This window comes from Cervus elaphus, chromosome 6 (assembly GCF_910594005.1).
Source record: "Cervus elaphus chromosome 6, mCerEla1.1, whole genome shotgun sequence".
Lineage (NCBI taxonomy): Eukaryota > Metazoa > Chordata > Mammalia > Artiodactyla > Cervidae > Cervus > Cervus elaphus.
The window spans coordinates 18,293,101-18,408,334 of NC_057820.1; the positions used below are offsets into that span (position 1 = coordinate 18,293,101).

General features: G+C 42.1%; 2 protein-coding genes and 1 long non-coding RNA gene across 5 annotated transcripts; 1 reads left to right on the forward strand and 2 right to left on the reverse strand.

Annotated features, from left to right (window-relative positions):
• Positions 1-6,117: 6,117 nt before the first annotated feature.
• Positions 6,118-13,341, reverse strand: LOC122696155. The gene is made up of 3 exons (XR_006341701.1): positions 13,281-13,341; positions 7,792-7,880; positions 6,118-6,537 (listed from the first exon to the last, which is right to left on the reverse strand). It is a non-coding gene; the product is annotated as an uncharacterized LOC122696155 (long non-coding RNA).
• Positions 13,342-17,028: 3,687 nt separating this feature from the next.
• Positions 17,029-80,929, reverse strand: GPAT3 (glycerol-3-phosphate acyltransferase 3). Of its 3 annotated transcripts, none has more exons than XM_043906289.1 (13): positions 80,724-80,929; positions 79,638-79,925; positions 70,259-70,325; positions 43,852-44,122; positions 39,032-39,106; positions 37,976-38,065; positions 35,294-35,387; positions 31,317-31,432; positions 28,023-28,078; positions 27,163-27,248; positions 25,976-26,104; positions 25,405-25,484; positions 17,029-18,305 (listed from the first exon to the last, which is right to left on the reverse strand). In XM_043906289.1, exons 2-13 carry the CDS (start codon positions 79,776-79,778, stop codon positions 18,194-18,196), a joined length of 1,317 nt encoding a protein of 438 aa, XP_043762224.1. In that variant the 5' UTR covers positions 79,779-79,925; positions 80,724-80,929; the 3' UTR covers positions 17,029-18,193. The 3 variants fall into 3 exon arrangements, with proteins under 3 accessions (XP_043762224.1, XP_043762227.1, XP_043762223.1); XM_043906292.1 differs by lacking the exon at positions 80,724-80,929 and adding an exon at positions 80,188-80,299; XM_043906288.1 differs by lacking the exon at positions 80,724-80,929 and adding an exon at positions 80,085-80,276.
• Positions 79,825-81,451, forward strand: LOC122696626 (splicing factor 1-like). The gene is made up of 2 exons (XM_043906884.1): positions 79,825-79,836; positions 80,002-81,451. The coding sequence occupies exons 1-2, from the start codon at positions 79,825-79,827 to the stop codon at positions 80,683-80,685; spliced, it is 696 nt and encodes a 231-aa protein (XP_043762819.1). The 3' UTR covers positions 80,686-81,451.
• The last annotated feature ends 33,783 nt before the right edge of the window (positions 81,452-115,234 follow it).

Here is a 115,234-nt window from a genome sequence, read left to right on the forward strand (position 1 = left end):
CATCTTTTAATTTAACTAAAACATACCTAAGGTGTAGCTATGTTTCTTTTCAATGTACTGACAACCAAATATACAGCCTCTGTAGGGAGATGTCTTAGGTTCAACTCCACAGGGACAGCTCTGAAATCACAGCATTCACCTGCTCATGTTTTAAAAAACACATCTTCCTACTACCTCTCCTGGTTTGTATACCTTCCACTCCTCTGAACCCTGGATGTGACATCATGGAAGAGTGTTAGACAAGAAATCAGAAATTTGAGTCCTGCCTTCATCACTAATTCACAGTGACCACAAACCCTGTTACCAATCTGTTTTCATTTACTCCCGTCTAAAATGAAGAATAAGTCCTTCCCTATTTACATCTTAGAGTTTTCTGTGAAGATACTATTAACACCTCACATTAGCAGAATATTTCATAATTTAATAAGTGTTTAAATATATTATTTCAGTAACAACTTTATGCCCATTTTATAGATTTTTAAAAAATTGATGCTGGACCTTCCCTGGTAGTCCAGTGATTAAAAATCCGCCTGCTGATGCAGGGGACACAGGTTCCATCACTGGGCAGGGAAGATGCCACAGCTAAGCCTATGCCCCACAACTCCTGAGCTCATGTGTCCTAGAACCCATGCTCTAAAAATTAAAAATTAAATAACAACAAGAGAAATCACAGTAAAGAGAAGCCTGTGTCCTGCAACCAGAGAGTAGCCCCTACTTGCCACAACTACAAAAAAAGTCCCCATACAGCAACAAAGATCCAGCACAGCCAAAAACAATTGGGTAGCCAGTTCCTCCTCCAAGAGATCTTCCCCTCCCAGGGATCATACCCACGTCTCTTGTGTCTCCTGCACTGGCAGGCAGATTCTTTACCTCTGAACCACCTAGGCATCCTCAAAAAAAGTAAGTAAATAAATAAATAACAATTTTATTAGTTTGGAACCATGCTGTGGGGAGCCTAGAATTCCAGGCTAAGGAACTGACCTTTGTTTGGCATCTAGTGAGGAACCAGGACAGGATGAAAGGGTACTTTAGGAAGCTGAATCTAATGGTGGCTTCAGATTTGGAGAGTTTTGGTTCCAAGGCTGTTATAATCTAGCAATGGAGTGAATTGGTCCGAACGCTGCCTGAATGGTAATGACAGAAAAGAAGAAAGGAGTGAGCCTAAAGGAAGGTTCCAATTGCATGTATAGGGTAGGGGAGGGTAAAAGGTTCAGACATTGCCAGACAGTTTGATGGGGAGACAAAGGTGAGAGAGAAGACCCAGAGGACATACAGTATCAATAAATCAGAAAAGCAATCGGAATGCTAGGGCAAAGAATTAGAATTAAGGAAAACAAGTGATAAGGAGTGGCAGCCATTTTGACAAATATAGCAGTAAAATATTTATAAAGAAATATCTTAAATGTATACTAGCTGTGACTCCATCTCAAAAACTGTGGGGCCTTAGGTAGTCTCCTTGCCTCTGTGGGCTTCACTCCTGATCACCTGAAAATGAGGATAATAATTCTTACATTGCAGGGTCAGAGTCCCTGGGATACAGAACACACAGTAGCAATGACACCTACTTTTGCAACTCAAAAGAGTAAGGGAGGAGACTTCCCTGGCTGACCAGTGATTAAGATGTGACACTTCCACTGCAGGGGTGCAGGTTTGATCCCTAGTCAGGGAATGAAGACTCCACATGCCATGCAAGCCTCGCACGAAGTGTGGCAAAAAAAAAGAAAAATTAAATAACAATAAAAATGTCAATGAAACATTATTTTAAAAAGTAAGCGCAGCACACTCGGCAGGTGACCACATGCTCGGCTGTGTGGCTCAGACGGATCCACCTATCGAAGCAGCTGCGGGTCAAGTTCCTTTCTCTTCCAGGAAATTGCATGAATCTAGCAGCTTTAGTGGGAAATCCAACACCAGGGGATAAACAAAGAGAAACACAGTCTCCCTCATCCCTATTTGAACTCAGGAGTCTTCAAATGCCAACCACTCCCACTGCTGCTGCTGCTGTCTAGCCATAAGTCACGCCTGACTCTTTGTGACCCTATGGACTATAGCCCGCCACGCTCCTCTGCCCATGGGGATTCTCCAGGCAAGAATACTGGAGTGGGCGGCCATTTCCTTCTCCAGATAACCTTCCCGACCCAGGGATCAAACCCTCCTCTCCTGCGTTGCAGGTGGATTCTTTACCACTGAGCCACCTGGGAAGCCCCTTCGCTCCCACTGGCCACTAACGAATCTGCCAACGTGGCAGGGACCACCTCCAGCCCCTCCACGGGGAGCACTAGGAGGCAGTCTCACAGGCCATGCTCAAAAGCTTGACGCGCCAATGCTGGCCACACCCTACCCCCACAACCACCACAATTAGGGGCCAGGACACGGACCCCAAGCCCGGAGAAAGATCTGTAGGCAGACTCAACTCCTGCCCCATGGCCACACCCACAAACGGATGAGACGTCAATCGATGTGAAAAATTAACGCTTGTTTCTGCCCAGAGGGTTGTCAGGAAAGGTTCTATTTCAGTGATCACTGAGTGAATGAATCACTGTCTTTAAGCTTTTGTTCAGAACGTCGGGCTATTGACATAGGACAGGTGGTTAATCCACAAAGTATTTTGAACTGCCACCAGAAGAACTCCCTCAATTTCATCTATAAATATAAACATGACAACAGCAGAATAAAATCTCCTGAATTGGAATTTATTAGGAGTCGCAAGAAGGAAGAAATGTAAAACCTTTTGACCATATAGCAATTTCCCATTATTAAAAAAAGAAAAAAGGTGCTAATATGACATTATTTACTTTCTTAGTAGAACATGAAGTTGAACTTTTGGTCACAGACTTTGGCTTGTGTCTATGAAACTGGATTTTCTTCTAAGGATGCAAGCAATTATTTGATGAGACCACTTTAGAAGGAAATGAGATCAGTCCTGGGAAATAAATACTTCTTGTTCCAAAGCAAATCTCACTAGAAAGAATTCACATAACCACTTGGAAAATACTACTCTTAAAAAAATTCTGACTTGGCTTCGCTTCAGTGATTACTACGCCTTTGTTAGCTGAATGACTTGTGCTGCCAAGGCACATGATTTTGATCCAAAACTACCTCAATGATGTGTTAAAAATAGCAAAGCTAAATGAACTGAACACAGGCGACCAAAGCCAGACTGAGTGTTGAAGGAGTCACACTATAAATAGAAGAAAAAAAAAGAGCAAAAGAAAACAAGGTCAAAGGAAAAACCAAAATGTTTTTCTTTAATACAGACTGGGAGTCCCAGATTCCAATGAGAAAATGGGTTACTTCTGTTTTTAAATATTCTTATTGGAGTATATTGTTTTACAGTGTTGCGTTAGTGTCTGCTATCCAGCAAAGTGAATCAGCCATGCATATATATTTGGCCCCTCTTTTGTGGATTTCCTTCCTATTTAGGTCACCATAGAGCAGGAAGTAGAGTTTCCTGTGCCATACAGTAGGTTCTCATATCCATTTATACATAATAGTGCTCAACCCACTCCTCTTCCCCTCCTTGGTGTCCATACATTTGTTCTCTATGTCTGTGTCTTTATTTCTGCTTTGCAAATAGTTTCATCTCTACCATTTTTTTAGATTCCACATATATGCATTAATATACAATATAGCTCATGCAGCTCAATATCAAAAAAAAAAAAAAGCAAACCATGCCATCCAAAAAAATGAGTGGAAGACCTAAATAGACATTTTTCCAAAGAAGACATACAGATGGCCAAGAGGCACCTGAAAAGGTACTCAACATCAATAATTATTAAAGAAATGCAAATCAAAACTACAATGAGATATTATCTCACAGCCACTATGGAGAACAGTACGGAGGTTCCTAAAAAACTAAAAATGGAGCTACCATATGACCCAACAATCCCACTCTTAAGCACATGTATCTGGAGAAAACCATAATTTGAAAAGATACGTGTATCCCAATGTTCATTGCAGCACTATTTCGATAGCCAGGACATAAAAGCAACTTAAATGTCCATCCGAGGAATGGATAAAGATGTAGTACGAATATACAATGGAATATTACTCAGCCATAAAGAGGAATGAAATTGTGCCATTTGCAGAGACATGGATGGACCTAGAGACTGTCATACAGAGTCATAACGAGAGAAAATGGGTTACTTCTTATGTTGCTTTATAGGAGGTTGCCATGGTTTACCCATTCTGAGATTCTGCGAGTTGTTCTTCTGCAATGCAGCATTCTCTCCTGGACTTCCCAGGCGGCGCTAGTGGTAAAGAACCTGCCTGTCAATGCAGGAGATGCAAGAGACCTAGGTTCCATCCCTGGGTAGGGAAGATCCCCCGGAGAAGGAAATGGCAACCCACTCTAGTGTTCTTGCCTGAGAAATTCCATGGACAGAGGAGCCTGGCAGGCTACAGTTCATGGAGTCGCAAAGAGTCAGACACAACTAAACAATAACAAAAGCATTCTCTCCTAATAATAGGGGTTTGTTTACAAAAGAAAAGCACTGACACCAGCCTTCTCGTGGTCCCCCTCAAAGTGTAACTACGGCATTGTGGAATCTCTAATTCCCAGTATTTTATTATTAAACCCCTTTGAGAGTCTGTTCAATTATCCCTTTTATGTTCAGATGTCAGAGTGGTGTGAAAGTGAGTGTGATAGTCACTCAGTCATGTCTGACTCTTTGCAACCCCATGCACTACAGCCTTCCACGCTCCTCTGTCCATGGGGTTCTCCAAGCAAGAATACTGGAGTGGGATGCCATTCCCTTCTCCGGAGGATCTTCCCAATCCAGGGATCGAACCCCAGTCTCCCACACTGCAGGCAGAGTGGTGTGCCTATACCAAAATCTATCATTCTGCAGCATTAGAAAATGTGTGTGTGTTCTGCTGAATATGGGGACTTCCCTTAGGAGATGGCTGGAGTCAGGTATAGATTCATCACAAGAGGTACTGGGGTCTCAAATGCTCTTTTTCTCCAGCTCACTCCTAAAGGGAGGGGGAGACTTCTGAAAAATCTTCCTCTACCTCCTGTGAGCATGTGATAACTCTGTACTGCTCAGGACAGGCTCAGACTGGCTGGCTGTCCGCCCTGACCTTGAACTCAGATTCTGTGCTCCGCAGCAGCTGAAAGAATCCGTGACTCTGAGGTCTCCCTCGTCTAGGGCCAACACCCACACTGGCTTCTCGGCCTCAGACAGGAGTTCCGCAGCAGGCAGGAAGCTGCCAGGGGCTCATGGCACAGTTACCGATCTCAGCTGGACTCGGGTTTAATTACATTAATATTTAATTAGCATGACAATGATGCCGTCCAAAAAGTCCTCTGAGGGAGATATTTAAATTCTATAAATAGTCAATAACAGGTTTACTGTACTTGTTTTATGTTTAAACCACTAAAATTAGGCCCTACTTAACTAAAGGGGAATTTCCTTAAAAATGCACATTGCACATTCATTGCCCAAAAATGGGCTTTCATTTTTGTCTCGCAGAGCCCCAGGATTTCACAGCGTTGCCCCAGAGAGAATGGATGGAGGCAAAGGGAGACCGAGTGAATGAGGCTCTGGGCATTTGGGCTTTGGGGAAAAGAAAAGAATTCCTGGGACTTCCCTGGTAGCTAAGTGGCTAAGACTTCAGGCTTCTAATGGAAGGGGCTCAGGTTCGATCCCTGGTCAGGGAACTAGATCCCGCATACCTCAACTAAGCGTTCACATGCCACAACCTAAGACCCTGCCTGCCTCAACAAGACCCGGCATGGCCAAATAAATAAATAAATATTTTTAAAAGTTAAAAAAAATTCCTGGCTGGAAAGTTCTTGTGTATGTGCACATATATGTATATAAACTATACATATATATTTATAAAGCTATTTGTTTTAGGACTGTTTCGTTTTCAACATACTATAGCCAAAAATTTAAACTCACTCTAAATACAAACCCATCTAGCTTAAGTAGGGGGAAAGTAGTTTATCAATTATTGTATCTCAAAATTCATGGGGTTTTCTGGCTTCAGGCATGCGTGAATGAAGGGTATCAAACTGTACCATCAGAAAAAAAAAAAAAAAAGAAAAAAAAAAAAAACTGTACCATCAGGATGAATCCTTTTTCTGTCTACTTTCCTCTATGTTGGCTTCATTCTCAATAAGCTGCTCTCCATGTGCAGCAAAGATGACCTCAGAATCTTGAGATCTGCATGTGCAACCTCAGAAAAAAATAACTTATCTCTCCTATATGCCTTTTGCTCTTTCAAAAGACTCTGCTTGACACTCTTGGGTCATCTGTTCACACTGGGAACAAAGGAAGTTCTCTAACTGGCTAGCCTGGAGGGGATGTACCAACCTCAGTGACAGGAGAAGTCTCTTGCTCAGTACCGTAGCATGGCAACAACAGGAAAGAATATGGCAAAAGTAAAGATAACATTTACCCTCCGCAGCACAGTAATATCAGACATCAGTTTGTTTCATAGTACTACCAGACCTCCAGGAGATGGTGAGGGACAGGAAGCCTGGCGTGCTGCAGTCCATGGGGTCTCAAAGAGCAGGACACGACCCAGCAACTGAACAATAAAAACAACCATCAGATCTCAGTTTTCAAAAGAAAACATAGTCCTGAAACATTCTGACACTCCTTGTTTGTTAAAGCAAAATTAGAATTCATCCAGGAGAGGACTTCCCTGGCTGTCCAGCGATTAAGACTTCACCTTCCAATGCAGGGGTGAGGGATCAATCCGTGGTAGGATAGCTAAGCTCCCACATGCCTTGGGGCCAAAAAACCAAAACATAAAACAGAAGCAATATCACAACAAATTCAATAAAAAGCGATCCACATTAAAAAAAAAAAAAAGAATTCATGCAGGAAAATGACCTAGTTATTTAGAGTGAAAGTTAAAGTGCTCCTTGCTTAGTCATGTCCATCTCTTTGCAACCCCATGGACTGTAGTCTACCAGGCTCCTCGATCCATGGGATTCTCTGGGCAGGAATACTGGAGTGGGTTGCATTCCCTTCTCCAGGGGATCTTCCTGAACCAAGGCTTGAAGCTGGGTCTCCTGCATTGCAGGCAGATTCTTTACCATCTGAGCCACCACCAGGGATCTTTAAATATGTAATTTAAATGTGTAATTTAAAGACACATGTAAGATGGAAAGTAAAGGTTGAAAAAAAGACACAATTTGCAACTACTAATCAATGCCCCTGCTGTCCCCTCCTCAAAATACAAAAAACAGGAATGGCTCTCCCACCTCCCGTTTCTCTGCTTCTCCCTTTCCTGAACCACCCTGTCTTAAGACCACAGCTGGTGCAGAGTAAGGCAGCCCCCACACTGGGGGTGGGAAGGCTCGGGGAGCGGAGACCAAAGCAGGTGTTAGAACCTGCACAGGGGGCAGAGCTGTCCATGGGGGAAGGAACCACAGGGCTCATTTCACGGGCAAGTGACATGATTCAGTTATGATTCTAAAGGATCATCATCATTCATTAGGATGCTATTTGGTGATTTGCAGTCACCAAATCAGAGAAGAGTGGAAGCAGGTTAATCCATTGAAAGATTCTTACTGTAGCCCAGGTGAGAGGTGATGATGGTTTGGGCTCAGGTAGTGTTAACAACAGGAGAGAAAGGGTAAAATGGCTCTAAAAATAAAAACAGGAAACACTTCACAAACAGCTCTGTGATTTTAAACAACCCTCTCCTACTGAGGCTTTTGTTCTGTTATTGTTTGGGGTGAGGGGAGGGAGGGCGTGGTATACCTAGGTGCACATAGGGAAAGGAGGAATCCATTCATCTGCATTTTCCCTAATTTCATCAGAGAGCACTTACCCTCCAGAGATGGCTCACATGTCCTCCCTTCCACACGCCCTCTCATCCCCTGCATTAACCACTTCTTCAGACTCCACAGCACTTCTCGCCTGGGCCAAAAAAAAAACAAAACCAACGGTCTTTCCACTTCCTCTTGTGGTTAGTGATGCTTGTTTTCACTTCCAGGCTTGAAACTCCTGTGGTGCCGATTCCTATCTTCGGCAGCACAGGGCCTCCGTACTAGCAGAGTCAGAATCATCGTCTGCATTACCTAAAGAATGAGCTAAAAACCTATACAAAACCACTGTTTAATAAGAGCATTTTCCAGGGCTTCCCTGGTGGTCCAGTGGTTACAGATCCACCTGCCAATGCAGGAGACACCGGTTCCATCCTTGTTCTGGGAAGATCCCACAGGCCGCAGGGCAACTAAGCCTGCGCCGCAACTGCTGAGTCCATGCTCCGGAGCCTGTGCTCCACAACAAGAGAAACCACCGAAATGAGAAGCCCTCACACCGCAGCCAGAGCAGCAACAAAGACCCAGCGCAGCCAAAAATAAATAAGTAAATAAGTAAATAAATGAGTTGTTTTTTTTAAAAAAAAAAAAAAGCATTTCCCAAAGAGAGGTATTAAACTAAGGGATTTATTGGTTAAAGCCACAGCATCTCATTCATCACTCCACTGATTAACCAAATTACTGTAGAACCTCCTGGGTAAGACAGGGTTTCAAAGTCCTTCCTTTGTCTCATCCTAAACAAAATTCTGGCTCTTCAAGGACAACCTCAGAACCTGCCTTGAAAACAACCAGCACTGAAAATTATTTCCAGTTAGGAAGTCTGGAACTCTTTCACTTGTGCCCAATTTAGCAACAATCGGGCTCAGCGGTAAAGCTGCCGCCTGTAACACAGGAGACATAAAATGCAGGAAACATGGGTTCGATCCCTGGGTCAGGAAGATCCCCTTGAGAAGGAAATGGCAACCCACTTCAGTATTCTTGCCTGGGAAATCCCATGAACAGAGGAGCTTGGGGGGGCTACAGTCTATGGGGTTGCAAAAGAGTCAGACACGACTGAGCGATTGAACAAGACATCAGGGTTGCCAGTATGAGAAGACGGTTGCTATAATAAGCAGGTCTTAACCAAGGTCAAGTGTTCAGTCCATTTGGCAATGTTGACTGTCAGTTGTGCATTCCATAGAGTTTAGGCTCACTCTCTTCTCCCAGTTACAGAGCTCCATTGATTTGACGCGATACTCTAAGAAGAGCATAATTTTCTGTAAACTCTTCCTAAAGTTACACTAAAGAATGCATAGGCATTTACTATCCTAGGCTTATACAATGAAAAAAGTTAAAGATCACATTGAATCCCTGGGATGGTTTTGTCCAAACATGTGCCTTGATTTTTTGCTTTTCACCTGCTACTGTGGATTTCTGTAAGCCCAGTGACTTTGCCATTCCTTGTCATTGCTGTGTCCTTGGACCAGGCACACAGAGCAGGCACCAAGTATGTGTTTTACTTTATAAAGCTAGAGAAACAGTCATTTGAAGGCTTTCCCAAGGAAGCTATCTTTCCCAAGAAAGCTATCATTCCTAATTGGTTTGTATAACTGGCAATAATGTATCTTAAGCAAAGGGATATAATTTTGAAAGCATCTCCAAAAAAATTAAGTTCACTTATTTTTAAAAGTAGTATCATATTTCACTTTGCAAGGAGGATGACTTTTTGGTCCCCGTCTTCCAGACATCCCACACCCTAATCACAGCTTAGAGCTCAAAGGAATTCACGGTATTTCAGTTCACCAAGACAGGGCATAAATATTCTATTTTAAAAGCGGTTTTGGGGCATCTTTTCCAAGAGACCATTGAGTAGCCAGAACCGCTGTATGCTACCTACAACAGCAGGGGTCACCCATCAAGGAGATTTTTGACCCTCGTGAAGAGCAATCAAAGGCGTTGATGGGACTTCAGCCCAGGTTGACTCAGACCATAGGCAGTCAGAGAACTTGTCATTCAACCAAAAATTCAGGAAATACCACTGCACCTGCTTTCAACTGCCATCATGCCATTAGGTTATCATATGCAATGTGACTGTTAAGAATCTCAGAGCTTTCCCTGTGTTGGCCCGTATCTTCCTGTTTATCACTTCATCTTACAAAAAACCTTCAGCACAGTACTTAATTTTGCAAATTAAGTTCTAATCCTAAAGGAAGCACTCTGCTCTTTATATTAAAATAATGACTCAGAGAAACTTTTTAGAAAGTTATTGCTTTCTAGAACTCTTATTTCTACCAACATGTACCTCTCCTTTATTTTGACTGCTTCCATTAGCTAGCAATGGCAACCCACTCCAGTATTCTTGCCTGGAGAATCCCCATGGGCAGAGGAGCCTAGTGGGTTACAGTCTGTGGGGTTGTAAAGAGTCATATACGACTGAGAAATTAAGCATAGCACAGCACATTAACTAGCAAAAAGGTACTCACACCAAAGACTGAAGGAAGATACATTACCCCAGCAGGTAAGCAGACTGGAGAGGCCAGCTATTGCCCTTCACCTTGAGGGTGTTGGCTGAGCCAAGCAAGCTTGAGGAGTGGTTTCCAGAGCCTCAGGGACCATAAAGAAGGCTGAGCACAGAAGAATCAATGCTATCAAACTGTGGTGTTGGAGAAGACTCTTGAGAGTCCCTTGGACAGCAAGGAGATCAAACCAGTCCATCCTAAAGGAGATCAGTCCTAAATATTCATTGCAAAGACTGATGCTAAACTGTAGCCCTAATACTTTGGCCACCTGATGTGAAGAGTTGTCTCATTGGAAAAGACCTGATGCTGGGAAAGACTGAGGGAAAGAGAAGAAGGGGGAGGAAGAGGATGAAATGGTTGAATGACATCACTGACTCAATGGACATTAGTTTGAGCAAACTCTGGGAGATAGTAGAGGACAGGGAAGTCTGGCAAGCTGCAGTCCATGGGATCACAGAGTCGGACACAACTGAGCAACTGAACAACAACAAGAAGGACCTAAGGGACCAGATAAAATGTTGAAGGCCAGCCCAAGGTGAGAAGTCTAACTAGAAACTTTCCTTGAAGGGTGGGATCTCAAAGGACTACATCCTTTAAGTAAGGAGAAAGAAGAAATCACCCATTCTTCACTCCCAGATGCCAGCCCAATAAATTGCCTGTGTCAAACCTTAGTGCTAAGTGAAAGGGAAAAATAATTTTCCCCTAAGCATTTAAAACCAGTTGGCAATTAAAAGGAAAGAACTACTTATAAATATAACAATATGGATGAATCTCAAAAACATTAAGCAGAGAATTCAAAACCACCAGATGACCTCACTTGGGTTGACAAGCTACATTCTCACTATATACATGGTTGAATAACTCTCAAGCTAGTCAGTTAGTATAAAGTGGTGCCAGGTTGACTGTACCCTAGAACAGAAATAGGCAAACCATTCCAGGTGAAGGGCCAGAGAGTAAATATTTTACGCATTCTGGGCAATCTGCTCACTGTTGCAACTGCTCAGCTCTGCAGTTGTGGCACAGAAGCAAACAGACAGGGAGTGAACAAACAGGTGTGGCTGTCTTCCAATAAAATCTTACCGAAAAAACTTTTTTTAATCTTACAAAATTTTTAAAAAGTATTCCACAGGGTCCAGCCTATGGGCTATAGTTTGCTTATCCTTGATCTGAAGGCCTGAAGCTTAAAGATAAAAATTCCAAGATGACATCATCATGAAAACTCTCTAAACACACAAGAAATGACTCCCTTAATGAGAAGCCACAGGGGTGGAAAAAAAAAAAAGACTCAGACTCAAGAAAGATGTCAGACTTTGGAATAGGTGGAAAAACATATAAAATCTATATGTGTAAGATGCTCCAAAACTTACTGAAGAGTAAGCACTCTTGGAAAAGAATCAAATACACAAGGAACTATATTCAATATCTTATAATAACTTAGAAAACAATCTGAAGCAGATAGACATATATAGATGCAGATACGTGAATAACTGAATCACTTAGCTATACACCTGAAACTAACACATTGTAAATCAACTACACTGCAATTTAGACAAAAAAAAAAAGGAACAAATAAATGTATATGCAAAACAGAAATAGACTAACAGGTATAGAAAACAAATTCGCGATTACCAATGGAGAGAGGAAAGGGGGAAGGGCAAATTGAAGGTATGGAATGAAGAGAAACAAACTACTATGTATAAAACCGATAAGCAATAAGGATAAGCACATCTTGTAATAATTTTTAATGGCGTAGAATCTGTAAAAATACTGAATCACTATGCTGTGAAACTGAAATGAATATAATAAACTATATTTTAATAAAAATATTAAACACTGTGATTTTAAGCAATATGCCCTTTAGAGAATTATATTTTAAAATCTTCAATAAAATACCTTGCAGCCCCATAAAAAATTAAAATAAAAAATAAAAAGAATCAAATATAACTCATAAAAATGAAAAATATAAAAACTGAAGTTAAAGACTCAATGAAGGGACAGAACAGCAAATTAGGCAGAACTGAAGAATTAGTGAAATGGTACAATCATAAGATTGTCCAGAAGGAAGTCTAGCTAGAGGCAAAGAAATGGAAAGTATAAAAAAGAGATTAAGAGACATACAGGATAGAGTGAGAAAGTCTAGCACTTGCTTAATCAGACTTCTAAAAAGACAGGAGAGGGCAAGTGGGACAGAAACATTATGGAAAGGAATATCTGAGAATTGATAAAAAATACTAAACCACAGATGAGAAGTCAAGTCACAAGCAAGAGAGATAACAAGAGACTCACACTGAGTCCATCACAGCAAAGTGGTATAAGAACAAAAACAAGTCACCTTAAACATGCTCAAAGAAACGCCACCTTCAAAGAAGTAATAATCATGCCTCATGGCTGACTTCTCAGTAGCAACTGTGGGATGATCCTTAACATGTTTAGAGAAAAATAACTTGATATGAACATAAACTTCTACATCTAGCAAAAGCTTTCAAGAATGTATAGAAAATAAATAAACATTCAGAAAAACAAAAACCGAATTTGCCACCAAGAGACTCTCAATCAGAAAAGTGATCCCACATGGAAGGACTGAGGTAAAAGAGGTAAGGAATAACAGAGTAGTCAACATATGGGTAAACACTGACTATATAAAATTACAAAAAAGATTATGATGGCAACAATGTCCATATTTTGTGGGATTATGTAAGTAATTAAAATGCATAATATCATATAAGTTGAAAGAAGGAATGAATGACTGGAATTCAAAGTCCCTCTTTTATTCAGGAGTATAAGGATAGTGATCAATTTTAGACTTTGCAAGTTGAAATTTATAGAGTAACCACAGACGAAAACAAATAAGACCATTAAACTCCAATTTAAGTAGAGAAAATGGAAAAAGAAATAAACCCAAAAAAGGGCAAGGAGAGAGAGAGCCATTTTTAAAAATGTAAGAAAGAGAACAGGGCTTCCCTGGTGGCTCAGTGGTAAAAAAAAAAAAAAAAACTCACCTGCCAATGCAAACGATTCAGAGTCAATCCCTAGTCTGGGAAGATCCCCTGGAGAAGGAAATGGTAACCCACTGTGGTATTCTTGCCTGGAAAATCCCATGGACAGAAGAGCCTGGCGGGCTACAATCCCCAGGGTTGCAGAAGAGTTGGACACGACTTAGCGAAAAAACAAACAACAAGAAAGCACAAAATAAGATTAAAAATAAAATTCAAATATGTTACTACACTAAATGTCAATGTTGCTTTCATGTACTGCTGATAGCATAATTTGTGTAAAATGGTACAACCTTTTTGAAAATGTATGGCTGTTTCAACACTAAAGTTGAAATGCTTATACCCTATCCTAGAGTGTGGAAAATTCTGAAAGAGGTGGGAATACCAGACCATGTGACCTGCCTCTTGAGAAACCCGTATGCAGGTCAGGAAGCAACAGTTAGAACTGGACATGGAACAACAGACTGGTTCCAAATAGGAAAAGGAGTACATCAAGGCTGTATATTGTCACCCTGCTTATTTAACTTAAATGCAGAGATCATGAGAAACCCTGGGCTGGAGGAAGCACAAGCTGGAATCAAGATTGCCGGGAGAAATATAAATAACCTCAGACATGCAAATGACACCACCCTTATGGCAGAAAGCGAGGAAGAACTAAAGAGCATCTCGATGAAGGTGAAAGAGGAGAGTGAAAAAGTTGGCTTAAAGCTCAACATTCAGAAAACTAAAATCATGGCATCTGGTCCCATCACTTCATGGCAAATAGATGGGGAAACAGTGGAAACAGTGGCTGACTTTATTTTTCTGGGCTTCAAAATCACTGCAGATGGTGATTGCAGTCATGAAATTAAGATGCTTACTCCTTGGAAGGAAAGTTATGACCAACCTAGATGGCATATTAAAAAGCAGAGACATTACTTTGCCAACAAAGGTCCGTCTAGTTAAGGCTATGGTTTTTCCAGTAGTCGTAATGGATGTGAGAGTTGGACTATAAAGAAAGCTGAGCGCCAAAGATCTGATGCTTTTGAACTGTGGTGTTGGAGAAGACTCCTGAGAGTCCTTTGGACTGCAAGGAGATCCAACCAGTCCATCCTAAAGGAGATCAGTCCTGGGTGTTCATTGGAAGGACTGATGTTGAAGCTGAAACTCCAATACTTTGGCCACCACATGTGAAGAGCTGATTCATTGGAAAAGACCCTGATGCTGGGAAAGATTCAGGGCAGGAGGAGAAGGGGACGACAGAGGATGAGAATGGTTGGATGGCATCATCGACTTGATGGACATGGGTTTGGGTGGACTTTGGGAGTTGGTGATGGACAGGGAGGCCTGGGGTGCTGCAGTTCATGGGGTCGCAGAGTCGGACATGACTGAGCGACTGAACAGAACTGAACTGAGAGCAATCCTAATTCCTAGAACACATACAACTAGAGAAACTCTTGAGCATGTCTACCAAGAGATACACAAGCATGTCTCAATACACTGAAAAGAACCCTACTGTCCATTGACTATAAATGGAATAGCTGGTGAATTTTTCATACCTTCCAGGATACAGTCATTTTCTACTCATTGACTTGGTAACAAACATGCCAATAACAAAGTATCTGTTTTTATCATTGCCCTTAAAGTATACCTGCACACAAATGTACACAGGTACATTTGTGTGTGCTCTACAATTTCACAATAAATAAAAAGACAAATGAGAATCAGAGCAGTAATTAGTCAAAGGCTGAAAAGTTGATGAGTGCTACAGTCACAATTAGAAAATGTCTTTATGACTCTTTATCTCATCCTAACCATTACTCCAAAAAATAACATCAAATACCAGTAGCATCTATCCATTGGAACCCAGTATTCAAAAAAAAACAAAAAGCAAGCATACAGCTTTTGTCAAGTTCATAATAGGTCACTCAGACCCAGCAAGAAACAGATTAGATCTGCAGTACCACACTTTTAAAAGTATCATATTTCAGAAACAGCTACTGAAAGCAACTCTGATCCAGAGGCGGCCCTCATAACCCCAGTACATTATCTGTAGGCACGAGAAACCAACAGCCCTTATTGTGTATTTCCAGATATCAGCAGATGTCTGAAATGCAGCATGTGCAAATCACCAAGAAGTTGACTAGACCTTAGCAAGTCTGTCTCTACTAGAAAACTTTCCTCACCACTGTTCTTTGCACCAGGCTGTGATCCAGGACTGTTTCCCCTGTGCTCTGAGGATTATTTGCTGATTCAGAGATGGCTGCTCATCAAATCCCAGTATGTGCCAAGATGTTTCAGAAACCCTTGGTGTTCCTGAAACCCAGTGTCTATAGAGGTCACCAAGGCAAAGGGTAGGAATAAAAATGGGCCATCATTTTTTTAGGTGATGGCCCTTCACAAGACTCAACGAATGAATCTGTGTTACATGGAAGAGTCAGATGAAAGGGCTTATCTAATGGGATTTTTTTCTACCAATTCCTGCTTACCCTTCATACACCAACAGTTACAGAAGTCCCAGGAATACTAAACTCTGGGCACAATATTCCTAAAAGTGGGTGTAAAATAATATAAAGAAAGGCAAGTCAAAAAAAAAAAAGGTGTTCTAGGGAACATAAGCTAAATCTGAGCAGTATTTGCTTTCTAAAAACATGCTTTCAGTAACACTGTAATTCCTAAAACAACTTGAAAACTAGTTGTATAAGTCAAAAACTTACAAGACAAAGGTTCTGGTGCTCTGTGATGACCTATAGGGGTGGAATGGTGGGGGGCGGGGGTGGGTTTTGCAGGGGAGGGAGGCTCCAGAGGGAAGCTGCTGCTGCTAAGTCGCTTCAGTCGTGTCCGACTCTGTGCGACCCCATAGACGGCAGCCTATGGGATTCTCCAGGCAAGAACACTGGAGTGGGTTGCCATTTCCTTCTCCAGGATATATGTATACATATAGTTGATTCACCTTGTACAGCAGAAGCTAAGACAGCATTGTAAAGCAATTATATTCTGATTAAAAAAAAAAAAACAGCATTAGATTTTCTAGTGAATGTGTGATAGCATGATTGCTTTCATGGTGCCCTTGGAAAAGATACATATTACCAGTATCCAAACAAAAGGGCTATTAGTTCTTCTACCAACTTTTCTGAGAATTGACCGAATTAATAGAATGAGTTTATTAATTCAAGCTGTATTGAATATATGACAAGCAAAAAGAAAAAGGAAATCTTCTGAGAAAAAAACAGAGTCACCTCAACATACAAATTCACTGATTTGGGGTCAAAGCTTACCCTCAAGAGAGTTTTTTGGGGGTGTCGGGGCAAAGGTTAAAGCAAGAACAAAGGAAAAAGATAGGGGGAAGTAAGAAAAGAAAGCTAGCTGACGGTGACGGTCACCTGTTCACAAATTTTCCTTTGGGATCAAATCCATAAAGCTTGAGGAGAAGAATACACATTGATTGTGCTGGGGCAGGCCTATCTCAGTTAAGAGAGGAGTGCCTGCGTTCATTTGCAAAACAACTGAAGTCTCTGTCTTTGCTCAAGACGAGGTCCAAGAGTCAGAGTCCAGACAACTTAGCTTAAAAAAAAAAAGGAGAGAGAAAAAAAAACACAGCAAAACCAATGGTTCATGTTTCTCATTTTCCAGCCGTTCCAGTCGAATAAAATCCAACTATGTCACTGAAATGAAAAAACAAACAATCCTTGATTGTAATGTGAAAAAATTTAACTTACTCAAAATCAAAAGAAGGCAAGAGAGCTGAGGTACAGAGAAAATAATGCAACACACGTTTAGAAATATAGAATTTATTTATATTCACCGTAAGACAGTGTCACATTTTGTACATGGTTCCCAGAAGAGAAATAACACTCTGATGGCACTATATTGCTATCAACATTGCTTAGGCTGCACAGTCGGGAAACACTGATTTTCCCCTTCAAAAGATTTAAGGCTCAGATTCCAAAAGGTAATTTTACCACTTATTTTCATGTTTAAGAAAATGGGAAAGTTCTGAAATAAAGGACAAAGGGGTGATGGGGGAGGAACAGCGCCAAACACTTCACTCACAACACCCCCACCTCTGCGGAAGACGCTCAATGTGACTGGTGGTGGTTGTCAGAGGCTCTTCCTCTTTGAAATGTGTTTGGTGACATGGATCAAACAAATCAGTAGATGCGAGAGGCATCAGGTAGAGACCTTTACTATAGAAACATGGAAAACTAAAAGCTTTATCACCGGTTGCTGGCTAACATAGGTCTATTTGAAAGTCTCCTACATATAAATATGCGCTCACTGTAACGTAGATTCACTTTTCTTTGGTAAAGTTCACCAAATGGGATGTCTCCTCTAACACGCCAGTAAAAGATATTTAATTTCCTTTCAACTTTCAGATCAAGGGGCCACAAAGCTGTCCTTTCTCCTAAAGACTGTCTTCCATTTTTCTTTTCAATCTTGTAGTAGAACAAAACCATGACAGCCATTAGAACCTAATGTGGAATCCTTGTTTAAGTAAGGAAAGTGGGAAGGGAAGGGCGTGTGAAAACGAATCATGAACAAAGTGTGGGGTATTTTCTTGAGAACTGCCCTCTCAATGAGTTCCAAACACAATGAATTCCCAAAGTGTTTTAGAAGAGCTTTTTCCAGTACAAATATTTCATTCAATCCACAAGGCCACAGTCATTTCACAAAAGGCAGAATCAGTTCAAACTCAGCACACGACTTTACAGTTCATGTGGCTAATGCTTTAACAACAAAAGCCAAAAATGGCACCGTAGGTTTCGCCTCTGGCAAGAGGAGGTAGAGACAACCATCCTGTAGAAAAGGTTAACAATTAAAAAAAAAAAAAGTAAAAGGCAAAACAACGCACTTCCTTCTTCTCCTTGTCAAAAGAAAAAACAAAAAATCTCCACCCCGTTCCATTTCTAAGGACTAGCTCTGGAAAGCCTGCATGGCATTCAGTTCAATTCCGACTTGAGAGATCCATTGCCCACAATCATTTTGCTGTAATTCTTCTGCTGCTCTTCCTTAAAGGTGTCCTTCACCTTGGCTCTCTTCAGCCCTCCATCCCTGAGAACAGAAAGACACATAAATACTCCCAGCAATGATTTCAAAAGGTTACCTACTCATACATGTTGCACAGTGCCATGGCGCTGAGCAGATGCTCAGAAGAGGCAAAGTACAGTGGATCTGGAAGCAGAAAAACCCAGACTTCAGTCTCTGCTCTACCGCTCAACCAGACCTGTGTTACTTGAAGGAACAATCTCTTTGATGTTTGGTAAGAATTCAGCACAATTTCACTGCTCACTTTCTTTTTAGAAGTTAGGGCTGCTATCTTCCATATTTGGATGTGATATTAAAACTTGGACTGTTTACCTATCTTTTTCCCCAAGGAAAGACAAGTACTAGATTTTTTCATCTAAATCAGCCTATGTGTATGTTAGTCACTCAGTCATGTCCAACTCCTTGCAACCCCATGGACTGTAGCCCACCAGGCTCCTCTGTCCATAGGATTCTCCAGGCAAGAACACTGGAGTGGGTTGCCATTTCCTTCTCCAGAGGATCTTCCTGACCCAGGTTTCAAACCCAGGTCTCCTGCATTCCAGGCAGATGCTTTACCGTCTGAGTTACTGGGCTTCCCTGGTCTCACTATAAATATACATATAAGAAATGATGAAGGTGCTATGTGTGGGGGTGGGGGGGGATAAATTCCTCAAAAAGAAATGGGCTCATGATTCATATCTAATCCTGTGTCTAACCAGTCATGTTTTGATTCAAAGTGCTCTATTGTAAGTATTGATAATCTTCCATATTCCAAAAGAGACTCAAAATAAATAAAACAAACAACAAAAACATGAATGGCATTCAACAAATCACAGGGCCTATGTAAGCTGCATTCCTTATTTCACAGCCTGTGAATCTTTGAACTCTCTCCAGGGTGGTAAAAATCAGACCTGCCAAAGTTAAAAGGATTGTGTATGTCTTTCCTTCTTTTGACAATACAAAGAAACAAGTTGGAAGACCTGGAAGAAGACTGGATTATCGGATCCACTCTCTCCTAATCTCACACTTTAGATTTTAATTCCCAGGAGACCACGGACCAAGAAAGTGCTTACTTTATACTCTGCCTGTTTAATTTTAACCCAGCTAAGCATGAATGTTTATCAAGTCTCTCTAATGATGATGGGAGTTTCATAGGTTAGCCAGTGAACTCAATGCCGTGAAGACAGAGCTTGACCTACAAACAGAAGGCAGCCTGAGTCCGCTGTAATGTCCAGGCCTCTAGAGTCAAAACTAAGACATGATCCACCACGAAGTCCTCAACTTTAAAAACGGACTTCGGCCCACAAATCTTCCAGGGGGTCAGCTGTAGGAAATTTCCATGAAATAAGGTTAGAAGTTGTCATGCGACCTCCAGAATTGTCCACAAGAGCCTCTTTTATCCACAGGAGATGCTTCTCACTATACACAGCATTTAGGGGTTTCCCTGGCACCACTCAACATCTGCTCAAGGACAGATGTTGGTTAACTGACTTGTTGCCTGTTTTGGCTGCTCAAGAAGAGATGTTGCTAATTGACCTGTTGCCTGTTTTGGCCTGGACCTCAGAAAAGGAGGAATGGCCTTTCCTCTGGCTCTCCCTGCCTTTCTTAGTTCTTCAGTTCAGTTTAGTTCAGTCACTCAGTTGTGGCCGACTTTTTGCAACCCCATGAACTGCAGCACGCCAGGCCTCCCTGTCCATCACCAACTCCCAGAGTCCACCTAAACCCATGCCCATTGAGTTGGTGATGCCATCCAACCATCTCATCCTCTCTCGTCCCCTTCTCCTCCCGCCTTCAATCTTTCCCAGCATCAGGGTCGTTTCCAATGAGTCAGCTCTTCGCATCAGGTGGCCAAAGTATTGGAGTTTCAGCTTCAACATCAGTCCTTACTATTCAGAATTCACATAAAAGCAATGTGTGTGGTGCTTAGTCACTCAGTCAAGTCCAGTTCTTTGTGACACCATGGACTGTAGCCCGCCAGGCTTCTCTGTCTGTGGGGATTCTCCAGGCAAGAATACTGGAGTGGGTTGCCATGCTCTCCTCCAGGGGATCTTCCCAACCCAGGGATCAAATCCAGGTCTCCCGCATTGCAGGCGGATTCTTTACTGTCTGAGCCGCCAGAAAAGCCCAAGAATACTGGAGTGGGTAGCCTATCCCTTCTCCAGGGATCTTCCAGACCCAGGAATCGAACTGGCGTCTCCTGCATTGTAGGCAGATTCTTTACCAGCTGAGTTACCAGTTCAGTCGCTCAGTTGTGTCCGACTCTTTGGGACCCCGTGGACTCCAGCACACCCAGCTTCCCTGTCCATCACCAATTCCCACAGCTTACTCAAACTCATGTCCATCGAGTCGGTGATGCCATCCAGGATGGTTGGTAAGAAATAAGAAAGGGAGGGAGAGCCAGAGGAAAGGCCATTCCTCCTTTTCTGAGGTCCAGGCCAAAACAGGCAACAAATCAATTAGCGACATCTGTCCTTGAAAATCCTGAGCATCTCCCTTCTAAAGAAAGTGAAAGTGAAGTCACTCAGTTGGGTCCAATTCTTTGCAATCCTATGGACTGTAGCCTACCAGGTTCCTCCATCCATGGAATTTTCCAGGCAAGAGTACTGGAGTGGGTTGCCATTTCCCTCTCCAGGGGATCTTCCCAGGGATCGAACCCGGGTCTCCCGCATTGCAGGCAGACGCTTTACCCTCTGAGCCACTGCTCTAAGCACGCCAACGGAGACTTCAAGACTTTATTCAATTCCCCTTTGCAATGGCAGGTCTTAGTTCTTAAGGAGGGCAGCAGCTGAATATAAAAGCCAGTTTAAGATGATACAATTGAGGGCTTCCCTGGTGGTCGGTGGTTAAGAATCCACCTGTCAATGCAGGGGACACAGGTTAGATCCCTGGTCTGGGAGGATCCCACATGCCGAGGCGCAACTAAGCCGTGCCCCAAACGACTGCCCATGTGCTGCAACTACCGAAGCCTGTGCACCTAGAGCCCACGCTCTGTGTCAACTACAAACTGGCACTTGCCAAGAGGATTTGCCAGGGACTGAACAACAACGAGGGCATTTGCCATCTGCCTCTGCGGAGACTGAACCCTCTGCTGCTGCAGCTGCTGACCCTCAACAACCCCTGAGAGAGTTTAGGGTGGACAGCGAGGCACTCTGTGCTCCACGGAATCTGACAGAACAGGCCTTTAGAGAGGCAGATGTTTTCAGGAACTGATTTCATGATCCCAATCTTTGCATCTCTTCATATCTAGAAAATCACTAAGTCCCTTCGTGATGACATCAGCTCTTCATGACGAGCAGAAAACCTCTTGTAAAGTGCTTCATTCACCCAAATCTTATATATTGACCTTCCTCCACTACCTCTTTGGAGTAGTCTCTCAGAGCAATCTGAGGTGCTATCTCCTAGGCTACAGTCCTCATTTCGCCCTAAATAAAACTTGTAACTCTCACGTGGTGCATCTTTTTTAATCGACATCTACAACAAGAAAAGCCACAGCAATGAGAAACTCCTGCACCGCTACTAGAGAGTAGCTCCTACTCACTACAACTAAAGAAAACCCACCTGCCGCAACGAGCCAGCAGAAAATAAACCAATCAATAAATTTTTAAAAATAGTCATAATAATTTTTAAAAAGATGATTCAATTAAGTTCTCATTTAATCTGGGGGGCGGGGGGAATCTAGACATGTTAATTCATACCCAACAGATGAATGACAAACACAACTGGAAAAGCAGTGAGCTTATTTTCTTTTAAAAGAAGAGTCTTAAGTAATTAAAAGTAACTTTTTTTGTATATAAAACTGCATATAGCCTGATAAAAGGCAATTTTAAAACTATGAGGATCATTTCTGTCATTTTGTTCAAGCCAGTCTGGCTGAGGACAGTCTGTCCTGGAGCTAACCCCCTTAGGCTCTCTTTGTTTTGCAAGGCTTTCTTCCTTTCCTTGGTACCTGAGGCTACAGATCTAAAGCTCTAAGCTTTTCATAATGGCTTCAGGGCAGGACTAGGGTTAGGATATCAAGTAAAAGGAAGGAGGGATAAAGAATAGAAAACAATGGACGAGGAAGAGGAAGCCAGTTATACATATGAACATGGGTCATTAAGACATCTGTAAACTAGAGCATTGGTAAGCCTGTTATTTCGTGATGGCAGTGATAAGGACAGAATAGGATACTTATACAAGTAGTTATAAAGGTCCCGGTAGGGGACTATAGATAGATACAGAATCCTAGGAAACTTTGGGAGACTGATTGCTCAAGAAAGGTCCGTCTAGTCAAAGCTATGATTTTTCCAGTAGCCATGTACGGATATGAAAGTTGAACCATAAAGAAGGTTGAGCGCCAAAAAACTCAAGCTTTTGAATTGCGGTGCTAGAAAAGACTCTTGAGAGTCCCTTGGACTGCAAAGAAATCAAACCAGTCAATCCTAAAGGAAATCAACCCCGAATGTGCCCCAATACTTTGGTCACCTGATGCAAAGAGCTGACTCATTGGAAAAAACCCTGATGCTGGGAAAGATTGAGGGCAGGAGAAGAAGGGGGCGACAGAGAATGAGATTGTTGGTTGGCATCACCGACTCAATGGACATGAATTTGAGCAAATTCTGGGAGACAGTGAGGGACAGGGAAGTCTGGAGTGCTGCAGTTGATGGGATCACAAAGAGTCAGACATGACTGAGGGACTAAACAGCAACCGGTAGTTGTAAAGGTCCCAGTATGGGACTATAGACAGAGAAACTTAGGAAATTTTGGCAGACCACTGTAAGTTAATGATTGCTCAAGAAAACTATGGGATTATCATGGAATGAAGCAGGTTTGCTTTGCTATAAAGTCATAAATAAAAAGCATGAGACATTCCCCAGGTCATTAGGTCAAAGAAAAACATTACCACCCTCCTACTGATTTGAATAAGCTATGATAGTGTCTGACCCTACAAGGGTCTCTCCTACCCAATACAAAGGAGGAGCTAGTGATATAAGCTTGACCTCTGCTCAAAGAAGACAGTCTTTTCCTCTCCCTCATTTTCCTTTGATTATAAAATTATAGACCACTTAATTTGTGAGGTAGGCAACCTGCCCATTTGCATTTCCTCAACTGTTCTATAGTAACAAATCTACTTCTTGCCTATCACTTTGCCTCTTACTGAATTTCTTCTGCACTGGGACACAAAGTACCTGAACCTCAGTAACCCCAGACATCAGGTGAGTGATTCTAGTTAAAACACCGTGGGCTCAAGTCCCCATCTAGGTTTAGGCAGGGTTCAAGTCCTGGCCACGTGGACTGAAGTCCCACTCTGAGTCACCTGGTTTCAGTAGGATGTCTGAAATTTAGTTTCACATATTCCAGTTTAGAGAGTGTAATAAGAATGTTAGTCCTAAGCTATCTTAACCACAGTTCAGGGAGTTGCCCTAAATCAAGAACTCACAGCCCCAGAGCGGTCAGCCAGGCATTTAATTAGAAGGCCACCCTCCAGAGATGCCACTATAAGGCTTCCACTATCTTGATCACCCATCAACTTTCCAAGCTTTGTTAATTAGCATAGTGAATTTAGAAATGGGTTATCACTGCAGAAGTTAGTGGCTTGTTAATTAGCAAGACAGATGCCAGAAACAGACTTTCCTGGGTGAAATTAGTTGTGTTCAAGATACGTGAGTTGATGAAATTATTTTAGAGACATCCCCGACCCTTGCATTAAAGGGTATATAAGAATCCAGGCAGCCCTTCTTCATAGGCTTAATCCCTAAGCAGTCCTGGGTACCTCTGCCGGTTCAAAAGGTTTTGGCTGCCAAGCTCACAGCCAGACTTGCCTAGCCACATCCTGCTCCACGACACTCCCAAAATTGCTTCTAGCGAACTTCTCAAGTCAAGTGTTTTCAAAACACCAAATAGATAGATAGCAGGGACTTTATTAAATGCACAGGACTTAACGAATGAACTGTTTTTGTGCTAAATATGCTAATACAATGTCTGTGTATATGTACAAATTTAATCTCCCGTTATAACCTAGGGATATTCAACCCTCACTGACACAGGCAAAATGTTTGCATGTGCCCCCCAAAATTCACGTCCTGAAGCCCTAACCCTCAGTAATAGAGTATTTGGAGATGGAGATTTGGGGAGTCAATTAGGTATAGATGAGGTCATCAGGGATGGGCCCTCAAGACAGGAACAGTGTCCGTGTAAGAAGACACACCAGAGAGCTTCCAGCCTTCGGAACTGTGACAAAATAAATTTCTGTTGTTTAAGCCACCCAGTCTATGGGAGCTTGTTCTGGCAGCCTGATCAGATTAATACTCTCACCTATATTCTATCTTTCTTAAAAAAACACAAAAATAAAGCCATAGATATCCATACTTATAATATTTCACTTACTTCCTGTCAAGTTTTGAAGTTTTCTTTAATATAATTACAGCTGGAGATAAACAAGAACAAGTTTGTAAGTTGCCCCCTGCCTTTAAAGATCCATTTCCCTCAAATCCAACCCCACTTTCTTCTTCAGTGAAAGATCCCTAAATTTTAGCTAGACATATGGCCAAGCAGGAGCTTCCCTGGCGGCTCTGACATAAGGAGTCTGCCTGCAATGTGGAGACCTGGGTTTGATCCCTGGGTCGGGAAGATCCCCTAGAGAAAGAAATGGCAACCCCATTACATGGACAGAGAAGCCTGGCAAAACCCAGTTCCATGGGGTTGCAAAGAGTCAGACATGACCGAGCCACTAACAGGGCCAAGCAGAACAAAGACTGCATTTCCGAGCATCCTCTGCAACAAGGTGTCATCACGTGACTTGAGTTCGAGTCAACAGACAGAAGTGGAAGTGGCATGTCCAACTTCCAGCTTGTGCTCTTAAAGACATGAATGCATTCTTCTTGTTTTAGTTCTTCCCTGCTAGTCACGTTACGGTACTCACTGGGCAGAGCCGTCCTGGACGACACTGAGGATGGTAGATCAATACAAAATGAGCTGTTGTACCAGTCTAGGCTGCCTATGATGAAGTATGAGAGGTACAATTCAATCTTATTTAAGCCATCATTATGCTGTATCAACCACTGTCAATGTCAGCTAAACCTCCAACTAAAAAGCATAATAAATGATCTATTTTTTAAAGTAATAAAACTTCTGAAAAATTTCTTACCAAGGAAGCTCGGTCAACCCTCCTTGCACAGCGATAGCAGACTTAACCCTGTTAGCGAACTGGACTGCATCTTCCCCTTCCTGGAATAAAAAATGACCAGCACATCCTGAAGACAGTTCTCAAACAACGCTTTCAAATATCTCACAATCATTTAGATTTGTTTTAAAGTACAATATTCACATTTTTAACTCAAATATGCTCTATTCTGAATTATAGCAAATACCATTTGTTCCATCAAGAAAATGCAGTGCTCTTTTTGTTTAATATCTTTATCACATATATATATTTATTATGCTCTTTACTAGACTTACGCAAGATAAAACATTCTACAGTATCTGTAGGTTCAATAAACCAACAACAATGGTAAAAACTATTATGGAAAAGAGTCTCTTGATCTAAAACCAGTGAGATTTTCAAGAGCGCTAGATACATTTTTGTTAAATGACTCATTTGCCAAGAAGGCAGAAAGTCCAAATTCAACTGATATGAGGAAAGGAGACACCCACACGTGCAGGTAAAGGTTTTCTTGCCTTCATCTGATTAGATAAAGCACCTGTTATCTATGCAATACCTCTCTGGTCATGGGGGGCATGTACCACACGTCACAGACGATGGCCCAGCTGGTCATCACTCGAAGCAGGTAGCTCACCATGTTGTATTTACTACTGTTCCAAAACGCATCACCAAACTGAGGATTATACTGAGAAAAGAAAATGCATTCTAGTTAGGAATTAAATGGCAGCATCTCTTCTACATGTCAGTAGATGACAGGCCAAACATCCATCAGACCTGCCCCCCTCCAAAAAAACAAAAAGAAGCTACTTTACTGGACAGAAAGGATCCAAAGAGCCAACAAGATGTAGAAAACAACCTGTGGTTACCAGGGGGTAAAGGAGGGGAGGGATAGATTAGGAGACTGAGATCAACATAAACACACGACTATATGTATAAAATAGATGACTAATAAGGACCTGCCACACAGCACAGGGAAGCCTACTCAATACTCTGTAACAGCCTATGTGGGAAAAGGAGCTAAAAGACTGGATACATGTGTGTGTATACCCGAGTGGATTCACTTTGTGAACACCTGAAAACAAACACAGCACTGTAAATCAACTATATTCCAATGAAACTTTTAACAAAAGAAAAGAAACAAAATCAAGAATAAATCAGGCCAGGTAACTCCCCTGAGTAGAGCCTCAGAGTGCTCAGACTGGAGGGTTATTGACATGATTCTTAAAAGTCTGTCTACCCACTTCACTGGGAGGCGGGTCTAAAGCAGGAATAGTATCTGACACTGATATCACAGTGTCCTCAGTACCCAGACACTGGCTTGGCACATAGTATCTCCCTACCGCTACGTATCTATATCTGTATCAACAGAAAGAGAGCTAGCAAATGGGACAAATGTAAACACTTGGTGGATATGAATAAAGAGCACACGCTCAGTCGTGCCCGACTCTTTGTGACCCCATGGACTGTGTAGCCCGTGAGCCTCCACTGTCCATGGAATTCTCCAGGCAAGAATCCTGGAGGGGGTTGCCACTTCCTTCCCCAGGGGATCTTCCAAACTCAGGGATCAAACTCGGGTCTCCTGCATTGCAGTCAGATTCTTTACCATCCGAACAACCAGGGAAGCAAACAGCACACAAGTATTCCTTATTCTTACAAATCTTAAGTTTGAAATTATATCAAAATAAAGTGACCAAGTCACTGTCTTTGGCGGGGAGGGGTGTGAGAGTGGATAATCTGTCTTACCTTAATGGCAACTGGATGGATGGTTCCTCCAATTTCAAAGCTTCCTTTTTTAAACATCATAACTGAAGTATTGTTGATACAAGTTCCTATAAGCACATTGGTAGGGAGTGAAATTTTTTAAAGCAGTCAATTTGAAAAGGAAATATTTTGTTATAAAATAATTTAAAATATTCAGGTCACATCAAAATTACAGACTTTTTTTTAAAATTACAGATATTTTAAATACTATCACTTTACAAATTAACTCCTGTTTAAGTAGTAGTAATTCAACAGTTCTAAGCCGGTTTAACAACAAATTTTACTTTATTGTTGACTACTCTAGAGATACAGTTTCTTCACAACAGATGGCGACTTCAATATATTTTAAAATAAGGACCTTTATAAAGTTATGGACAATACCTATCTAAGTTCATTAAAAGTGAAATTGTTAGTCACTCAGTCATGTCCAACTCTTTGGGGCCCCATGGACTGTAGCCCACCAGGCTCCTCTGTCCATGGAATTCTCCAGCCAAGAATACTGGAGTGGATTGCCATTTCCTTCTCCAGAGGATCTTCCCAGCCCAAGGATCGAACCCGAGTCTCCTGCATTGCAGGCAGATTCTTCACCATCTGAGCCACCAGGGAAGCCAGCCCATCAAACTTTATTACCCAGAAACAACTTCTGAGATCCAAAAGGTACCATGACTTCCATCAAACCTCATAAGAAAGCAGGGAATTACTGGCTCAGAGAGGCCATGCCATTCCTAAAGGACAGCAGAAATCTGGACTAAGAATGCCAGCTCCAGAACAATCCAGCTCCCCATATACTTCGGGTACCTGTTGTTATCAACCATAACTTGGTAAGCAATCCCACTTCTCACCTTCAGGAAAGATTAATATGGGTAATTCTTTCTTATCAGCAATATGTTCTTTTAGTCTGTGAAGAAAAACAAAGGATCTAAATTATACCTTCAAAAGTAGAGAGGTGGGAATCCTCTTTGGTATCTTTCTTTTAGGTTCAATTAAATCATGCAAATTTTTTAAAATTGGTATACAGTTGCTTTACAATATTGTGTTAATTTCTGCTATACCACAACGTGAATCAGCTATAAGGATACATATAGCTCCTCCCTCTTGAGCCTCGATTCCACCCTACCCCCATCCCACCCCTCTATGTCATCACAGCTCTGAGCTGAGCTCCCTGTGCTATACATCAGCTTCCCACTAGCTATCTATTTTACACATGCAAGTGTGCATACATCAATCCCAATCTCTCTTTGGTATTCTTTACTCTCCACTAACACAAATATAACTATAAAGCAATAAGGAGAAGAGAAAGGAAATAAACTCAAGTTGGCCCCTTTCTAAACAAGTGTAAGAGTTGGCATAGCTGAGACAGATTACAACTGCCAGGGTGCACACCACTGCTCAATAATCACAAGAAGGGAAACAGTTCTCTAACCTTAAAGACATTTCAATAGGCACGTACCGTTTCACTCTTACAAGCATAGCCCACCATCATATTCACAGAGGCAATGACTCGAGTGCCTCCAGTTAAAGGTCTCAGGCAAAAAGCTGCTTCAAACAAAGGTTTCTGGTAGCTTAACTCCACTCCAAGACCCAGAAGTTTCCCGTCCTGTTCCATAAAGAGCGCTAGCTCTGTCTGCCTCTCAGTTCAATACAGTCGCTCAATCGTGTCCAACTCTTTGCAACCCCATGGACTACAGCACACCAGGCTTGCCCGTCTATCACCAACTCCAAGAGCTTGCTCAAACTCATGTCCATTGAGTTGGTGATGCCATCCAACCATCTCATCCGCTGTCATCCCCTTCTTCTCCTGTCTTCAATCTTTCCCAGCATCAGGGTCTTTCCCAGTGAGATAACTCTTTGCATCAAATATCCAAAGTATTGGGAGTTTCAGCTTCAGCATCAGTCCTTCCAATGAATAGTCAGGTCTGATTTCCTGTAGGATTGACTGGACTGGTTTGATCTACTTGCAATCCAAGAGACTCTCAAGAATCTTCTCCAACACCACAGTTCAAAAGCATCAATTCTTCGGGGCTCAGCTTTATGGTCCAACGCACATCCATACATGACTACTGGAAAAAACATAGCTTTAACTAGATGGACCTTTGTCGGCAAATAATGACTCTGCTTTTTAATATGATGTCTAGGTTGGTTGTGGCTCAGTTGCTAAAGAATCCATCTGCAATGCGGGAGACCTGGCTTCGATCCCTGGATTCAGAAGATACCCTGAAGAAGAGAAAGGCTACCCACTCCACTATTCTGGCATGGAGAATTCCATGGACTATATATAGTCCATGGGGTCGCAAAGAGACACTTTTCACGATGAAAGTGAGCGACTTTCACTTTCTTTATTCACTTTCTAGGTTGGTCATAGCTTTTCTTCTAACAAGCAAGCGTCTTTTAATTTCATGGCTGCAGTCACAATATGCAGTGATTTTGGAGCTCTAGAAAATAAATTTTCTCACTGTTTCCATTGTTTCCTCATCTACTTGCCATGAAGTGATGGGACCAGGTGTCATGATCTTACTTTTTGAAAGTTGAGTTTGAAGCCAACTTTTTCCCTCTCCTCTTTCACTTTCATCAAGAGGCTCTTTATTTCTTCTTCGCTTTCTGCCATAAGTGTGGTGTCATCTGCATATCTGAGGTTATTGCTATTTCTCCAGGCAATCTTGATTCCAGCTTGTGCTTCATCCAGCCGGGTATTTCACATGATGTACTCTGCATATAAGTTGAATAAGCAGAGTGACAATATACAGCCTTGACATACTCCTTTCCCAATTTGGAACCAGTCCATTGTTCCATATCCCATTCTAACCATTGCTTCTTGACCCGCATACAGATTTCCCAGGAGGCAGGTCAGGTGGGGTCTGGTATTCCCATCTCTTGAAAAATTTTCCACACTTTGTTGTGATCCACACAGTCAAAGGCTCTGGCATAATCAATAAAGCAGGAGTAGGCGATTTTCTGGAACTCTCTTGCTTTTTCAATGATCCAGTGGCTGTTGGCAATCTAATCTCTGGTTTCTCTGCCTTTTCTAAATCCAGCTAGAACATCTGGAAGTTCACGGTTCACATACTGCTGAAGCCTGGCTTGGAGAATTTTGAGCATTACTTTGCTAGCGTGTGAGATGAGTACAACTGTGCAGCAGTTTGAACATTCTTTAGTGTTGCCCTTCTTTGGGATTGGAATGAAAACTGACCTTTTCCAGTCCTGTGGCCACTGCTGAATTTTCCAAATTTGCTGGCATATTGAGTGCAGCACTTTCACAATATCATCTTTTAGGATTTGAAATAGCTCAGCTGGAATTCCATCACCACCACTAGCTTTGCTCTTAGTGATGCTTCCTAAGGCCCACTTGACTTTGCACTCCAGGATGTCTGGCTCTAGATGAGTAATCACACCATTCATGGTTATCTGGGTCATTAACAGCTTTTTTGTATAGTTCTTCTGTGTATTCTTGCCACCTTTTCTTAATATCTTCTGTTTCTGTTAGGTCCATACCGTTTCTGTCCTTGATTGTGCCCATCTTTGCATGAAATGTTCCCTTGGTATCTCTAATTTTCTTAAAGAAATCTCTAGTCTTTCCCATTCTATTATTTTCCTCTGTTTCTTTGCACTGATCACTGAGGAAGGCTTTCTTACCTCTCCTTGCTATTCTTTGGAACTTTGCATTCAGATGGGTATATCTTTCCTTTTCTCCTTTGCCCTCTCAGCTACTTGTAAGGCCTCTTCAGACAACCAGTTTGCGTTTTTGCCTGTCAATCTCTAGATGCGTGTAAGTGATGACATCCAGCAAATACTTAAGCAACCATCTATTTATTCAGCCGTTACCAATTATTTACATTCAAGGTAGTAATTTTCAGTTTTAGAAATTCAGTGACTGGAATACCTAAGTCAGGGCAATGTAAATGTATGGGTCTTCTAACCACATCATCTATACCACCATGAGTAGAGAATTCAAAATTTTTTAAATCCAGTTAAGACAGGTGACTCACCAGAAATGGCCAACCACAAACAGAGGTCCATATATTTTAGTTTTAACCCTTATTTTTAGTGTTAACTTCTAGTACTGCTGGCTCTGCCCTCTTTGACGGGAAGGCCAAGATTTTATGCCAACCCAATGGATACCAAGTAATGTCACTGCTTACCTCTTAATAACCAGGTGACGATCCTTCATTTCTGAGCGTTCAAACCAGACATGTGGACAAGCCTTGACCATGGCTCTCTGAATAATTCCCATCAATCCACCATGAACCTGGCCAACCTGCAAGGACCATGAGAAAATGGAAAAAAATGTAAAGGCACAGCTGTCCAAAGAAAGCCTTCTTTTCTTTAACGTAAGTTCCTACTCCCCCTCAGAGAAAAGACTGACCTCCTGCTGACTGAAGTTCTTAGTCTCTTCAAAGGTCATGTATGCGTGCTCAGTCACTCAGCAGTGTCCCACTCCGTTGTGACCCCACGGACCGTAGCCCGCCAGGCTCCTCTGTCCATGGGATTCTCCAGGCAAGAATACAGGACTGGATTGCCATTTCTTCCACCAGGGAATCCTCCCGACCCAGGGATTGAACCCGCATCTCCTGCTGCCTCCTGTTTTGGCAGGTAGGTGCTTTACCACCTGGGAAGCCCCTGCTCAAAGGACATGACTGGCCAAATATAAGCACAAAATGTTCTTGAGTAGCACCTTTCAATTTTAAGTTATGTTGCGGTACTGGCTTTATGCTAGCTCTTCAAAGTAGAGATTTTCCAACTAAGTCAAAGTAAGTGAAATACAAATTAAAACTACACTGAAATACGATTTCAGACCCAACAGACTGGCAAAGATTCAAAAGCATGACAACGTACCAAGGCTGTGGGAAACAGGCACTCTCCTACAGGGCTTGGGATGGGGAGCTTATAACACTCATAGAAGGAAATCTGGCAATATCTATTAAAATTACATATACATTAGCTTCCCTGGAGCTCAGATGGTAAAGAATCTGCCTCCAATGCAGGACACCGGGGTTCAATCCCTGGGTCTGGAAGATCCCCTGGAGAAGGGAATGGTAACCCACTCCAGTATTCTTGCCTGGAGAATTCCATGGACAGAGAAGCCTGGGGGCTACAACCAATGGGATTGCAAAGAATCAGACACAACTGAGTGAGTAACACCTTCACTTCAGTTTACATAAACGTTTATCCTTAAACTCAATAATTCACTTCTAGGAATTTACCCTGAAGATATACCCCAAACAAAATGGAAATACATATGCACAATGTTTAAATTGCAGCATTATTCATAATTGTGAGATACTGGAAAATTAAATTTGAAAAATCAATTTGGCTTAGAGAGGATAGGAATGGGGAGGAGGATAAAATAGGTGAAGGAGATTAAAGAGTACCAACTTCCAGCCACAAAATAAGTAAGTCATGGGATGGAATGTACCACACAGGGAATATAGTCAGTAACGTTCCACTAACTTTATATGGTGAACAGACAAATAGTAAACGTATAGTGGTGATCAATTCACAATGTATATAAGTGATGAATCACCATATTGTACACCTGAAAGTAACATAACATTGTATTCAACTACAATTAAAAAATTAAAAGTAAAAAATAAATCCAACAGGCTTTTGCCTTCTATTACTCAACCCATCAAAGTCTGCAGTTCTAAGCCTTGGCTAATACTGTAAATTATACAATTGTATATTGAAGCTGTAATGACAATTACGTATGATCAAGAAGCATGAATAACGCTAAGAAGATTCTGAGGCCTTCAGTCACAAATGAGTTATCCTCAAATCTTTGTTGACTAAGACACAGAATGAATACTGTCTCACAAAACACAAAATCATGATTAGGCAAGTTGGTTCAGAAATTTACAAAGATAGTATTGTACGAAAACAGCTGCTTTCTCAGCTAAACATCTCAGCCCTAACCTCTTTGGATTACAGGGAAGGTCACAATGCATGTGAAAGGTCACAAAAGATTACAATGGATGTGAAAGTGCTTGTCCATTTAAATGCAAGGAATTACTATATACACCCAGAGTTGGGTGGGCTCTATCAAGGACTGTTAACATGAGGGTCTTTGGATGGGCTTTTCTGGAATCCATAAACATCTTGGAACTATATAAAAATATTTGTTGGTATAAAGCAAATGCATGTTATTGTTTTTCTGAAAGAAAGGATACATAAATATTAACTGATTGCTAACCTAAAAAATGTCAAGACCTACCAATTCCCATAAGTCTTTTCGGAGAGGTTGTTAAAGCTTCCTGAGATTCAAAAAGAGCTTCACAACTTAGAGAAATTTATAACTTGATAAAAGGTAGTTGTCCAAGAGGTATATATCTGAGCTTGTATTTTAGACAATATCTGCCAATAACATAGCCGTTTTTACAAAGGTGTTCAAACCCCCCTCAATGAATGTATAACCCACAGGCAATCAAACTACCAGGACTCCACGGGGGCCTGCAGACATTTCAATCAACAATGGCTTCCTTCAAATGTCTTCCCAGGAAAGCACACCAGACCATGACCATCAATCACAGGAGTAGGAGACTAAGAGGTACAAAACTACCATGTAGAAAATAAATAAGCTACAAGGACATAATATACAACACAGGTAATATGGCCAATACTTTACAACTATAGATGGAGTATAACCTTTAAAAAACTATGAATACTATAGTGTAAACCTGAAACTTATATAATATTGTACATCAATGATATCTCTAAATAAATAAATAAAATAAAGGTTCCCTTCAAATGCTTTCACAGAAAAAAATACCAGACCCCAACTATCAGTTACTGGAGCTGACGAGTGAAACTAAAAAAATCCATCTGTTCTCTGTGAAGCCCAAGCCAGCAACATGAGATATGAAAAGAAATTCCCCTCCCCAGGATCCCGGGCTTCCCTGGAGGCTCAGGTAGTAAAGAATCCTCCTGCAATTCAGGAGACCTGGGTTCGATCCCTGAGTTGGGAAGATCCCGTGGAGGAGGGCATGGCAACCCACTCCAGTACTCTTGCCTGGAGTGGACAGAGGAGCCTGGCGGGCTACAGTTCATGAGGTTGCAGAGTCGGACACGACAGAGCGACCAACCACACCTCAGGATCCCCATGCCATCTTTCTATTTCACACACCAGCGTGGGGCATATTTACCACCAAGCAGGACAGAACACCTTTAGAGATCTCCAAATTTAACCTGACACACACAGGAAAGAGATGAAGGAAATCTTGACAAGTTCTTCAGGGTAACAGAAAAGACCCACTGACTTGAAACATCTTCGATTTGAAAAAAATGCAAGAAATGCCACAAAAAGGTCTTTAGAGATGTTTGATTTTAGTAGGCTTCATTTTTCCTTTGGGAGGTGTCAGCAAGAACCGAGAAAGGCAATATGGTATAAATATTAGCCTTTCTTGCTTGATCTTCACTAAAGAGCCAGGTTTTGTTTTGTTTTTTTCCTTTTTTAATTGCATATGACTCCCTGAAGGGAGAAAGAGCTAATTGGCTGGTGAGGGATTTGCACAGCTCTAAAGAGGATGGCTTTAACATCTCAAAGTGTCATTAAACACTGCAGGGATTCTAGAAGCAAGATGGAATCAACTTTATAAAGTATAGTCATGCTCAAGTGTGTCTACATTTCAGTACACTAATTTCTTACTACCTTATATATAATGACTGTTTTCTTTCTTTTTCTTGCACTATATATTCCTCATGTAATTATATATTAATAATATAAATAATGTAAATATATTATTAATGTATGCAAATATATTAGTAATTTATGGGTTTCCCTGGTGGCTCAGACGGTAAAGAATCAGCCTACAATTCAGGAGACCTGGCTTCGATCCCTGGGTTGGGAAGATCCCCTGGAAGAAGGCATGGCAACCCACTCCAATATTCTTGCCTGGAGAATCCCCATGGACAGAGGGGCCTGACAGGCTACAGTCCGTGGGGTCGCAAAGAGTCGGACATGACTGAAACGACTAGGCATTAATAATTTATAGACTTACTTATATAGTATATCCAGTCACTTTCTAATATAAAACTAACTTTCTAATTTGTGCCAAAATAAAATAAAAGCCTGAATAATCCACAGAACATGCAAGTACTTGAAATACCAGTGAGCTGTTCTTACCATAGTATAGCACCCATCCGTGGTCAAGATCAAAACATCGATTGGGGATGTATGGTTGGCAACACAGATGCCTCCCTTCTGGGGCCTGTACTGCCTGCAATTACATACAATGGTTAATACTAAACATTGAAGAATGGCCACTATTTTACAAAACAGCAACTTCCACAGTAGCTCAGACGATAAAGAATCCACCTGCAATGCAAGAGACCCGGGTGTGATCCCTGGGTCAGGAAGATCCCCTGGAGAAGGGAATGGCTACCCACTCCAGTATTCTTGCCTGGAGAATTCCATGGACAGAGGAGCCTGGCGGGCTACAGTCCGTGGAGTTGCAGAGTCGGACACAACTGAGCAACTAACTCACAATACATCTGGAGAAATTCATGCTATTTTGTTTCTTAGAGAACACTAAAAAAAAAAAATAAACTTTCAAATATATGGGCTCATCTTAAAAGGGTTGTCTCTAGGCAGTATGATGGGAGGGGGTAAGAGTATACAAGGAGGAGGGCCCATGATTTTCCCTTTACACGTATTTATATCGCTTTTCTGTAATGATCATATTGTCCTTTTAGAATGAAAAAACTTTTAAATATTAGACTGAATTATCAATACAAAAGATTCCATCACTTTAATAAACTTTGTGATATGTAAGCTTTCCTTATTTTATCCTAAGTATTTTTGTATTATTTCCATCTTCATAAATATCACTTTCAGTTGCTTCAGAGTGATCCAGAGTAAATGTACTGTAGTTTCCTTCGCCTTATCCCCCTAAAGCAGAAGTTGGCAAACTTTCCCTTGGAAGCCCAGACAGTAAATACGCTAGGGTTTGCAAGCCAGCCAATCCCAGTCAAAACTGGACTCTGCTGTTTTGGCACAATGGCAGATACAGATAATACATAAATGAATGAGCATGGCTGTGTTCCAATAAAACTTAATTTACAAAAACCAGAGGATGGACCACATTCGGCCTACAGGCTCATAGTTTGGTGTGCCAACCTCTGTCCCAAAGTTTAAGCAGTATTTGACACTACTGAAGCAAAGTAGTTTTCTTTGAGCCTAAACAGAAAAGAAAGGGAACAAAATGCATAACAACTTCAGCAAGTTTTCCTTAAAATTAGAAGCAATTCTACAATAAGTTGTGACCTCCTCTCTATGTAATTAAAGCACCTTTTCCGAAGAAGGGGCTTCCCTGACTGCTCAGACAGTAAAGAATCTGCCTGCAATGCAGGAGACCAGGGTTTGATCCCTGGGTCAGGAAGATTCCCTGGAGAAGGGCATGGCAACTCACTCCAGTATTCTTGCCTGGAGATTTCATGGACAGATGAGCCTGCTGGGTCACAGTCCATGGGAACGCAGAGTCAGACACGACTGAGTGACTAACGTTTCACTTTCATTTTATTTCTGAAGAAGGTGTTTCCTTTGATCACACTTCTACCAAAACATTTTCTTCTCATTCTCGCCCCAAAACTTACAGCCCAATCACAAAAAGTCGTGCAATTTTAGAAATTTAAGAGGGCTTTTAAGTTGGTAACACATGGCAAAGCCAAATGATGAAATGTTTTCCTTCTACAAATTAGACAGAAAGATCCAGTCACACAGATACAGAAAACAAACCAATGGTTATAAGTGTAAGGAGGGGGAGGGCAATACGGGGGTGAGGGAGTGGCGCGTACAAATTCTTAGGTGTAAGATAAGCTCAAGGATGTAATGTATAACAAGGGGAATATAGCCAACATTTTGTAATAACTGTAAGTAGAAAGTAACCTTTAAAAGATAAAATCTTTTTTAATTTAAAAAAAAGATCTAGTCAGTAGGAAAAAGATGTTTGTCCTAGAATTTTTAAACTAATGATATTAAGTATAAAAAAACTGAATTTACAGAAAAGCAATTCAAAAACAATCAAAACAAACTTCAGGTGGTTAATGACTTCATTTACCACCTTTCTCCCCCCTGATGAAGGCGTGAGGGAAGCAAAAAGCTAGGTTCTATTTTCAGCTCAGTGCTGGGATTTTAGAAGCTGGCAAGGCTGAGACTAGAAACCAGCCTCAGAATTCCAAGTCTAGCCCTCTTTCCACCATTCTACAGCCCTATCACCTTCACCATTTTTAAAAAATTTTTAATTAACCCCATTCCAAACCTGACTCTGACATTTACTAGGCACGTGACCCTAGACAACCAATCCTGGAGCTTGCACTTCTTCACCTGTAAAACGGTATAATAGCACCTTCTCTCAGAGACGACCTAGGAGAAAGAATCACAGGCCAGGCCTGCACACCATAAATGCCCAATTATTAGGTGTCATGACATGTTTATGGTCATGCTCCTTCCGCAAATGGATTGCTTCTTTGGGTGGGGGGTGCTCGCTCTGCTGGGTCTTTGTTGCAGCACTAGGGCTTCTCTAGTTGTGGTGTGCGGGCTTGGTCGCCCTGCAGGATGTGAGATCTTAGTTCAGAGACTGAAGCCACGCCCATGCATTAGAAGGTGGATTCTTAACCACTGGACCACCAGGGAAGTCCCTGGATTGCTTCTCAAAGTGTTCAGGTGCATTGTTATGTCTGTGATGCTCTACACGGTAGAGATGAACACTCCGGAAGGACTCTTACTTCCCTTGTTTTCCCCCACCCACTCCTGTTAATCACACTGACCTGACCTGAGAAAGCAGGTATGAAAGTGGTACACACTCACCTGTTATGATAGCGAATGGATCCGGAGAGGGCACGGACACAGATGCGGCAGCAAGTCAGGTGGACCACTTCACTCAGCAGGTTTTTGAGGCTAAAGGAGACAAAACGTTTTATTGTGCAGCTCTGGGCTCTCCTATGGAACAACACAATCAAAGCTCCAGGGTGTTCCTTCCCAGCAACATACTATGTTCTGAAATATGAGCACAGTTCAATTCTCAAGGTCCCACTGAGGCTGCTGCTGCTGCTGCTAAGTCGCTTCAGTCGTGTCCGACTCTGTGCGACCCCATAGACGGCAGCCCACCAGGCTCCCCCGTCCCTGGGATTCTCCAGGCAAGAACACTGGAGTGGGTTGCCATTTCCTTCTCCAATGCATGGAAGTGAAAAGTGAAAGTGAAGTCGCTCAGTCGTGGCTGACTCTTAGTGACCCCATGGACTGTAGCCGACCAGGCTCCTCCATCCATGGGATTTTCCAGGCAAGAGTACTGAAGTGGGTTGCCATTGCCTTCTCTGCCCACTGAGGCATTTAGGACAAAACTCTACTGGAAAATGGTTCCCATCATGACAAATCCTTGACCAAGATAAGCTGAGGCATCTGTGGTCTTGGCCTCACAAGCTTGACGATCCTACAAGAGTCTCTTGTGTTCCTTGAATCGCTCAGTCCATTTCCTCCCTCCTCCTCTTCATTTTCTCTTTTGTAAGAGCAACTTCAGTCAATTTAAATGAAAGCATGATGGAAAATCACTTAGAGACTCTGAAGATGAAATGAGCAGCATTTTAATACATGTGCTAAGGCCATAAATTTGAGGCAGTACACAGGAATCACACAAATATTCTCTTTGTGGACACAGCTAAGAAAAGGAACAATCCAGGACTTCCCTGGTGGTCCAGTGGTTAAGACACCACACTTTCAAGGCAGGGGCACAGGTTCAATCCCTGGTCAGGGAACTAAGATCCCCCATGCCACACAGCATGGCCAGAAAACTTTTCTTAAAAAAATTTAAAAAGAAAGTAAAGGGACAATCCTATTAAATGGCTGGGAGGAAAAAAAATAGTTCACCTGCTTCTTGGCAGCTGTCCAACCAGGGTGGTTCCTGTAACAAACAAACTGATCCCAATGAAAGCCAAGGTAAGCCTGAAAGAGAAAAGAAAAGGTAATGCAAAAGCTAGTTGAACAGCAGGGGGAAAAGAGAAGGAACATAAAATTCATGAATAACAAAACCACAAGTAACCTGTGGAGCATCCACGCTACAGAATATGATGCATTCAAAGAATCACGCAAACCTATAGATTCTGACACAGAAGAACGGTTCTTGGTATATTTTGAGAGAAAAAAAGCAGCATAACTTTCAAAATACTGTGCAGGGTTTGACACCATTTTCAAAATAACAGCAAGTGCATAACCAGCTTACAGATGTATAGAGCAGACCTGGAAAACTGCCACATTCAGTCTATGCAATTATCAAAGGGTTAATCTGGCTAGTGAAGAGAATAAAATCTTGCTCTTCTGCTTTTCCGAAGTATTTTTTAATTAAAAAATATATATTCATATTTAAATTTTAAATGTTTTTATTAGCATATAATTGTTTTACAATGTTCTGTTCGTTTCTGCTCTATAACAGTGAATCAGCTCTAAGTATACATGTATCCCCCCTTCCTCTTGAGCCTTCCTCCCACCCCTCTAGGTCATCACAAAGCACTGAGCTGAGTTCCCTGTTCTTCCCACTAGTATCTAGTTTACACATGGTGTACATATGTCACTCATTAACTTCTTGTACAATATATAAAGCTTCCCTGGTGGCTCAGATGGTAAAGAATCTGCCTGCAATGCAGGAGGCCCAGGTTCAATCCCTGAGTCAGGAAGATCCCCTCGAGAAGGGAATGGCAACCCACTCCAGTATTATTGCCTGGACAATCCCGGTGGACAGAGGAGCCTGGTGGGCTACAGTCCAGGGGTGGTAGAGAGTCGGACAGGACTGAGTGACTAACACTTTCACTTTTTTTTCCTTTCACATAATGTAGAAAGGAGTCGTTTGGGGTTGAAAGTAGTTATTCTGGTGTGGCCTGATGTGGCCTGGTGAGGCTATAAAAGAAAATACCTTGCAAAGTTCTAAAAATAACTTGTTTTCCTGTATTTTCTAAGTTCAGTTCAGTTCAGTCGCTCAGTGTTATCCAACTCTTTGCGACCCCATGGACCACAGCACGCCAGGCGTCCCTGTCCATCACCAACTCGCCGAGTTTACTCAAACTCATGTCCATTGAGTCGGTGATGCCATCCAACCATCTCATCCTCTGTTGTCCCCTTCTCCTCCTGCCTTCAATCTTTCCCAGCATCAGGGTAAATTTTAATCATGGGGACAAAAGGGAAAAATTCCAATTTTCCTCAAAGAAATTTAAAATGTATAGCAAATGGCAAGGAAGTTTTACCTAAAGGTTCCTTCATAATAAAAACAGCACATTATATTTTTCCATGTAAATTTAACTGCTGTACCCTCATGAAGTTCTAAATAGCTCAGAAGTTAGTAAACAGAGTGGCAGACAGGACCTCTCATCTCAACAGACACTTTCTAATTTTTAAAAAGTGCTTTTAATATCTGGGCCAATCGCTTCAATAAGAAAATAGTTGTTTTTAGAAATGTAAATAGAATTACTCAAAAAGAAAAAGCTGAGATTTTAAATCTTTCAAGATAAATAGGGCTTCCTTATAAATTCTTTGTTAAGGTTTTAAACCTTGCTAAAGTCTTGGTTTAATACCTTTTAAGACTGCAGTTTGAAGGTCTGTTTCATTTTCTTTGGACACCATATTTTCAAGTCAGCCACTAATGCAATAACTAAAGGACTGCTTAATCTCATCCATCAGTTATACAAGTTTTAAAATACTGCCATCTTGCATAATGAATCATTTGCTCCTACACATTAAATCAGAAGAGGTCATATATTTTAACATGCTTCACAGCTGGGTTCAAAACTACTGAACATTTTAATTTGCTAAATTAACGGAAAATTCTGTTTTCCAGTGTCAGTGAGCCAACGTGAGAGTTCTCACAGATGACACAAGGTTTCTGGCACAATCTGTTTTGCTAAAGAACTTTAGTGAGATACAATTCACATGTCATACAATTCACCTACTTTAAAGTGGCAATTCAGTGGTTTTTGGCACATTCACAGAGTTATACCACCATCAACGCAATCAATTTTAGCACCATCTGTGTTTTAAATGCTCACTTTGTAGAAACTACTTTTTTTTTTAAAATTGGAGTATAATTGCTTTACAATGATGCGTTGGTCTCTGCTATACAACAATGTGAATCAGCTCTAAGTATCCATATATCCCCTCTTGAGCCTCTCCCAGCCCCCCGCCCCCATCCCACCCCTCTAGGTCATCACAGAGCAGCAAGCTGAGCTCCCTGGGCTACGAGCAGCTTCCCACTAGCTATCTATTTTATAAACTATGTCAATGTTGCTCTCTCAATTTGTCCCACTCTCTCCTTCCCCCAATGTCCACAAGTTGTTCAAACTGCTTCTTCTAAAAAGTACTTACAAAGTAATCCTTTCACATGAAGAGTAGGTACTAAGAGGAGGAGCTTCAATTCTGCCATTTTCTTCTTTTCTTGGGTGCTTACGTTACTGGATTATCCTAAATCTGTGGTTTATTTGCAAGAATCTTTTATGTCATGTACTTATTTTATGAGTGTAAATTTAAACCAGGTAACAGAATCATATCACTATTTGGTGGGCACCTCCAGCAAGTGGAAGCTAACCAACAGAGGAGAGCATCTCAAGCACCCTGGACTGTAAAATCCTCACTTTCTTCAGGTTGCCTTGGATACAGTGTCTGACCGATGGAGCAAGTGACGATGTAAGAGCTCATCTATATATTATTCAACTTTACTGAAATTTCATTTCTTTATAAAAATAAAATAATATCAATGGAAGGTGCTAATTATAAACAGACTAGAAACTTCCAATAAATAAAAGTTGAACTATTTTTTTTTTTGGTTGTGCTGGGTCTTCTTTGATGCGCGGGTTTACCATAGTTGTGGTACGCAGGCTCCTCACTGCAGTAGCTTCTCTTCTTGCGGAACATGGGCTCCAGGGTGCATGTAGGCTTTTGCTGTTGCCGCATATGGGCTAAGCAGATGCAGGTCCCCGGCTCTAGAGCACAGGCTCAATAGCTGTGGCTCAAGGGCTTAGTTTCCCCGAAGCATGTGGGATCCTCCTGGCTCAGGGATCGAACCTGTGTCTCCTGCACAAGCAGGTGGATTCTTCACCACTGAGCCACCAGGGAAACTCAAAGCAGAACCATTTCCTTTTTACCCACCAAAGGACAATCTTCTGTGTCCCCAGAGAACATGAACCCCACTCTGGGAACACTGACTTAATGTTCAAGCAAGTATGTCCGAATTTCACTCTGTTATCACAGCTGAAATGATTCCCCAAAGATACCTCCACCATCTAATTTTTTTCTCTCCCCTCCTATCCCTCCTACCCCTACCATCTAGACACTGGCAACAAGAGGGCAAGAAAAGAGAAACAGCTTGGTAGAAATGTGCCTTTGCCTACACTTAAGCAACCTCTTTCCTTGTAATAAATCTGAGTGAGGCAAGGATAGGCCACCCTAGGGGTGGTCAAGACATTTCAACTCACGTGCCAATTTTAGTTGGCTGGTAGCAACTCCCTGGAAAGCCCCATTGAGAGTACACCAAGGCCACATCCAGGGGAATGAAGCAAGACCATCAACGACCATGTCATGCCTGGCAGCCACGTTTCCACCTGCCACCATCATTCTAAAGAGACCTCAGCCACTTCCTCCCGCCGCCCGGCTTGTCCTGCTTCATCACTTTTTCTACTTACACTCCACACTGTGGCTGCAGTAAACTGGGCTTTGAGTCTAACTCCTCAAGAGGAGGCACCCTCACTTAGAACAAAGGTGACCCAACTGGGGGACTTTAATACAAAAGAAAGAGATCAAAATGGAACGAGGTGGAACAAATTCACCCTCCCATATATCTCTCTCCTGAGTGGTAACCACTCTCAGGAATTTTTTCTCTCCTGTGCAGTTATGAACTGCTACAGACCAGTGAAGAGAGGCAGTCACAGTTTGGATGACACTCTGGTGGACATGAAACTGTACATACTTTCCCTTCTTTTTTCTAACTTCCCTTTTCTATCCGTCCCCAGGCCTTCCCGGGTGGCTCAGTGGTAAAGAACCCACCTGCTAATGCAGGAGACATGGGTCTGATCCCTGGGTCGGGAAGATCCCCTGGAAGAGGAAATGACAACCTACTCCGGTAACCTTGCCTGGGAAATCCCAGGGACAGAGAAGCCTGGCAGGCTACAGTCCACGGGATCACAAAGAGTCAGACACTACTTTGCGGCTCAACAACAATGAAAATCGATCCTCAAATTATCTATGACTAAGAAAGCAACATAGATCCAAATGGATATATACTGGATTCTGAATACACACTTTCATTTGGGGAAGATACAAGAGAAGAGATAATATGTCTTTGTGGAGGTCACATTCAATGGTGTTTTCTACTAATAAACGGGAAGGGGTGGGATTACTGCCATTAATACCCTCATGTGATCACTACATACATAATTTAAAAAGAAAGCTGGGGGAACTTCTCTGGTGGTCCAGCAGTTAAGACTTCGCCTTCCCATGCAGGGTGTGCAGGTTCAATCCCTGGTCAGGAAGCTAATATCCCACATGCCCCATGGCAAGAAAAAAAAAAAAAAAGCCCATAAAGTAGAAGCAATAACATGACAAACTCCATAAAGACTTTAAAATGGTACACCTCAAAAAAAAATCTGAAGTACATAAAATGAAAGCTGCTCCAGTTGTGCCATCATCAAGTTACTGGCGGGGAGACGTACCTCAGAGGCAGCAGAACACAGTAGCGCACAATGACGCCCAGCACCCACACCATGGTGAGCCGCGGACTGATGTACCGGAAATTTACATTGGTCCTTGTGAGGAGATTCCATGACACTAGCTCCTCTGAGGAGAACCTCTGGGTCACTTCGTCTTCCACAATGGCTTCCAACCCCTTCTTGGAGAAATAAAACACGTCAGACAGCTCAAAGTCCCTTCCTCGCAGACCAGACAGCCCTTTTTCCATGGGTGACTCATCTCTTTGGATAATACCTTAAAAGAAAGCATCAGGACATGAGAAAACGCCATAGGACAGAAGAACAACTGATCAAAGAGACTACTTTATGCAGAAGACAAATACATCTAATGGGTAACATGAAGCAGACTTCAGAAATAAAGGACGAGCAACTGCAGTGAGAAAAGGGGTAAAATCACTGAGTCTGCATGAAATGGCTTCTATCCGATGATTTCAATTCATTACAGAGGAATCTCGTCCTCAGTAATAACTCTCTTGCTTGCATTCATCCCTATGTATCATCAGCAAAAGAACTCACAGAAACAAACTCTCCCCCAAGTATAGACCTAGATCGTGTAGAAACAAAGGTTTATATTTTCCCCTATAAAGTCAGAAAAGTAAAAAGCTATAAAGCCAGAAAGTAAGCAAAATGGCAAAAGTTATTTTTCACAAATAGCAAAAGGTTGATGTTTTTAATTTGTAAAAATTAATAAGAAAAACATAGGCTCCTGAAAAAAAAAAATTAGCAAACTTCATGAACTGAATTCACAGAAACAACATAAATAGTTAATAAATATTCAATGCCTCTTTTAGTCATCAAAGAAATGTGAATCAGACACAGTGGCCTTTTCACATGATCAAATCAGCAGCATGTTTGTTTAATGATAAAATTCAAAGAAGGAAATGACACAGGTCTTCTCATACTCAATTTGTACGAGTTTGGAACTGTATTATTTTCAGTAAATCATGCGAGAGAGGCACTGATGTCAATCTGTCCTACGCTTGTGCTGTTTAACTCTGAATGCTTGGTTTCAGGCAGTCAGTTAAGGAGCAATCTTGTCAAAATCTGTTTGGCATAAAGAGACTAAAAGTAGTTTTGCTGATGATTATAATTCCAATTCTAGGAAACTGTCATAAGAAAATAATCAGAAATGCAGGCAAGAGTGTTTACTGTAGCATTTTCCATTATAATCGATCCAGACAACACAATATAGTGCATCCATTAAAAGAAAAAAACTATAATGTTAAGTGAAAAAGTCAGGATCTAAAACTCTGGTTTACTCAATTCTATGAAATATATATACAGTAAAAATGTCAAGAAGAAAAAAATTAAGAGGTTACTCTCAGCCGTTAGGTTTTCCTCTTTATACTGTTTATTGTACTTTATACTGTTTATTGTACTTTATAGTATTTAAAGAAAATAATTCAAAGACTTTTCAAAGTAGCATAAGTTTGTTAAATTGAAAAACGATTAATACCACCCAGTTCTAACCACATAATAAAAATAATAAATGAGAAGATCTTCAAAGAATAAAAGTAGCTGCATACACAGTGACATGGCTATCCATCTGTCCCTATGGGGCATATCACAAACAAATTTACGTCCAACTTTAATTAGAAAAGTCAAGAATTAAGATGTTAAATTCCCTGAAAGAAGATTGCCTTTGATTTCCTCACTTTTCCATTTCCTAGGAAATCAGTGAGGACAGTGGAGGGAGCTATGTTATCTACCTGCTGGAGAACTTGGATGTACATCTAAAGAACAAGCTATAATATACCCATTTTCTTTTTTTTTTTTTTTAAAGAACTGCAGCATAATGGAGTAGAAAATAAAGAGGATGTGAAGTTCAAAGTCAGGTTCTATTAGGACAACCACCAGGCAGCTCTATGTCCAGGTGTAACTGGTAAGTCACGTAACTTGGTGTCCTTCTTTATAAAATGGTGATGGAGAGCGGTTGGGAAAGTGTTTGGAATCTTTACACTTACTAAAACTTACTCAAGTTTTCTGATTTTACTTTTGGGATTTGGGGTGGTTTTTCTTTCATTTTTGCCCAAAGCAAAGCTAACACCTAACCACCTTAAGAATGAGAGCACTAAAGTAAGTTCTTGAATGATCATTAGATTATCTTCTTCAGTTGCGCAGTCCAAGTACTTTAATCTTACTTCATCTCTGCAAAGGGTTTAATCAGTATCAGAGAATGAACCAGCGTTCTACTGAATTACCCTCGCGTTCCATAGGTACTGCAGTACCACTCAGGGCAGGTGACTCTATCCAATGTGGCCAATATTTAGCAGTACAAGAGTTTCATTATTTACCAATGTACAGTTTGTTTGTTTTTTAAGTCTAGAGGGGAGAGATGAACAGTTACTTGGGAAATCGCTGGATGAAACACACTGGAGTCAGGAATGTGTGTGTGCCTAGTCGCTCAGTCATTTCTGACTCTTTGCGACCCCACGGACTGTAGCCCACCAGGCTCCTCTGTCCACGGGGATTCTCCAGGCAAGAATGCTGGAGCAGGTTGCTTTTTCCTTCTCCAGGGGATCTTCCAGATCCAGGGATCGAACCCAGGTCTCCACACTGCAGGTGGATTCTTGACTATCTGAGCCACCAGCCCTTCTAAAAATAAGCTTTTTCAGAGGACTTCCCAGGTGGTAGTGGTAAAGAATTCGCCTTCCAACGCAGGAGACACAGGTTTGATACCTGGGCCAGGAAGATCTCACTGACAAGGAGCAACTAAGTCCTTGTTACACAACTATTCAGCCTGTGCTCTAGAGCCCTGGAGCTGCAACTACCGAACCCACGTGCAAACCACTAAAGCCTGCGTGCCCTAGAGGCTGTATTCCACAGGAGAAGCCCACACACTGCATCTGGAGTGTAGCCCCCACTCCTGCAACCAGGGAAAAGACTGCGCAGCAACGAAGAGCCAGCACAGCCAAAATGAAATAAGCAAATAAGTAATTTTTAAAATTAACTAAACATTTACAGACTTAGATAATTTGCAAACATCAGAAGAAACAGATAATTCAGTGGAATAAGTGAAAGGTGATATTTTTAGAGTTTGCTTAATGCAAAACAATGAAGAAGAACTAAAGTTCCTCTTTAGAACTAAAGAGCCTCTTGATGAAAGTGAAAGAGAGTGAAAGAGTTGGCTTAAAGCTCAACATTCAGAAAACTATGATCATGGCATCCGGTCTCATCACTCCACGGCAAATAGATGGGGAAACAGTGGAAATAGTGGCTGACTGTCTTTTTTTGGGCTCCAAAATCACTGCAGATGGTGACTGCAGCCATGAAATTAAAAGACACTCCTTGGATTGAAAGTTATGACCAACCTAGACAGCATATTAAAAAGCAGAGACATTACTTTGTCAACAAAGTTTCATCTAGTCAAGGTTATGGTTTTTCCAGTAGTCATGTATGGATGTGAGAGTTGGACTATAAAGAAAGCTGAGCGCCGAAGAATTGATGCTTTTGAACTGTGGTGTTGGAGAAGACTCTTGAGAATCCCTTGGACTGCAAGGAGATCCAACCAGTCCATCCTAAAGGAAATCAGTCCTGGGTGTTCATTGGAAGGACTGATGTTAAAGCTGAAACTCCAATATTTTGGCCACCTGATGCGAAGAGCTGACTCATTTGAAAAGACCCTGATGTTGGGAAAGATTGAAGACAGGAGGAAAAGGGGATGACAGAGGATGAGATGGTTGGATGGCATCACCAACTCAGTGGACATGAGTTTGGGTAAACTCTGGGAGTTGGTGACGGACAGGGAGGCCTGGCATGCTGCAGTTCATGGGGTCGCAAAGAGTCAGACACGACTGAGTGACTGAATTGAACTGAACTGACTAATGAAAAACAATAGATACTATATTATTTAAGAATACATACATGTATGGGGGGGCTTCCCTGGTGTCTAAGTTGGTAAAGAATCCGCCTGCAATGTGGGAGACCTGGGTATGATCCCTGGGTTGGGAAGATCCCCTGGAGAAGGGAATGGCTACTCACTCCAGTATTCTGGCCTGGAGAATTCCTTGGGGTCACAAAGAGTCAGACACGACTGAGCGACTTTCACTTCACTTCACTTCACTTCACATGTACAGGGGAAGTATGAAAATATGCATAAAAATAATAAACATCAAATCAGAGTAGTAGTTTCAGGGGTTGGCAGGGCAATATAAATACGTATCAAACTAGCACAGATGTTTCAATACTGGGTTTTTATTGTCATTAAGGAAACCTCGCTATTGTTAATAAATTAATTCTGATCCTTCAGAGTGACCCACAATTCTTAAATCGGTAAAACCCTGATTCTAGGAGCTATTTCCTTTTGTTTCACAAGTTAACTTTAAAAAAGGAAAGCCACAAACATTTGAACTTTGTCCTTACACTAAATGCTTCAGCCAACCCGACAAGGTTCATGCTTGGGATGAAGATAAAATTAGAACAACTATCTCCATCTAATGCAAGAGATGAATTGCACAAGCTTCCTTTGCCCCCTGCCTTTAGCAAGTCATTGGTACATAGATAATACCAGCTATGAAAGGCCTGTTAAAAAAAATGGAGGCTTAAGTTAAAACCATCTCAAATATAATTAACTCTAAATTAGCTGAGTGAACGCTTGGAATAACTGCCCATTTATATAAGTCATGCTCGTTTTTCCATCTTGCAGCTGTGAAGTATGTTTTCTGGGTCAGCAATTACTACAGAAAATCAGGGTCCACTACACACCAGAAGTGCATATAAACTGCTTATGTACAGAAACTGATCCTTAACCTACCAATGAGCTGTATTCCAAACGTCAGAAGCTCGGAGTTTAAAACACTCTCTCATGGAAACTTTGTGTGAATTAGTCTGTTCGAGCTGGAATCCTACACAAGCAAAGTATACTTAACTCAAAATATACGTGATCACAGATCATGCAGTACCAGTACCATGAAACTGGCACTTGGAGTACTTTGGCCTCCAATACTTTGGCCACCTGATACGAAGAGCTGACTCATTGAAAAAGGCTCTGATGCTGGGAAAGACTGAAGGCAGGAGGAGAAGGGGACGACAGAGGATGAGATGGTTGGATGGCATCACAGACTCAATGGACATGAGTTTGAGCAAGCTCCGGGAGTTGGTGATGGACAGGGAAGCCTGACGTGCTGCAGTCCATGGGGTCACAAAGAGATGGACACAACTGAGTGATTGAACTGAACTGAACCATGAAATAGAAATTTCCTTTAGCACTATTTCCACAGGAAATTTAAAAATTAAATCTAGTTTGGAATTAATAAAAACAAAAAATTCCTCATCCTGTAGGGACTTAGAGAGGGCAACAGGAGGACTTTCTGGGGCAGAGGTAATGTTCCGTTTCTTGATCTAGATGAAAGGTTCATGGATACATTTACTCTGAGAAATACATCAAGCTGTACAGTTAGAATTCTGCACCCTTGTCTGTGTATAGTATGCTTCAATTTTTTTAAAAAAAATCATACTTGAGACCTGCTGTACAGTATGGCCTATCGTTAACAATACTGTATCGTACACTTTAAATTTTGTAAATAAGGTAGATCTTATGTTAAGTGTTTTCACAACTATGGGTAAAAAGGAATCGGAGGAGACAGTATCTGTTAATCCTCTGTTTTCATGATTTATCTATTACAGGATTAAGTAAATACTACTTCCCTTTAAAAAAAGTTTACTGTGTATGTGTGTGTGTGTGTGCGTGTGTATTCAGTCGTTCAGCCATGTCTGACTCTTTGCAAGTCTACAGCCCACCAGGCTCCTCTATCTATGGGATTTTCCTGGCAACAATACTGGAGTGAGTTGCCACTCCCTTCTCCAGGGGATCTTCCTGACCCAGGTAGCAAACCCACATCTCCTGAATTGCAGGCAGGTTTTTACCACTGAGCTACTGGGGAAGCCCTTTATTCTATATCCCCTCTACCCAATTATTAAGCAATTGGGCAGGAAGGAGTCTGTCTGTCTCAGTACCAAATCCTGGTAACAAGGTTGTTTTTCTGCTATGAGGAGCTCCTCTGAAGGGCTCTGGTCTCGGCAAGGAAGCCAGCCCTATATTCTTCCCTCCCCTGCCCCAATATCCTTTCTGATCCATAAATGCAATCTGCTTGATTAAAGAGACCAAGGTAAAGTAGCTGTAAAAATTAACTGCATGCTGTTGGGTTTGGGGAGTGGGGTGGGTCGGAGCTGCTGGGATTAAAGAGCAGAACTATTCAGTGCCAGGCTCCAGAGAGATAAGACCCAGGTTTAGTCACTTAGGCGCAGTTCAAGCTCCTGATGCAATGCTAGCAGGCCAAGGCCAAGGGTTCCCGAAGACCACTGAGCTCTGTCCTCATGCTTCTCCAGTTCATTCATCATCACAGATATTAATTAACACGCTAACCAGTTCACCAACTATGAAGTCACACAACTGCACAGGTTTCTAGTCCACTTTTTGTCACCGTTTTTCAAAGTAACTTACCTGTAATATGACAAGGCTAAGCTTGAGGCATACCATGTGCAAAAAATTTCCTGGGCCATTAGTCAAAATACAATTTCCAGTACATAATTTAGGCGATTTGACTGTGCTTTTTCACAGCAAATTCTTTGTGTTTCTGATGACAACTGCTTTCCTTCTTAAGTACCTTTTAAAATCCAGTTTACTGTTATCAACTTAGTTAAGTATAATAATGGTACCTGGATTATGTTTTTTAAAAGTCAAGTTTTTGAGGTGCATGCATACTAAGGTACTTAGAGGTAAAATGACATAGTATCTAGATTAGTTTTAAAATACTTCTACAAAAAAAGATAAAATACTTAAGGTGAGAATATGGTGTTTTTGATTGTTTATCTGTATTCTCTGATTTTCTACATTGCTCACATACTGCACTTCTCATTAAACTTTTAATGAAAAGAAAAAACTTCCACAAAGGAAAAACTGAACAAAAAAGGATAGATGAAACAAATCCTTGTTGAATTTGGGTGATGGGTATAATGGGATTAATTATACTATTCTCTTTACTTTTTAAAAATGAATACTAGATATATATTTTTTTAATGTATCTAAAAACTCATTTGAAAAGTCAATTTAGCTGGGAATCTATTTCCTCATCTAAATCAAAAGCACTCATTCATTTGTTCATTCAGTCATTACAGAGAGAGTGCCAGGCCAGGAACTAAAATACACAGAAAGGCCACGGAAAAAAAAATTGGACTAACTCAGTAGTTCTCAAGCTTGGCTGCACATTAGACTATCTCTGGTATCTATAAAAATACAGACGTGAGTGTGTGCTCAGTCACTTCAGTCATGTCCAGCTCCCTGTGACCTATGGACTGTAGCCCACCAGGCTCCTCTGTCCATGGGATTCTCCAGGCAAGAGTACTGGAGTGGGCTGCCATACCCTCCTCCAGAAAAATACAGACACCAGGGTCCAATCCCAAATCTAATAAACTAATCATGGGGACTTCGTTGGCGGTCCAGTGGTTAAGACTCCACGCTTCCAACAAAGCGGGCACACGTTTGATCCCTGGTCAGGGAACTAGGACCCTGCCATATGGTGAGGCCAAAAAACCAAACAAAATAACTACACTTTTAAAAATAAACAGGAATAGAGGAAAAATTACAAGGAAAGACATCAAAATACTAGGTCTTTTCTGAGTAACAGGATTTCATGTGGGTGATTTTTTAGATTTTCTTATTTATACATCTGCCATGTCTACTTTTTCAATTAAGCATATGTATCATTTTACATGGGCTTCCCAGGTGGCTCAGTGGTAAAGAATCTGCCTGACAACACAGGTTTGATCTCTGGGTAGAGAAGATCCCCTAGAAGCGGAAATGGCAATCCACTCCAATATTCTTGCTTAGAGAACCCCGTGGATCCTGGCAGGCTACAGCCCATGGCGTCACAGAGTCAGACACAACTGAGCAATTGAGCACACACATCATTTTACATAGTGAGAGAAAAGTACTTAAAATGCTGTTTTTAATAAAATGCTGTTTTTAAAAAAACCAAAATGAGGTATGTACTACTACTTACCCTCCACAATGGCTATAATTAAAAAAGCTCAAAATATCAAGCACTGAAGAGGTTATGGAACTCAGACCCAGCTCAGAGAGCGCACAACCATCTTGAAATACCACTTAGCAGTTTTCAACAGTTAAAACACACTTGCTTACCCTGTGACCCGGCAATCCTGCTACAAGGCGTGTACAAGAAAAACAAGTAAATAGGTTCACAGCAATGGTCATAGCAGCTTTATTCCTAATGGCTAAAAACTGTAAAATACTCAAACGTCAATCAACACAATCATAGGTAAGCAAATTAATATGTATTTGTATGTAAAGAAATGTGAGCGTGCAAAGTCACTTCAGTCATGTCCGACTCTTTGTGAACCTATGGACTGCAGCCTGCCAGGCTCCTGTGTCCATGGGATTCTCCAGGCAAGAATACTGGAGTGGGTTGCTGTGCCCTCCTCCAGGGGATCTTCCTGACTCAGGGATGGAGCCAGCATCCCTTAAGTCGCCTGCATTGGCAAGTGGGTTCTTTACCACGAGTGCCACGTGGGAAGCCCCATATAAAGAAACAGTCCACAGCAATTAATAAAAACCCACTGATTCATGCCACAACAAGGAGAAATTGCATAAACATTATGCTGGGTGAAAAAACTGATACAAAAGAGCCCAAACTGTATGATTCCATTTTTGTGAATTTCAATAAATGGGAAAAACTAAATGATGACGACAGAAATCATGAGAGGTTACAGCAGGGACTGAGGGATGAGTGATGTCTCCTAGAGGGAGGCCTGCGAGAACCCTGAGATGATGAATACGATCTTTAGTTGAATCTGGGGGGTAGGCACATTGGTCTACAAACATGTAAAAATTCACCTTGTTGAACAGCTGATATTTGTACAGTTTAATGTATGCTAATTATGCCTCAGCATTTTTTTTTTTAAAGTCTTCACAGGGACTTCTCTGGTGGTCCAGCAGTTAAGACTCCATGCTCCCAACTCAGGGGACACGGGTTCGATCCCTGGTCAAGGAATTAAGATCCCACATGCTGTATGGTACATGGTGTGGCCAAAAAAAGAAAAGTCTCCACAGCTTTCAGCTTTTAGCCTCTCAATTAGAGGCTCTAGCCAATCACACCTATACTTCCCATGGATATTTCTGTCTTCTTTGCTGAACTAAAAGACAGCTGACGTTTATTGAGTGCTTCCTGATGCCAGACTGTGTGCTAAACCCTTGACACACACACTGACAGAATCCCCATAATCCTGGGAGGTACTGTCTATTATCCCCATTTTGCAGATGAGGAAATTAAGACTCAGAGTGATTAACTTGCCCAGGGCCATGGGGAGAAAGAGGAATAGAACCAGGATTTAAAAACCAAGCCTGTGACTATGAAACCAAATGTTCCCTCATATCCTAAGTTTCCAAATTCCATGTTACTCTGTCCAACACTTGATCTTTCACAAACCTCAAAGATATTAATTAAGATCTTCCCCCATTAACTCCACATCAGCCTAGTTTTTCCTTGCTAAACAGAAGACCTACTCCAGTAGCAGTTCTTCCTAATATCTCTCCTACCTCTGAAGGAAGAAATGGAACATCGATACGGGAAAATCTGTAAGTGGCCTCCATCTGCCATTAATCTGGACACGCACTTGTCACTAACTGACCTAGGCTCAATCATCTTTCCCAGGAAGCCAGAACTCAAGTCACTGTTTTGTTGTTGCTTTTTTGTAACAGGGGCAGGAACCTTTACAGACTGGAGCACATCTGTTTGGGTCTTCCCACTACAAGCCCAACAGAGAACAGCCCCCGGGCAGTGGTCTGTTTAATACTCCCTTGGTTTGTAGTTCAGCCAGACTCAAGTTCTCTCTGAGGAGGCTGTTCTGTCCAGTTTATGACTCAGCACACAGATGTCCTGCCTGTATCTTTCCTCTTCAAGCCCTGTCTGAGGCAGAGGCAGCTGCCCCATGTATCTTGCAGATCAGTCAAGGTTTAGAAAGGATAGTCATCCCTGATGTTTACTGCTGTCGCTAAGGTGTATCCTAAAATTGTCTACGTCTGTTATATTAACAATTATAGTAACCTGTAGAGTCACCCTGCCAAGTTTTGTAGAAAACAGCCTCTATCTCTTTTGGTCCCAATAAATAACCTGCTACATCCTCAGCCATGATTGCACATTGAATTCAAGGTCTCTGAGCCAAAGACAGACGGACCGTGCCGTTAACGAGGTTAAGCCTCAGTTTCCTCACCTGCACAGACCTTTCCAAGCTCCCACATCTAATTTTGAGTATTATTTTCTTAAAGACAGTCTCCAAACTGTCTAAGCATCAGGCCCCCACAAAATCTGGAATGGCCCCCACCTCTGAATCACATTATTATTTTGTTGCTACAAGCGACAGATCTATGTTAACACACTCACTCTACAACCTAAAAGGGTTGTGCATGCCCAGTCGCTTCAGCCATGTCCGATTCTGCGATCCCATAGACTGTAGCCTGCCAGGCTCCTCTGTCTATGGGATTTTCCTGGCAAGAAAACTGGAGTAGGTTGCCGTGTCCTCCCCCAGGGGGTCTTCCCGACCCAGAGATCGAACCCACATCTCCTGCATTACAGGCAGAATTTTTGCCGCTGAGCCACCAGGAAGCCCCCTAAAATGGTTTAGAAGAACTACTTAGGATTGAGAGAACCATATTATTACCAATAAGTATTAGAACACTGAGATGTCATACACATTAACATCTTTCTCTTATTTTCACCTATTATTGACATTTTAGCTGATGGTCAAACTAGCAATGTACTTGTAAGAGGAGTTGCCATTTGCTCAGTCATTTGGGTGTTGTTTTAAGGTCTGAAGTTTCTGTCTTCTTGGAAATGGAGAAATTGGTAAAGATAAAAAGCAAATATGTGAAAACAATGCAAACTAAAAACAAAATCACTACCTAGAAGTTTCACAAGTGTCCCTGCTTTAGAACTAGATTCATGTGTACCATAAAATAGAACCATAAAAAGAAAAGGAATTTCCTGGTGGTCCAGTGGTTAGGACTTGGCACTTTCACAGCCAAGCACCTGGGTTCAATCCTTGGTGGGGGATCTAAGATTCCACACAGATCCTTCAAGCTGCGCGGCCAAAAAAATGGGGTTGGACAAAGTCAGAATAATCATGAAGTGATCATTATCGTATACATGACATGTGCTAAAAATAAATGCTGACTTCGCACTTCTTCTGGTTTCCTAAGTGCTACTCTATCATGATGGCCTAGTTTTTTAAAAAGCATTAGAGTTATGAAATTAGGTTCCTCTGGTAACCTTTCCCCAGTTGGCACATTTAAGAGTTACATTCAACTTTTTTTTCTTTTTTACATGAAAAGGGTAAAGTTTACTTTAAACACCTATATATCCATCAGTTAATCCAAGCAAGAGAAATCAGGACAGGGGAGAAAGTCACATAAGTATGAAATAAGAATTTACAAAGATGAAATTAGAAACTGGAGAAGCCTACACATCGAAACAAGAAGGCTGGTACCACAACTACGGCAGCCCCTGTGTGATGCTACAGAGAAAGCCTACACGCTCAAACTACCGCACAACTGCCCTCATCTCACAGCCAGCAAAGCGATGCGCAAAACTCCCCAAGCCAGGCTGCAGCAATACGTGAACCGCGAACTTCCAGGTGTCCAAGCTGGTTTTAGAAAAGGCAGAGGAACCAGAGATCAAATTGCCAACATCCACAGAATCATCGAGAAAGCAGGAGAGTTCCAGAAAAACATCTATTTCTGCTTTATTGACTATGCCAAAGCCTTCGACTGTGTGGATCACAATAAACTGTGGAAAATTCTGAAAGAGATGGACATACCAGACCACCTGACCTGCCTCTTGAGAAACCTGTATGCACGTCAGGAAGTAACTGTTAGAACCGGACATGGAACAACAGACTGGTTCCAAATAGGAAAAGGAGTACATCAAGGCTGTATATTGTCACCCTGCTTATTTAACTCATATGCAGAGTACATCATGAGAAACGCTGGGCTGGAGGAAGCACAAGCTGGAATCAAGATTGCTGGGAGAAATATCGATAACCTCAGATATGCAGATGACACCACCCTTACGGCAGAAAGTCAAGAAGAACTAAAGAGCCTCTTGATGAAAGTGAAAGAGGAGAGTGAAAAAGTTGGCTTAAAGCTCAACATTCAGAAAACTAAGATCATGGCATCTGGTCCCATCACTTCATGGCAAATAGATGGGAAAACAGTGGAAACAGTGGTTGACTTTAATTTTCTGGGCTTCAAAATCACTGCAGATGGTGATTGCAGCCATGAAATGAAAAGACACTTACTCCTTGGATTGAAAGTTATGGCCAACCTAGACAGCATATTAAAAAGCAGAGACACTACTTTGCCAACAAAGGTCCATCTAGTCAAGACTATGGTTTTTCCAGTAGTCATGTATGGATGTGAGAGTTGGACTATAAAGAAAGCTGAGCGCTGAAGAATTGATGCTTTTGAACTGTGGTGCTGGAGAAGACTCTTGAGAGTCCCTTGGACTGCAAGGAGATCCAACCAGTCCATCCTAAAGGAGATCAGTCCTGGGTGTTCATTGGAAGGACTGATGCTGAAGCTGAAACGCCAATACTTTGGCCACCTGATGCGAAGAGCTGACTCATTTGAAAAGACCCTGATGGTGGGAAAGATTGAGGGCAGGAGGAGAAGGGGATGACAGAGGATGAGATGGTTGAATGGCATCACGGACTCGATGGACATGGGTTTGGGTGGACTTCGGGAGTTGGTGATGGACAGGGAGGCCTGGTGTGCTGCGATTCATGGGGTCGCAAAGAGTCGGACACGACTGAGCGACTGAACTGAACTGAACTGACACGCAGCAATGAAAACCCAACACAACCAAAAAAGAGAGAAAAAAGAAATAATATAAACAGAAAGTATAAAAGGAATAAGAAACAGCTTTGCACAAAGTCCTGCCAAATTAATAAAAAGCTGAGCAAAAGTTTGGCTTTCTAACTTAAAAAAAAAAAAGTACTAATTCTGACACCAAGAGATGAATGCTCTAAAGAGAGCCATTTGCACAAATGAAACAATGTGGGAGTAAAGAAACCTTATCAGTCCCTGACCCAAACTGTTTTTACAAGGAATTCTACCAAACCTTTAAATCTGAGAAGAAAGGGAGACAAGGGGAAAGAAGGGAAGGAGGGGAAACAAGTAAGCTGGTAGGTAATACATTAACCTCAGGTATAACGATCAATTGCAAAAAAGTCCTAACTCCAGTTTTGGCAGACAGTTTCTAGCACCATAGCATGGTCAAGCAATGTTTAGCCCATAAACTCAAAGATGACTCAAATATTATGCTATTAATGTAATTTACCAAAATATGCCTAAGTGGGGGAAATGTATATTCATCACCAAACATGCTGAAAAAACATTAAAACTTCAACATTTGTTCTTGACTTACAAAACAAGCATCAAGAAGTATTTACCATAAGGTGGAAAACTAGGTCAAGCCCAACCTGATGCTCACTGGGAAGACACTGGAGGCGTGTCCCCAGGAGGAATGACAACTAACACTGCTAGTCAACATTGTACTGGAGCAGCTGCCAGAACAATTAGACCAGGGAAAGAAATGACGTGTAAACTGGCAAAGAGGGAGTTTGCTGGCAGTCCAGTGGTTAAGACGCCACACTCCCACTGCCGGGGGCATGGGTATGATCCCCAGTCAGGGAACTAAGATCCAACATGCCGTGTGATGCAGTCAAAAAAAAAGAAAGAAAGAAAGAAAATAAACTGGAAAAGAAATAAAATACAAACTAAAGTTGAATAATAGGTGGCAAAACTATCACTACTTGACAATAAAATAACTGCATACCTGAAAAAATAAACAAGGAAATATGAAAATCTACATACAGTAGGAGAATTCTGACTTGATTATATCCTTCTGCCTTACTAAAATCAAAAGCTTTCCAATATACAAACAACAACCAGTTAGAAGATATGATGGAAGAAGATGCTCCATTTATAATATCAGCTAGAATTATAAACTTAAGAGGAAATGTACACTATGTAAGGAAAACTTTCAAACACCTCTGGATGACACACACACAAAAAAAACACCTAAACAAATGGAAAGATGCAATGTCCTTGGAGAGGAAGACTCAACACTGATAACTTCAAACCACCCTCAGGAAATTTATAAATTTAACATGATGCCAATAAAAACAGATGTTGTATTTCCTCTTGATTACAGACAAGCTAAATCTCAAGATCATATGGGTCAAAAGCAAGAATTATCAAGACAGTTTTCTGTAAGGAAAAGTGACCAAACAGCAATCCCTACCAGATATTAAAATAATCTGTTAAAATGTCAATAATTAAAGCAACATACCCGTGCAAGAGAAAAGAAGTAAATGTTAGAGAACAGAAAGTTCAGAAATAGATCCAAACATATACTAGAACACAGGAAACTATGAAGGATGCATCGAAAATCAGTTGGGTAGAGATGGGCTTTTTAATAGGGAGTTGGCAACATCTGGATAGTCATCTGGACAAACAGACCAGAATAAATGAATCAAAGATTTAAATTTTTTTAAAGCCATAAAAGTAATCAAAGAAAACATTAGGAAATTCCCTTAGGACTTGGCAGAGGGAAAAATCTTTCTAATAAAAAACTCAAAATTCAGATGCTACAAAAAGCAAATACTGATAAGTTTGACTACATAAAGATGAAAAATACTCGTAAAGTAAGACGCATGATAAGCAAAGGACAAAACACAGATCACAAACTGAAGGCAGTACTTTTATCTCTGCTGAGACAAAAGCTAACCACTTTAATGCAGGAGAAGATCCTAGATGCCAAAGTGAGACAGAAATCAGGAGAAATAGAAAAGTGGCCCAAAAAAAAGAAAAATGACCAAAGATGGGAGTAGACAGCTCCCAGAAAAACAAATACAAATGGCCCTTAAAAACATAAAACAAGTACCAAATCACACTCTCTATAAAAGAAATGCAAATTAAGACTCAAGGGTTTCGGGACTTCCCTAGAAGTTTAGAGGCTAAGACTTCACCCTCCCAATGCACGGGGCCCTGGTTGGATCCCTGGTCAGGGAACTAGATCCCACATACCTCAACTAAAACATCCCCCAAGCCGCAACAAAGATCAAAGATCCGCGTACTGCAACTAAGACTCCTCGCAGCCAGTCAAATAAGTTAATTAAAACTAAGGAAAAAAAGAAGTATCAGTGGGCAGAGAAATACAGAGAGAAAATATACAGTTAGAACTCCCTCTCCTCTGAATCTCCACTCTCTCTGCTCTTATTCTTTTCCCTGGTGAATCCTCATTTGGTTCATTTATCTCTTCCTGCTTCTCTTCCATTTTTTCTTTTCTCTCTAGCTTCAATAACATGTCTTTCACTAAGTGAGTTCACTCAGTCCACCATTTCAATTTCCACCCTCTGCAAATAACTCCCAAACGTGCAACTCTAGTCCTGACTTCTACCCCAAGGCTTACATTTTATAATATATGGCTGCCCAGACCCTCCACCTCTGCACCAGCCCCACAGCTCTGGTTCAAAGCCACTTTACCTTTCAGAATGGCTTTCCATCTACCACCATCCTTTCTCCACTTCCCCCACTCTCTTCCTGTCTAGCTCCACTTCCACAAAGTTACCAGATTTGTCCTGAATTTAATTAAATAATCTCCTGGCCTGGCATTCAAGATCCTTCAGGATGGAAACATCTGTTCTCGATTCTTTCCACCTCCAACTCATCTTCCCTCATCCTAGCTCCAGCCCGCCTAGGCCCCTAGTTCTTAGGCCCCTAATGCCTCTTAGACTCTCCTACACTTCTGCCTTTGCTTACAATTTCTTCCACCTGATACTCTTTTTTCCCAAAATCACTCAAAATTCTTCACATCAGCGGAACTCCATTTCCCCTTTTCATTCTCCTTGAGCCCATGAACCACCAACCCCACTCATTATATGATGCAGGAGTTGTTTTAACTGATTGTCTGCAAAGACAAGGGGGGAAAGACTATGTCTCCTCAAACTTACAAAATATCACTTATAAGCTTCTAAATCTAAATCAGTTCAGTAGTTCAGTTCAGTCACTCATTCATGTCTGACTCTTTTTGACCCCATGGACTGCAGCATGCCAGGCCTCCCCGTCCTTCACCAACTTCCGGAACTTGCTCAAACTCAGGTCCATCGAGTCGGTGATGCCATCCAACCATCTCATCCTCTGTCGTCCCCTTCTCCTCCTGCCTTCAATCTTTCCCAGCATCAGGGTCTTTTCCAATGAGTCAGTTCTTCGCATCAGGTGTCCAAAGTATTAGAATTTCAACTTCAGCATTTAAATCTTTTACTACAACTAAATCAGGCTTATACTAAAAGACACAATGGATGGCTTGCCCTGTGAAAATGAGGATGGGGACTTCCCTGGTGGTTCAGTGGTTAAGAATCCTCCTGCCAATGCAGGGGACACAAGTTCGATCCCTGATCTGGGAAGATCCCACATGTTGCAATTAAGCCCATGCGCCACAACTAATGAGCCTGCGTTCTACAGCCCATGAGTCGCAACTACTGAAGCTGATGTGCCTAGAGCCCGTGCTCCACAAGAGAACCCACCGCAATCAGAAGCCCACGTACCGCAACTAGAGAATAGTCCTGGGTCATTCATCACAACTAGAGAAAGCAGGCACACAGCAACAAAGACCCAGCGCAACCATAAATAAATAATAATTTTTTTAAAATGATGAGGGTGAAATGGCTAAGCAATGTCCTGCCTTTAAAAAAAAAAAGAAAAGGATGTCAGCTCTTTTTGTTGATTACAAAATGCCTGTTTTTCTCTTGCACAGGTTCTCTTAGACACAAGCTTCCCTACTGATTAGCGATCGTGGGCACAGGCTCGTTGAGAGGGGCATCAGAGGCTAGGCTGAGCACTGCCGCGCTGGGATTTCACAATGCCTGCTGGCGTCACACACTCGGTAACTGTTGCAGAGGGTCATGTGGATTGCCACTGACTGGCAAGAAAACTCACTGTGTGAACATGTGAGTCACTGAAAATGGGGACATTCATTTATTCAAGTAAATCTGTGCAAATGCTGTGGGAGAAGCAGGAAGAGGAAGGAAGGGGATTCAAGTCTGCATGAAACACACAGATACCAACTTAATAAACAGAAAGTTTACCACACTTGGGGAAAAAAATCAACATCACCAACCCTCTGCAAAGACTTGGAGGACTTTACATAGTCTATCAAGCAGGTGCACGCTATAAATCACACATAGCCAACATCTGCACTGTCTATCCAATTTTAATTCCCTTTCTTCCTTTTAAGGGATGGTCTCTGGAATTCATTATCAATTTCCACTTTGCTTAAACCAAGAGAGTGCCATTGGTTACAAAGGGATATCTGAAATCACCATCTGTAACAATCTTTTCTCTTAGAACCTGAAGATGTCATTTGCTTTGTATTTGCACTGTCTCCAAAGTACAGTAAATCCCCTACATAACCTTCAACTTGCGAACTTTCAAACATGTGAACACGTGTTTGCAGGTCCATTCACGTAAGTTAGTTCTATTTGAGGAGGTGCAGGATCTAAACATAGAACAGTACAGGAAGGGTACAGCAGCGTTCAGAATGCAATCCAGTGCCACCCTGTCATCCAGCAGAAGAAAAAAAATAGCTACTACCCAGATGGGAAAAAGGTGGAAACAGTGACAGATTTTATTTTCTAGGGCTCCAAAATCACTGCAGATGGTAACCTTAGCCACGAAACTAGAAAATGCTTGCTCCTTGGAAGAAAAGCTATGACAAACCTAGACAGCGTATTAAAAAGCAGACATCATTTTGCCAACAAAGGTCCATATAGTCAAAGCTATAGTTTTTCAAGTAGTCATACACGGATGTGAGAGTTGGACCATAAAGAAGGCTGAGTGGTGACAAAGACATCATCACTTAGTGATGTCTCCAGGGTCACAGGAAGATTAACATGGTCCTGGATTGGCCAAAAAGGTCATTTGGGTTTTTCTGTAACAGTGTATGGAAAAACCCAAATGAATTTTCTGCCAACCCAACAGGATGCATTTGTTGACCCTGTTATTTGGGATTAAGATAGAAACAAAAGTTCTGCTGAAATAAATGTTCTATTTTCCTAATTTCTACATGGTTCCTATATCTATAATAAAATAATTTGCTGTTTTCATTGTGAATAATTTTCTATTAGTGTCTCAGTTATTAAGACTGAAAGTACTAAGCCAGAAGTACTGGAAATATACTTGTAGCCTCTTGAGAAACGTGGACGAGAAAACCTACCATCATTTCCACCATTATATCCCTCAGTAGTTCAGAAACTTACAAAATAGCCAATACTGATTATAAAATGGGAGGATTTTAGCCCCAGATATATAATCATGGGATGAATTATGTATTTATACCTATTTCAAGGCATCAGTGGGGTAGAAGTATGGACACTGTAATCAGTTGTCAACTGACACTGCAGAGAAACCAATAGGCATTTGGAATAACAGGCATAGTTTCATCTTAACAACTAACATTTTAACATCTCATTCAATACACTGTTGACTCATATTTTGACTGACACACATTATTCATTGCTTTGGACATAACTAATCAGATTAAACAAGAAATTCCATAACACGAAAGTGTCCATAAAACTTCATCATCAAATGAACCATTAATTCAACTAAAATGTCAGTCTTAGGGTTTGGCATTTATGTACAGTAGCTTTGATCATAATTTTGAATAGTCTGAACAGATTCATTTCTTTAAAATTTCTGTTGATGTCTTGAGATTAAAATGTTATGAGTTTCCTAGGATATGACAAAACCAACACCCAGCAGAGGAGTTTCCATTTGTGCAAGAGTCACCTCAACCTTCAAAGGAAGAATCAGAAGATATTGACCAGACAGGCTGGTAAGGAAGGCATGGATTAGGGTAAGGAGTGGTGGCAAGGGGTTTTGAGTAGGAAAGACAAGTTGAGATTCCTTTCCAGGCTGCCTTTGACTAGTGACGTGATCTGAAGCAAGTTACTTGAGCTTCTTCATCTATAGTTTTCTCATCCATAAGATGAGGGTTAAGAAAATGTTGTTGTTTAGTTGCTAAGTTGTGTCTGACTCTTTTGAGACCTCATGGACTGTAGCCCACCAGGCTCTTCTGTCCATGGGATTATCCAGGCAAGAATACTAGAGTGGGTTGCCATTTCCTTCTCCAGGGGATCTTCCCGACCCAGGGATCAATCCCACATCTTCTGCCTTGCAAGGTGGGTTCTTTTTACCACTGAATCACATGGGAAGCCCTAACAAGACATTATCTTGACATAAACAATGCAAATAAAGTTTGCACAACGGAGTCAGTTTTTAACAAAGAGTGGTGATTATCATTATTATTGACAGGTTCTCATCTATAAGGCAGAAACAGAATGGAAAAGCTTTGGAGTTTTGATCAGGGTTTTCTCTGTGGTGTAGGGTGGCCAGAAGGGGTGTGGTGGGTGGGGAGGCTGGTTTTAGGAACGCTTCTAAAATGACAAGCTGCATTTTAAATTTGATGAGTCCCCGGTGAGATGTCCACCCCTCCCAGCAGTAAAGAGAACTCTAAATAAACAGGAGATGTGCTCTTGAGTTGACTGTCTTATCATCTGAGCCTACATTGTTTTCCCTCTCAAAGAATCCTTGAGTCTACTTTACACCCAGTTTTTTCAAATCTCATAATTCTGAAATGCAGATACCCTCTTCAAAACAACTGAGGGAATTGGGATGAAGAGAGAGAAATCACCAACAAGACTTCCAACAGCTGAGGATTTGTTGTTGTTTAGTCACTAAGTTCTTTCTGACTATTTTGCAACCCCATGGACTATAGCCTTCCAGGTACTTCTGTCCATGGGATTTCCCAGGCAAGAATACTGGAATGGGTTGCCACTTCCTTCACCAGGGGATCATTCCAACCCAGGGAAGATCCCCTGTGTCAAACCTGTGTCTCCTGCATTGGCAGATTCTTTACCACTGAGCCACCCAGAAAACAGTCCAACTCTGTGATTCCACGGACTGCAGCCTGATAGGCTCCTTTATCCATGGGATTTCCCAGGCAAGGAAACTGGAGTGGGTTGTCATTAGATTAAAAATCTGCTTAGATTCAGTACTTTTTTTTTAATGGCTGATTCTTATTGATGTTTGACAGAAAACAAGAAAATTCTGTAAAGCAATTATCCTTCATTTAAAAAATAAATGAATTTTTAAAAAATAAATTTAAAAGAAACCTAATTTCATGGAAAACAGGGAGAGGACACAGGGCAAGTCATCCACTTTGTTACAGCTATATGAAAAGGAACACAATCTTGAAAAATAATAGAGTATGTTTTATGGGCTAAAACATACTGGAAAAACTGGTTTCTTAGGCTAGGAGCCTTCCTCTCTGTGACTTACGGCTCAAATTGCTCTTTTTCCACCCATCCCTCACCATGCAGTTAAGACCATTAGTCTTCTCTGACGTCCTGTCTTCTCTTTCCTGCCAGAACCACTCCATCCCGCTTACTCACTGTTGGCCAGAATTACATGCATAGTCATCTGCGTTCAGAGGTGAAACAGTAAAGATTCCTCTAAAAGAGGAAGTCTATTTTCATCAGATGATGAGGTGAACTTTAAAGGAAGATTCCCTCCACTCACCTCTCTCTTTCCTTAAAGAACCTGCCACCTCCTTCTCCCACCATCCAGTGACCCCGCTAACCCTGTGGATTTCATGTCTTACCTTGCATTCCAGCTCCCCCCAAACTAGTCGCCACAAACTGGAGAAATGAAGTTCTGCTCCTTCGAGGGGCTACTGGTTAGAAAACTAAATAAATTATTCCAATGAGAGTGGGTACCAATAGATTAACATGGTATTCACTAAAAGAAGTGGAAGGTGGGGTGGGGGAGAAGAGAGGAGGATTTTGCCCCCAGGGGACAGTGGGTGATATCTGGGGACACTGCTGGTTGTCACATTAACAGTGTGTTACGGTCACCTTGTGAGTAGAGACCCGGAACCCTATGCAGGACCGCTCCCTGTAACAAAGAATGATGCAGCGTCAGAGAGGGCAGAGTACATTTGGGGCTTCCCTGATGGCGCAGTTGGTAAAGAATCCACCCACAATGCAGGAGACCCTCGTTCGATTCCTGGGTCGGGAAGATCCCCTGGAGGAAGAAATAGCAACCCACTCCAGTATTCTTGCCTGGAGAATCCCATGGACAGAGGAGCCTGGTAGGCAGTAGTCCACTGGGTCACAAAGAGCTGGACACGACTGAGCAACTGAATAACGACAAAATGTCAGTAGTACTAAGGTTGTGAAACTCAGCTCTAACTCAGTTACTAGTGCCTCTGTTCCACAGGTTTAAGTTTAAATTCCAGGCACAGGACATACTGACTAGAGATGAATTTTGGAGCTTGAATCCATCAGTCACACCTTTGAGATAGGTGTCTGTTTTCTATTCACATGAAACTAGTTCTATTCATCAGACTACAAACTCTAGCTGAATGATTATTGATATTAATAATTTATTTGATTGGTTTTCTTAACATTTATGCTTAAAATACAAATTTAACCAAAACATACAAGTTCAACAAAGAAAAGAAACCCACTGGCCTATCCGCTTCAGTTATTTTTTAAAGAAAAAATTATAGGTACAGTTAAAGCCCACCTCTCCATCTGACCTTCCTTCTAGCTGATGTATCATTTCTGTAAGTATTTTATTACTAATCAACATACATCTACATAAATAAATAGTATCTGTTTAAGGTATTCAATTTTAAATGAATATTATTATATTATTATACTGTACATTTATTTTCTCTCAACGTTGTTTGAGATTTGTCTATTTTGTTTTCTTCACGTAAATCCAGCTAATTCATTTTGATTGCTGTATAGTATAAATAAAGCAGCTTACATAATCTTCCTTCCTCAGGAGTAACTGGGTCATCTCCACATTTCCACGTTTCCATGTACTCGTAACATGTCTCCTGACACATACATGCTGAGTTCGGATAGGTTTGATATCACAGGAATTGAGGAGTTAATGGGTAATAAGTAGGTCTTCAACTTTGCTACAAATTGCCAAACTGTCCTCCAAAGTGTCATTAAACTAACTTGTCGTTATAGCTCAGTGGTAAAGAATCCCACATGCCTCATGGCAAGAAGAAAAAAAAAATTGAGGTGAAATTCATCTAACACCAAATTCACTATTTTCAAGTGTCTAATTCAGTGGTATTTAGCTCATTCACAGCGTGCAGCTGCCCCTCTATCTGGTTCCAGAACATTTTCATTCCCACCAAGGGAGACTTGAACCCATGAAGCAGTCACTCCTGACCCCACTGCCCCAGCCTCTGTCTGTATTCTGTGTCTGTGGATTCATCTCTCCTGGTCAATTCATATAAATGGAATCACAGGCTTCCCAGGTGGCTCAGTGGTAAAGAATCCACCTGCCAGGCAGGAGACCAGGGTTCAATCCCTGGGTCGGGAAGATCCCCTGGAGAATGAAATGGCAACCCACTCCAGTATTCTTGCCTGGGAAATCCTATGGACAGAGGAGCCTGGTGGGTTACAGTCCACGGGTCACATGGAGTTGGACAGCAATGAGACAGCAACAACTACTACTACTACTAATAATAATAATGTACTGGTATCAACACGGTTAGTCAGTTCTCACAAAAGAATTCCTAATGTGAATGAAATCAGTGGGAGACATTAGTCTGGCTGAATTCTCCTCGAACAGGTACATCAGACGCTTAACCACAGCATTTTGTCCTTTGTGTGTGTTTGGGAGGAGGGAGAAGTGGGGTGGGGGTGCTGAGAGGCAAGAGATGTAGGGCAGAAGAAAAATTTAGCCCAGGGGCTTAATTAACGGTAGGCCACGTGACCCCAAATCCTTGCTGGAACAGAGCAAGGTGGAGGACCGGAGGAGGCAAGTGTGTTCCCCCACTGACGATGATGCTGAGTCGGGCCAGCAACAGGCACCAGGGAACAAGGTCAGCAACACCTACCAGGGAACACCAGCAGGTCTGGGCCACGGCCTCTGTGTGTATTGTTTGTGACTCACTCCCCAGGCAAGGGCAACTGCAGGCCCTTAATTCCTACCTGTCAACATTCAGTTGGTAATCATCACGGTGTCCTAGCACCATAAGGCAATTACAGTAGAATTTATCTTGAGTCATGAAAATGACATAATCAATGACATTCATTTCAGTGACAATCACAGTTACTGACTCATTCAAGTCTGACAGTCTAAGTCCTGGAAATCAGATACCCAGAGAAAGAGGCGAGAGGCTTCTTATAGTCCAAAGGTCCCTACCACTATTTACAACAGAGTAAAATAAAAGTTGTTAAAAATCACATTCCAGGGTTCCAAGGAGATGCATTTGTCCTATGGCTAGAGCACAGTTGATGCAAAGAAACCAAGACTCTTTTCTTATTTTACCTTCTAGCACATCAGCTCCCAGGGAAGAAAAACTAGGTTAGAGGGCAACTCTGTACTCTCCACTGAAGATGAACGCTTCCTTTATAACATAGTGACTTGAAGGGAGGAAAAAATTTATATTCACCACTGTTTTAACACTAACCCTAACTTAGAAGAGGAATGTACAATGATAGAGCTTCTTAAAGAGCCTCTTTATGATTATATTTAAAGCTCAATGAGTTAAGACAGTGTTTTAATAAAAGTCACGGTAGAGTCCAGTCAAGGACGGCAAGGAAGTATTTAAGCACAAAGATAACACTTCCCAAAGTTCAGCTTTCAATCAGCTTATTCAGTAAAGGCTCAGAAAAAATACTGGGGTGGCCAAAAAGTTCATTTGTGTTTTTCCATAAGTCAGTACAGAAAACCCAAAAGAACTTTTTTTGGCCAACCCAATACAGTACAAGAGGGGTTTAACTGGAGAGGGAGATGTGAAAAGTGTTTCCAAAAATGCGTTTCGCCAAGTAAGAGCAGCAGGGAGAATTTTTGGATGCAGAAAATAAACCTAACTCTCGTCCCTGTTTAGCTCATCTCTTCCTCTCGGTTCCCCAAACCTTGCATCAGCGCTATGTCTCAAAATCATACCTGCACCCCCAGCCGTGGCCTGCCAGTGACCCTGGCCTAAACTCTGCCCGGCTCAACCCTGATTTGTGCCCTAGTTGGCTGCGGGACAGAGGCGGGACGCTCCGAAGGCAGGGGATTGCAGCAGCCAGACACACAAGCGCTGAAGGTTTCATCACCCTCTGCCTCTGTGGAGGACTGAGACATTACCTCCCAGCTGACTCCAAGCACCAGAACGTATCCAACAGGGGACACACCCTGGCACCGGGCGACCCAAGCAGGACATAAGTCAGGAGGAGAGGGGCATACCAAGGACAGCCGTGGGATTAAAGACGAAAGCAGCACGCGGCAGAGCCTGCGTGAGATCTCACATCATCCTCCGCTTATGCAGCGATTTTAGCATTTATCACCGTGGATGCCCCTCTCCCCACAGGAACTGTGTCTTCATCACCCATGGATCCCGTGTCAACCTCACTGGCAACAAATGCTTGGTCCCTGCAATAGTCAATTGCCAACTGCACAGGCTGAAAAGGAAGAGCAGCCACTCTGAAGGAAACAGGATAAATTCTGTAGACATCAAAAGTGTTTGATGACATCAAGAGTCAACACATGACTCTCAACCATTGTGATGTGTATTTTCCCCTTCTGCTCATTTCCACTGTCTCCTGGAGGTACCAAGGAACAGGCAAAGACCAAAGACAGAAAAGACAAGAGGGTGACAAAAATAAATAAATCAATCCAAGTGGAAACAGTCATTTCCATTAGGCTGAAAACTAAAACAGAGACTTCCCTGGTGGCCCAGGGGTTGAGAATCTGCCTTCCAATGCAGGAGACTCGGGTTCGACACCCTGGCCCAGGAACGAAGACCTCACATGCCTTGGGGCAACTAAGCCTGCGTGCCTCAACTAGAGAGGCCCAAGTGCTGCAACCAAGGCCTGACACAGTCAAAAATAAATAATTTTTACAAAACTAAAACAATGCTGCAAACACCCTTACCTAGTGACTTTAATCCTCTTAACTACCAAGTTGAAATACTTTGTGCTCTTTTAAATTCATGGCCCAAGATATGGGCCGCCACCACCCCAATCTACAGGGTCCCAGAGAACTTCATCCAAAGTCAACAACAGCCCAAAGTCTCACCGAGTGCAACAAAAAATCAGCAATAAAGTTTCTTCTCTCCTTAAATCACAGGACACACATTTAAAGAGAACCCAGAAAAAAAAGTTAGTAGATCTGCTATAGCTCAGAGAAAGTTGTGCTATTTAGTCATTATCAGAGAGGGTATCTGGCAATAAAAAGAGGATGAAGTATAGTCAGAAATACCCAATCATGGTAAAAATGTTATCGGTGCTAATCCTCTGGTGTTTACATGGACAACACAACACTCACTAGTTGCTTCAATCAGTAGAACATAACAATCTAATTATACAAGAATGCACAGATATGTTCATTCAAAATCTTTATTTCCAAAATGTACTATATTTCTACAATTCCTCTTAGACAAGCTTTCAGAAGACAAAATCCATCTAGTAAAGTGTTTGACATTTTGACCATGTTGAACCCTAAATTAGATGGGCACACTATTGTTTCTATATATTTATACATTTATTTTTGGAAAACACACACAGCCTAATTCTTTTAATTAAATCCAGGGTTTATTTCTTCCTAATTTCATTGCCATCACTTCCACAGAATTCTACTCCCCTATGAACCCCGTGTCTTAAAAAATTCTTAAAATTCTTAACTCACATGAAAAGGGTTTTGGGGACAAAGGAAAAACACACAAACAGAAGCAGAAACTCACTTCTAACAAAAACTAAGGGAGTGTCTTTGCCACTGAATTTTCTGAGCCTTTATTACTAGACATTATTAGTCTCCAAAAGGAATCTGTAGCACGTGGTGACTCCCAAGCTTACATCACAAGAGAGTTTTTTTTCTTTCATGAATTACTAATTAGTTTTTAGCAGGAAATAATATTTTAAGGAACATACTTTGAGAACCAAAGTTAGAATAAGGTGCTAATGAAATCTCAAAAATAGGTTTAACTTAACCCCAGGTGGTCCAATTAGCCCCCCCTCTTTTTTCTTAAGTCCATTTAAATACCATGGGCAATCACTGTTAAATGTAAGAACACATAGATAACCAGCATGGTATGACTACCTTTACAGTGAAAAGTCATCCAGAACTCAGAAGGCTGCTATTTTGCATAAAGGACAGAATTATGAACAATCCAAGGCCCATAAAATGCACTATTTGGGGTATATTTCAAGTTCAAGTTGGGTAGACACATATCTACCCAATTTGGATATTTTAACCATCATAATGAAAAGGGAGACTTACCGACAGAAGCTGAGTTTTTAAGGATTGCTTGCTTTGCAACTCCTGTTTCAATTCGTAATGTGGCCCACTGTTCAAAAAACAAGAAGTTATTAACGTAAAATGTGCCACAGACAGGATGCAACATATTTAAACCATGCTTAAATAACATGAAATTAACCATTAAGCCCTCATGCTATCTGAATTGAAGAGATACCCCACTGAATCTCTGATATAATAGCATTCCAAGTCCCATGTATACTCTTATATTAGTTACCGATAATTCCCAAATAAAAATGAGGAAAAGATCATGTTTACCTTATTAAAACTCTCACACACACCTGGTATCCAATAAATTACTCCTTGAGAAGGTCAGAAAGTATGGAGGACAAGAGCACAGACTATAGCATCAACTCTGTCTGGGTATAAAATTACTTAATCCCTCTCAGCCTCAATTTCCTCATTGGTAAAATGAGGATAATAGTTCCTATCCCATAAGGTTGCCATGAGGATTAAATGAGATTAATACATGTAAAGACATAAACACAGGACACAAAGAATATTATTTTCATAACAAATTAGGCATTCAAGGATGAGACATTCTCTAAGATGCCTAACTGCCTATATCAGACAGAAGCTTGCAGAAGGACTGTTGTGAGACTTGGAAAGCTGGAAAGGAATCCATGAAATCACTAAGGAGACTGGTGTTGAAATAAATATACACACTATTTTACATAAAATAAATAACTAACAAGGACCTACTGTATAGCACAGGGAACTCTACTCAATACTCTGTAAATGGCCTATTTGGGAAAAGAATCTAAAAAAAGTGGGGAAAAAAAGATATATATATATATGTATAACTGACTCACTATGCTATACATTTGAAACTAACACAGCATTGTAAAGCAACTACACACCAACAAAAATTTTTAAAACCAACAAAGAAACAAAAGTTAAAAAAAAAAAAAAAAAAAAAAACAACCTGCCCATGAGGTCACTTATCTACTAAGATAAAGAAAATGTTATGATTAAGAGAAACCGCAGTTTTGAGAGAATTTAAGAACAGAAAAAATTAACTCCCAGAAATAATTGCAAGGTGTGATCTGCTCTTTTCTTCTTTATACTTTTTTTGTACATTTCCCAAATCATCTACCATTAACATCACAGTTCAAGAGCAAGAAGTGAACTCTTTTGACACCACTCCAGAAAACCCAATGGCTACCATATTCAGTTGAGAAAGGATCAATTAAAATATCATCTAGATGATTACAATTCTAGAAGCTAACAGTGCCTAAACTGACTCAGGGAGGTAGGAGAAGAGCAAAACAAGAAGTAAAGGTCACTAATAATTAAGAGTTCAGTACCTTTGAAGGGGCAAAAAGACAGGATTTATTAAGCATGTCAAGGCAAAAACCTCAGTTATTGGGACTTTCCTGGTCGTCTGGTGGTTAAGAGTTCGCCTTCCAGTGCAGGAGACTCAACCCCTGGCTGGGGAACTAAGATCCCACATGCTGCAGGGTAACTCTGCCTGCATGCCTAACTAGAGAGCTCAAGCGCTGCAACGACTGAGCCCACAGGCAACAAGAGAAGCCTGTGCACCTCAACAAAGACCCAGCACAAGCCCCTTCCAAGATACAAACAAAAGAACACACTTCAGTTATTGCAGGGCTTGAAGGTGTTAAGCAGAAAGATAAAAGGTTTTTTTTGTAGTTGATTTTTTTTAATAAATAAGAAAATAAGTGCTAGAGAATCAACGACCTAAAACATGCACATGAAGGTCAAGAAGCAGGACATAACCTGACTGTATCAGGACCCCTGCACCACTGCCCAAACAGCAAAGCAGGAACATGCCATTTGTGCTTAGAAAACAACTTATAAATAGATGCCTAATCTTCCCGGCTTCAAGTGGCAAGTCACAAATGATAACAGGCTCAGAGTCTTAATTTGGTTGTGTCCTTTTCTCCTCCTTGCTGATCCCAGGCAGGAATTCTCAAATTCTGGACTTTTATGCCTCCCATCTCGTCTCAGGAGAGGTGAAGGTTTATTTTCATGTGTGTGTGCACGCACGGGCTCAGTCATATCCAATGCATGGTGACCTCATAGACTGTAGCCCATCAAGCTCCTCTGTCCATGGGACTTCCCAGGTAAGAATCCTAGAGTAGGTTGCCACACCCGCCTCCAGGGTTCTTCCCAACCCGGAGATCGAACCCACGTCTCCACCGTCTCCTGCACAACAGGCGGATTCCTAACCGCTGAGCCACTGGGGGAGAGTTTTTCACTTTACAGTGTTGGTACCTATTATTGGTTATAAGTAGACTATTATAACATTACATTATAACATTACAAAATAATGTTATTTTGTAAATAAACATTCATCCTCATCTTGGAGCTTTCTTTTTTTAATGTGAGCATGCGCTTTTGAGTATGATATAAGTGGGAATTACCTTAGACTAGGACAATCAGTTCATGCTGACGGGATGGAAAATATCGGTATCGCATGGCTGTTATGAGCGGAACTGTACCCCTATCCTCCCCCCAAAAATTCATGTGTGAAAGCCCTAACCCCCAGTACCTCAGAATGTGGCTCTATTTGAAAACTGAGTTTTTAAAGAGGTGACTAAGTTAAAAAGAAGCCCTTAGGGTGAAGCCCTAATCCAGTGTGACTGGTATCCTTATAAGAACAGGGAGAGCTAGGGACACGTATACACAAGACAGACCATCCAGGTCACTACCTACAAGATGGCACCATCTACAAGCCAAGAGAGGCCTCAGAAGAAATCAAATCTCCTGACACCTTGATCTTGGACTTTCAGCTTCCAGAACTGTGAAGGAATAAATTTCCATGGTTTAAGCTACCGAGTTTATGGGACTCTGTTATGGCAACAAACTAATATGGGTACACTGGTCCAACAGCATGATGTGCTCCAAAGAACTCCATGTTCTGTCATCACACAAGGTTTAGAACAAAGACCCTCCCCTGAAATGCTAGCTCCAAATTCTGTCCTCCAAAACACAGTTACTGTGTTCAAGACGAGCACGTTTTTTGTTTTTGCTTTTAATGATTATTTATTTATTTAGCTGTGTCTGGTCTTCGTTGCGGCACATGGAATCTAGTTCTCTGACCAGGGGTGAAACCTAGGTCCCCTGCATTGGGAGCAGGCAGTCTTAGCCACTGGACCACCAGGAAAGTCCTGACAACTTTCCATCAGGTTGTCATTTCACTTAATTTCAAAATCCTCTTGAAAGAAAATAAGTAGCTGTCCACAACTCACAGTAAAGAAATGGGTAAGCCTAATTTTTCAAGCTTGGGTCAAAAGTTTGCAAAAACATGGCACTGTCAGCTAGACAATTCAACTTCCAGTTTCCATGCTAAAAAGACACATAAGAATTGACTAAGGAGAGGGAAAGGAAAAAGGAAAAATGTACAAAATTGTACAAAGCCTCAAAATGTTAGGCCTACTCAATGGCTGGCCATCAACTGTAACAAAATAAACTGGTCTCTTGGCAGAGTAAGAACCTAGGGTCTAGATTCAAGTTAAATGCTGATTCTACCACTGACAGTGATATGCCACTGTCTAGTCAACTCACCTCTCTGAACCTTCTTTCCTCAGTCTATCAGGGGGAATAACACACCCTATCCCAGAGAGGTGCTGTGGAAGTTAACTAAGAAGCACATTGCTTTAGTAGTTTTCTTTTACTATGACTTAATGGCTCAGGAGGTAAAGAATCCGCCTGCAATGCAGGAGACACAGGAGCCTCGATTGGATCCCTGGGTAGGAAAGATCCCCTTGAGGAGGGCATGGCAACCCACTCCACTATTCTTGCTTGGAAAATCCTATGAACAGAGGAGCCTGGTGAGCTACAGTCCGTGGGGTCACAAAGAGTCAGACACAACTGAGTGACTAAGCGCACTCTGTCATAAACAGTCATGGCCTTCTAGAAGATTTACTGTATTTCCAACACCAAAGGATAATATCTGAGTGTTATAACAACAGAAGTGTTAACCATCTGAAAATTATTGACCTGCCTTTTTTAAAAGACAGAAAAATAACCGGTGGATGGAGGAGACAGTAAGGGAAAGAATAGTAACTAAAATAACAAGGCAGGAGTAGTCTGCTCTGAATATGTGTGTGCTGACCCATCAGATCTGAAGGTAGATTAATTCTTGGCTACATAGGAGCAAACACACACACATACAACCAATGAGTGTTCCAATCCAAACTCCACTAAAATTTGAGCACCTAATGTATATTAAGTGCTTTCATTCACTTCTCCTCATTCAATCTGCACAATAACTCTGTGAGCTATATTCCTAAATACACAGGAAGAAAGTAAGGTGGAGATGTTGAATGACCTGCCCAAGGTTACAACGCCAGAAATTTGGAGGCAGCTGTTCATGTGTCCAACTTATGCTTCAAAAGTTGAGGGGAAAATTAAGTCCATCAACATTTATTTTTATCTATCTATTGCTTGCAATATCTGGTTAGATTTGGTAATTTATGTATCATTCCCCTGTATCTTTTTCTCCATTAATCCTACATTCTCTTTCCGTTCTTTATTTCCCTCTAATTGTGAACTTCAGGCCAACAAATGACAGTCCTTAGGCCAATGAATAACAAGCATCATTAACCCTTCCTGGTTGAGAACAGCATAATTCAATCTTTAATCCATGCTCCTGTTTGATAAACATAAAAAACTCATACTCTCTTCCAGAGATCTAAATATATATTAATACACCCTACCAGGCAGACAGACTATGCATTCCCTCAGCCAGAAGTTTTACTTTTCATTTGCACTCCTAAAACAATTTTCTCCAATATAAAGTCATAATATTGACACATCTACTTCCTAAAAATTACTATATACCCCTAGAAAATCACTGGTTTAGAGGGAGTTCTCTGGTGGTCCAATGGCTGACTCTGTACTCCCAATAGAGGGGACCTGGGAGTTTGCATACTACAGCTAAGACCTGGCACAGCCAAATATATAAATAAATAAAAATAAACACTACAAAAAAACGAAACAGAAGTGAAGAAAATCACTGGTTTAGAGAATCACTCACTTACTCTAAGAATTCAAGCCCTAGAAAAAAAAAGAAAAGAATTCAAGCCCTGTTTTTCAGGTAGCTTGCCGTATCAAGGACTTATGAATACATATAAAGATATTCAGCAATGCAGAAGGCAGCATTCAGCAGGTACTTAATAAATAATTATTACCTGAACTGGAGAGCTAAGAAGAGTCCTCAGCTGGCTGAGTTATTTGACAATTAGTCGTTTTCATAGTCAGCTATTCTGAAGATCACCCCCTCACACTGCAACTTCCAGAATTTGAGTTTATGGTCACAGAAAAAGCTTATCAAAGTAAACACATAATGTATAAAACTAAACAAACTTTTAAAATGGTATGTAAACTGTAACCAAGGAAACCTGAGAAATATCCAATTATAATTAAACAGTCCAAAGAGGGACTTCCCTGTGGTCTGGTGGCTAAGACTGCTTGCTCCCAATGCAGGGGGCCTAGGTTCAATCCCTGGTCGGGGAACTACATCCCACATGCAGCAACTAAGAGTTCGCATGCCGCAACTATTAATAAAAGATCCCACATGCTGCAGCAAAAACCAAAGATCTCACATGCCACAGCTAAGACCCCTCACAGCCAAATAAATATTTTTAAAAATTAATTAGATTAAATAAATATATTTTTTTAAGAGTGCAAACAATATTCTTGGGGCTGTGTGTGTGCTCAGTCGCATGTTCAACTCTTTAGGACCCCAAGAACTACATATACAGCCAGCCAGGCTCCTCTCTCCATGGAATTTTCCAGGCAAGAATACTGGAATGGGTTGCCATTTTCTACTCCAGGGGACCTTCCAAACCAAGGAATTGAACCCAAGCTTCTCAAGTCTTCTGCATTGGCAGACAGATTCTTTACCACAGGGCCACCTGGGAAGCAATATATTCTTGGGACTGGAAAGTAAAAGAAAGAAACCACCAAGTCAGTTGAGAATATACTAAGGAATAATGAGTAACAGAAGGTCTGGACCTTGAACGGACTTTAACAAAGGGTATTTGTCCAAATATAAAAATGTTTTAATATTAAACAACCAGCACAATCTTTAAGGGAATTATTCCCATAGTTGGCAGAAAGACAATCCACTATACCAACCTCTGCCTAACAAATGTCTTTCAAACACCAAATACAGTCCTGGGCTGCCCTGATGGCTCAGACAGTAAAGGATCTACCTGTAATGCAGGAGACCAGGGTTCAAAACCTGGGTCAGGAAGATCCCCTAGAGAAGGGAATGGCTACCCACTCCAGTGTTCTTGCCCAGGGGATTCCATGGACAGAGGAACTTGGAGGGCTACAGTCCCTGGGATCACAAAGAGCTAGACACGACTGAGTGACTGTCAACTTCCAACAGTGCTGTTCTGGTTGGACAATACAAAGCTCCGGGTTACCATCTCCCTCTCCTGTGCCCAAAGCAAACCTGCTACTGGATCATAGCTCTTCCCTGAGGCGCCCAGCTGTACCCAAACACAGGAACTCCAGGCAGCTACCACCAAATCAGAGATGGCTCACAAAATGAATCCCCATTCTAACTACATATATGCCAAGCATCTGTCTGACCTAATAAACTTTGGTCTTAGCAAAGAGGATGGTTCTTTATGCTGCCATCTACCTGGTTTCCAAGCTAACTGGTATATCTTCCACTAAAATTAGAAATCTGGTGGGACTCCCCTGGTGGTCCAGTGGTTCAAATTCACCATCCAATGCAGGGGCCTCAGGTTTGATCCCTGGTTGGGAAACTAAGAATTTAATTAACTCTAAATTAATGGAGAATTTAATTAATTCTAAGCCTGTGCATCGCAACTACCTAACAGGCGCCCACGAGGGCCCATACTCCACAATAAGAGAAACCTATGCTGCAACTGAAGAAGAGCCTGCCTACTGCAATGAAGATCCAGCAGCTGCAAGAAAGACCTGGCGCAAATACAGAAAAAGAAAACTGGCATTCTTGAGAGTTTTACTAACAAGGAGTACATCTCTAAAAATCTCTTCAAAGCTAGAAGGACAAAAATTAAAACTTGAGGCCCTGCGACAATGAAAGTCAGATCCTGGGCTGGCGATATCTCTTCAAAGTGTAGAAGTTAGTTGCCAGGCCAACAGCAACTAGAGAGGGCTTCCCCGGTGACTAGTGGTATAAAGAATCCAAGAATCGTGTTCAATCCCTGAGTTGGGAAGATCCCCTGGAGGAGGAAATAGCAACCCACTCCAGTATTCTTGCTTGAAAAATCCCATGGACAGAGGACTCTGGCAGGCTACAGTCTATGAGGTCACAAAGAGTCAGATATTACTGAGCAGGCAAGCATTCACACACGCTACAGGTACTAGAAGGCCAATCTCCTTGACATCTCTTTAGCTGTACCTGACTTACGCAAGCAATCAAGAGTCAGCACCCAGAAGATAGAGTGTGAGATTTACTCTGTTCTCACTTGCAGTATCAATTCCAAAAGATATTACTATATGGGAGAACAGTTTGGTCATTTCAGAGTTCTAAGAGTGAACACCAGCTGAAGATAATCTGCTACAGGCAGAGCATTCTGAAGAAGATCTAAGGCAAGAGGCAGCTAGGAAATTCACAGTAGACTCTGACCATGTCCAAAGTGTGACGTCAGCAAGGAAGGTTCGAGACTGAAATATCTCCCAAGTAGAAACAACATAACTTTTAAAACGTGAGGGCTGATGAACAGTCAAATACAACTTTTAAAGACTAGACAGAAAATCAACCACAGAGTGCAACAAAAATGTGAGATAAAACAGATGAGTAGGTAGAAGAGATCTGCAGGAGATTAGCTGGTGGGTGACAGGTAATCTCCAGGTAGGAGATAAAAGATTAGAGATGTGTATCTGAAAGCCACTCTCCTGGCTGAGGGAGAAGAGCAAATAAAGCCAAGCCCTGCGCAGACAGAGAATAAGGGCAGAAAAATGAGAACCCGTGTAAGAAGGTATTGTAAAGAATCCACCTGCCAATGCAGGAGATACAGAAGACTCGGGTTTGATCCCTAGGTGGGGAAGATCCCCTGGAGGAGGAAATGGCAACCCACTCAGTATTCTTGCCTGGGAAACCACACGGACAGAGGAGCCTGGCAGGTTACAGTCCATGGGGTCACAAAGAGTTGGACCCCACTGAGCAGGCATGTAGGCACATTAGAAGCTTTTGTAGCAGCTAAAGAAACAAGCCATGTAAGATCCTCAGGGATAGAACCTGCATCTCCTGCAGCGGAAGCGTGTAGTCTTAACCACTGGACCACCAGGCAAGTCCCAATAATATTATTCTTTTACTAGCAGCAAACATGTACACAGCATCTAACATGTCCAGATACCAATCCAAAGTGCTTGACATATTTTAACTCACTTAACAACCCTATGGAAGCAGTTCTTATTGTTACTACTATTTTATAGATAAGGAACATGAAGCGTAAGTAGGTGAGTTCCCTGTTGAGAAGCAGAACTGGGATTTTGGTACCAAGTCAAAGCAAATCTGTACCCAGAGTCTGCACCATTAACCTTTACGCTATAGGCCCTCTCTTCAGTTAGATTCCTGTCTCCACTGCTTGATTCAAGCAAATCACTGAACTTCTCAGAGTTTCAGTGTCCTTACCTGTAAAGGGGGGATAACATTTGCTCTCCCTACATCTGATGAGAGTCCACAGGGAACCCTCTGTGACTTAATAAAACCCTGTATGAAGGGCAAGTAACAGTTGTTCCATCAGGGCCACTCCCATCTAACACCTTTCTTTGCAAAATTTAAGAAACAGGAGGGTAGGAAGAGCTGAAGTCAAAGAAAACATGGATTTTCAATGACGTGTCAAGTGCCATTAGGTAGATTAAATTTCCATGACTCCTAAAATACAATCAGATTTCTTTCTACCATGCAGCGATCGGTTTCTTACCTTAGGCATAAGCTTGATGCCTTTCGGGACGGGAAACCTTAGTCCACAGAAGGACCTCTGAAACCTGAGGTTGTAAAAACTAAGGAGAATGAGGTGGCTGCTGCTCGCTCAAAGAACATAAAGAAATACCGGTGATAGAAAAGGCGGTCGTGTTGTCATTGAGATGAGTAAAAATCATCATCATAATAACAGGGGGTGGGGTCGTGCTACCTCCAACCACAGCAACAAGGTGGTCCAGTGGTCTCAGGAGCCCTCCAGCTCTGCGGGAGACGCCCGGATACGGCCGAGGATAAACTAAAACGCACCTCCCTCCAGACCACTGACCTTCCTCCAGGTCTCCTGACGTCTCCTCGGCTCTCAGTTCTAACCTCTTTCTCCATCGCCTCGGGCTCCCCCCACCCCAAAGCCCTCCAAGGAGGGGGCGCAGCATCCCTCCACGGACTCACCTCTAAAGTTTTCACCAGGATCTTCATATAGATCTCAGAGATACCCAAAGACACCCCAAAGGCCGAAGGCAGGAGTATGAGGCCGAGCACCAGAGTCAGCCAGGTGTAAAGGATCTGCCCGGCCAGCTCCGCGCCATCCATGGCTCGGCGCACCCCGACTGGGCTCCACGGAGCAGGTCCGAGCGCGATGGCCGTCCCTGTCGGCAGGTAGTCCGAAGGCAACTCCAGGAGCAGCAGCGCGGAGCCCGGCTCCCAGGAGTCAACGCCGCCGTCTCCGGGCACTCACCTCTGCGGGGGGAAAAGAAGAGAGGAAGGGGAAAAAAAAAACTTTCAGAAGGACAGCAATTTCCTTCCTTCCTCGTAGGGCTCCTCCTCGCCGCGGCCGATTAACTCTCTCTGCGCCAGAGGCCCAGGCCCCCCGCCGAAGCCGTCGCCTGGAGCGCAGACCTGGGAGCGAGCGCGGAGACACGCGAGCGCGGCGGGGAACCGGCTCCACCCCCGGTCCAATTTCCGCTGGGTGGCGATTGCGACAACTCAAGCGGTGACTCACGGAGGCCCTCCCGGGCGAGGATCCCGAGGCGCACCGCACCGCACCGCCGCGGACCTGGCGCCCGGCCGAGGACTGCACCGCCCGCAGGCTGCGCGCGGACGCCGGGAGTCCCTATTTCTGCGCCCAGCCCTGGCCCCACCTCCTCCGCCACCCAACGGGGAGCCTCCAGGCGGGATCCACGCGGAAAGCGCCGCAGCCTCCCGGGGCGGCCTCCCGCCTTCGCCGAGCCCCGCCTCCCAGCACTCTCAGCGGAGGTCCCTTTGGGAGCAGAATTTTCATCTGCAAAACGTTAGCCTTTTCTCCTGCCCAGAATGGACTACCGATGGGTCCGGGACGCTTGAGAAGGTCCTGTTTGGGTATAAAACGACCTCTCGGCTGGGCTTTCGGCCGGGGGAAGAGAAACGCCTCGGTTCCTCCGCTTCCAGGTCCCCCACACCTCCTCCTCCCCCCGCCCCCCATCCCCTCCCTCCTATGCTGAGCGGCTGGGGAGAGACCTAGCTCATCCCGGGAGGGGAAAGCTTTTTCCGACCGCTCACCTCGCTCAGCCGCCGCGTCCCTGGCGCAGAAATCCTTCCGCCCAGGGTCGCTCTCTTCCTGGGTTAAAATTCCGACCACAGCTCCCCTCTCCTTTCACCCCTTACTCAAGGCACAGAAACCACAGAAGAACGGCCGGGCCCGCGCTGGCTTCACCCCGAGGACGCGCGCTGCCAGGGAATTCAGTCCCCGCACCGCTGGCCCTCCTTCGAGGAGTCTGGCTGGCCCTCCTTCGAACAACCTTGGAGGGGTATTGACTTCCCTGCGGTTCACGCCGCTTAGAAACCTGACCTGTTTTTAAGAATAAGCGGGAGAAGGGATGTTGAGACTGTGTAGTCGATGAGAAAATCAGGCTCCCCAGGATTTCCAGATCGTCACGGAATGAGACCAAAAATCTCACAGCAGTCTCTTTCGGGTGTTATTTCAAGCTGGAAAAACGGGGAGGGCAGGAAAAACTGAATTCAGAGGGTTGATCGAAAATACTGCCATGGAGGCTGCCGGGGCCTAAGGTGTAGCGGAAACTAGGAGCGGAAGGAACGAGAATCACCCGGCAAAGAATGTAAATATTCGGCCTTTGCACCTCTCTCCGGGAGGGTATCACAACCCCCCTACCTACCCGCACCACCACCCCCCTTACCCCCCACTAAGAAGGGGCAAAGAAATGTGACTCGGTCCTAAAATTCAAGTTATGAATAAAGAAGTTTCAGGCGCTTGGCTTCTCAACATTAAACCTCTGTTTGGTCTGCCATTTTATGAAAACAAGAAAAACACAGTTGCCAAAATCCTTACAAAGTCCTTGCTGGAAACAAACACCTATTTAATCTAAATCCTCAAAGATTATTTTGACTCAACACTATACATTCAGGCAAAACTCTTAAACGCTCCTTTTATTTCCTCAGGTCCTAAAGGACCCTGAGCGATTAGACCGAAGTTTACCCAACAAGTCCCAGTGCAGGCAACTTTAAGGATGGACTTTGTCTACCCACTGAGACCCAAATGCTGAGCGTCCACAATCTCCAATGATTTCTGTTGCTCATGACCAAATTTCATGAACTGGGTTTGCTTCTTTTGTTTTGGGGGCTTTTGTTTGTTTTTTCACGGAAGAAGTATTGTCCCACAACAGAATGGTAAAACGGCTATGATCTCGAGTGACCTCTGCCTGCAGCAGCTTGAAAAGGGGCTTTGGTTCCCTGCCAGAGACGGAGGCCGTCCTCAGTGACAAGACCCTGGCTTCTCAGCTTTGCAGAAAATAATTCCCACAGAGAAGGCAAGTGGTGAAACAAGTAAAGTGTTTGTTGGGAGGAAAAGAGTAATGTGGATGAACACACAGGCAGGCTCAGAGAGTCACTAGGTTGCACCTCCTGGCAGTTTTAATTACTTTTATTGGGCGTTTCTTCCTGGTTTCCTCTGGCCAATCATTTAGATGTGCCTGGTCTGTATTTGGTATATCTCAGGACTCTCCCATGCATGCAGGCTCATTTCTTAGCAAATTATGGAGTCTAGTTAAGAGGCTCCTGGGTAGTTGATTATCACTTACTATGAGGTGAAGCCCCCTCCCTTTTTGACCACCAAAGAGCCTTTCTGCACATGTGTGATCTGGGAGGTCTCTTCAACTTGGAAAATAAGGAATACGTGGTCTTCCATGTTTTATCTGGACAGGGCCCAGCTTCCTCCATCGTTCTCTTTTTATGGAATTTCTGCTATTACAGAGTTTCTATCCATAAGGGAGAAACTGCTCAGCCTGGGGCTCATCTATCTCCTGCCTCTGCAATAACGTAGAATTTGAAGGCTTTTGACTCCAGCACATAAATTTGAACAATTCATTTAGTCTTCTGTGCTTCAGCTTTCTCATCAGTAAAATGCATTCTTTTTAGGGTCAAATGTGATGATGAGTTTGAAGTCATTTAGTAACAACAAAGCTCTGTGCAGGCATTGAAGGGGGCTTCAATGAAAGAAATAAAAGATCATCATTTTCTTGCCTAAAACAGGAGAACCAAGATAGGCTCACTTCTGCAGTGATGGGGGAGGGAGAGGGGAGACAAGACATAGCAAGCGGTCTCCATGCTTTCTTGCAGATTTCTCACTTCTCTCCTTTCCTCGCACACCCTAAGGCTCTATCATTTAAACCTAGGAAGGCTACTCCCTCCCATTGCTACACTTAGGATTCCCTTCACAGTATGCTACAGTCCATGGGGTCGCAAAGAGTCTCACACGACTGAGTGACTTCATTTTCCTTTCCTTTTTCCTTTCACTGTCTTAGGGCTGCCATAACAAATTACCACAAACTTAGTGACTTTGGCGGTGGTTTAGTCACTAAGTCACGTCCAACTCTTGCCACCGCATGGACTGTAGCCCACCAAGTTCCTCTGTCCATGGGATTCTCCAGGCAAGAATACTGGAGTGGGTTGCCATTTCCGTTGTCAGGGGATCTTACCAACCTAGGGATTGAACCTGGGTCTCCTGCATTGCAGGCAGATTCTTTACTGACAGAGCCTCCAAGGAAGCCCCCTAGTGACTAAACATAAATTTACTCTCTCAGGTCTAAAGACCAGAAGTCTGAAATCAATGCGTCTGCAAAGCCAAGCTCGCTCCAGAGGCTCCAGGGGCAAATCGTTCTTGCATCTTCCAGCTTCGTGGGTACTTCTCAGTGTTCCTTGGCTTGTGGCAGCATACCTGCAGCCTCAGTCTTCAAATGGCCTTTTCTTCTCTTATAAAGACACCCATCACCCCAGATTTAAGGCTCACTCTAATGCAGGATGATTTCTTTTTTAAAAAAAATATGTTATTATTTATTTATTTATTTGACTGATCTGGGTCATAGTTGCAGGACCCAGGATTTTCGATCTTCACTTGTCGCACGTGGGATCTTTAAGTTGCAGCATGTGAGATCTAGTTCACCGATCAGTTATTGAACCTAGGCCTCCTGCATTGAGAGCTCAGAGTCAGCCACTGGACCAACAGGAAAATCCCCAGAACATTTTCATCTTGAGATTCTTTACTTAATTATATTTAAACGGGAAAGAACTTTTTTTCCAAATGAGTTCATTTTCACAGGTTATATTTGAGCATATCTTCTGGGAGGGTACAGTTCAACCCACTACTCCTAACATATCTCTTCAGTTCAGTTCAGCCACTCAGTCGTGTCTGACTCTTTGCGACCCCGTGAATTGCAGCATGCCAGGCCTCCCTGTCCATCACCAACTCCCGGAGTTTACTCAAACTCATGTCCATCAAGTCGGTGATGCCATCCAGCCATCTCATCCTCTGTCATCCCCTTCTCCTCCTGCCCCCAATCCTTCCCAGCATCAGGATCTTTTCCAATGAGTCAACTCTTTGCATGAGGTGGCCAAAGTATTGGAGTTTCAGCTTCAACATCAGTCCTTCCAATAAACACCCAGGACTGATCGCCTTTAGGATGGACTGGTTGGATCTCCTTGCAGTCCAAGGGACTCTCAAGAGTCTTCTCCAACACCACAGTTTAAAAACATCAGTTCTTCAGCACTCAATTTTCTTCACCGTCCAACTCTCACATCCATACATGACTACTGGAAAAACCATAGCCTTGACTGGACGGACCTTTGTTGGCAAAGTAATGTCTCTGCTTTTTAATATGCTGTCTAGGTTGGTCATAACTTTCCTTCCAAGAAGTAAGCGTCTTTTAATTTCATGGCTGCAATCACCATCTGCAGTGATTTTGGAGCCCCTCAAAATAAAGTCTGACACTGTTTCCACTGTCTCCCCATCTATTCCCCGTGAATGATGGGACCAGATGACATGATCTTAGCTTTCTGAATGTTGAGCTTTAAGCCAATTTTTTCACTCTCCTCCTTCATTTTCATCAAGAGGCTTTTTAGTCCCGCTTCACTTTCTGCCATAAGGGTGGGTGTCATCTCCATATCTGAGGTTATTGATTTCTCCCAGCAATCTTGATTCCAGCTTGTGCTTCTTCCAGCCCAAGGTTTCTCATGATGTACTCTGCATATAAGTTAAATAAGCAGGGTGACAATATACAGCCTTGACGTACTCTTTTTCCTAGTTGGAACCAGTCTGTTGTTCCATATCCAGTTCTAACTGTTGCTTCCTGACCTGCATACAGGTTTCTCAAGAGGCAGGTCAGGGGGTCTGGTATTCCCATCTCCTTCAGAATTCTCCACAGTTTATTGTGATCCACACAGTCGAAGGCTTTGGCATAGTCAATAAAGCAGAAATAGATGTTTTTCTGGAACACTCTTGCTTTTTTGATGATGCAGAGGATGTTGGCAATTTGATCTCTGGTTCCTCTGCCTTTTCTAAAACCAGCTTGAACATCTGGAAGTTCACGGTTCACATACTGTTGAAACTGGGCTTGGAGAATTTTGAACATCACTTTACTATCATGTGAGATGAGTAAAATTGTGCGGTAGTTTGAGCATTCTTTGGCATTGCCTCTCTTTGGGATTGGAATGAAAACTGACCTTTTCCAGTCCTGTGGCCACTGCTGAGTTTTCCAAATTTGCTGGCATATTGAGTGGAGCCCTTTCATAGCATCATCTTTCAGGATTTGAAATATCTCAACTGAAATTCCATCACCTCCACTAGCTTTATTCGTAGTGATGCTTTCTAAGGCCCACTTGACTTCACATTCCAGGATGTCTGGCTCTAGGTGAGTGATCACACCATCGTGATTATCTGGGTCATGATGATCTTTTTTGTACAGTTCTTCTGTATATTCTTGCCACTTCTTCTTAATATCTTCTGCTTCTGTTAGGTCCATACCATTTCTGTCCTTTATCGAGCCCATCTTTACATGAAATGTTCCCTTGGTGTCTCTAATTTTCTTGAAGAGATCTCTAGTCTTTCCCATTCTGTTTTTTTCCTCTTTCTTTTCATTGATCATTGAAGAAGGCTTTTTTATCTCTCCTTGCTATTCTTTGGAACTCTGCATTCAGATGAGAATATCTTTCCTTTTCTCCTTTGCTTTTTGCTTCTCTTCTTTTCACAGCTATTTGTAAGGCCTCCTTAGACAGCCATTTTGCTTTTTTGCATTTCTTTTCCAGGGGGATGGTCTTAATCCTTGTCTCCTGTAAATGTCACAAACCTCCATCCATAGTTCATCAGGCACTCTATCAGATCAAGTCCCTTAAATCTATTTCTCACTTCCACTGGATAATCATAAGGGATTTGATTTAGGTCATACCTGAAGGTCTAGTGGTTTTCCCTACTTTCTTCAATTTAAGTCTGAATTTGGGTAAGGAGTTCGTGATCTGAGCCACAATCAGCTCCCAGTCTTGTTTTTGCTGACTGTATAGAGCTTCTCCATCTTTGACTGCAAAGAATATAATCAATCTGATTTCAGTGTTGCCCATCTAGCAATGTCCATGCATAGAGTGTTCTCTTGTGTTGTTAGAAGAGGGTGTTTGCTATGACCAGTGCATTCTCTTGGCAAATCTCTATTCACCTTTGCCCTGCTTCATTCTGTACTCCAAGGCCAAATTTGCCTGTTACTCCAGGTGTTTCCTGACTTCCTACTTTTGCATTCCAGTCCCCTAAAATGAAAAGGACATCTTTTTTGGATGTTAGTTCTAAAAGGTCTTATAGGTCTTCATAGAACCATTCAACTTCAGCTTCTTCAGCATTACTGGTTGGGACATAGGCTTGGATTACCGTGATATTGAATGGTTTGCCTTGGAAACGAACAGAGATCATTCGTCATTTTTGAGATTACATCCAAGTACTACATTTCGGACTCTTTTGTTGACCATGATGGCTACTCCATTTCTTCTAAGTGATTCCTGCCCACAGTAATAGATATAATGGTCCCCTGAGTTAAATTCACCCATTCCAGTCCATCTTAGTTCGCTGATTCCTAGAATGTCGACATTCACTCTTGCGATCTCCTGTTTGACCACTTCCAATTTGCCTTGATTCATGGACCTAACATTCCATGTTCCTATGCAATATTGATCTTTACAGCATTGGACCTTGCTTCTATCACCAGTCACATTCACAACTGGGTATTGTTTTTGCTTTGGCTCCATCCCTTCATTCTTTCTGGAGTTATTTCTCCACTGATCTCCAGTAGCATATTGGGCACCTACCAACCTGGGGAGTTCATCTTTCAGTGTCCTATCTTGTTCCCTTTTCATACTGTTCATGGGGTTCTCAAGGCAAGAATACTGAAGTGGTTTGCCATTCCCTTCTCCAGTGGACCACATTCTGTCAGACCTCTCCACCATGACCCGACTGTCTTGGGTGGCCCCACACGGCATGGCTTAGTTTCACTGAGTTAGACAAGGCTGTGGTCCTGTGATCAGATGGGCTAGTTTTCTGTGATTATGGTTTTAGTGTGTCTGCCCTCTGATGCCCTCTCGCAACACCTACCGTCTTACTTGGGTTTCTCTTCCCTTGGACGTGGGGTATCTCTTCACGGCTGCTCCAGCAAAGTGCAGCCGCTGCTCCTTACCTTGGAGGAGGGGTATCCCCTCACGGCGCCCCTCCTGACCTTGAACGTGGAGTAGCTCCTCTCGGCCCTCCTGCGCCTGCACAGCCACTGCTCCTTGGACCATATCTGTAAACCAGGGTTAATAACACCTACCTGGGAAGGTTGTTATTGGGATTTGAGATAATCCATTTAAACTTTCAGTTTAGTTCAGTTCAGTCGCTCAGTCGTGTCAGACTCTTTGCGACCACATGAATCGCAGCACGCCAGGCCTCCCTGTCCATCACCAACTCCCGGAGTCCACCCAAACCCATGTCCATCAAGTCGGTAATGCCATCCAGCCATCTCATCCTCTGTCATCCCCTTCTCCTCCTGCCCCCAATCCTTCCCAGCATCAGGATCTTTTCCAATGAGTCAACTCTTCGCATGAGGTGGCCAAAGTATTGGAGTTTCAGCTTCAGCATCAGTCCTTCCAATAAACACCCAGGACTGATCGCCTTTAGGATGGACTGGTTGGATCTCCTTGCAGTCCAAGGGACTCTCAAGAGTCTTCTCCAACACCACAGTTTAAAAACATCAGTTCTTCAGCACTCAATTTTCTTCACCGTCCAACTCTCACATCCATACATGACTACTGGAAAAACCATAGCCTTGACTGGACGGACCTTTGTTGGCAAAGTAATGTCTCTGCTTTTTAATATGCTGTCTAGGTTGGTCATAACTTTCCTTCCAAGAAGTAAGCGTCTTTTAATTTCATGGCTGCAATCACCATCTGCAGTGATTTTGGAGCCCCTCAAAATAAAGTCTGACACTGTTTCCACTGTCTCCCCATCTATTCCCCGTGAATGATGGGACCAGATGACATGATCTTAGCTTTCTGAATGTTGAGCTTTAAGCCAATTTTTTCACTCTCCTCCTTCATTTTCATCAAGAGGCTTTTTAGTCCCGCTTCACTTTCTGCCATAAGGGTGGGTGTCATCTCCATATCTGAGGTTATTGATTTCTCCCAGCAATCTTGATTCCAGCTTGTGCTTCTTCCAGCCCAAGGTTTCTCATGATGTACTCTGCATATAAGTTAAATAAGCAGGGTGACAATATACAGCCTTGACGTACTCTTTTTCCTAGTTGGAACCAGTCTGTTGTTCCATATCCAGTTCTAACTGTTGCTTCCTGACCTGCATACAGGTTTCTCAAGAGGCAGGTCAGGGGGTCTGGTATTCCCATCTCCTTCAGAATTCTCCACAGTTTATTGTGATCCACACAGTCGAAGGCTTTGGCATAGTCAATAAAGCAGAAATAGATGTTTTTCTGGAACACTCTTGCTTTTTTGATGATGCAGAGGATGTTGGCAATTTGATCTCTGGTTCCTCTGCCTTTTCTAAAACCAGCTTGAACATCTGGAAGTTCACGGTTCACATACTGTTGAAACTGGGCTTGGAGAATTTTGAACATCACTTTACTATCATGTGAGATGAGTAAAATTGTGCGGTAGTTTGAGCATTCTTTGGCATTGCCTCTCTTTGGGATTGGAATGAAAACTGACCTTTTCCAGTCCTGTGGCCACTGCTGAGTTTTCCAAATTTGCTGGCATATTGAGTGGAGCCCTTTCATAGCATCATCTTTCAGGATTTGAAATATCTCAACTGAAATTCCATCACCTCCACTAGCTTTATTCGTAGTGATGCTTTCTAAGGCCCACTTGACTTCACATTCCAGGATGTCTGGCTCTAGGTGAGTGATCACACCATCGTGATTATCTGGGTCATGATGATCTTTTTTGTACAGTTCTTCTGTATATTCTTGCCACTTCTTCTTAATATCTTCTGCTTCTGTTAGGTCCATACCATTTCTGTCCTTTATCGAGCCCATCTTTACATGAAATGTTCCCTTGGTGTCTCTAATTTTCTTGAAGAGATCTCTAGTCTTTCCCATTCTGTTTTTTTCCTCTTTCTTTTCATTGATCATTGAAGAAGGCTTTTTTATCTCTCCTTGCTATTCTTTGGAACTCTGCATTCAGATGAGAATATCTTTCCTTTTCTCCTTTGCTTTTTGCTTCTCTTCTTTTCACAGCTATTTGTAAGGCCTCCTTAGACAGCCATTTTGCTTTTTTGCATTTCTTTTCCAGGGGGATGGTCTTAATCCTTGTCTCCTGTAAATGTCACAAACCTCCATCCATAGTTCATCAGGCACTCTATCAGATCAAGTCCCTTAAATCTATTTCTCACTTCCACTGGATAATCATAAGGGATTTGATTTAGGTCATACCTGAAGGTCTAGTGGTTTTCCCTACTTTCTTCAATTTAAGTCTGAATTTGGGTAAGGAGTTCATGATCTGAGCCACAATCAGCTCCCAGTCTTGTTTTTGCTGACTGTATAGAGCTTCTCCATCTTTGACTGCAAAGAATATAATCAATCTGATTTCAGTGTTGCCCATCTAGCAATGTCCATGCATAGAGTGTTCTCTTGTGTTGTTAGAAGAGGGTGTTTGCTATGACCAGTGCATTCTCTTGGCAAATCTCTATTCACCTTTGCCCTGCTTCATTCTGTACTCCAAGGCCAAATTTGCCTGTTACTCCAGGTGTTTCCTGACTTCCTACTTTTGCATTCCAGTCCCCTAAAATGAAAAGGACATCTTTTTCGGATGTTAGTTCTAAAAGGTCTTATAGGTCTTCATAGAACCATTCAACTTCAGCTTCTTCAGCATTACTGGTTGGGACATAGGCTTGGATTACCGTGATATTGAATGGTTTGCCTTGGAAACGAACAGAGATCATTCGTCATTTTTGAGATTACATCCAAGTACTACATTTCGGACTCTTTTGTTGACCATGATGGCTACTCCATTTCTTCTAAGTGATTCCTGCCCACAGTAATAGATATAATGGTCCCCTGAGTTAAATTCACCCATTCCAGTCCATCTTAGTTCGCTGATTCCTAGAATGTCGACATTCACTCTTGCGATCTCCTGTTTGACCACTTCCAATTTGCCTTGATTCATGGACCTAACATTCCATGTTCCTATGCAATATTGATCTTTACAGCATTGGACCTTGCTTCTATCACCAGTCACATTCACAACTGGGTATTGTTTTTGCTTTGGCTCCATCCCTTCATTCTTTCTGGAGTTATTTCTCCACTGATCTCCAGTAGCATATTGGGCACCTACCAACCTGGGGAGTTCATCTTTCAGTGTCCTATCTTGTTCCCTTTTCATACTGTTCATGGGGTTCTCAAGGCAAGAATACTGAAGTGGTTTGCCATTCCCTTCTCCAGTGGACCACATTCTGTCAGACCTCTCCACCATGACCCGACTGTCTTGGGTGGCCCCACACGGCATGGCTTAGTTTCACTGAGTTAGACAAGGCTGTGGTCCTGTGATCAGATGGGCTAGTTTTCTGTGATTATGGTTTTAGTGTGTCTGCCCTCTGATGCCCTCTCGCAACACCTACCGTCTTACTTGGGTTTCTCTTCCCTTGGACGTGGGGTATCTCTTCACGGCTGCTCCAGCAAAGTGCAGCCGCTGCTCCTTACCTTGGAGGAGGGGTATCCCCTCACGGCGCCCCTCCTGACCTTGAACGTGGAGTAGCTCCTCTCGGCCCTCCTGCGCCTGCACAGCCACTGCTCCTTGGACCATATCTGTAAACCAGGGTTAATAACACCTACCTGGGAAGGTTGTTATTGGGATTTGAGATAATCCATTTAAACTTTCAGTTTAGTTCAGTTCAGTCGCTCAGTCGTGTCAGACTCTTTGCGACCACATGAATCGCAGCACGCCAGGCCTCCCTGTCCATCACCAACTCCCGGAGTCCACCCAAACCCATGTCCATCAAGTTGGTAATGCCATCCAGCCATCTCATCCTCTGTCATCCCCTTCTCCTCCTGCCCCCAATCCCTCCCAGCATCAGGGTCTTTTCCAATGAGTCAGCTCTTCGCATCAGGTGGCCAAAGTATTAGAGTTTCAGCTTCAGCATCAGTCCTTCCAATGAACACCCAGGACTGATCTCCTTTAGATGGACTGGTTGGATCTCCTTGCAGTCCAAGGGACTCTCAAGAGTCTTCTCCAACACCACAGTTCAAAAGCATCCATTTTTCAGCACTCAGCTTTCTTCACTGTCCAACTCTCACATCCATACATGACTACTGAGAAAACCATAGCCTTGACTAGATGGACCTTTGTTGGCAAAGTAATGTCTCTGCTTTTTAATATGCTATCTAAGTTGGTCATAACTTTCCTTCCAAGGAGTGAGTGTCTTTTAATTTCATGGCTGCAATTACCATCTGCAGTGATTTGGGAGCCCCTCAAAATAAAGTCTGACACTGTTTCCACTGTCTCCCCATCTATTCCCAATGAATGATGGGACCAGATGCCATGATCTTAGCTTTCTGAATGTTGAGCTTTAAGCCAACTTTTTCACTCTCCTCTTTCACTTTCATCAAGAGGCTTTTTAGTCCCTCTTCACTTTCTGCCATAAGGGTGGGTGTCATCTGCATATCTGAGGTTATTGATATTTCTCCCAGCAATCTTGATTCCAGCTTGTGCTTCTTCCAGCCCAGCATTTCTCATGATGTACTCTGCATATAAGTTAAATAAGCAGGGTGACAATATACAGGCTTGACGTACTCTTTTTCCTAGTTGGAACCAGTCTGTTGTTCCATGTCCAATTCTAACTGTTGCTTCCTGACCTGCATATAGATATCTCAAGAGGCAGGTCAGGTGGTATGGTATTCCCACCTCTTTCAGAATTTAAACTTCAGCTGATAGTAAATACTCAATAGTGAGGTTGTTTAGGACAACCCTGTTTTCACCTGTTGTTCTGCCATACATTTTTAATGACACTTCCTTTCACTCTCAAAAAAATGTCCTGGTTTGAGTGATAAATCCCATGGTTCCCTTATTCTTATGTAATTTCTGAGATCCCTTCTTGTCCTAAAATATTACACTTTTTGATGAAAATGTCAAGTCCATGCATGATCCCTTGTCAACACCTGAGGCCAAATGAAGTTGCATAGGAGAATGAAGAAAAGGGTTAGCATCTAGTCCAGAGCTTCTCAAACTTTAAAGTGGGTAGGAATCCCTGGGGCCCCTGAGAGTGAAGATTCTTCCTAGGGCTGGGATGGGGCCTGAGATTCTGCATTTCTAGGAGCTCCCAGGTGATCCTGATATTGTTGGTGTACAGACACACTTCGATCAGCAAGCCCTTAGAGTGTGGACAAAAAGGAGAGATTTTTGTATTTAACTGATGGCAAAAGGTCATGGGGGAAAAAAAACATACAGTTACCAAAGGGGAAAGGTGGGAGGAGGGATGAATTAGGAGTTTGGGATTCACACACACACACACACACACTACTATGCATAAAATTGATAAACAACAAGGACCTACTGTATACCACAGCAAACTATATTCAATATCTTGTAATAACCTATAATGGAAAAGAATCTGAAAAAGAATATATATACACAAATATATGTATAACTGAACCATTTTGCTCTGTACCTGAAACTAACACGACATAGTTAATTACTTCTTGCTGCTGCTGCTGCTAAGTCACTTCAGTCGTGTCCGACTCTGTGTGACCCCAGAGACAGCAGCCCACCAGGCTCCCCCGTCCCTGGGATTCTCCAGGCAAGAACACTGGAGTGGGTTGCCATTTCCTTCCCCAGTGCATGAAAGTGAAAAGTGAAAGTGAAGTCGTTCAGTCATGTCCAACTCTTCGCGACCCCATGGACTGCAGCCTACCAGGCTCCTCCATCCATGGGATTTCCCAGGCAAGAGTACTGGAGTGGGGTGCCATTGCCTTCTCCGAATTACTTCTTAGATAATACTAAATAAATAAACAGAATAGGAATAAGCTGAGTGAGTCCAGGTAAGTATCCAGGAGCCAATGCAGGAAGAACTGATTCTGAAAAACACCTTCTTATTTGAGGCTTTGTTGTATTATCTACACCTTCCTCATACCCCTGCTTTGACAGCAATTGTGGGCAATTGTGAACAGAGTAATTTAGGCTAAAAAGCTTTGAACAAATGTCAATACACTCATGAATAGATGCCTATTGCAAATAAGATATCATTGTTGGAGCCAAATGGCAAATATTGATTTAAGAGGAAGGAATCCACACTGGCAAAGGAGAAATCTGGGGGTGAAGGAGATTGCTGAAGCATTTTATTTAACAGGTAAGTCTTGCATTTCTTGCCTCAGTCTGTGTGAGATCTCTCTTTTGTCTAATTTCACACTTTTCTTGGGCCTTCATCATAACCCACCTTGATGTGTATGTTTGCTTCATCATCACACTGTCAACTGCTTAATTCCAGGAACCATATCGTTTCTCTGTGACTGCCTCCCATTATTCCACCCCTTCTGCTGGCACATAATTTTACCGCATGCCATACTATTGCTCAAAGCCAGCAGCTATCCCCTAATGGCCACATGTTAAAGTGCAAACATCTCAAATATCTTAGGCTAGATCTTAAAGGACGCCACCTTTTTCTCCCTTATGTTCCAAACAAACCTTTCTCGCCTTCCCCTGGTTGCTGCAGAGCCTTTTCTTCTCTGGATACTTGATCATGTCACCATGCCCCTCCACTTCACTCCCCTTTGCACGCTCCTCTCCTGACCTCTGGTCCAAATCTCTCATTTCACAAGTTAGGGTTTTAATATGGCGACTGAGTATGTCAGTTACAACGATGCATCCCAGACCTGGGGACTCACCAGGCCCAGTGTTAGATGGCCCTGAGCTAAAACCACGTTGTTCACCTGACATCCAGAAGCTCCTATTTTCACTGATACTCCGGAGTGACTCCTAGTCTCTAGGAGTTAGTGTCTTTTTAGAAATAGTGTCTAGGAGTTAGTGTCTTTTTAGAAATAGTGTCCAGTAGTCCCTGAAAAGTCTGATTATTTCCCTTTCTTCAATGCACAGTCACCCTGATAAATGGCTATCGGTCCCTTTGCAGAAGATTGGAAGACAGATCAACAGTATAAAACTTTGGCAGTCTTCAAGGGGACCCAGCCTTCCCTTCTTTCAAGTGGTTCAAATTCTGTAAATTAGCTAAAGTTTGGGAATCAACTGAGAGATTGTGACTGTTCTGTGATTCGAGTTAGACTTCGGTCTACTAACCTAGAACTTTCCCACTTACACAACTGAGAGTTTAGTTGACTGTCCATTTCATTTGATCAATTATTCAACACCACAGGTTTCTTTGAGTCAGACCATACTGATTACTACTCTGACTCTTCTGTCTATTACAATCATTATACTCCGTTTGTCTTTGGTGATTAAATGCAGCCACTTGGCACCCGCCTTCCTGGAGTCCCATTATCCCCAGTGCCTATAGGGATTGAAGTTGAATGGTAGCTGTTCCCTCTATAAATTCTGACCTATAGAGAAGAGCAACCACAGAACTCATCAAAGATGCTGGGGCTCCTCCCACAAATTTATTTCTCAGAGTTAAGGTAAAAGGCACACCTTTGGACCCTCCCAGGGTGAATGAGCAGGACTTACATGATAAACACATGCAAGCATTCCATCTCCCTAAGCCTCTAGATACTTTCTTCTATAGCATACCAACGAAGTTCTAGAACTGAACTTATTCAGTGGAGACCACTGATGGATGCATGTTGGATGCATGTTTCCGATAATGAATCAAACTGTCAGCATCTTTTCTAACCTCTTGAGCCAAAACCAATCCTAGAATTTCTGCTTAATGGGTCATCTCAATAAGTTCCATCTGACCCAACTTTCTATTCCTTCCACCATGCTCTCACACCCTTAATATCCATTCCCACACATATCCCCTAGATTTCTGCCTGTAAAAATTAGAAAAATCACACAGTTCTTTTGGAGTATAGCGCACCTTCTCATGGAGATACCTCACAGTTTGGACCTCACCTCTGGCCTGCCAGGACTTGAGTTTAGTTACAGGTCTAGAAGCAGAGAGTGATAAGAGGCAGGTCCTGAGAAGGATCAGCAGTGTCTTGCAGGACAGGTACTTCAGGGGAGGGCATTCATTACAGGTTTTCCAGGCAGAGGTAGAAAGCCGCTTCCACTGGCAAAAATGACTCAGCAGAATTTTGGGCTTCAATGTCCCTAGCTTTGAGATCTGCCCATAGACATCGCCACGTGAGTTTTCAGGGTCATCTCTCTTCCCAAGCAACACCCTCACTTTTGTGTCATTAGTTCAGCCTCTGAAGCATGAGACTCTAGGTTTGGTTTTCAGAAATGTGACTCATAGCTTTAGGAGATGGAGAAGGCAATGGCACCCCACTCCAGTGCTCTCGCCTGGAAAATCCCATGGATGGAGAAGCCTGGTGGGCTGCAGTCCATGGGGTCGCTAAGAGTCAGACATGACTGAGCGACTTCACTTTTACTTTCCACTTTCATGCATTGGAGAAGAAAATGGCAGCCCACTCCAGTGTTCTTGCCCGGAGAATCCCAGGGATGCGGGGGAGCCTGGTGGGCTGCTGTCTATGGGGTTGCACAGAGTAGGACACGACTGAAGCGACTTAGCAGCAGCAGCAGCAGCTTTAGGAGAGAAGATTGTCCTTCTGGGCAGATATAGAAGCTTTCAGACCATTATGTAGAGCTCAAACTTCATAATGAATCTGAAGCCCTCAACTAACCTTTTTCTTTTCCCTACCGAAAAAGGGCAATTAGGAGCAACTAGCCAATCTCATTATACAGTAAGTCCCCTACATACAAAGTTTAGAGATTTCAAAGATGAGAAGCTGCCTCTGTATGTCAGTTATTGTACCATTGTACTTTTCAAGATACTTTACTATAGGATTTAAAATGTTCTCTTTATTTTTTGTTTGTCTGTTTTTTATGTATTATCTGTGTGAAAAGTATTATAAACCTATGAGCATACAGTACTATATAGCTAATTGTGTTAGCTGGGTACCTAAGCTAACTTTGTTGGACTTACAAATGTGCTTTCAGAATGGAACTTGTTCATATGTAGGGGACTTATTGTATTCCTCAGTTTGACTAAACGTGGTCACCTAGAACCCTGGCCTTCTACTGACTAGAAGTATCCAGTGGCCATATTTTGGATATCTCTTTACATATCACCAAGTGGACTAACAGCACCCTCTCTAGCATGGAAAAGAGAAGCATTAGTGCCTGTAAGTCTAGTTAGATTAGAAAAGGGCTTCCCTGGTGGCTCAGTGGTAAAGAATCCGCCTGCATTGCAGGAGCTACAGAAAATGCAGGTTTGATCCCTGGATCGGGAAGATCCCCTGGAGGAGGGCATGGCAACCCACTCCAGTATTCCTGCCTGGAGAATCCCATGGACAGAGAAGCCTGGCAAGCTACGGTCCATAGGATTGCAAAGAGTCATATATGACTCAAGTGATTTAGCACACACAGACAGATTAGAAAACCAACTCCAGAAAACTCATCCTTAATATTCTGTTTTTCTTAACCAACCACTTTTGCTACCAAAATTGAATCAGAGAAACAGAATCGAAGGAGATTATATATGAAGAGATTTCCTGCAAAGAATTTCTTGCACAGTTCTGGGGGTTGGCTAGGCAAGTGTGAACACGAACGCTCAGGAAGGGCAGGCTGAAAATCTCAGGCGCAAGAAGCTGCAGTCACAGGTGGAATTTCTCCTTTCGCGAAGCATCAGTTCTGCTTTTAAGACTTTGGACTGATTGACTCAGGCCCACCCAGGTTACCTGGGATAATCTCCCCATGTCAACTGTGGACTTTAATCCCTTACACAAAGTAGTGTCACAGCAGCACCTAGATTTGTGTTTGACTGAGTCACTGAGGAGCCTGGCCAGGTGTAGACATCAAAAGACTGTCAATCACATGGGTGAGAAAATGAGGGTGAAAAAGGAAAATATTGTTGTTTAGTCATTCAGTTTTGTCCAACTCTTTTGAGACCCATGGGCTATAGCCCACCAGGCTGCTCTGTCCATGGGATTTCCCAGATAAAAATACTGGAGTGAGTTGCCATTTCATTCTCCAGGAGCTCTTCCCAACCCAGGGAACTCACGTTCCTGCATTGCAGGCGGATTCTTTACCACTGAGCCAGCAGGGAGGCAAGCCCCCGCCCTCCAACCAAAGGAAAATAACCTCCAAGTATCACTATAAAAACAACTGTGACCTCATACCCCTGAAAGGGCTTCAGGGACCTCCAGGAGTCCCTGGGCTAACATTTATGAACTACTTACCAACATAAAAGTGCTTCTCCAACAATACCATGATAGCACATGGAGGCACATCAGTTACAGTGAAGCTGCCTAATACCTCAGCTTCGTTTCATTTATTTGAAATAAATTATGAAAGTGAAAGTGTTAATCACTCAGTCACATCTGATTCTTTGCGACCCCATGGACTGTAGCTGGCCAGGATCCTCTGTCCATGGAATTCTTCAAGAAGAATACTGGAATGAGTATCCATTCCATTCTCCAGGGGACCTTCCTGTAGGCAGTTTCTTTTACCATCTAAGCCACCAGGGAAGCCCAGAAGTAAATTAGATGATGAAAATAATGAAAAGAGGGAATTCCCTGGTGATCCAGTGATTAGGATTCAGTGCTTTCATTGCTGCGGCCCAGGGTTCAATCCCTGGTTAGGAAACTAAGATCTCGCAAGCTGCACAGCTTGCCAAAATTCTTTTTAATAAACAAATCAAATTAAATAATAAAAAGAGCCAGAACTGAATGGTTGGTAGCATGTTGAGATGGAGAATATAAATCTGCTTTTCCTTCTGGAGGTATCAGTTCCTGGGAGGACCCTCAAAGTGTGAGATTTCCTCCCACTGAATGTGATTCTGGTGTTTAATGGTTGAGGCATATTTTCAAAAGCTTAGCCCTGAAAGTCACATCATTTACTTCCTCTGTGCTCAGTCCAGGAAGCAATGAATCTATTCCAATATCAAAGGGAAAACTGACATGGTGATGGAGTCTGTCTTCATGACGAAGCATTCCCAGGGAATTTTTCAAGAATAATTTTGAAACACAAAACCTTTTCTTTATGGCTAGGTTTAGAATCTAATTCTTGGATCAGGATGTGACTTCCTGGATTCTAATCTAGAGTCTGATTGGGAATCACTATCATAGACTTACTATATCAAATCTCCAAAGTTGTAGTATAAACTAGTGAAAATTTTTCATCCCAAGGCATACGGTTATGATATAGTGATACACTCAATACACACTTGTGAAATTGAACAGAATGCCCTCAAAGGGCAAGAATACAGCTTCAAGGATTACGTACATTGAGAGGGAAAAATCTCTGCTCAGGAAGTCCAGGCTCTCTTCTCAATCTATTTATTCACTGGGTATCTGTAAACCCGCAGTCAGACTAGAGGGCCTTCACGATGATTCATACATATTTTTTAGAAAATTTGAATTGATTGCCCACATATTAAAATATTCACACTAAGATTAGAATTCTGGGTTCTCTTAGAATCAGGCAGCACTGAGTGCCCATTTCTATAGGACACACCCTCTCCTGTGTACTCTATGTTCAGCCCCTCATGGTCTTTCTTCATTACCACGGCATTGGTGTATTTTTTATAGTAGAATAGACATAAGGAAGAAATGGCGTGTACTTTGTACTTAAGTACTTATCAAAACTTTTCTTAACCCCAGTCTGCTTCCTCATTTTCATTACCTGTCCAGCTTCTTTCAGTAGATATTTAAATTTGAATATAGGTATATTTCAGCTCATCTTGGTTAGTCAGAATTTCTTCCACTAGGGATGCTACCCCTCACTACCAAAGTTTTAGATTTCATTATTCATTATTTTTTTCTTTTCCCTTCTTTCTTCTGTTCTTTCTCATTTTATTTTTTGTTAGAAAGATTAGAGGAAAAGTTTAATGGCCAAGTGTCCTGTGTCTCCAGAAAAGTATTAAGACAGAAGACCTCATCATAGAGTCTGGCAACTCTAGGGAAGGAGAGAGAGGTGAGAACAAAGAAAAATACAAGTGGAAATTACAAGAATGTTGGCAAAGGTTTCCATTAAGAAACAGCTCACTTATTAAGGGGAATGTCTTATTCCTCAGGCAGTTGTAATCACTTTTATCCCCAGTAGCATCCATAGTCCATCAATCTTCCCAAAATATCTCCCCAAATTTGTAAGAATCATTACATTATTTTAATAACCACTAAACTTTTAATTGGTTTTTTAAATTGGCTTTATATTTAAAATTTCCAGGCAATAGCACCATTTTGCACTCTAGAGAGAGTGGGTCAAGACCTCATGTCTGCAAGTATTGCACCGTATCTACATGCTTACACATGTATGCATGTACCTAGGTCTTGGTGGCTTGGTGATTTCAGACATGGTTTATAATTCTGTAATAGTATAATAATCAGTCCCACTCTAAAATTTATACTTGATTGGAAAACCTGTCAGAGAGATTGGTTTTTTGTCTCTGTCATTAAAGGATTCACATTTCAGGGAAAATTTGTTAACAAATTTAAATAAAAAATTTGAAAGACCAAATGCAGCTCTGAATTATATATTTGAGGAAGTGGTAATAAATGGAAACTAGTATTTTGAATATTATTCAGGAGCATACTTTCCCTTCACTAAGACAGAATAAAAATAAGTAGATTAGTAGTTAGAGACAATAATCAATTTTATCCAGAATTAGTCTTGAAGTCTTCATTCTGCAAGTTCATAAGTTAAAGGCTTCTCAAATCAGGAAAGTTTCCTTTAATTAATGAATTGCTGCCACCACCCTGCAATATATAGTGCTAAAGTTCACTTCTGTATTTTGAGCAGACAGCAACTGCCTGCCAACAATAATTTAAAAGAAAACAACCTGCTGACTAATTAATAATTTCAATGCACTCTGACCTCTGTTAAAAATAAAATCTCTTCAAGTACCATGATGACTGTTATCACACAGTCTGGTCATTATATAATGCTTCACCCATTACTCTTCATTTGTCCCCTACTGGTATCTCCTCGCTATAGTCCTGCAGAAAAACACTCATCCCCCAGATCAAGCCAAAGTTTAGTTGAGCAAGCCTTGAAAGAGATAGTGGTGCCAAGCACCTTCTGGTTGATTTTTAGCTTCAATTATTTCTGCAATTCTTATTGTTATTTTAACAAAAACGCTTTTGTTTTACTTACATTTAAGTCCACCATATTTTTTCTTTCTCTAGTTAGAAGTCTAACAACACATTGGGCAGAATCTCAACATAAACACAAAGAAAACTGGTAACCCAACCTTGTCCGTGAGTCAGTCAACAGTCAGGTGGAGACCATCATCTCCCCAGTGTTTCTCAAATTGGAGTCCCTGAAACCCACAGGGGACATAGCCATATTCTTGGGGATCCATAAATCTTCTGTGACTAAGTAGTGGTCATCCACTGTTTGATTCAATATTTCTTAAGTTAGCATAAACAAACATACTAGTGATCTGAGAATTCTCTGGTTTGAGCAACCCAAGAAGGTGGATATGATTCTGAATCTGATGAACTTAAAGCCAGAGGAAGTATTCTTTGGAACCAGGGAAAACCCAGCCTATGAATCTGTCTCTAAAGACCTTAAAAAGCAGATGGTTCACCTACATCTGTGTGTTGAGTGAATTAAAGAGAACATCATGAAATGGAGCAGGACCCTGTGGTCCTTACCCGCCCCCATGTCTTCTGTCTGTCTTTTGTCAGTGGAAAGCTTTAGTCAAAGAATGAGTTTAATCAGAGAAATGAGAAATGCTGAAACAAAGGAAAACAGTCAAAGGAGACTAAACAATAATAATGTTGTCATTAAGCAGAGTCAAGGACCTTTAGTTCTTTCTCAAGGGTTATAGAGAATATTCTGAGCCATATCCTATGAGCTGTCTTACAGGTACTAAAACACCAGGTGGAGAAGTTAACTGCATGGTGACCGGACTGTACTCAGGACATAAGTCCCCACAATTCTGAGAACTGGCCTCAATTAGGAACAAATGGCCCCTGGAACTGAAGATTAACTGTACCTAACGTGATCAAGATAGCGCTGGGCAGTTCAGTTTGAAGATGACTGTTAGAGATGACTGTACTATTTCTGCGTGTAGCAAACACCCGCCCCCCAATACCCCTGCTGCCGCTCTGTCTATAAAAGCTCTCACCCCTGCTTGTCAGCAGTGTATGGGAGTCAGCCTTCCTTCAGACAGATGTCTGCCACCACCCTCCTCCAGTTACCAGCATCTGAAATAAAGAAAACTTTCCACCAACCTGGCCTGTTTATTGGCTTTTGCATGGCAAGCAATTGGACCCCACAAACTCTTTTACTAACAATCAGCTTGCTTCCTGTTGACTGAAGCTTCAACTTCCTAGATTTTCCTATTGACCTGCCTTTACAAAAGTGTATCCAGAGGGCATTTTCTCCATGACCCCTATTTGGAAAATACCATGATTTTCCATGAAAAGACCATGACTGGGGAAAATACCAGTCTCCCCAGTCTTCCTAAAGTCAAAGCCAGACCAATGATTCCACAGCAGAGATTTTGCAGGAGTTTCTAAGAATGAGCTACCCTGAGGAGTAAGGTTCCTCCTTAGGACTCCAATGGGGTTAGAGAAGATGAGACAAAATATCAAAATGTGGGACCCACCACCACCTTAGCGTTGATCATCTCTTTTTGAGATAGCTACAGTGACCCTTGGCTTTAAAATTAAAAGCTTGATTTGGTCAGGCTTTTGTGGCCAGTTCATAACAATCAAATTCACAGGAGACTGAGCTATGACTCAAAATGCCAAGGGCCATGTATGGTCTTGTACGTATTTTTCTAGTAGACAGAACATCTTCAAAATATAGTGCCTCTTCCTTCACTGTGTCAAAGAGGTGGAAGGCCAAACTCACAAGCAAAAGAAATGAGAGCCATAGAGCGTAGAAAGTATTTTCTTCCAGGGCCAAGAGAAACCTGGAGCAGAATCATTGCTGCGGGCCTGAAAGATGAGTGACCACCATCCATTCCCTCCTCTGGTCAAGCTACACGATGACACCCAAGTCAGCCTCTCTGGTTTCTTTCCTTTTCCTGTTCCACGTGGACTCCCTGCCTTCTTTATTTAAACAGGTTTCTCAGTAGTCAGTGAGGTCACAGGTTCCTTTCATGTTAGTCATTTTCTAGTCATTCTTCTAGGAAATTTATTCTAGTCACCTTCATGGACATTCCTCACATCTCTTTGGCAACACATTGACCAATTTTGTTTTGTTTTTTTCCTTCCTGAGGTATTTAATTTTTTTCCCCACTGCCAATGACTCTGCATAGTTTCATTCATCCCCTCAAAGCATTTTTTTGGGGAAAAAATGGGAATAAGTACTCGAGGAAAAAAAAAAAAGGCTAGCAAAGAAATACATACATGTACGTTATTTTCATTCTCAAAGGATGTTCTTATTTCTGAGTTCTGATAATCAGATGATGTCTTACTCCATATTCTACACAGTGATTTTTAAAATAATCTCCTAATGAAAAAGTCCATTCATTCAATAACAAACATGGAGGTATTACTATGTATATGCCAGATATTATGATTAATTTTGGAAATTTAAAGAAGAATAAAATGACCCAGTGCGTGTGAAGAAATTAACTAAGGAGGTCCATAAATACAGAATAACACAGAAAGAATCCCCTTTGGCCCCTCCCAATCCATTTTCCACTTTGCTATTGGAACAGTCATTTTGAAAGCAAGCCTCAGCATATTTGGAGTTATGTAGTCTTAGAGTCATACAATATGTATGTGTACAATATCAACATTCCAGTAGAGATTGGGTTGTGCCAAGTTCAGTCCTGTTCCTCATTACTGTCTCTTCCAGTATAAGGTGAAAACTCTGACTCCTCTACCCTGGGGCAAAAGCTCTGGATCTCCTGCAAGCAATTCTTGAATAAGCCCACACCCATCTCCCCAAGGTAAGCCCCCTTTGCTGTAACCATGAACTCTAGGTATAAATAAAATCAAGAAACATTTCTCACCGCCAAAGCAAAACAGCCTCAGTATGCAGATTCAGTTATCTACATTTACTTAGAGTCCAAGTACTGATTAAGACTTATGTCTAAAACATCTGTATCCCTTGGGGGGGAGTTTGGGGGAGAAGGGATACATGTATACGTATGGGTGAGTCCCTTCACTGTTCACCTTGAAACCATCACAATATTGTTTGTTAATCGGCTCTAATCCAATACAAAATAAAAATCTACATGCTTGTTTTTCTTTCAGTTTTCTTCTATCAACAAAGGGTAACTACTTGTTTAAAATTTGTGTAATCAAAGGGTTCATTCAGGTGATTTTCCAGAATAAAGTAAAGAGACTCATCTCAGATGAGTCAAAGTAAGTTTCTGAAATATATATTTGTTTTCTCTCTCAGCTCATGTAATGCTTTCCCTAAGTTTTGGTTAGGGCTTCTACCTCTGATATTGGCCTGGGCACTGGTTCTTTCCCTGACCCCTTTCCTCCCTTTCAGATCCTTGAGAAGATTTTTCCTGATCCCAATACTAGGGGGAGAAGATACCTTAGTTATCCTTGCTTCTAGCTTTCTATATTTTTCCTACAAAGTGTTGTAATTATGTCATCACATAGGAGATTATGTCTTTGATGTTTCTGTCTCCAACTAGATTATGAATTCCATTAGAGCAGACACTGTGTTTTATTATTCAATGTACCTTCAGTAGTTAGCATGGTGTGTATGCTGAGTTGTGTCTGACTCTTTGCAGTCCTTTGGACTGTAGCCTTCCAGGCTCTTCTGTCCATGGGATTTTTCAGGCAAGAATACTGGAAGTTAGCATGGTACCTGACTTAAAGCAGGTATCAATGAGACTGAGGGCTTCCCAGGGGGCGCCAGTGGTAAAGAATCTGCCTGCCAATGCAGGAGATGCAGGAGATGGGGGTTCAGTCTCTGGGTTGGGAAGATCCCCTGGAGGAGGCAATGGCAACCCACTCCAGTATTCTTGCCTGGGAAATCTCATGGACAGAGGAGCCTGGTGAGCTACAGTCCATGGGGCTGCAGAGAGTCAGACACAACTGAGTGAGCACATGTGCACACACACATACACACACACACTCTCTCTCTCTCTCTCAATAAGAGTGAATTCATGAATACAAGGAAAGTATAAATATAAGGCAAGAGTCCTGCCCTCCGAGAACTTAGACTCTTACTGAGGAAAGAAAAAAACAACAATAAGAAACACCTAACTAAAAGAAAAAGAAAAAGAAACACCTAACTAGCCCAACAGTCAATAATTAAGTACCAAAATGTATTTATTCCCACATATATTTATTTAGTGTCAACTTTGATCTAGACCTATTCTAGAGATTGAAAATAAAGTAGGGGTAGGGGGAGAAATAAATAATCTCTATTTGGAGGATGCTCACATTTTAGCAAAGTGATTGATATTGATTAAAAAATTCTAGAAGAGCAAAAATAGCTTTCTGACTTCCCTGCTGGTCCAGTGGTTAAGACTCCACACTCCCATGCCGGGAGGCACAGGTTCGATCCCTGGTCAGAGAACTAAGATTCTGCATGCCCCCAAAAGAGGAAAACAAAAATAACTTTCTACAATGGAAAGAGTCAAGGAGAACACAGAACTCCAATAGCTGAGATAAAAATTGTAGACGAGAGAGAAAACATGAAAGGGATTGCTGTGGACTCAATGCTTGTGTGCCCCAGCCAGTTCATATTTTTAGTCCTAACCCCCAGGTGATGGCATTAAGAAGTGGGGTCTTTGGGAGTTAATTGAGTCAGGAGAGCAGAGCCCTCAAGACTGAGATTAGAACCCTTACAAGAGAGACCCCACAAAGCCAACTCATCTCTTGCACCATGTGAGGTTACAGTGAGAAGAACTCATCAGACACCAGATCTGTTGGCACTATGCTCTTGGACTTCCCAGCCTCTAGAACTGTGAGAAATAAATGTTTATTGTCCATAAACTACCTAGTTGATTGTATTTTTGCTATAACAGCCCAAACAGACTAAAGCAGGGATATAAGAAAATAAAATTTTATAGAGAAAGACCATGATCTTGGCAGAGATTGGAGAAGAGATTGTGCTTTAGGGCAGTAGGAGATGAGGTGGCTTACACAGGGAGGCTTTTTAACAGCAAAGTAATCTTCTGCTTTAGGAAGTGTATTAATGTGCTAGGACTGCCTTAACAAATGACCTCAAACCAGTTGGCTTAAGTAACAGAAACTCTCTGTCTCACAGTTCTGGAGGCTCGAAATCCAGACTCAGCAGGGCAGGGCTGGTTCCTTCTGAGAGTCAGGAGGGAAGGCTTGTCTGTGCCTCTTTCCCAGCTTCTGGCGCTTTGCCTGCAGTCTGCTTCTCTGGCTTGTGTTTGTATCATCCCATTCCTCCTTCACGGTTACATGGCATTCTATCCGTGTGCGTATCTGTCTGTTCATGTGGCATTCTTTTGTCAAGAACACCAGTCATACTGAAGTAGGGTTCCACCCTCTGAGGTAACTTCAGTTTCCTCAACTCTAAAACGTGGACAATAAAGGCACTTATCTGAGACGTCTCTGGTGGGTCAGTGGCTAAGACACCACACTCCAAATGCCAGGGGCCCTGAGATCAATTCCTGGTCGGGGAACTAGATCCCACATGCCACAACTAAGACCCAGCACAGCCAGATAAATAAATATATATTTTTAAAGAGTACCTTTTAAAAAATAAAAATAAATCACATATAATCTTCTGTAAAGCAGTGGTTTACAAACTTGAGGACAATCAGAACAACCTCTTCAAAACTGCCCCTGCCTGGGCCTCATCTCTGATGATTTCAATTCATTAGTTCCGTTCTGAGGCCAAGGAACCAATTTCTAAAAGATGTTCAAGGGATGCAGGGTGTCTTGGGGGACAGGAATAGTAAAAAGACTCAGCACTACATATGTACATGGTTAAATTTCTATCAAATGATGTATTCATTACTTAAAATAATAAGCAAAATCTAAATGAAATAAATCTAAATTTTAGGTGATTCTTAAGTGATTTGAGAACCACTGATGTGGGAGCTTCTCAACAGTATGCCTCACAGGTAAGTGCTTCAAAACATTTTCTGTGGTTATGAATTAAATAGTGTCTTTTGTTAATTTATGTTTATAAAATCGAACCTTTCCATTTGTTTACTTCTACTTCATGTCTTCATCAGTTCTGATATATCTGCAGTATGAAACAGGTTCCCAGGAATGAAATTCCAACTGATAACACTGCATTTATAGGAAAAAAGGACTTGGTTGACTAAAACCTTTGAGAACTGCAAAAACTCTTGGCCTGGAACACTCCATTCAAACTCCTGCAGGAGGAAACGCCACCAAACTTTTACACAGCTCTTAGCAACCTAATTGAAGGCAGGAGGAGAAGGGGATGACAGAGGATGAGATGGTGGGATGGCATCCCCAACTCAATGGACATGAATTTGAGCAAGCTTCAGGAGATGGTGACAGACAGGGAAGCCTGGCGTGCTGCAGGTCATGGTGTTGCAAAGAGTCGGACGCGACTGAGTGACTGAGTGACTGAACGGCAACAACAAAGCCACCTAAGATCACCCCCTGAGGCAACTCAGTCCCCTACTGAGTTACTGTCTAAAAAAGTTCAAGGCTGCCAAGAGATCTACTGTTTGTCCCAACAATACTTGATGATAGACTCCTGACCTACCTTTCTTAGAGCGTTTACTAAAAATGGTTTACAGTTGTAAAGCCTTCCTCTGTCCCTTTGAGACATATTTGTATTTCCCACAACTCAGGGGTATCTTCTAGGACTTGAAAGCCACTCCTTTGAATGTAATTATCAGGAAGAAAGGGACTGTATCCTAATCTCTGTGGAAAGGTAGAACCCAACTTAGGACACTGGCAAGCTAGCAGGCCTGACTTGCCTAATCATATTTATGCTGATCAACCCTTTGTAATTTTTCACTTTGCTGACTCTACTTGAGCCCCCTGGTGACTACCCCTTGGTTCTCTCTTATTCTCCCTCCTAAACGCCCAGTTTAAACCGAGCAGGGTCCTGCAGGGGTCTTCCAGGGGACAGACTCCTCCTCCTTCCTCATCCCCTGCCTCTTGTTTGCAGAAAAGCTTCAGCCTCCTACGCCTTCCCTGAATTCCTAAGAGCAAATTTAATCAGAAAAATGAAAAAATGCAGAAAGGAAAGCAGTCAAGCAATACAAAATGATAAAAGTTTAACCATAAACTATGGCTAGAGTCAAGGAAGGGACTTCCCTGGTGGTCCAGTGACTAAGACTCTGTGTTCCCAATGCAGGGAGCTCACGTTCCAGATCCCTGGTCAGTGAACTAAATCCTGCACGCTGCAACCAAGACCTGGAACAGCAAAATAAATAAATGAATATATTTAAAAAATAAAAAAAATGACGTGGTTGCTCCTAGTATCAAATACATTAAACTCACCATTGGAAGGTTGCAAGCTGGTCCAGGTTATATTATCAGTCTGTCAATCCCAGTTTAGCTCTCTCAGACTCAAAATGATAACTTCAGAAAAATTAATAAATAATTCTTGGGACTAATTCAGAGACTTTCACTTAATTGGCATATTAGGAGTTCACTCTTGGTTACAATTAAACAAAGGTAAAAAACGAATATATAAAGGGGAGACAAGATGGGAAGAAAAAAGATAGTCTAGAAATAATGGGCTCTATTTTCTTTTATTAGAGTTTCCTGGTGGCTCTGTGGTAAAGAATCCACCTGCCAATGCAGGAGATGCAGGTTCAATCCATAGGTTGGGAGGACCCTCTGGAGAAGGAAATGGCAACCCACTCTAGTATTCTTGCCTGGGAAATCCCATGGACAGAGAAGCCTGGTGGACTACAGTCCATGGGATCACAAACAGTCAGACATGACTTAGCAACTAAACAGCAAAACAACAACAAATTTTCTTATGTTTAAGTCATCTGAGTGGAAAGCGTCACTGAGGGCCTATCCAAGAATCTACCCTGGGACATGCTGACTGAGTCCTGAGGGGGGAAACAATTTCAGTTACTTGCAGTTTTTTTTGAAGAGCAGTTTGTAAATGTTACTGCAAGCCCTTGGAGATGTTGTTAAGGCCCTGAGTGCTGTGGTCCACCATCTGAAATTCTGATGCCTTGGGTCTGAGGTGGGGCTGGAGAATTTGCATATCTAACAGCTTCCAAGATGCTGCTGCTCCAGCATTTGGAGAATCATTGCTCTGAAAAACCATGAGAGCTTTCTCTGTAGTGTGAAATGCCTGCTGTTTTTCTGTTGGCACCCCTAATCTAGGTAAACCAGGACTGTACCTTTTCCTCATCAGAAATTCTCCATTTCACCCTTTTGGTCAATGTCAGCTTTTAAAGGAACCAAATTGTCCATAATGGCTACTTTTTGACACAGTACTTTTAGTTGGAATTGCCTTGGGATGATGACTTTATAGGAACATTAAGTATCTGTACATCAGACAACAGAGAAAGGCAAAAAGTGTAATGGCAATCATGAATATCATAAGAATTATTTTGAACCTATTTTTATAACCAATCCTCTAGTCAGCCTAGGACTAGCCAGTTTGAGTCACAGTCAGGGTTAAACTGTGTATTGCAGATTTTTGTTCAAGAATTTGCCGTCAGGTCAAAAATCTTTGCACAAACCAGTGTTTCAGACCTCTCCTGGTAGTTTATCATCCTTAATAAATGGGTTTGCTTGAGTATTTTTGGAAAGTCCAACTGACCACTGATATATGGTGGGTTCTTTGACAGCCACCACTGAGATGAACTTTGGTCTGTAGGGCATTTATTAAGGATCAGTGAAACCAAGCAGGACCCTGCAGGGCCTTCTTGGGTACAAAAGCTCCTCCATGTCCCCCACTTCTTGTTTGTAGAAAACTCTTAGCTTCCTAGGCCTTCCCCAAGTTCCAAAGAGCAGACTCGAGCAGTTAATAATTAGAGAATCAAGGGAATAGAGAAACAAAGGAAAAGCAGTCAGGAAACAACAGTTCAGTCACAACAGAGTCACAGGTCCCCTAGTTCCTCTGGAAGGGATATAGATAATAATCTGAGGCATATCTTGGAGTTGTTCTGCAGAAACTGAGATTCCCCCAACCTGGTGGCAGATGGTGACTACAAGCTGACCCACGTAGATCCCAGACTGGTTGAAAGCAGAAGACTAATGATTAAGTTTCCCAAAACATCACCGTGTTACTTCACCATCAGTTAATCAGAAGAATGTCCACAAGCTGATCAGATACTTTTGACCCTCACCCCTATTGTTGCCTTTAAAAATCCTTCCCTAAAAGCCATGGGGGAGTAAACTCAAGTTTGGTTCAGTAACACCGACACCTTGGAGGCTGGAGAGTGGTGGAGGGGAGGAGGATTAGGCAGAAGGTGAAATCCAACAGTCATGCAGACTTGGCAAAGCCTCAGCCCAACCAAAGCCACAGGGAGTTCTGGGGCATACATGACCCACAAGAGTTGTCCGTCATTGAGCCAAAATGGCTCTTATACCCCTGCACAATAAGTTAAATGTCAGCCACCCTAGAAAGGGCAGGTCCTCCAACAAGGTAGCTTCCTGGAGCTAAAAGAAACCTTGGCAGCTGAAATAGGAAGTCTTGTTCTCCAGAATTATGTCTAAATTATAAGTTGCATTTTGATGAGGTCATCACAGGAAGACATGTCCCAGGAATTCTCAATGAGGAGAAAAAAATTTCCAATTTAAGGTATAAGTTGATGTCTCATTTTTTGGTCTGATTGTGGAGGATAAATGCCCTGAATGGTGTTAAATAAATCACATAATGGTCTCTAAACTACTTTGTGAGAAAATAATTAGATAATAGCTTCCGTTATTAGTCCCTTGTCTCTTTCTATTCTTGATGTCTCTTGGGTTCCTTTAAGACTCTGGAAGATAATAGTAATAGGAGTTAATTAATGGAGGCCTGGAGTAGACTTGATGCATGCAGATGTGGGGAGCTGATAATATTCTAGAGAGTTCCAGGGAGAGTTAATTCAATAGTTGCAAAGTCCAGTGGTTGGAAAGTCCATTTGTTGGAAAGATTTGCAGTCACTTTGATTGTTTAAGAATGATATTTACGGATGTTAAAGTCCATTGTCAGATCATGGGTCTTGATCCAAAGGTCATGAGAGAAAGATAATTATACTGAGAACTGCAAAAACTCTTGGCACAAAAGGCTCCATGCAAACTCATGCACTAAGACACTTGAACAAACTTCATAGCTTCTAGCAGATTAAGGCCATGTCCCTGGGATGACCCAGCTGCCCTTGAATTTCTATCTTGAAAAGCTGAGGAGTGATCTCCCTTTCTTAGAGCATTTAATTAAAAGAGCTTACAATTATAAATCCTTCCTCTATCCCTTTTAGACGTATTTGTGTTTCTTACAATCTGAGTATCTTTCTCAAGGACCTGAAAACTATTCCTTTAAAATGTAATCATCAGGAAAGATAGGGTCTCTGTCTCCCAGTGTCTTTGGAAGGGTGCTATGTGCTAAGTCGCTCTGTCGTGCCTGACTATTTGTGACTCCATGGACTGTCGTCCACCAGGCTTCTCTGTCCGTGGGGATTCTCCAGGCAAGAATACTAGAGTGGGTTGCCATGCCCTCCTCCAGGGGATCTTCCCAACCCAGGGATCAAACTCAGGTCTCCCGCATTGCAGGTGGATTCTTTACTATCTGAGCCACCAGGGAAACCCATGAATACTGGAGTCAGTAGCCTATCCCTTTTCCAGGGGATCTTCCCAACCCAGGAATCAAACTGGGGTCTCCAGCATTGCAAGTGGATTCTTTACCAGCTGAACTACCAGGGAAGCCTCCTTTGGAAAGACAGAGGCCTCATTTCAAGAAAATGCCAGTTAGCTGTTCAGGTCTAATCATATTTACATTGACCAATCCTCTTACCCGTTTCCAGTAATTTTTCGCTTTTCTGCCTCTGCTCCAGCCCCCTCTCAGCCCTTTCTACTTCCTCATTCTTCCTCTGCACTTGCAGTGGACCCCAGGTCTTTCTTCTACGGTGGTGGTAGTAATGGTTTAGTCGATAAGCTGTGTCTGAGTCTTCTGATCCCATGGACTGTAGCCCACCAGTTTCCTCTGTCCATGGGATTTCACAGGCAAGAAAACCGGAGTGGGTTGCCACTTCCGTCTCTAGGGGATCATCTGCTATGATAGTAGTTACTGTGTAAAATCTGTTTTTACTCCTTTAATGAATGTCCAGCTTTGTTTATCTTTGACAATAGCCAACGCCATCTTCTTGATACATAAAATATTTGGCATGTTGACCTGGAACAAACAGACTGCCAGATATTTCTCCAGCGAAGATGTATTTATTTGAGATCAGTAGAGAACTGCAATTTAGGATCTGCAGCCTTGGCAAGCCACATGGAAGCCCCAACACAGCAAGAGAAGAACACCTTTATCAAGAGGAAAAGGCAGTCTGGAGGGCAATCGTAAACAAAGCACCCAGGGCTTTTCATATGCTGAATCCTGCCTAGGAAAGCAAGGTCTTTCTTCCTCTTGTTGGGCTTGCCTCTTGTCACAGGGTGTGAGAGCTCCCCCTCCTGGTCTCCAGATTGTATTTAACTGAGGCTTCTGCTCACTGGAGAAGGAAATGGCAACCCACTCCAGTATTCTTGCTTGGAGAATCCCATGGCCAGAGGAGCCTGGTGGGTTACAGTCCACAGGGTCACAAAGAGTCAGACACGACTGAGTAACTACACACTTTCTGCTTACTAATTTTTTTATGGGAGAAAGCTTTCTACTTCTGGAAGTTATCTGCTTATGGAGACTACTTAGGGAGGCTCAGAATCAGATCTCCAGTAAACTAGATATCTGGGGTCTTAAATGCATCAGGCTGGTGGTGTGGAGTGAATTATGTCCCCACAATGCTTATGTTGACACCCTAAAAACACTCAAGACTGTGACTGTATTAAGTTAAAATGTGTTCATTAGGGTGGGTGGGCCCTTATCTAAATGACTGATGTCCTTACCAGAAGAGAAAGTTTGGATACACAGACACCAGGGATGTTCATGCACAGAAAAGACCATGCGAAAACACAGCAAGAAGGTACCCATTTACAAGCTAAGGAGAGAGACCTCAGAAAAGAAAAATTCTGCTGACACCTTGACTTTGCACTTCTAACCTCCAGAACTGGAAATCATTTCTATCATTTAAGTCATTTTGTTATGATAGCCCTAGCCAACAAATACAACTAGGAAGCAAGAGTGTGTGTTGGTGCTAGGAAACGTAATTAGGATCTATGTTCTTTCCTAGTATGTTCTAAGGCCGACTTCTGCTGGTGTCTTTTCTTGTATCTCCGGGTGGTACATCAAGGAAGGGTATGGTAATGGTAATGTTCTTTTCGGAAACATATTGTGTACCTGCTGGACATATACTGTTTGCATATCTATTGGACATACACTGTTGAAATTGTCAGGGCAGTGTATCATTTCCTCGGTTCTGTCTTGCTGCAGCAAGCGATGAATTTGAAGCAATGGACAGACCAGTGTTACAGCTCCATGTTACAGCTCAGTTTTATTTGGCAAGCAAAGGAAAATACATCCTCGAGGCATGAGGCGTGAGGGCAGGCCGACCCAAAAGACGTGAAGAGAAGAGAAGCCCCAGCTCAATTTTGGCTCCTCTTTTTATGTGTTTTTTCTCCTCCCCCTGAGACTGCCCTGTGTAAACTGGGCTAGCCAGGAGGGCTGTTTGTTTTATTGGAGGTCCTCACTCCAGTCCTCAGACCTTCCTTTGTCCTATATTCGGGGGCTTTTCCCTCCTTTGTCTTTTAGACACCACCATTCTGGACTCCTTTTTCCTATTCTAACTACCTAACAAAATGATACTTTGAAAATACTTGACAAGATTGGAAAGTATCTAGGAGGGATCCATCAGAGTAGGAATCATGCCAAGCTTTATGAGACTTCCTATAAGAATTTCAAAGACTTGATGGGGGTTTCTGACATAAACATTATAATATCAGTGTATGTGTATGTGTTATTCACTCCGTCTTCTCCAACTCTTTGCAACCTCAAGGACTGTAGCCCACTAGGCTCCTCTGTCCATGGAATTCTCCAGGCGAGAATACTGGAGTGGGTAACCATTCCCTTCTCCAGGTATCTTCTAGACCCAGGGATTGAACCCAGGTCTCCCACATTGCAGGTGGATTCTTTACCATCTGAGTTATAGGGAGCTAAAACTTGAGCTGAAGGGAGACTACTCTTTATAGAAATTTTAGCCTATTCTGGTATTATAATAGATTATCTTACCTTCTGAGTTTGGGGATTCAGAATAATGTGGATGATATTTATGATCCATGAAATATATCTTTTATAGTTCCTTAAGTATTTCAACTGTAAAATGAGTTTTTTAAAAATTTATGGCGTATACTAAGGAATCCTCAGACTGAGAAAAATAAAATCCATGCTTTTTTTTTAAGCAAAATTTCAAGGCAGGGAAAGTTTTCAATCTGACCAGAACATTTACAAACTATTATTCAAGTGTATTCAGTGCTAAGCAATTCAGGTAAGGAGGAAATCTATTTGCAAATTCTAAAAATAGCTCTTGAAGTGGAGGTTTCAGAATTGCTTTGTTACTTAGGGTTTCCTGACTTACCATGTGCTATTCATGCGCTCTGCTTAGTCTCTTCAGTTGTATTCGCCTCTTTGCAACTCCATGGACTGGAGCCCACCAGGCTCCTCTGACCAGGCCAGAACACTGGAGTGGGTTGCCATGCTCTCCTCTAGGAGATCTTCCCAACCCAGGGATCGAACCCAGGTCTCCCGCATTGCAGGCGGATTCTTTACAGACTGAGCCACCAGGGAAGCCCATGATAATTATAAAGGCAGAATAAAATCAGGTAAAATTCTTTTCGTCAATACTTCAGCATTGTTTGAGCCAAGTTGTCCCTGTCATTTCAGGTTATTCCTTGCAGCTTTTGGTTGTCTCTTTCCTTGTTTTTCTTTAATCTAGAACATTTTCTCAGTCTTTGTGTTTCATGCCATTGACATTTATAAAGAATACAGGTCGGTTTTTTGTAAAAGGCTCTTCTATTTAAGTTTGATGCCTCAAGAAAAAATTCACTTTTAGCAAGAATATGGCCGAACAGATGTCTTTATCAGAGCTTTGTACCAGGAGGCATCTGATGTTGCTTTGACTCTTTACTGGTGATGTTAACTTCAACTATTTGATTAAGATGGTGTTTGTAAAGTTATTTTTCCTCCTATCATTCATAAATATCTTTTGTGGAAATACTCGTTGCTGTTGTTGTTTAGTCACTAAGTCGTGTCCAACTCTTTTGCAACCGCATGATCCGTAGCCCACCAGGCTCCTCTCTCCGTGGGATTTCCCAGACAAGAATATTGGAGTGGGTAGCCATTTCCTACTCAGACACTACATAAATAGCTGGTTAGTCAAACTTCACCCACTAGTTTTAGTATCTGTTGCCTTGTATCAATTATGATGATGACGATAATAGTTGCTAAAAGGGATTTTCTAATTTTCTGATTCCTTTTCCAGTTGGTTTGCAACTGTAAGGAAGAGCTTTCTCTTAGCCCATTTATTTATTCATCAACTCATTTGTATCAGTAAGGACTGAAAGATTCTTATTTTGTTCAACGGGACATAATTTATTACTCTTGTTATTCATTTTGATATTTCACCTCAGATGTGGTCAGTATCAGCCCTTTCCACCTGCCTTCTATGTCAGATCAACGTGTTTACCTCATTCTTTGTATCCATCTTTATTTTCTGGCACTAAAGAAATGTTTCAGGCTCATCTTGTATTTTCTATTGCTCCAGCTTTCAAAGTTAGTGAAGAAACAAATGACCATTAAAAATCTTTTTAAAGCAGTTCTACTGTTTGTATGGATTCCGTGCTTAGACTTTTGGTAAAGGATCTCTGCTGGGCTCCATTCAGCACATGGCATTAGTCTTAATTAGTTCAGTTCAGTTCAGTTCAGTCGCTCAGTTGTGTCTGACTCTTTGCGACCACATGAATCTCAGCACGCCAGGCCTCCCTGTCCATCACCAACTCCCGGAGTTTACTCAAACTCATGCCCATCGAGTCGGTGATGCCATCCAGCCATCTCATCCTCTGTCGTCCCCTTCTCCTCCCGTCCCCAATCTCTCCCAGCATCAGGGTCTTTTCCAATGAGTCAGCTCTTCACATCAGGTGGCCAAAGTATTGGAGTTTCAACTTCAACATCAG

Excerpts from the sequence above, each read along its gene's own strand:
- GPAT3 (XM_043906289.1), bottom strand. The coding sequence starts at position 79,778 with ATGGATGGCGCGGAGCTGGCCGGGCAGATCCTTTACACCTGGCTGACT. Across the intron at positions 39,107-43,851 it reads TGTGTTCTGCTGCCTCTGAG|GCTTACCTTGGCTTTCATTG; the intron begins GTACGTCTCCCC and ends TTTCTCTTTCAG. Across the intron at positions 26,105-27,162 it reads TCCATCCAGTTGCCATTAAG|TATAATCCTCAGTTTGGTGA; the intron begins GTAAGACAGATT and ends TTCTTTTCTCAG.